Genomic DNA, 144,179 nt, shown 5'->3' with positions numbered 1-144,179 from the left:
TGGGATGAAACGTCATGACAGGAGGCGGGGCTACGCTAAGAATAGAGGATCGCGTCACCAGGACTACGGCCGGGGCAAGTCTAAACTTTTTTATAAATTTAAAAAAGTGCCTTTTTTTTTTTTTCTCATTTGTGATTTTTGCGACAGAACCGCAGCATTTCTGCAACAGAGGAGCAGCGATTCCACAGAATACATTGACATGCGACTTAAAAAGCCAAAAAGTCACACTGCAGGTCCATTATTTTTGCAGCGTGTGGATGAGATTTGTTCAAATCTCATCCACTCTGCTGCGACTGTAATACGCTGCGGATTTTACACAATAAAATGTGTTGCATAAAATCCGCAGTGTTCATGCCTAGTGTGTTCCTACCCTAAGGCCGGATTTACACAAGCGTGTGCTTTTTGCGCGCGCAAAAACGTGGCGTTTTGCGCTTGCAAAAGGTCCATAACAGCTCCGTGTGTCAGCAGCGTATGATGCGTGGCTGCGTGATTTTCGCGCAGCCGCCATCATTATGACACTCTGTTTGTATGTTTGTAGCACGTGGTGCTTTTCTGTTTTCATTCATAGTTTATACGGCTGCGGAAGCGCTGGGCGTGATTTTCACGCACCCATTGACTTCAAAGGGTGCGTGATGCGCGAACAATGCACAAATATCGGACATGTCGTGAGTTTTACGCAGCGGACTCGAGCTGCGTGAAAATCACTGACAGTCTGCACGGCACCATAGAGTAACATAGGTCCGTGCAAGGCGCGTGAAAATCACACACGTTTCACGGACGTATTACACGTTCGTCTGAATAAGCCCTAACAATAAGGCCCAGTTCAGAGTTTTTGGGCCTTGATATTGACTCGGACACTGCGTCAGAATCAGCACCAAAAAACTTCCAAAACCGCCTCCCATTGATTTAATCTGAAATCAATGGGAGCCAGTCGCGGAAAAAAGAAAAAGCAGCACGTCCTTTCTTGCCGCGGTTCTGCCTCTGACCTCCCATCGAAATCAATGGGAGGCAGAAAATGCATTTTTCGCTGCGTTTTCTGTCTGCTGTCCTCAATCGCCGCGGGCAAAAAACGCGGCAAGATAGTGTGGGCAGGTCAAAATCTGCCTCAAAATTCGGTGCGCGGTTCCAGGCGGTCGCCGGTGCGCATGCGCGGGAATTTGCGGGTGCGCGTGATCGGTCGCACGGGCGGCGGTGTTTGACGGCCCCCATGCTACCCAGGGCCGCCATCAGGGGGGTATTAGGGGTACTGATGTGAGAGGCCCGGCCAAACCTAATTGAAAGGGGGGCCCGCAGCTCATGACATTCTTTTGGTGAAAAAAACGGGCCCCATTGCAGGGGCCTGTTTTTTTTCTACCAAAGGCAAGTCGCGGCAGTTTGCCGGGCCCCCCTTTCAATTAGGTTTGGCCGGGCCTCTCACATCAGTACCCATAATATCCCCCCTGATGGCGGCCCTGGGTACCATGATATAGTACTGGACGGAGTACCGTTAACAGGCGGTGCCACGGTAGGGGGGCCCAGAAAATGTAGCTGTAGGGGGCCCTGAAATTCCTGATGGCGGCCCTGATTATCCACATGTAAGAGGACATAGTCCCTGCCTGCTGGACTGTTCTAATAACTTTACAAGTCACAATTTATTCCCATGGAGCAGATTCATGTGTAGGTGTAGAATTTTGCTGGGTGAAGAAATCATTATTATCATTAGAATTATTATAATTATTGTTATTATTATTATTATTATTATTATTAATAATATAATTTATTTAAGTGGTACTAAAACATTTACAATCAGAAGAAACTGCTTACATACACAAATATTACACACAACTATAAAACACATTATAGCTTATATGATGGCAGTGACACAATATGTGCTTATTTTGTACAGTCAGTCAGTCAGTAACGTGTGAGTAAGCGGCGTAGCTATAGGGGGTCGCAGCGGTCGCAGTTGCGACCGGGCCCCTAAGCCTGGGGGGCCCACGGGCCCCCGTTGCCATACAGCAGGCTTGTTAAATTAATTTTCTGTGCCGTGAAGCCGGCACTTCCTGGTTACGGTCACATGGTACACTTAGTGTACCATGTGACCATGTTGTCACGTGACACGTCTTCCAGTCAGTGCAGTGGAAGAGCCGGTGCGGAGGACTCCAGGTGAGCTGCAGAGTCTGTGTTGTGTTGTGTTGGCTTGTAATGTATTATGTTGTATTGTGCTGTTTGCGGTGGAGACTGGGGGCCCGTTAAATTACAGCGCCCCCTCCTCTCTCCACCGCAAACTGCAGAATACAACACAATACATTATACACTGTGGGTCGCGTCCCTCTTGGGGTTCGTGTGAAGACCTCCGGGGGGTCGCGAGTCACTCACCAAGATCCCGGTTCCATTCAATGCTGGAGCAAGGAGCTGACATCTCCTTGATCCAGCATTCACTGTGCCCTGAGCGGCTCGACGCAGGCTGGCGGGATGTAGCAACATCATCGTACCTGTCTGCGCCGAGTCACTCATAGCACACACCGGAGGAGGCGAAGTATCCTCCACCCGACGTGGGAACGGGGATGGGTAAGTAATTATGATATTTTTCTATTATACACATATGGGGGTATTATACTGTATGGGGGGGCGATATTGTGGGGGGGCATTATACTGCATAAGGGGCTGATATGGCATGGGGGCTGATAATATGGGGGGGATTTATACTGCATGGGGGCTGATATGGGGGAATTATACTGCATGGGGGGCTGATAGGGGGCATTATACTACATGTGGGCTGATATGGGGGAATTATACTGTATTGGGGGCTGATATGGGGGCATTATACTGTATGGGGAGCTCATTTGGGGGGCATTATACTGTATGGGAGCTGATATGGAGGGCACTATACTGTGGGGAGCTCATCAGGGGAGCATTATACTGTGTGGGGGCATTATACTATGGGGGCTGTTGGGCAAGGCATCTGGGCATAGGCGCGCGCGCAGGGGTCTGAAGATGGTGGTGTTGGGGAGGGGTAGGGGGGCCCAAGCTGAATTCTTGCACCCGGGCCCATGAGCCTTTAGCTACGCCCCTGAAGATACACATATATTTATAAAACTGAATGTGCCAGAAAAACATAGAAATAAGGCATGCAGAGGAGTACAAAGAATGGCAAAGTCACAGCACAGGGGATCGTAGTGTTGCAGATTAGGTGAACATGAAAAGCAGGTGCGTAACTAGGAAAGACTGGGCCCCAGAGCAAACTTTTGACTGGGTCCCCCCTACCCTCCCCTGGGTGCCACACACAACCCCACCTGTAAATTGTTCGATATAGCCCCCCGCCCCTGTAGATAGTGCCGCACAGCCCCCTTGTAGATAGTGCCATACAGCCCCCCTGTAGAATCTGCAATACAGCCCCCTGTAGATAGTGCCATAGAGCCCTCCTGTAGATTCTGCCATACAGGCCCCCCTGTAGATAGTGCCATACAGCCCCCTGTAGATACTGTCATACAGATCCCCTGTAGATAGTGCCATACAGACGCCATGTAGATAATGCCATACAGACCCCCTGTAGATTATGCCATACAGACCCCCTGTAGATTATGCCATACAGACCCCCTTGTAGACAGTGCTCTATAGCCCCCCTGTAGATAGTGCCATACAGCCCCCCACCTCCCTCTTATAGATAGTGTCATACAGCCCTTGTATACAGTGCCACCTACCTCACCCTTGTAAAATAAAATAAAAAACTGGTGCTCACCTAGGCCCCATTCCCGCGATGAACAGAGCTGCTGCACAATGCCGACGGGATCCTTGCGTAGGCCGGTGTGATCCAGTGACGGCGTGATAGCTCCCTGCTCTGCCATAGTGTTCAATAGTATCTGCGTCCTAGGGATGTGGCATCGCTAGCGTTGGTGCATAGGGGAACCCATGCTGCAGGCCCCGTAGCAGCCGCTATGGCTGCTACATCGGTAGTTACGACACTGATGAAAGCGTTCCTGAAGAGATGAGTTTTCAGGCTGTAGCATGGGAGAAGTCTTAAACATTGAAACGAATTATGGTAGTAAATAGATGAGAGAAGTGATATACAGTAGGAAGGTGTAGCATTTTAGAAAGATTTGTGGATGTAGAAGTAGTGGATTTGGAAATAGAGTTTTTAACATTTTTTTTCTACTATTATTATTACTATTATCATCATTATTTTTCAGAGGAAACAGAAATCCAGCGTACTGAAATCAAAGGGGTTGTATGAGACTCTAAAAAGAAAGTCTGCTTTCTTTTCCTAGAAACAGTGCCACTCCTGTACATAGGCTGTTTCTGGTATTGCAGGTTGACTTGAATGGGGCTGAGCTGCAATACCAAACATATCACATAAAGTGGCGCTGTTCCTGGGGAAAAAAAAAGAAACCTTTTTCTAATCTTATACAACCGTTTAAATATTGTTGATAAAGACCGATCTAGCTTCAGCATTCAGGATAGTTAATGGTACACCACTGATTAGAAAAATTGGGGCCTATATTAGTGCGTTGAGTATGATGTAGGAGTCAAGATAATATGATTGGCAAGCTGTTTAATGAAAGACAATTCTGAGGACAAGCATTGTACTTTTGACAGCTTTTTCATTAATAAAGTACATGTTCATTTTTGCACACCATTCCAAAATGTACATATAGTTATTTTGTTCATTAAAATTTAAATAAATTTGCAAATATTTTTCATTACTTACCTTGTACTGATACATCACAGCCTATATTATTATCCAGTGCTGCATTCACAGTTCTGCAGGCTTCAGAGCTGAGACCTCCCAGCATTTTGTAGTTTTGCTGCTGATTTGTTCTTGGTGATTTTTATTCATTCTTTACACGCGGCAATGTGCACTTATCTGATATAGGAAAAGCTAATTATTCGGCTGGGTTCCCACGTAGCACAAACGCTGCAGAATTTCCGCAATGGAATTCTGTGCGGAAATTCCGCATCATTTAGGGTTTATCCACACACAACGGAATTGTTTCATAAAATTTCTGCAGCAATTCCTTTGAAAGTCAAAGGATTTCCGCTGCGGCAAAAACGCACCATTTCCTGCGTTTTTTGCGGCAGAAAATGGTGCATAAATTGCTGCATTTTTCCCAATGTTAGGAGATGGAGACATCTCCACTAAAAAACGCAGCAATTCTGGACACATTCCGTAGTAGGAGTAGGAATTGACATGCTGCGGTCAAAAAAATACGCAGCGCAGGTCAATTTCGGCTCGGAAATTTAACGGAGCGTGTGGATGAGATTTGTTAAATCTCATCTACTATGCTGCTGCTATATTCTGCTGCATACAGCCGAAATTCCGGCCGGAAAAAAATGCATCAATTCCGCAGCGTGTGGACGAGCCTTTGCAGTAGCAGCAAAGTGAATGAGATTTAGAAAATCTCATGCCCAGGCTGCGGAAAAAAAGTTTTTTAATTCCGCAGCATGTTAATTTATGCTGCGTGTTCTGTGCGGGAATGCTACGTGTTTAGCCCATAGACTTCAATTGGGGGGGCAGAAATTCTGCAACAGATTTATGTTGTTGCGGTTTTTAAAGCGTTTACGCAGCAGAAACGAACCACTGGAAATCCGCAGGTGTACATATATTTTGCTATAACCAATGTTTAACACTAAATCCGCAGGTGAAACCGCTGCGGAAAAATCGCATACAAAATCTGCACCTATCCTGCTTTTATGCAGCATTTTCTGCAAGTACACCGCAACAGTAGCTACACCAGAAAACGCTGCGTATTTTATATTTTCCGCCGCGGTTTATCGATGGCGGAAATTCCGCAGCCTCCCACTGCATTAGGATAGGGCTACACTTACATTTTTTATCGCTCACTACAAAAAAAAATCGCTGGAATAAATGCAAATCGGAAGCAGAACGCCTCCAAACATCTGCCCATTGATTTCAATGGAAAAAATGGTGTTCTGTTACGACGGGCCATTTTTTTACGCGACTGTTTTGAAAAAGAAGTACAGGTCACTTCTTGGGACGTTTTTGGAGCCGTTTTTCATAGACTGTATTAAAAACAGATCCAAAAACGGCCATAAAAAATGCAGCGAAAAACGCAGCGAAAATCACGAGTTGCTTAAAATACATCTGAAAATCAGGAGCTGTTTTCCCTTAAAAACAGTTCCGTATTTTCAGAAGTTTTTAGTCTTAGGGTATGTTCACACGCAAACTCAAAAACGTCTGAAAATACGGAGCTGTTTTTAAGGGAAAACAGCACCTGATTTTCAGTCGTTTTTTAAGCTACTCGCGTTTTTCGCTGCGTTTTTTATGCCCGTTTTTGGAGCTGTTTTCAATAGAGTCTATGAAAAACAGCTCCAAAAACGTCCCAGGTGACCTGCACTCCTTTTTCGAGGGTGTTTTTTTACGCGGCCGTTTTGAAAATGGCCCGTCGGAACAGAACGCCATTTGTTCCATTGAAATCAATGAGCAGATGTTTGGAGGCGTTCTGCTTCCGGTTTTTCTGACGTTTTTCAGATGTTTATGGCCCGCAAAACGGCCAAAAATAAGCCGTGTGAACATACCCTCACTCTATAGAAAAAGTTCATAGGTCAAGTTTAGAATGATGCTTGTCAACTGTTGCCTATCACGATTTGGAATTCAGCAGTGAACTGAAAGGCCTCATGCACACGACTGTAGCCGTGTGCACGGCCGTGATTTTCGGGTCGGCCGGCTGCGGATTGTCAGCCGCAGGCCGCCCGCAAATCGCGGGACATGCACATGGCCGCCGCCATTGTTTTCAATGAGCCCGGGCCGTGCAAGGACCGCAAAAACTACGGTCGTGTGCATGGCCCCATAGAAAAGAATGGGGCCGCAATTCTCCCGTGGATTTTCGCGGGAATTTCGGCCGCAAAAACACGTTCGTGTGCATGGGGCCTAAGGCCTGATTCAGAGGAACGTGTCGGTTTTGCGTCTGCAAAAAATGGACCGTATTTCATGCTTTTCAGTTCTGTGTGGTATCAGTTCCTGTTTTTTTTTGGTTTTTTTCTCATCATTTCTTTAGCAACTGGTGCGTGAAAAACATGGACAGCGTGCGTGTCCGTGTGCTGTCCAGTTTTTTAATGGATAGCTCACGGCCGTATAATACGCTCGTCTGAATCAGGCCTAACGGTCAGTTCACACTGAGTATTTTGGCGCTGATTTTGACATGGAAATCAGCGCCAAAAAAAAGCTGAAATTTATTTAAATAGGAGACTGCAGCGTTTTTCTCCCGGGTGGCTTTTGGCTGCTCATGGGAAAAAAAAGTGCCATGTTCTTTCTTGCCGCGGTTTCTGCCACTGATCTCCCATTGAAATCAATGGGAGGCAGAAAAGACCTGCGGCACTCATTTCTGACCATTTTTTGCTGTCTATCTTGCCCGCGGTCCTTGCATTAGATTTAAGGACCACAGGCAAAAATACGCAAGCGCAGGCAGTTTAAAATCTGCCTTAAAATTCCTGAGGGAATTCTGAGGCAGAATTTTCTACCCGCAAAAAACTGTGTGAACAGGGCCTAAAGATGGCTATACACATAAGGCCGGATTCAGACGAGCGTGTTCGCTCCGTGATATATGAAACGTATGCTGGCAATATTTCCCGGACCGAACACACTGCAGGAAGCCAGGCTCTTATGGTCATAGTTATCTATAACGCTAGGAGTCCCCGCCTCGCTGCAGGAAAACTGTCCCGTACTGTAATAATGTTTTCAGTACAGGACAATTTTACGCAGGGAGGCAGGGACTCCTAGCGTCATAGATAACTATGACGTTAGGAGCCTGGCTCTCTGCAGTGTGTTCGGTCCAGGAAATACTGCCAGCATACGGTACGTATATCACAGACCGAACACGCTCATCTAAAACTGGACTAAGAAAATTTGGCAGAAATGGCTGTCCATCACCTGTAAAATTACCTCAAATGTCGTGAAGGCCGATGACAGACTTCTGTCTAAGTTGAAAAATTTAGGCTGTGGTTTGCCAAAACTACTTGTGTATTGTCAGATTGTGTGCAAACCTAATCGGCTAGTTTTGTCGATTCTGTAGCTGGTGAATCGTTCGCATTGTAGCCGATCAGTATTTTAGATGTATAGCCAGCTTTAGGCCGGACTCCCACGTAGCGTAAACACTGCGGAATTTCCGCAACGGTGTTCTGTGTGGAAATTCTGCAGCATTTACAGTAGCAGCAGTGGATGAGACACAACAGATCTGATGCTCACGTTGTGGAAAGAAAATGCAGCGTAAACGTTAATAAATTGACCTGCGGTGCGGAATTTAATTGCTGCGATTTTGTTGATTTTCTGTTGTGGGTTTACCCCCATTGAATTCAATGGGGATGCAAAACCCGCAACAGAAAGTCAAGTGTTTTGACTTTAGCGGCGGAATCTCAGCGATTACGCCGCAAAAATCGCAACTCCGGAAAACAAAATAAAATCATACTTACCCAGAACGCTCTCCTTCTTCCTGCAGTCCGGCCTCCTGGGATGACGTTTTATCCCATATGACTGCTGCAGCCTATCACAGGCTGCAGCATCACATGGAATGGAACGTAATCCAGGGAGGCCGGAGCGAACGTCAAATCAGGGAGGGGGTAAGTATGGCCGCTTTTTTACGCAGCGGAAATTTGGTCCGAAAAACCGCACCACAATGTGGTGCGATTTTTCAGTCGGATGGTGCTGCAGGTTCCAGGTCGGATACGCTGCATGATTTTTACACAGTGTATCCGACCTGTGGGAACCCGGCCTAAGGGTGTATTTAGATGAGTTGGTTTTTTTTTCACTTTTTTGCCACAATTGTAATAATACCAAACTTGCTCTAGTAAAATATAATTCTACCTGACCAATTGCCACTAAATTATCTATCTGTTTATCAATGAGTGTCCCTACGCATTTCTGCACCCAGTTTGTATGAACGGTGCATCCTCAGGGGTCACAGAAGATTAGATTGCATTGCATATATCCGGGCTGTACTGTTTATGTACTGTATATCCTAACCCGGTTTATATGTATCACAGTGTAAAGTTTTTTAGCCGGACAGCACTGAAAAGTGCTGTATCATGTGTCCTGGTGAGCGAACGACACTGATATCTGGCCGCTCGCGTGCCGGGAGAACGCTGAGTACAAAAAGGCTTTACCCTGCCCACTGGGCGGCATCCTCGGAGCTGCCAGCCAGTCACCGTGTGAGACGTTCTGCACGACGTCTGTGACTAGTGCCCCGCCCACCTGTCATAGAGCCGCCAATCAAGTAGTCGGACGTCTTATCGTCCCTAGTTATCGAGGGAGCATAGGCGGCCATTAACTCTTTATTGACGGTAAGAATATGAGTTGAACATTAATAATTTCACAGAGAGGTATAACTAAGAGAGAACAGGCGATCCATCCACCATCCCACTACGCTGATGTACTCTTAGTTACTGAACTAAAAATACCATAGTGATAATGCAAACCGCTTCTAGACCACTGCTAAAGGTATATGATGCAGATAAAATGTAAACATGAGTAGAGCGTTCAGTGGATCTATAAAGGTTGCCCTATATCGCAATTATGTAGCATGTCATTAAAGGGAACGTGAACGAAATATGCTCATTGAGGCCCAGTGGGTTAACGGTTTCCATCCTAAATATCCACTGTGCCTTTTTTTGCAGAATATGTTTGTTCCAGTTTCCACCCCTGCCTGATGGTTGTATAGATTCCATTCCCTGAAATCTAATGACTGTATGGTCCCCCTGATGGGATTCCCACACGTGACGGGATACAGGAGTATCTTTTTTCCTCAAGATATCACAAATGTGGTCCCTAATCCGTCTCCTGAATTCCCTTTTCGTTTTACCAATGTACTGGAGATTACAAATGCATGTAATGAGGTATACAACCCCCTTTTGTTTTGCAGTAGATGAAGGATCTATTTTCATAGAATTTCCCTGTGGACTTGCTCATAAATGTTTTGCTTGTATAGATAGAATCACAAGCTTTACATTTCCCACTAACAGATAATTTAGTGGCAATTGGTCAGGTAGAATTATATTTTACTAGAGCAGGTTTGGTACTATCAGATGGAAATAGAGCCTCAACCCTCTCTTTTTTTCCCTGTGCTCTAAATAATCTGAATCTTGTTTGTGCCTGATACTAGTTAGGGTATGTTCACACGGCAGCGTTCATTACGGCTGAAATCACGGAACTGTTTTCAGGAGAAAACAGCTCCTGAATTTAATGGACGTAATGGCATGTTGCCGGCGTTTTTCACAGCGTCCATTACGGACGTAATTGGAGCTGTTTTTCTATGGTGCCAATGGAAAACGGTTCCAATTACGTCCCAAGAAGTGACAGGCACTTCTTTGACGCGGGCGTCTTTTTTGACCGTCGGCACAGAACATCGTAAAGCCCATTCAAATGAATGGGCAGATGTTTGCCGGCGCATTGGAGCCGTATTTTCGTACGTAATTCGAGGTTAAAACGCCCGAATTACGTCTGTAAATAGGGTGTGTGAAGCCAGCCTTACGTTGGCATACTTGCCCATTTTTTAACTTTGTATAGAAATAAAAGTTAATTTTAAACGTTCTCTCAGGCAGTGATACTTATTAATAATTTGAACGAATACTTTATTTATCAAGAATAGTGTAATAAATTGTAATAAAAGCAGTAAAAAAAAAAAGTTTAACAACAATGATGCGGTTTTGCCTCAGTTATGAAATTGCAATGAAAACCACAAACAAAATTACTCATGTGAATACACCCTAAGGGTATGTTCACACGCAGTAGCAAAATACGTCTGAAATTACGGAGCTGTTTTTGCCTGAAACAGCTCCTGATTTTCAGATGTTTTTTAACGACTCGCGTTTTTCGCGGCGTATTTTACGGACGCTATTGGAGCTGTTTTTCAATGGAGTCAATGAAAAACGGCTCCAAAAACGTCCCAAGAAGTGTCCTGCACTTCTTTGACCCGGGTGTTTTTTTACGCGCCGTCTTTTGACAGCGACGCGTAAAATTACACCTCGTGGGAACAGAACATCGTAAAACCCATTGCAAGCAATGGGCAGATGTTTGCAGACGTAATGGAGCCGTTTTTTCAGGCGTAATTCGAGGCGCAAAACGCCCGAATTACATCTGAAAATAGGTTGTGTGAACATACCCTATGATCACTCAGTAAAGATTTGGTGCAATTGTTGTGTAATAAAAATAGGATTAGAAACATCCTAAGGCCAGGATCACACATGCAGTTTTTAGTCCACTTTTTGAGTCACTCTTGTGTTTGGCTAAAAAACACTGAGCCAAAAACTCCATCAAAACTATGTGTGTATGATCCTGGAATTAAGGCCTCATGCACGCGACCGTAGCCATGTGCACGGCCGTGATATTTGGCTCGGCCGGCTGCGGAGTGTCACCCGCGAGCCGCCAGCAAATCGCGGGCCGTGCACATGGCCACGTGCATTATTTTCTATAAGTCTGGGTCATGCACGGACCGTGGAAACCACGGTCGTGTGCATGGGCCTATTGAAATGAATGGGGCCGCAATTCTCCCGTGGATTTTCGGGGGAATTGTGGCCGCAAAGGCACGTTCGTGTGCATGGGGCCTTAGGCTGGAACCATAGGTGCAGTTTTTGTGGCGTTTGTTGAGCCAAATATAGGTGTGGATCAAAAAAGAACAAGTATAAAAAGGAAGGACTGATACTTCTCTCTTTTGTATCCACTCATATATGTGTCTCAAAATCTGCCACAAAAACCGCATGTGTGATTCCAGCCAAAAGGAGGAGAAATTAAAAAGGATGATATATAAACAAATTATTTTTCTTTTTGTAACAAATTTCAGTTTTCAGTTGAGGAAAAAAAGTAAAGCAATGGTTGTACAAAGCTACTGTGTAGATTATATCCGTATATAATATATCAAATTTAAAAAATAACCACACGCTTTAAAACATGTCTTTGTATACTGTACAACTACCATTATACATGCCAAGGAAAAAAATGCAGTTTAGCAACATACTGTAACAGTGATTACTCTGGTGTAAAATAGCAAAACTGAGATTTTCCGCAAATTTAAGTGATTTGCATTTGTAGTTTTCCATTACAGTTGTCTTGTCGCTAGCATTAGTTACCACTAGAGGGCAGAATTTTTACTGATTCTGCACATATAAAGTGTATAATTCCTTGATGCTGCTAAAAGGTTCCTTACATCATTTGATGTGTGCTGCTGTTAATAAGGCACAAGGTTAAATCTTTCACTTAGAATTTGTTTACATTTTAGGTTTCAACTTGGATTATATTCTCTAAAATTACTTTAATCTATGAGATTATTGGATAATTTATTACTAGCTTCTTCACAGAAAGCAGAAGTAGGTTAAAACATGCTCACAATGACATTGGTTGACAAGGTATGCTTCATGTAACTTCTCATTTTGCACATTTTTTTTAAAAAAATAGAAAAATTCTAAATATAAAGTTCAGGATTTCAGGATGGCTGAATGTATCGGTAATTAATGTCTCGTCTCTCACAGATTCTGGTGGACCTAGGCTCGAAGAATGGAAAAGGTTTATACAAAGCTCGTGTTCGAGTGTATATAGCTGGAAAGTCTTCATCTTTTATCAGTCTGGTAGGTCTGGACAACAGTTCGTTCTACCGTAGTATGCCAGGAATCATTGCACTTTCAATGGACCGACTAAAAATTTAAGACTGACAACATCATAAAATGACAGGGATGGAAGAGATCGCCATGATCAATACAGATGTGGACACCAAAAAAAACTTGTCTTGTTCATTCAAGGAACTTAAAGGGAAGACTCGAGTGTCCTGCCACAATCCAATGCAAATGTAATCAGCATAAGAGGCTACGAAATGCTTCAACAGCCCCACAAGACAACGGGGATCCTGACTATAGAGATTTGCACTTAAAAGAAATTGAGGTTTTCTTATTTAATTAACCAAACGTTATCAGGTTATTACAGCAATGACAACTATGGGTTAATCTGAACATTATAAAGACACCGAAAGGATCTATTGAGTTCATTGCTACATAATGAGAGAGAAGACTGTACACCAAATTTACATTGTATAATACTAGATATAAAATGCACTTGACTGACCAAAGTTTTTGTTATTTTTTTATAATTTTGTATTACCGCCGTTTGTGAAAGGTAAGCAGATAGTATGCTCCTCGGCTGCCAGTTATAGCACATTATTAACACAAGTTCTAAAAAGAAGGGGCTTTGTATACAAACCATAATAAAATAATGACACAGTCTTCTAGCTCTTGACACGCCATCGTGGCTACTTTTTTTTATTTAAAAGGTAAGACCACATATCAAACCGCAGTACAAAATGGGGAAGTACAAAACAATATTACATACAGCAAATAGTACAGCAGTACCGAGTGTACGAGGTCAATTTTAAACAAAAACATACAGATATATTACTTTACATATCAGTAAGTGTATAATCAAAAACAAAAACTAAACAAAACAGCCTTTTCTTATCAGAAGAAAATGTAAGAAAAAAATTAGGTGAGGACCAGTCAATAGCAGCAGTTAACGGAAAAACGGGGGAACCGCAGAGAGACGTCAGCCAATGCCAGACCCAAGCAATTTGAACAATGGCAATTTATGAGCTAGTATGAGGGTTGGCTATCCAAGAGCTCCACACTTTTAGAAATGTATCTAGGAACCCACGTGCTTTATAAGTAAGCTTAAATAGTGGAAAGGTAGAATTAACCAACACAATCCATGCTTACAATGTAGGAACCTTTGGATGTTTCCCATGCAGGAGTATCGTGTTTTTTTAGCATAGAGTGTCATGAGAGATCTAACAGCAAGAGTAGGTATAATCTCTTCGACCAATAATAAAAGGCAAGTTCTGGGATCAAGTATACGAGGAAGTCCTACTTTAAGCTCAAGAAATTTGAATACCTCAGCCCAGAAAGTATTAATAATCGGACATTCCCAGAACACGTGCAGGAAAGAGCCCTCAGCTCCGTGGCACTGTGGAGAGGCAGGAGTAAGTATACGTCCCATTCGAAATAATTTGGAAGGGGTGTAGTAAGTTTGATGGAAAAATTTCAATTGTATAAGTCGGTCACTTGTAGATATCAAGGGGCCTGTTAGAGCGGATAGCATTTCCTTATGATCGTCTGTAGATACAGAGGAAAGCGTCTGAGACCAACAATCTAAGGCTCTATCAAGTTTATTAGAAGATACAGGTAATAACTGCCCATAAAGTGTGGACAATGGTTTAGCCAACATCGCCTGCGTCACCCAATCCTCCATCAGGGATGTACATAGTCTGACATTATATCCTGCAAACTGCGACCACAGAGCATGTCTAAGCTGGAAATAGCGGAACCTGAGATGAGTTGGGATCTGGTGTTTGGACCAAAGTTGCGCAAAAATAGCTATTTTATCATCCTCTACTACAGCCTCTAAGGTTAATATACCCATAGTTGCCCACTCATTAGGGTTAGGAAGACTCCTCAACTGCAGCAGAAGCGGGTTATACCACTATGTGTCTAAGTATGTCTCCAGTTCAGATGGAGTATTTGAGACCTTAGAGGAGTATAAATCAGAGTAAAATTTAGGAAAGGTGTCATTAAGGTTCAGAGGTTCACTAACAGGCATCCCAGAACAGAATTTCCAAAATGGGGTTCGGGGTAGTGTCCTCTCTAGCCAAGTTAGCCAACAAAAGACCATTCTTATCGCTGTGTTCAAAAACCCTCTGCTAGGAGTACAACGTTATCTTTCTGGTGAGCTCCGTCAATAAAAGGGTATATTCACGTTGCTTTGCTGAAAAAGCAGTAAAGGCTGAGGAGTCCCTAGTCCTGAGATATTCCGCCACAACCAGCTCAGCCTCCAAGGCCATACGTTGCTTGGCCAGGCTCCTCCTATGTGAGGATATTGCCCATATAATCACCCCTCTGGTATATGCCTTAAAGGAGTCCCATACTAGATTGTTATCAGTTGAACCTGAATTAATATTCCAAAAATCTGTAATTTCTCTTTCCAAGGAGGTTACAACCTCAGCACAAGAGAGCCATAGGGGACTAAATGTACAGATCTTACGCCTTGCCATTTCAGGTAATCCCAAAGTGACCATGAGGGGAGAGTGGTCCAAAATTCTCAGAGGAATGTACTGTAATGTCCGTGGCTGCAGGCTGTCAGCTCCAATCCCCTCCTGACAGCGGCAGCCACGAGTCGGCAAGCGCTGGCCCCAGCTTCCTCCTCAGGAGATGCCAGCGCTCGCTTCCACTCACCTCAGCCGGATCCCGTAGGGTGCGCGCGCACGCTCATGCCCGCTCTTAAAGGGGCAGCGTGCCTACCGGACTTTTGATTAACTTTGACCTGTGAGTACCCTGGACTATAAGAGGGGTCCAGCCCCCTGCTTCTATGCCTGAGCGTTGTTGATGTTTCCTAGTTTGTCTATGTGATGGCCTCCTAGTGTGTTTCCTGTACCTGTACCTGCTCCAGTTCCTGTTCCTTGCATTCCATACCATCCTGGTCGAGCACTGTGCTGTGCCAAAGTCGTGTCGTGCTGTATTTCATGTCTGACATTCTTCACCTCGCCTGACGTCTACCTGCTACCTAGTCCTAGCTGAGCCTGCCCTGCTGCTGTCTGAGCTGCCACAGGTACCTATACGAACTATAGACATTCACCAGCGCCCTGTAGGCCAGGTGCCTTACCGCCAAGGCGGTACGGCCCAGTGGGTCCACAGACCCTTCGTTACATGTACTGTGCGTCTATCACAAACACCAGAAAAGCATCATTACCAAATACCAAATCCAATTCTGGAAAAGGGCTTATATGCGGGTGAGTGGCATGAATAAGCTATTGAATGAGGGTAGCGAGCCCACCTAATTCCTATAAATTATGTTTTGCAGCCCAGTTAGCGAAGGGGGTATCACAGCCCGGAACTCCCCCCAGTTTATCTAAGTTAGAGCACATCAAAAGATTGAAATCCCTGAGAAGCAGAAGGGGAGCAGGACCAAACATCGCTACCAGCAGCATTATGTCAGATGGATGTAGTTGGAGGGGGATTATAAACATTAAGTATAATGAAAGATGTAAAATGTATCTAACACGACAACACAATGAACCTCCCCCTAGGATCAGTTTTAACAGATGCAACATAACATTGCGATGATTTGTGGACTAGAAAAAAGACCCCACAGGCGTTTTTAGAATAAAAAGCATGTCTGACCCATGGTCGTGCAAGAGCTCGCAATTTGGGACCAAGTAAACGGGTCTCTTGCAAAAGTATAATCTGCGGGTTGTGTGTGGAGAGTGTCACGGACACAGGGTATGTGGACCCACTAGGCCGCTCCGCCGTAGCGGGGAGGCAGCTGACCAGGTCACAGTCTATGCGAAAGTCAATGGCAGACAGTAATGCTTGGGTACCTGAAATAGTCCGGACGGTGGCTGTGGCTACAGCACAGATGGAGGCTGGTGCGGTAGGTGGCGCCAGACGTGGCGGGCAGTATGCGATGAAGCAGATGACACTGGACGTTGCAGACGACACTGGACGTGGCAGGAGACACTGGACGTGGCAGGAGACACTGGACGTGGCAGAAGACACTGGATGTGGCAAACGACACTGGACGTGGCAGAAGACACTGGAAATGGCAGAAGACACTGGATGTGGCAGAAGATACGACTCCAACGCTGGTAGGCACAGGAACTGGAACAATATGGAATACAGGAACGGGTAACAGGACACGGGTAACAGCTGGAACGGGAAACACTAAGGGACCATTTGCGAGACAGACTGGGATAGACTAACAACGCTCAGGAAAGGATTAGAAGGCCTGGGGCCTTCTTATAGACCAGGAAATCGTGGCAGTTGATGATGATGACGACTTCCTATCTGCGCGCGCTGGCCCTTTAAGGCCGGGCGCGAGCGTGCACGCGCACCCTACGGGAAACAGCCAAACGGAGCGGAAGTGAGTGCTGGCGTCTCCTAGGAGGGAGACGGGGACCAGCGCTCACGGATCCATGGCTGCGGGCGTCGGGAGGTGAGTAAACCCGACGGCCCGCGGCCATGGACGCTACAGAGAGAAAATGAAAGGACCTTTAAAATGTGTCATTAAGTCCCCGTACATTCCAGGAGATAATTTTAAGATGGTTTAACGTCTCCATGAATGGAAGTTAGGTCAAAACAGACCCGGATAGTAACAATACACAGGGGTGGAACATAGAGGCCATGTCCCCTTTGGGAAATTCCGACTACAGCACTCCCAGAGATCAGTTCACCCGTCCACATGGTCAAAAAATTTACATACAAATAAAAAGACAGGTATGAAAGGCAGTAACAAAGAAACCCAACCCAAACCCACCCTACCCATTCCCCCGAACTTGAGACAGGTTTTCTACCCAAATGCAACATGTAGCAAAATACAGAAACAAAACTACAAGGTATGCTTAAATGGTTAGCAAAAGGGGGCAACCCCCTTCCCCAAGAATGCACTAAGGATACATAAATAAAGCCAATAGGCTCAATAGAGCTGCGACATGGAAGACAGGAGTATTACAGTAATTTATCCAAGTCCTGGTATATATCCCAACATCCATCACGACTGAAGACATCAGCGAGCAGAATCAAAATCTTCATAGAAGACCAAAGTTAGTTCCAGCAGCACGCAAAGTGCTTTGCAGCATATTTCTTTAGGCCAGGCCTTTAACCTTGCCCAATCCTTATCCATACACACACAGTTCAGCCCACACAGTATAATGCCCCCATAGTGCTTCCCCGCAGTATAATGCACGTATAGTGCCTCCCACACACAGTATAATGCCCCTAGTAGCCCAGCACATAGTATACTATTATAATGCCTCAATAGTGGCTTCACACAGTATACTGCCCCCCTATTGCCCCCTATACAGTATAATGCTACCATAGTGCCCCCACACAGAATAATGCCCCCATAGTGGTCCAGCACACAGTATGATGCCCCTGTAGTGGCCAGGTGTCACAGTGCGAGGTGTGAACCCACTGGGCTGTTCGATAGTTCAGCGAGAGTACCTGAGGCAATCGTAGGCAGTGGCGAGGCGGGCACGTCCAGGACCAGGCGGCGGGAAGTCGTCCGGTGAGGCGTAGCAGGTCAGTGTAGGCTGTAGCACAGCACGGCAATAGCACTAGGTAGCACGGAAACAGGATACGGGATACAGGAGCAAGGTACACTGGGAGGCTGGAAGACACTGGGAGACCATAAGCAAGACGAACAATGGAAAACTAACAACGCTCTGGCAAAGGGCAAGAGGGCAGAGCCCAGGGCATCCTAGGCCAGATTGCAGTTTTACTGCAAAAACGCGCGCATTGGCCCTTTAAGGCTGTGCGGGCACGCGCGCTCGCCGGAGACACTCGGAATCTGGAAGTGAGTACCGGCGCCTGACTGGGGGACGACGCTGCAGGGAGGTAAGCTGTCCATGGCCACGGCTGTCGAGGTTAACGACCGAACGACGGGCCGTGGCCATAGACGTTACACCAGGCACACATTATAATACCCCCATAGTGCCCCACACTGTATAATGTCCGAATAGTGACATCTCACAGTATCATGCCACAATAGTGGCCCCCACACAATATAATGCCCCCATAGTGGCCCAGCATACAGTATAATGCCCCCATAGTGCCCCCTCACAGTATATAGCTTTTATTGTGTCCCAGCACACATAATGTCCCCATAGTGGACCCCCCACAGTATAATGCCCCCATAGTGGCTGACACACAGTATAATGGCCCTATAGTTCCTCCCCAAAGTATAATGCCCTCATAAATGCATCCAACACAGTGTGATTCCCCTATAGCTTCCCCAACCCAGTATAATGCTCCACTGGGCTGCTCCTAAACAGTATAATGCCCCAATAGCTGGCCACCAGTATAATGCCTTCATAGCGCCTAATAAAAATAATTAAATAAATACTCACCTTGCCCCGTTCCCTTGACGAGTGGAGGAGATCACTTTGCAGGTCTCCTTCAGGCTGTGTTCTGCGTGGCTTTGCACAGGCATGTGTGATGACGTCACTGTGTTGCGCCTGTCTGCAACAAGCCACTCACGGCTGGCGTTACCTAGTAAATGGTGGAGAAGGGAGCTGACAGCTCACTGCTCCACCATTGGGTTCAACTCTTTGGATCCTGAATACTCAGATACAGTTGAAACCGCTGACAACACCACCCGAAGTCTGAGACTGTACCCCTGGTGTACCCCTGGCTCCGGGACGGTTGGAAGGTATGCATTCCTTTTTGGTGGTGCTTATGTTTTTGCATTTTATTTAAAATGTTCTGGAGGTTTTTATGATCTTATAAGTAAATATGTTATATCATAAAATGATGTTTGAGTATAATTTTTTGGGGATTTAATGCTAACAGGGGCAGAGCAGGAATGATCTGGGCCCACAAACTTCACCACCCAAGTAATGATGCACTTTTATTTATTTTCCTTTTCCTTTACTTCATTTGAAATGTTATTTATGTTAGTTTCTCATGATCAACTTAGATCAGATCATAATTAAGCTTAGATCATCATTCAGGAGATGGAGCTGTCAGAGAGCCCGTCTGTGGGATTATACAGTGAACGTCATTCTGCAGCCTGCTATGTATTGGAATACATGCAGGCTGCAGAACGAAAATGGTAAAGACTTTTTAATAAAAGCAAATCACAAAAATAATTTTCAGCCCAAAATACACGCAATAAAATAACCTGAAAAAAATATTTGTCCTAAAGATACCTTTAAGTTCCTAAGACATTTTTTTTTTGTAAAAAATTATTTATTTAGTCACTTGTGTGTATCCTATTTATGTATGGAGATGTTGATAAGGTACTGTTCTACCTATTTCTTTGTATCTATGTGTTTTCATGACGGCTCACCTGGGGTCTTTATTGGTGTTATTAACCATAATCATCCCAATGTGCAGCATAATTGTAGATGGTATGAGATAGAATTTAGAGAGAAAATTTCTAATAAGGAAACGGGGAAATGTAATTGACCATAAGTAAAGAGATGACGCAAATTGTTCCTTATAATGGCTATTTATCTGCCACATTAATGGTATAATCATGAATGCAAATGAGATAAGTTAACTATTTTGAATGGGCTCAACTAACCAAATCTGATTAATGCCTGAATGGTAAACTGAGGTGGTCAATAAACTATTGGTGTATGTATGTATATTGGGACACACCTCTTAATCATTGAATTCAGGTGTTTCATTCAGTCCCATTGCCACAGGTGTATAAAATGTAGCACCTAGCCATGCAGTCTGCCTTTACAAATATTGTGAAAGAATAGGTCGTTCTAAAGAGCTCACTGAATTTGAGCGTGTTCCTGTAATAGGAAGTAAGTTTGTGAAATTTCTTCCCTCCTAGATATTCCACAATCAACTGTGAGTGATATTATTGTAAAATCAAAGCATTTAGGAACAACAGCAACTCACTTGCAAAGTGGCAGACCATATAAAGTTACAGAGCGGGGTTGCTGAGTGCTGAGGCGCATAGTTCATAAGTCACCAACGCTCTGCTGACTCAATAACTGCAGAGTTCCAAACCTCCTCTGGTATTAACATCCACACAAAAACTGTGCCCTGGGAGTTTCATGAGATGGGTTTCCATGGCCAAGCAGCTGCATGTAAGCCTTACATCACCAAGTACAATGCAAGGCATCAGATGTAGTGACATGATGCACGCCACCACTGGACTCTGGAGCAGTGGAAATATGTTCTGTGGAGTGACTAATCGTTCTTCTCTATCTGACAGTATGATGGACGAGTCTGGGTTTGGGAAATGCCAGAAGAATGTTATCTGCCTGACTACATTGTGCCAACTGTTAAGTTTGGATAATGCTATGGTAGTATTTTTTAGGGGTTGGCCTAAGCTCCTTAGTTCCAGTGAAGGCAAATCTTACGAAAAGTCTGTAGGAATAAAGCTAGGCCCGAGAATACAGATCCCTGTCATTTCAAGATGGGATTCACCCATGCCAGGGCCTTGCCAGTGAGAAGGGAAATGATGAACGCTACCTTGGCCACATCAGATCGGAAGCGATGAGCTTGCAGCCTAAAATGAATGATATATTGGTTGAGGAAACCTCTACAGGCTCTTGGGTCACCGTCATAATGAGGCGGAAGAGGCGACGAATCTGTGGATCCGGAACAGACAGGACTAGTGACGGGCAGTGGGACGGCAGCAGCATCCGGAAGAGGAGCAGGAAGTTGATCCAGTCAGGCGATGATGCAGTTTACAGCCACGAGAAGTTGATCCTGGCGTGAATGAAGGTCACGCATATCTGTTTGAATAACCTGAACTGCGATCTTGGATCGGCCAGCGGGTTCCATGGCCTGAGCGTACTGTCACAATCTAGCGGTATGTGGACCCACTAGGCCGCTCCGCCGTAGCGGAGAGGCAGCTGGCCAAGTCACAGTCTATGCAAAAGTCTATACAAGTTCGTAGCACAAGGGTACCTAGATGTGGCAGGGTGCACCAGAAGGTATCTGGAGTGTCAGATGACACCAGACGTGGTGTATACCAGCAGGCGTGGCAGGTTGCGCCAGATGTGGCGGATGATACCAGGGATGACAGATGACACCAAACGTGGTGTATATCAGCAGGCATGGCAGGTTGCGCCAGACGTGGTGGATGATACCAGGAATGGTCTATAACTGCAAGCGGCACAACAGGACTCCAATACTAAACAGGCTCGGGAACAAAACAGCACGGGATACAGGATACAGGTAGCAGGGCACGGGAACACAGGTACCATTTGCAATACGAACACGGGAAAACTACAACAACGTTCAGGCAAGGAGTATAAGGGCAGGGCACTTATTATAGTCCAGGGTGGTCTGGGAAATATTAATTAATTACATATGCAGGCGCTGACCCTTTAAGGCCGGGAACCAGGACGCGTGTGCCCCCTCGCGGACATTGCAGGACAGAGCGGCTGGCCACAGGAAGGAGGTCTGCAAGCAAGGTGAGGCTGCGGTCCGTTACATTACAGCTATACAGTGCAGCCACTACCAACAGACACTGCAAAAATAATATACTGTACACTGACTAAGCTGCAGTGTCATACAACGCCTCAGTAAATACCACCATACAATGCTCAAATAATACCAACATATAGTCACCAAATAACAGCTTCATGTATCATTTAAGAACAGTGCTAAATAATTTATAATAGGATTTAAGGTGGTCACAAATGCCCCTTCAGCATTGTTGGGTAGCACACACTTAAGGCCGGCCATGTGCAGAAGTCTATATCTGTAATGACTTTGAGGATATGTTCACACGCACTAATTACGGACGTAATTCGGGCGTTTTTGCCCAGAATTACGTGCGAAAATAGCGCCTCAATAGCGTTGACAAACATCTGCCCATTGAAAGCAATGGGCAGACGTTTGTCTGTTCACACGAGGCGTTTATTTACGCGCCGCTGTCAAATGACGGCGCGTAAATAGAAGCCCGCGTCAAAGAAGTGACCTGTCACTTCTTTGGGCGTAATTGGAGCCGTTATTCATTGACTCCAATGAATAGCAGCACCAATTACGTCCGTAATGGATGCGGCGTTCAAGCGCCTGCACATGCCGTTACGGCTGAAATTACGGGGATGTTTTCAGGCGGAAACATCCCCGTAATTTCAGCCGTTACGGACGCTGTCGTGTGAACATACCCTGACAGCGCAATCCCCAAATCAAAATTATATTAAGCTGTTGTGGGAAAGGCTTAATCGTAAGGTACAAAAAAAGTACCCATCAAGCTTATCCAACTTGCGTGAGGTGCTTCAGAAACCATGGAGCGAAATTCCTTCAAATTGACTCAACAAATTGACAGCTAAAGTTCCTAAGGTCCACAGGGCTGGAATTGCTGCAAATGGAGGATTCTTTGATGAAAAAACAAAGTTTGAAGCACTAAATTGCCATTTTCAAGTAGAAATTATTCTTTTTAGCCTTGTTATTGTCTTGATTATATTTTCTATTAATTTTGATCAATAAAAGTAGTTTTCATAGAAATTGTAACATTTTCTGAGTGGGCGTAAGAGGGGGCGTAAGGGGGAGGTACTGTTATGACTGCTGTCGCGGACTGCTGCCGCTCACCTTCGGCGAACGGCCGCGACCGCAACTTCCTGGCTATCTGCCAGCGTCTTCCTCCCTGGAGATGCCAGCTGGCGTGGCCTCCCCATTGTGTACTGTGCGATAGGGTGCGCGCGCTCGCTCATCCCCAGCCTTAATGGGCCAGAGCGTGCACTCTCTAAAATGTTCCCTAACCTATCCCCAGAGCACCCTGGACTATAAAAAGGGCTCTGCCCTTCCCCACCTTGGCCGGGCGTTGTTGTAGTTTGCCCAAGTTTGAATTGCAAATGGTCCCTTTGTGTTATCCTGCGCCCAGTGTTCTCATGCCCTGCTACCTGTATCCTGTATCCCATGCTGTGTTTAGTTCTTGAGCCTGTCTAGTGTTGGAGTCGTGCTGTGCCGCCTGCTGTTATACACAACGTCTGGTGTCATCTGTCATCCCTGATATTCTCTGCCACATCTGGCGCAACCTGCCACGCCTGCTGGTATACATAACGTCTGGTTTCATCTGCCACTCCTGGTACCATTCACCACGAACTGGCGCAACCTGCCACATGTAGCCCCATCCGTGCCAGAGCCTCTGCCATTGTCTGGACTATATCAGGTACCGTTATGCTACGAACTTTTATATAGACTGTGCATAGACTGTGACTTGGCCAGCTTTCTCTCCTCTATGGCGGAGCGGCATGGTGGGTCCACATACCCCTAGATCGTGACAGTATTGTTTGGGTATTTTAAATTAAATGTCCTTATTATTAATCTGAATTAATGTTATGCCTTAAAATAGATGAATGAAAAATTAGCTTTGGTTCCATGATCTAGTCCTCGACTTTACAAATATAGACCAATGAGCTGGAATTGGTGCCAACTTCACTGAAAGTTTTCTGGTATTCTGTCCACAATATTGTCAATAGGCTTTATAAAGGCTATAACACTAGCTCTCAGAGCTCTGGTGAAGATTCCCCTCCTGTAAAGCAATATTACATTTATTTTATGTACAGTTTTTATATGCACCAAATATAAATCTGATGATCTGCAATATAAGCCAATCTATACCATCCAGTGACTGATCTGCCCTTGTATCCCGCAGGCCCTACTGGCACTTTGATTTTTTTATTTTTTTTTCAGTTTATTCCTGGTATGTTATTTATTTTCTAGTGTTTTGCACCTGTCTCTGTCTGTCTACATTGCTGGGTCACATTTCCTTTTCATAGTCCCTTCCTTACTCTGAGCCCGGATGTGGAGGAAGGGCAGCAAAAGGGAACAGAGAAACTGCCCAAGGAAAAAGCGGTGGGATTGTGAATTATGGCACGATTATTGGCTATTGTCACACTGAGTATAGCTCTTTACTGTCCAGGTAAGGACTTCATGTTCAATGTTACATCTTCATATCTTAGTTGGTGTTTTTATGATCTAAATGACTAAAAAATTCATTTCATGGTTCAGTATTTACACAAATGTCACATTTATATCTACTATTAAAAGACGTACTTTGCATGTTACAAGTAAAATCACCATTTTCGTTTTTGCATGTTTTTAATGTATTACTGGTAAAATATAGATTTACCATTAACATTTCTAGGTTTTTGTGTAGCTGAATCATTTCTTTTTTAGGGCCTCTTATGTGTGGGTCAAACATAATTACTTCTATAGAAATGCACTAATGCTGGGTGATCTGGAAATGCATGTGTTAAAAAATATACTCAAGTGAGTTCTACAGAAGAGCTATTGCTAGTCTCCTAGTGTAACCTTGTACAGTGAATAGCTATAAGTCATTCCAGTGGGTATCGCTCCTCTTCATCAGACCTTAGAGAAAACAGTAGGATAAACTTCTAACTAGGAGCTAGCAAGCTAAGTTTTTCTTCACCAGAGGTAAAGGTTCTGTTTCCATCCCCCGTCCAAGGCAAAGGGGCTTGTTGGCAACCCGATGGCACCCAGCACCCGGAACACATGCCCTGGTAGCCCCGTAGTTACGTCCCTGGACAGATTAGATAGATAGATAGATAGATAGATAGATAGATAGATAGATAGATAGATAGATAGATAGATAGATAGATAGATAGATAGATAGATATTGATTTTAATTAGTTTAATTCTGGTTCCTGCCATCCCCAAGAATATGTAGGCTTAGTCCCAGTTCTGTGTGTAAGTGCAGCGTAGGGACCAACCTCATAGAGGTCGCCTTGTCGTGGCGGGTGGGCTCACACACTTTGATCAAAATGTGCACTAAGAACCTCACTATTGTAAGTAGATAGCTTTGGGGGCCTTACTTTACAACTATGCAAATGGAATTAGGAAGTTTGCTATGTTGGATTGCAACATACAAATACAATACACAGTAATTCTGTGTCTACATCTGCTGGTCGAAGTCCTTCCAAGTTCGGTTCTGGCTATAACCCACATAAATAAAATATATCAAGTATGTGTGTGCACATGTGTGACAATAGGAACAAGGCATGTGCAAATGTGAATATGTACAGTATAACAATGCAAATTAATGGTATGTAGATGCTCACAAAATGAGCTGAAGCTGAAGCCACACACTCTTAAACACACTTTGAACATAAAGAAGCCATCCAGAGCAGGACGAACAGTAATATCTGTCTTTGGTCCATCCAGGTTCTAAATCAGAAAGTGAAGAAGAACATTTACTGAGATATCTGTTTCAGGACAAGGGCTACAGGAAGGATCTCCGGCCTGTGGAAAGTCCTGATGATACAGTTGATATCTATATTGCACTGACTCTCTCCAATCTTATCTCGCTTGTAAGTCTATATGTTGTGCGAGGGGAGCCACGACCATTTTTTCATTTATTCATTGATTTTAAAACAAACACTAAACCTCCACAATGAAGTCTCTTTGCAGTTGTGTATAGAAATGATAAAGGGGTATTTCAGTTTCAGCAAATAAATGATTCTTTGTATAATGAAACATTATACCATGTTTCCAATATATTTTCTCTTTCAATTCCATATGGTTTTCAAGATCTCGACACATGGAAAATAAACAATATACGCTCTTATTTAATGGCAGCAAGCAGAGATCTTGAAAATCCTATGAAAATGATACAGAAAGTATATTGAAAAATTGTTTATCTCATACAAATAAATAACATTAATTTCATGAAACTGGCAGGCCTAATGACTGATATGACTAGGCAGACCATGGTCACTTCCATTACGGAGGATTTATTTGTCACAGGTCCCTTTAGAACAGTTTCACCTACTAGATTTTTCCTCTACTTTGTATTCCACCTACCTATTAAAACTGCTGAAAAGCCTGTCCATATAAATAATGCAGTACATAAACCAGTAGCGGCAAACGTTAGAAAAACCCAATTAATAGCTGCCCAGTGCAGGGTACCTGATAAATAGTGGACAATCCCTTTAAATTATTTTAATTTCATATCCTTTTTACCAAAAAACTTTATATTCATTGCAGAAAGAAGCGGATGAAACACTTACTACAAATGTTTGGGTTGAGCAGGTAAGTCAGTTACTAAAGGGTGTATAGGGTGATGATATGATTGGTGAGAACGTTGTAATTCAACATTGACACCAGATATTTTGTAATATAAAAATATGAATACGAATAAGTTCATAGTATGTGCACTATACAGGGCTCTATACAGTCATATAGTCAAGGCCTCCCCTGGCTATTTCCACATATCCTATCCTCTACCCGGTAACCCATGTCTATTTGATGGGCAACTGAGGGAGAATGTTGAAGAGGGAGGATGAAGATAAAAGGTCATATTGATTTTGTAATCTTTCGGCTGCCGTGGGAGGAAAGGAATAGGAGAGAATTTGATATTCAAGAATCTTTTCAGACCCATATTATGATATTTTATGGGTACAACAGAAGGCTAATTGTTACATGCCAAATGAATAAACCCTGTGTTCGCATGTTACCTTTATTATCACTGTGTGAGTCCCATGCAGTGGCCAAGGGCAACCTACAGGTGAGTCTGTGCCTTTTTGTTAAAGAGGCTTTGTCACCACATTATAAGTGCCCTATATTATACATAATCTGATCGGCGCTGTAATGTAGATTACATCAGTGTTTTTTATTTAGAAAACTATCATTTTTTACGGCGTTATGACAAATACTAGCTTTATGCTAATGAGTTTCTCAATAGACAACTGGGTGTTTTTTACTATATGACCAAGTGGGCGTTGTACAGAGGAGTGTATGATGCTGACCAATCAGTGACCAATCAGCCTCATACACTTCTCTCCATTCATTTACACTGCAGATCGCGATATAGCTATATCGCTATCTGCAGTCACATAAACACACTATAACGTTACTCAAGTGTCCTGACAATGAATATACATTACCTCCAGCCAGGACGTGATGTGTATTCATTCTCCTGACCACTTCTGTAGCGTCTCTGTGAGTTACAGCATAGCAGGCGTAGTCTCGCGAGATTACGCTGTAAGCTGTCATTCACAGCGAGACCTCGCTGTGCTGTGCTGTAAATCACACAGACGCTACAGAAGTGGTCAGGAAAATGAATACACATCACGTCCTGGCTGGAGGTAATGTATATTCATTGTGATGACACATGAGTAGCGTTATAGTGTGTTTATTTGACTGCACATAGCGATATAGCTATATCGCTATCTGCAGTGTAAATGAATGGAGAGAAGTGTATCACGTTGATTAGTCACTGATTGGTCAGCGTCGTACACTCCTCTGTACAACGCCCATTTGGTTATATAGTAAAACACGCCCAGTTGTCCATTGAGAAACTCATTAGCATAAAGTTAATATAGGTCATAACTCCGTCAAAAATGATCGTTTTTCTAAATAAAAAAACACTGCTGTAATCTACATTACAGCGCCGATCACATCATGTACAATATAGGCCACTTATAATGTAGTGACAGAGCCTCTTTAACTTTTTAGCCTGGGGCCCTAACTGCAGCACCGCCCGTATTACCCTGATGGCAGCCCTGAGCATGTATACCAGTCAGCTGTCCCAATTTGTAGATGGATAAATGTAAAGTTTAAGTGGAAGAAATATGATATGGATGGAATTAAGGGGATATTTCCTTTACATTTTGTAGTCTAAAAATTTAGAAGAAACAATTCTTGGGGCCATCAGGATAATTTTAAGTAACAATATGAATCTGAGTAGTAATAAATAATCACTTATGTGGATATATATGTTCTTCTAGTGTGATCATTTGTCAATTCTTTTTACAGGGATGGTATGATACACGACTGTCATGGAATAAGACAGAGTTCTATGGCATTGATATACTCAGAGTTACTCCGGACATGGTGTGGCAACCCAAACTAATCCTAGAGAACAAGTGAGAACAAAACAATGATATTTTATTACCCTATGAATTTCCGGTTTGATTTCACCATGGCCAAGAAGGGGAAGTATGGAGCAGGCTAACGGGCTGAGTCCGCTCCATACTCAGCGGGTGTCTGCTGTATGTTACAGCCAGGGCCAGCCATAGGTTGGATGGAACCCTGCGTAGGACTCTCTATTGCAGCCCACCACAAACCAAAAATGATCCACATATATATAGACACGCACATACTGGAACGTAAATGCTGTACATACATAAATGCACATATTTAGACATACAGGCAAATATATACACACACACACACATACACACACACGAGGCACGTATACACACACACTTAATGGAAAATATACAAATACATAAAGGTAAATATATAGAAATACAGGAAAATATATACCCACACAGGCACATATATGCTCATTACAGATAATGTAGTAGATGGTACCTGCATTCCTATGTAAGGCTGGGTTCACACGACCACATTAACGTCCGTAATGGACGGACGTATTTCGGCCGGAAGTCCCGGACCGAACTCAGTGCAGGGAGCCGGGCTCCTAGCATCATAGTTATGTACGACGCTAGGAGTCCCTGCCTCGCTGCCGGACAACTGTCCCGTACTGTAATCATGTTTTCAGTACGGGACAGTAGTTCCACGGAGAGGCAGGGACTCCTAGCGTCGTACATAACTATGATGCTAGGAGCCCGGCTCCCTGCACTGAGTTCGGTCCGGGACTTCCGGCCGAAATACGTCCGTCCATTACGGACGTTAATGTGGTCGTGTGAACCCAGCCTAAAACCACAGATAACACACAGTGATAACAGTCGACGCCTCACTGCAACAGCCGGGATAAGAGATAACTCTGATCCTGGCTGTTTAACTACTTAGATGCTGTGGTCGATAGTGACAGCAGCATCTAAGCCGTTTGAAAGAGGAGGTGGCCCCCTCCAACAGGCCATTGCCACCCAGTGACACGATCGCGTACTGCCAATGGTTCTCATGGCAGCCTGGGAACCTACTGAAGACCCCCAGGTCTGCCTCATATTAAAAAGGACCTGTGTTATTCTGCTGCCATACCTGCATTGCTCCCTTTCACACTATTACAACGCCATTTATTTTGTGTTTGTAGCTGCCTCAGTTCCTCTGCAATAAGACTCCACTCTCCTGCATTCAGCTTGGTTATGTCAGGGGCGCGCATAAACCTAAGCCGCTCTGACACCCTGCAGGTGGAATATTTAAGGAAAACATGTAGTAATCGTGGTAAATTGGGGACAGCAAAATGACTTTTGCAAAATGGGCATGAAAAAAACTTGCACATTTTGAAGCCATTAATGATCCACTATTAGTTTTTTAAATGCTGATAAAAAAAATGTTTATTACATTTAAGAGTTTTAGGAAATTTCTTAACATTATTTAGCTTTGACTTTTCTTTATTTTTTATTTTACGTAAAAAAAATAAATCTAATATATAAAATTATACCACATATTACAAACATAACATAAGTATTTAAAGCAGTCTTTGCCCCGGTTTGCAAAGTACACCCTGTAAAAGGTAGGGCAGGTAATCCTGCTATTGGGTGCTTTACTGCTGAACTATCTTCTCCGTTCCGGGACTCTGATATGTGACTGTGACTGTCCGAATCATAAAGCATTGGCTGTGTGGAACAGAAATCGCTTTCTCTGTGCATTCCTATTAAACTCACATTGACCGCCTCATAGGAATTCATAGAGAGAGTGACTTCCGGACCTTTAAGCTGTTGGCAACTTACTCAGCCAACCAGAACCCTACTCTGTACTGATGAGGAGCAATAAGTCTGAAACAAAGCTGTCAACAGATGGGTGTCTCTGGTTTTGCTATTAACCTGAGTCCTGATTCAAGGCCCTTTAAAGGATCAGACATTGACTTACAAGGTAGTCAACTATAAGTGATACTAGAGAGACAGATTTCTTACTTCCAGAAGAGTGCTGTTTAGCGGTTTATAAGTCTCGTCACAATTTATTTGACGTTCATGACTTTTTAAAAAAAATTGGCAGTAAATTACTCATTATTAGATATCATTGTGTATAAATGTTTCCTTACTTTCAGCAATAATGGAAACTTTGAGGTGGCCTATTACAGCAATGTGCTTATATCAGAAGACGGATACATATACTGGCTGCCTCCTGCCATATTTCAAACTCCTTGCTCCATCAACGTCAACTACTTCCCATTTGACTGGCAGAACTGTTCTCTTAAATTTAGGTAACTATAGAACATAACTATTTGGTGGTGTTCTGAGATGGCTTACTTTGTATTATTTATGTTGGGAGCATCACCGAAATGACTTTCTTAAGCAACCTATACCAATGTACTGTACCACTGCTGTATAGACTGCTTGGACTTGCTATCCTCTCATGATTACACTATACTGCCCTTATACAATGGACTCTAACACATATTATTGTGTGTGTATATGGTTGCAGTTCCTTTACCTACAATGCTAAAGAGATCAACCTGCGTCTGAAAGAAGAAGTAGATGACGAAACTAAGAGAAGCTACCCAGTGGAATGGATTGTCATTGATCGAGAAGCTTTCACAGGTACTTTAGTCATCTAGTTCTTAAAGATATAGTATGAAGGCCTTACACAGAAAATAGTTGTCAGCTGATCTTTATTTTCCTCCATCGGTGGTCAGTGCCCTGATACAATGCCATATTCACTGTATCTTTTTGTTTAACATTATTTTACAGTTAAAGGGGTTTTTCAGTCATAGCAAATTACAGAAAATTGATTGGATATGTTGTCACTTGCTGTGCAGCAGATTCTTCTAAATTTTTCCTTCACAGCGCCACTGCCGTCACAGCGTTGTGGAAGTACTGCAACTTGGTCTGACTCACATGACCTGGACCTGGATAGGAGTGGCGCTGTGTAGAGAAGATGCTAAAGGGGCCTCAGCCCTTCATTTCATGATTAATGGAGTTCCCTACGTTCAATCCCCTATAAATAACAAGTGATAATGTATTCTAGACATATGCTGGCAGTTGCTATGACTGGAATTCTCCTTTCAGAATACGGAATATATAATGAGCTTTAAATAGTGAATGATAGTACAGCATAGTATTGTGTATTTTTTTTTATCACTTTTTATTACTTCTAAACATAAAGTTAAATATCACAGATTAATTATTATTATAATAGATTTTTACACACTGAAATATCAGGCCTCTCTTATAAGTTAGGCTTCGTTCACATCTGCATTGTACCTTCCATTCTAGCGGATCCGTCAGAGGACCACAAGAACGTAAGTAAATGTTTCAGTCAAAAAACCCATTGATTTCAATGGGTTTTGTTTTTGCATCAGCTGTGCTCTGTTAGGCCCCATGCACACGACCGTAGATTTCGTCCGTAATTACTGTCCGTAATTACTGACCCATTCATTTCCATGGCTGACTGACACCTTTCTATATTTGCAGGAAGGTGTCCGTGCTATAGAAAACTTTCATAAAAAATAGGATGTGTCCGCAGCCATCCGTGGCCGGCCGTGCTCGTAATCACGGACCGTGTTAACAGGAACTGTCGTGTGCATGGGGACTTAGGCTCCGTTCCGTCAGGTTTCCATTTTTTTTTTTTACTACAGCAATAGCGTAGTCTGCTGCGCTATTGTTTCCGTAAAAAAATGACGGAAACCTGACGGAAAGGACCTTTCCATTTTTCTTTTAACATTGAAGCCAATGGATGGCGGATACAAACTTATATGCCATCCGTTTGTATCAGTAAGGCTTCGTTCACTTCTGCGCTAGGGCTCCGTTCCGACGTTCCGTCAGAGAGTTCCATCGGAATGGAGCCCTGACAGACACAAACGGAAACCATAGGTTTCTGTTTCCATCACCATTGATTTCAATGGTGACGGATCCAGTGCCAATGGTTTCCATTTGTCTCCATTGTGCAAGGATTCCGTCGTTTTGATGGAATCAATAGCATAGTCGACTACGGTGTTGATTCTGTCAAAACGACGGAACCCTTCCACAATGGAGACAAATGGAAACCATTGGCACCGGATCCGTCACCATTGAAATCAATCGTGATGCAAAAGGAAACCTACGGTTTCCATTTGTGTCTGTTAGGGCTCCATTCCGATGAAGCCCTAGCGCAGGTGTGAACGAAGCCTTATGCATTACGTTTAATGGATCCAATGTTCACATCACCGTTCGCTTTCCATTCCGGGGTTCCGTCGGATGTTTCTGTCGGGTGAACCCCGCAACGGAAAGTGAAAGTGAAACCACAGCATCCGTTTCCGTCACCATTGATATCAATGGTGACGGAAACATTGCTAATGGTTTCTGTTCGTCACCATTCCGGAAGATTTTTGTTTTTCAGACAGAATCAATAGGGCAGTCGACTCCGCTATTGATTCCGTCGTTAAAACGGAAACCTGCCAGAATGGTGATGACCGGAAACCACTAGCGATGTTTCCGTCACCATGTGAACAGGTCGGTGATGTGAACAGGCCCTAAGGCCTCATGCACACGAACGTAAAAACGCCCGTAATTACGAGCCGTAATTACGGGCTCATAGACTTCTATAGGCCGCGGGTACCTTCCCGTTTGCTTACGGGAAGGTGTCCGTGCCGTTGAAAAATATAGACAATGTCCTATTTCAGGCTGTAATAACGGTACATAGAAGTCTATGGGGCTCCCGTAATTACGGGTGGCTACGTGTGTGCACCCGTAATTACGGGAGCGTTGCTAGGCGACGTCAGGGGATAGTCACTGTCCAGGGTGCTGAAAGAGTTAATTGATCGGCAGTAACTCTTTCAGCACCCGGGACAGTGACTACCGCTGGAGTTAATAGTATTAAAAGTTAACTTACCCAGAACTCTTCTTCTTCTTCTTCCTCCAGTCCAGCCTCCCGGGATGACATTTCATCCCATGTGACCGCTGCAGCCAATCACAGGCCAATCACAGGCTGCAGCGGTCACATGGACTGCCGTGTCATCCTCAAAAGAGGGACGCGTCACCAAGACAACGGCCAGGGTACGTATGAACTTTTTTTTACTTTCAAACGCTGCAGAAACTCTGCCTGGAAGGGGCTGCCAATTAGTGCAGAGAAAACGGGTCCGTAAATACGGGTGGAATACTGGTGACACCGGACCTGTATTTACGGGCACGGGTCCGTAAATACTGGTGGAATACGGATCGAATACATATGACAATGGACCTGTATTTACGCCAGTATCTACGGCAGGAAAAAAATAACAGCCTTAAAATGACAGCAAGAAAGATGCAAAGATAAAAACGGATCAGTTAAAAACGGAGTATATCTGATGACAAACTGACACAAACGGAAAGAAAAGAGTCCATATATATTTTACCTTTGGTTGGATTCAGTCTGGCATCAGTCAGTCAGTCTGTTTTTTGTTTTTTTTTCAAGGGATCCGCTAAAACGGATGCCACAATGCAGATGTGAACAAAGTCTTAAGTGTCTTAAAAATAAAGTAAATCATAATCTTATATCTAGTGCAGGGACTGATACTGTGATTCTTTTTGTTATGTTTTGCAGATAATGGAGAATGGCAGATTGTCCACATTCCAGCCAAAAAGAACATTGATAGGAGTGCTTCTCCAGACAGCACCAAGTACCAGGACATCACATTTTACCTCATTATTAAAAGGAAACCCCTATTCTACATTATAAATATCTTGACTCCTTGCGTACTGATTGCTTTGATGGCCAACCTTGTATTCTATCTGCCAGCTGACAGTAAGTGCCCTGTCAATTGTAGATATAGCAGTAAAACAGTTAGTGAGGTCACGTGAGGAAAGCAGTGACTGCGCTGGAAGTAATTTAAGGCAACCTTTGGCATGAGTGGATGGACTGGCACAATCACATCATGCTCTTAGGTATGTGCTAAAAACATTAGAGCAGTGGGTCTGTAACTTCATATTTCCGGCAGGTGGGGAGAAGATGACCCTGGCCATTTCTGTGCTGCTGGCTCAGGCTGTCTTCTTGCTTCTGATCTCACAGCGCCTCCCAGAGACCTCCTTGGCAATTCCTCTCATTAGCAAGTGAGTGACTATAAGTATCAGTATTGAGTTCTACACAGTAAATATTGCTCGTAAAACCAAACACCCAACAGTTTTTGTCTGTCTATTGTATCTAATGTATCATGTTGTAGCATTTACGCAACCTATATTTCGATATATATATATATATATATATATATATAAATATGTATATATATATACAGTGAAGGAAATAAATATTTGATCCCTTGCTGATTTTGTAAGTTTGCCCACTATCAAAGACATGAACAGTCTAGAATTTTTAGGCTAGGTTAGTTTTACCAGTGAGAGATAGATTATATAAAATAAAATTAAAAAAAATCATATTGTCAAAATTATATATATTTATTTGCATTGTGCACAGAGAAATAAGTATTTGATCCCTTTGGCAAACAAGACTTAATACTTGGTGGCAAAACCCTTGTTGGCAAGCACAGCAGTCAGACGTTTTTTGTAGTTGATGATGAGGTTTGCTCACATGTTAGATGGAATTTTGGCCCACTCCTCTTTGCAGATCATCTGTAAACCATTAAGATTTCAAGGCTGTCGCTTGGCAACTCGGATCTTCAGCTCCCTCCATAAGTTTTCGATGGGATTAAGGTCTGGAGACTGGCTAGGCCACTCCATGACCTTAATGTGCTTCTTTTTGAGCCACTCCTTTGTTGCCTTGGCTGTATGTTTTTGGTAATTGTCGTGCTGGAAGACCCAGCCACGAGCCATTTTTAATGTCCTGGTGGAGGGAAGGAGGTTGTCACTCAGGATTTGACGGTACATGGCTCCATCCATCTCCCATTGATGCGGTGAAGTAGTCCTGTGCCCTTAGCAGAGAAACACCCCCAAAACATAATGTTTCCACCTCCATGCTTGACAGTGGGGATGGTGTTCTTTGGGTCATAGGCAGCATTTCTCTTCCTCCAAATACGGCGAGTTGAGTTAATGCCAAAGAGCTCAATTTTAGTCTCATCTGACCACAGCACCTTCTCCCAATCACTCTCAGAATCATCCAGATGTTCATTTGCAAACTTCAGACGGGCCTGTACATGTGCCTTCTTGAGCAGGGGGACCTTGCGGGCACTGCAGGATTTTAATCCATTACCTCGTAATGTGTTACCAATGGTTTTCTTGGTGACTGTGGTCCCAGCTGCCTTGAGATCATTAACAAGTTCCCCCCGTGTAGTTTTCGGCTGAGCTCTCACCTTCCTCAGGATCAAGGATACCCCATGAGGTGAGATTTTGCATGGAGCCCCAGATCGATGTCGATTGGCAGTCATTTTGTATGTCTTCCATTTCCTTACTATTGCACCAACAGTTGTCTCCTTCTCACCCAGCGTCTTACTTATGGTTTTGTAGCCCATTCCAGCCTTGTGCAGGTCTATGATCTTGTCCCTGACATCCTTAGAAAGCTCTTTGGTCTTGCCCATGTTGTAGAGGTTAGAGTCAGACTGATTCATTGAGTCTGTGGACAGGAGTCTTTTATACAGGTGACCATGTAAGACAGCTGTCTTTAATGCAGGCACCAAGTTGATTTGGAGCGTGTAACTGGTCTGGAGGAGGCTGAACTCTTAATGGTTGGTAGGGGATCAAATACTTATTTCTCTGTGCACAATGCAAATAAATATATAGAATTTTGACTATGTGATTTTCTTTTTTTATATATATAATCTATCTCTCACTGGTAAAATTAACCTAGCCTAAAAACTTCTAGACTGTTCATGTCTTTGACAGTGGGCAAACTTACAAAATCAGCAAGGGATCAAATACTTATTTCCTTCACTGTATATATATGTATATATATATATATATATATATGGATACATACAATATAGATCAATAGTATCTCTAGGTCCTTCACTTCATACAGTTACATTGTAATTTGCATGCCATTTTTGCAGCATTCCACAATGTTTTAGTATATTATGTGTCTTATTTACACATGATTGTATTATTAAGAACTGGATATTTTGTGGAGTCAATAGAAGTTTGCTCCACCCAAGACCTATAATATTTTCTAAAGCCAACAACCACCAGGAGGAGGCACTTGTACTAGCAGAATGGCTATCCATGGAAAAAATAGGATTGGTGTACCTATCTAGGTCACACCATCGGTTGTTCATATCTATACAACTATGAAGTCTGCTGTCATTTCTATTAAACGCTTCCATTGCTTTTTATAGTTGGTGCTTGATATTGCCAGTATATATATTTATATCATTATATATGCACACAGAATAATTCATTATATATCTAATAATTTTATTGTTTAACCAAACCTATGAAGAACGGCAAAATCAAGCAGTATTGTATAGCTGATTTTTTTTCTGTCTATTCTTCAGGTACCTGATGTTCATTATGGTGCTGGTGACTATTGTGGTTGTGAGCTGTGTTGTTGTATTGAACATGCACTTCAGAACTCCCAGCACACATATCATGTCAGATCGCATGAAGGAGGTATGTTCAGAGAACCTGCACTGTGGTACCTCCAAGATAAACACATTCAAATGATAACAAGACATATAAAGGATTTTTAGCTTATTGTCTATTGTACATTGTTTGGGTGCACTCACTGGTCCAGGGATTTCGTCTCATTGCTAGACTGGAGTCTGGAAGGGATGTTTTCCCTGTAGGGCAGGGTTCAGCAAACTGTGGCACCGGTGCCACAGTCGGCACGAGGAGCATGGTTTGCTGGCACACTTCCCTCACCCAGAGTCCAACGCCGTTGTTTGCTTGGCAGTGCTGGACACAGGAAGAGAAAGCGGAGCTTCATTATGCGCTTGGTGGCGCTGATCAGCAGGAGAGAGAGCAGTGTTTCATTGTATTTGTCGATGCTGAACACTTGGCAAACAAACAATGTAGCACTGCTTTCTCTTCTGGTGTTCAGCATCACCAAGCGCTTAAAGAGGCTCTGTCACCAGATTTTGCAACCCCTATCTGCTATTGCAGCAGATAGGCGCTGCAATGTAGATTACAGTAACGTTTTTATTTTTAAAAAACGAGCATTTTTGGCCAAGTTATGACCATTTTTGTATTTATGCAAATGAGGCTTGCAAAAGTACAACTGGGCGTGTTGAAAAGTAAAAGTACAACTGGGCGTGTATTATGTGCGTACATCGGGGCGTGTTTACTACTTTTACTAGCTGGGCGTTCTGATGAGAAGTATCATCCACTTCTCTTCAGAACGCCAAGCTTCTGGCAGTGCAGATCTGTGACGTCACTTCCCCAGGTCCTGCATCGTGTCAGACGAGCGAGGACACATCGGCACCAGAGGCTACAGATGATTCTGCAGCAGCATCGGCGTTTGCAGGTAAATCGATGTAGCTACTTACCTGCAAACGCTGATGCTGCTGCAGAATCAACTGTAGCCTCTGGTGCCGATGTGGCCGACACGATGCAGGACCTGTGAGTGACGTCACAGATCTGCACTGCCAGAAGCTGGGCGTTCTGAAGAGAAGTGGATGATACTTCTCATCAGAACGCCCAGCTAGTAAAAGTATTAAAAACGCCCCGATGTACGCACATAATACACGCCCAGTTGTACTTTTACTTTTCAACATGCCCAGTTGTACTTTTGCAAGCCTCATTTGCATAAATACAAAAATGGCCATAACTTGGCCAAAAATGCTCGTTTTTTAAAAATAAAAACGTTACTGTAATCTACATTGCAGCGCCTATCTGCTGCAATAGCAGATAGGGGTTGCAAAATCTGGTGACAGAGCCTCTTTAAAGGGGTTTTCCATCTTCTGACAACTGATGACCTATCCACCGAATAGGTCATCAATACGTGATCTATGGGTGTCCGACACCCTAACCCCGCACAGATGAGCTGGTCCAGTGCCTCCGTGCACCAGACGTACATGCCGGAAGCAGTTAGCTCCGGCCACGGAATAGCGGCCGAGCAGCAGTATTGCAGCTCTGCTCCTATTCTTGTGAATAGGAGCAGTTCTGCAGCACAGCCGCTATGCTATGTATGGAGCCAACTGCTTCCGGGCTCCGTACATAGCATTATGTGCCACAACATCCGGTGCCCGCAGGCCACCGGTGTGGCTTATCGGTGCAGGGTCCAGGTGTCGGACCCGCACCGATGACATACTGATGGTCATCAGTTGTCAGAAGGTGGACAACCCCTTTAATGAAGCGCTGCTCTCTCCTGGTGATCAGCGCCGCAAGGACAGTAACCGCTCTGTAAAAGAAACAGCAAAATTTGGCAGTTTACTCTCCTATGTGCACCACTCCCTCCACACTGGTGTTCATTAGCCATGGTCTCTCCTATGTGCACCCCCCCAAGTTGGTGTTCAGTAGCTTCGGTCTCTCCTATGTGCACCCCCCAAGCTGGTGTACAGTAGTCGTACTCTCTCCGATTGTACAGCACACCCCAGCTGGTATTCAGTGGCCATGAACTCTCCTGTGTGCAGTTCCTCTGAGCTGGTGTTCAGTAGCCACAGTCTCTCCCAAGTGCACCCCTCAAATGTGGTGTTCAGTAGTCACTCTCTCCTGTGTGCAGCACCCCCAAGCTGGTGTTCAGTAGTCACAGTCTCTCCTATGTACACCCCCCAAATCTGATGTTCAGTAGCCACGGTCTTTCCTATGTATGACCACCCCCAAGTTGGTGTTAAGTAGCCTCGTATGCACCACAGATGGACCGTCTTTGCATAGAAAGTCAGGGACAAGGGTCACACTGAAATGTAAGTTTATATAACTGATTAATTGGTTTATGTCACATACGTGGTAACAGTTTGTCTTATATGACATTCACGTTTTCATAGCACACTGAGTACTTCATCGTTGATTTTTTTTTTATCGGCATATCATACACAAATGGTTGCCTACCCCTGCTCTAGTAGCTCTAGTAGCCTTTTAGGAGTTGTTTTGCTTTCATCTAGATCCAAATGGTAGAATAATAGGTTAAACTTTTCTTCAACATTACGAAGCCTCAAAATCACTCTCAATGTAAATAAGAAAGCAATGTTTAGCATGAGGGTACTTCAAATAAAAGTAAGGAAGAAGTTTATATCGAAGTAGATGTGGTCAGAAAACGTAAGAAAGTAGACATTGTTCATATTTGCTGGTTGATTCTATATTCCTAATTTATTAATAATGGCTTAAAGATAGATAACCTAAAGCTAGAGGTGCTAGGCTAAAGATGCGGCAAATTTCCTAATGACGCGCACATTGTTTGATAGATTTGGCCCATCTTGGCGCATGATAAACTCCTTTCCCTTCTTTACACCACCTATTGGGTGGTATACTTTAGACCAGTATTCCGCGCCATAAAACTGCCACACGACAGTGATAAATTTAGCACATTTCAGGACTTGACAAATCTACAACCATATTCTAAGTATGTCACCAAACGTGGCGAGCATATTCTTATTGGCACCAACATTTAATAAATGCAATGAATTTCAAAAGTGTCAAAAATTGGGTGCCTCACTGGCCAGAATCGAGGCACAGCTACATTGATACAACTGCTCGATTGTACTAAAACCCACTCGCTCTAAATACTCTTTTTATATTTATCAGGCAAATTATTTTGATTAATACTATACTCTGGGTTAGGCTATATATGATACAAATAAAAATACACTATTCTGATTTTCTTTTACTTTCTAGATCTTTCTGAACAAACTGCCCCGTTTATTGCATATGTCCCAACCAGCAGAACCTGATCCTGAGCCATGGAATGGGGTTCTTCAGAGGCGCTGTAGTTCAGTGGGGTATATTGCAAAAGCAGAGGAGTATTTCAGCGTGAAGTCTCGAAGTGAACTTATGTTTGAGAAGCAGTCAGAGCGGCATGGGCTGACCAGTCGAGCTACACCGGCCAGTAAGAGAGTGTTTATGACCAACAAATAAGAATCAACTGTTTGTCTGTCTTTTGTAATTGTTACAATGTGTTATGCCAAAATTGGGCTGGGTAAATAAATAATAAGAAGTGAATAATCTTTATTATTTTAATGGCCATATAAATTAGCAATACCAGAAAACAAAGTAAAAACTATTTTACTGAAAACATACACACTAACTAAGGGGGCATCCAGTTCATATTGGCTCCTTTGAAGCTAAAAAAAATAATAATCCAAAAACCAATATATACGCACACATACACACATACTGTATATACATACATACATACATACATACATACATATTTACATACATACATACAGTACATACATACAATACATACAAACTTACAGTAGATACATACATACATACAGTGCAACCTCTTTGAGATGACCACCCATCATTTCAGTAAAAGTCTTCTAGAAGGATGGTCTTTTCAAAGGAGACAGACAATATACATAGGATATAGGGGAATTAAAAATCTGGTCTAGATTATGGGTGGTCTTCTCAAATAAATCTTTTGGGGAGGTTAAAGGATTATTTTTCATTTTAGACATTTATGGCATATCCACAGAATATGCCATAAATGTCTGATAAATACCGGTCCTAGCGGCCGTTGGCTGCTGCTTCCGAGCGGGGTCTGTTGAGAGGTGGCGATGCATACACACGGCTCTCCCAATTCTATACTACTGGATTTACAGAAATAACCGAGCAGTGGCCAATTAATTTATTTGCTCTCCTCAACTACACAAGTTTTCTGCAAAATGACTCGAACTTAGCTGAGCATCTCTCTCCTAGATCACTAGGCCAAATATGTCATATCATGCTTACCCCCCTCAGGCACATGACACAAAGGATTCAACCCACCTGAGCATTAAAGGAGTTTTCCCATTAAGCACATTTATCACCTAACCCCCTATAAATATAGTAAATGGTGATGAAACAGACATTAGTTTATAATATTCTATTGGAAAGCATTGGTACTTTAGCCATAGGCCTTCTTCTATTTAAAGAAAAAAAGGCCTTTATATGTTTAGTGATATTTTGTTTCTTTTTGGTCATCATTTGTAGGGATGAATCCACTGAATGCAGAGAACTCACATGACCAACTATATGGAGAAATAAAGCCAGCCATTGATGGGGCTAACTTTATTGTCAAGTATATGCGAGAAAAGAATGATTACAATGAGGTATGTGCGGTATTTATTCAACATTCATCTCACATTCTAAAATTATTTTATGACTTTTAGAGTATTTTTTATTATTACTATCACTTTTTGATAATCTTCGTGGGACACTGGTAAATGGGGTGGCAGAGACTTACGCACATTGATTTGTGCCCTAAATAAATTCATAATATTGGTCTAAGTGATATCACATATGCAGCAAGACATATACTCCATGTGTGATATACTGTGGGTCTTATTTTTTAATTAGTAATTATATGTTATATGATTGGCGAGTAGACATCTTACCTGTTACTTCTCTGGCTTATTCTTACCTCTTTACTTGCAGGAGAAAGACAACTGGTATCGTGTTGCTAGGACAGTTGACCGATTGTGCCTCTTTATTGTAACGCCAGTTATGATCATCGGGACCCTTTGGATATTTCTGGGAGGAGCTTACAACCAACCTCCTCTATATCCATTTTCTGGTGACCCCTATGATTACAAGGAAGGACATAAAAGATTGATATAGAACTTGACATCAAAGTCCAGCGGAAGATATACATGTCCATATGTAGGATGAAATATAGTTTCAATTAATTATTACAAGCATAGATTTATCAATGTCTAAAATATGTTTATCTTTTATACACTTGCCAAAGTGTGCCATGTGTTTATGGGATTTTCTGTTGCACCTTTTAGTTATTTTATATAGGAACCATCCTTTATAATTGTTTATTTAGATCAAAGTCTACAAATGTGTGTAAAGCTTCCCTTTTTTAATCACAAAAAATTGCAAAAAGTATTTGCGGATCAAAGAAATTAAGGAAAGAAAGCAGTAAATAGTAAAATTCTTTCATCTCAACATTTAGGCTTTGATTTTTTTTGTCATTTCAATTCCAATAATAATGTCATGATACCAATAAAGGATAAAAGTAAACGGGAGATCATGTTGACCACAGTATGTCAGTTGGTAGGATTTTTCACATGTTCCTGAAACATATAGGGATTTTACAGAGAACACAGGGCTTAATTTCCTCATGATCTCTTCTATTTTTGGCTAATAGATAGAGCAGGGGGTGGGGCTTATACAATAGGGCAGGGCTTAATATTCTATGCCTTTTATTGCAGACAGAGCCATTATGGAAGGTTCCTTCTGCAGCCAGTGTCTTACATATGTTTGTGAGAAGGAGGAGAGGGAAATGGCTGATCTCGGGGGAAAATATATTGAAGAATTCTTCATGCATTTCAGTTTTGATTGCAATATGAAACAGAATAATATGAGTGGAGAGGAAGATATTAAGGAAATGAATTGCTGGGATTTTTATAACTATAACTCTAGTGTTCCTTTAACTATTCTAACACACTGAATGTGCAAACAGTACGTCATAAGACGATTATTGCAACCATAGCGCCACATTCAACTGCCCATAGATACCATCTACAAATAAATGACCAAAAAGGAAAAGAACAAAAAGAATCAAAAAGAACAATGGCAGAACAGAATAAGAGAAAGAAGAGAAAGGATCAAAGAAAAGCATGGACCGCTAGGCATACCCCTAGCCACACCACAGGCTTCAAATTCAAGATACCAAATCCATGGCGACCATACTTTCAAATCTTTCCAAACAATTCTCATTAGTTAGAATCTACGTCAGCTTCTTTTTAACTAGGGAGAAGTTCACCAGTTTTCTTCCTGGAGCAGACAGTTGAGATCCCAGCAGCTGAGAAAATATATGATGTCAGGTTGCTGTATGTTCAAAAATGAAGGCTGCGCTCCATTTCTTTTTCTTTTCTTTTTTTTTTTTTTAGGACTGACTTGATCCTTAATCTCTGCTTTACTATAACTTTATTGCATCTAATAGGTTAATTACTGAAGTAGGATTGCAAAAACTTTTGTGGTGGTCGATGGCCCCAATACAATCACGTCCCACTTCTTCCACAAAGTGCTCCGAGCTCTTTCTCAAGAGGGAATCATGTTCTATGATTTTCAATCCAAGGTGTCTCCAATATCTGATTCCCATCTGACCAAAAAAGGCAATTCAGACATCAGAGAGTAGATATAAGAAATAGCCCCTTGCTGCGGTACACTTTAAGCAGTAGGTCTAACAATTAGAACAAAGTTCAATGTCCCCATATGTTTGTTTCAGTGATAGAATAAAGTGCTTAAAGGGGTATTCCCACAATCTACAATTATTACCTATCCACAGGAAAGATGATAATTGTCTAAACGCTGGGGGCCCCACCGCTAGAACCCTACTAATAAAGAGAACGGGGTCCCTAACCCTCTGTTCCTCCCCACTGCTTGACCTCAGTCAGGAGGACCTTGAATGGAGTGCATGTGCCCGACACTCAATTCAAAGTTTATAGGAATAACGGAAACAGCTGAGTACAGTGATCAGCTGTTTCCATCAGTCCCACAGACATCAAATAGAGCGGCGGGCACATGCTCGGCCGCCATTCCATTCAAGCTCCTTGTCACTGCGGGGGGTACAGTGAGGAGGATCTGGGGGTTCAGAACCCCTGTTCTCGCGATTGATAAGGGTCCTGTGTGCTGATTGGCAATTCTGGGAATACCCCTTTATTTGAGCAAATGTATGTATTCTGATTGGGGAAGGTTATAGGTGGTAACAAAATTGTTTAAAGTCACACAGAAGTGTCATTTTATTTGCATGTATCAGCCCTAGCCAGTTGTCCTTCAGTCATTTACAACACAATGCCCCAGTATGCTGCAGAACATAAAAATACAGCTGCTGCAGATCCTCTTTATGAAAAGGATGATAGGTTTTCATATCACTCAATTACTGGTGTACAGGAAACCCACTTTTACTCTTCACAAATCGGTTCCACAGCAACTGAGGTATATTTTGTGAGCAATAATGTACTCCCTGCTGTAAATTATGCTTGTTTTTAATATATGTACAAATTAAAAGCAACGTTTTTGGGTAATTTTTAGTGGTTGGCTATGGTTTAGAGGTAATAGTGTTTTCCTATTACCCCATAGGATGGATGTAATAGACGTGGTATATTCCTGACAGGAAAAGCTTTCAAGATGATGATAGGGAGTGATCATTATCCTGTAGAATATATTACTGCCTCCGTGTGTGACTGTTACATCCCTTGATGGTTCTCTTTGAGAAATCACTTGTTACGCTTCGTTCACATCTGCGTCGGGACCCCGTTCATGGGTTCCGTCTGAGCTTTCCGTCAGGGGAACCCATGAACGGAATCCAAACTGAAATGAATGGAAACCATAGGTCTCCGTTTGCATCACCATTGATTTCAATGGTGACAGATCCGGTGCAAATGGTTTCCGTTTGTCCCCGTTGTGTAAGGGTCCCGTCGTTTTGACAGAAGGAATAGCGCAGTCGACTACGGTATTGATTCCGTCAAAACGATGGAACCCTTAAACAACGGGGACAAACGGAAACAAATCAATTGTGATGCAAACGGAAACCTATAGTTTACATTTGTTTCAGTTTGGATTCTGTTCATGGGTTCCCCTGATGGAAAGCTCCGACGGAACCCATGAACGAAGCCCTGACACAGATGTAAACAAAGCCTTATTCTAGTTGTTGGCGACAGCTGTACTTTTGCTGGCATTATTTTCTGGTCACTGGTGTAAACTATCCTAACCCACATCATATCAATGATTAAAAGGATAGTGTTTTTTGTTTTTTTTTTGCAGCTATATGTCAGTAAACTGGGAGGATGGGCAGCCTGAGAATTTAATTCCTGCTGCTGCAGGTTCAGTAAACACACTTTTTTCATGGAAGGTAGCATATCTGCTAATAAGAACATTAGGTAATAGCTGTAAGGGTATGTGCACACGTAGTGACCAAAAACGTCTGAAAATACAGAGCTGTTTTAAAGGGAAAACAGCCCCTGTTTTTCAGACGTTTTTTGAGCAACTCGCATTTTTCGCGGCGTTTTTCGCGCCGTTTTCGCTGCGTTTTTTACGTCCGTTTTTGGAGCTGTTTTCATTGGAGTCTATGAGAAAACAGCTCCAAAAACGTCCAAAGAAGTGTCCTGCACTTCTTTTTACGAGGCGTAATTTTACGCGTCGTAATTGCCGTACGACGCGTAAAATTACGCGTCGTGGGAACAATACAGCGTTATACCCATAGAAAGTAATGGGCAGATGTTTGACAACGTATTTGAGACGTATTTTCAGACGTAAAACGAGGCAAAAAACGCCTCGTATACGTCTGAAAATAGGTCGTGTGAACCCAGCCTTAGGGTATGTTCACACAGCCTATTTTCAGACTTTTTCGGGCCGTAAACGTCCTGAAAAACAGCTAAAACTACGAAGGCTGAATGCCTCCAAACATCTGCCCATTAATTTCAATGGGAAAAACGGTGTTCTGTTCCGACGGGGCTTTTTTTTAAGTGGCCGTTTGAAAAAACGACCCGTAAAAAACCGCCTCATAAAAAAAAGTGCATGTCACTTCCTGAGCTGTATTTGGAGACGTTTTTAATTGTGTCAATAGAAAAACTGCTCTAAAAACGGCCACAAAAAAACGCAGCAAAAAACGGCTGAAAATCAGAAGCTGTTTTCCTTTGAAAACTGCACCATATTTTACAGCTGTTTTTTGTTTTGCGTGTGAACATACCTTAAAAGAAAAAAAAATATTTTATAATACAACACAGATGACCAAAACTCTTAGGAACCTATGGGCAAGCACTGCTAGGGTATGTTCACACGCAGTGTTTCCAGGCGTATTTTGGGTCGTTTACGCCTCAAAAAACGACTGAATAAACGGAAGTTGAACGCCTACAAACTTCTGCCCATTGAAATCAATGGGAAAAACAGCTCTTAGTTCATACTGGGCATCTTTTTATGCCGCTGTTTTAAAATACGGAGCATAAAAGACACTCCGTAAAAAGAGGTAGCATGTCACTTCTTGAGGCATTTTTTGGAGCTAATTTTGCATTGAACACTATGAAAAACACCTCAAAGGAAGCCTCAAAAGAAGCTCCAAATTAAGGGTATGTGTAGCGTCCATGGCCGTGGGCCGTCGGGTTTACTCACCTCCCGACACCCGCAGCCAGTGTCTGTGTCTATAGAGGGCACTGTGGCATTATCTACAGAGGGCGCTGTGGCATTATCTACAGAGGGCGGTGTGGCACTATCTACAGAGGGCACTGTGGCACTATCTACAGAGGGCACTGTGGCACTATCTACAGAGGGCACTGTGGCACTATCTACAGAGGGCACTGTGGCACTATCTACAGAGGGCATTGTGGCACTATCTACAGAGGGCACTGTGGCATTATCTACAGAGGGCACTGTGGCATTATTATGTGGATGGCAGTGCTCTGCTGTGCCCTCATAGACATACAATGTATGTCTATGGGGGCACTACATTTCTATAGGGCAGCAATCTATAATATATTTCTATTAGGGCAGTACAGGGTTGCTAACGGATATATTTTCCAATTCCCAGAAAACCCCTTTAAAGTCATTAATGTCGTCCTCATCGAAAAATCGAAAGATTGCTGATGAAAAACGAATATTCCAGGAAAAGAAGGAGAACTTATATTTTGTCACGGAGGTCAAAGACAGAGCCCAGTGTCTGATTTGTTTCCAGTTTATCGTGGTGCTTAAAGAGGCTCTGTCACCAGATTTTGCAACCCCTATCTGCTATTGCAGCAGATGGGCGCTGCAATGTAGATTACAGTAACGTTTTTATTTTTAAAAAACAAGCATTTTTGGCCAAGTTATGACCATTTTTGTAGTTATGCAAATGAGGCTTGCAAAAGTCCAAGTGGGTGTGTTTAAAAGTAAAAGTCCAAGTGGGCGTGTATTATGTGCGTACATCGGGGCGTTTTTAATACTTTCACTAGCTGGGCGCTCTGAAGAGAAGTAACATCCTCTTCTCTTCAGAACGCCCAGCTTCTGACAGTGCAGATCTGTGACGTCACTCACAGGTCCTGCATCGTGACGGCCACATCGGCACCAGAGGCTACAGTTGATTCTGCAGCAGCATCAGCGTTTGCAGGTAAGTCGATCTTACCTGCAAACGCTGATGCTGCTGCAGAATCAACTGTAGCCTCTGGTGCCGATGTGGCCGTCACGATGCAGGACCTGTGAGTGACGTCACAGATCTGCACTGTCAGAAGCTGGGCGTTCTGAAAAGAAGAGGATGTTACTTCTCTTCAGAGCGCCCAGCTAGTGAAAGTATTAACAACGCCCCGATGTACGCACATAATACACGCCCACTTGGACTTTTACTTTTAAACACACCCACTTGGACTTTTGCAAGCCTCATTTGCATAAATACAAAAATGGTCATAACTTGGCCAAAAATGCTCGTTTTTTAAAAATGAAAACGTTACTGTAATCTACATTGCAGCGCCTATCTGCTGCAATAGCAGATAGGGGTTGCAAAATCTGGTGACAGAGCCTCTTTAAGTACTACAATGTGCGTCGACATTACATAATGCAGCATGGAGAACAGTATGATGCACTGTCTGGCAAACTACGCGATGGAAAGGTTCAGCAACTGAAAGCATCGCTTAAAAAACAGCGGACCTTTCTCTCGAGTATTAACAAGTCAAGCAAATCTTCAGTAAAAGCGAGTTTTGTCCTTAGTAACATGTTAGCAAAATCTTCACGACCTTTCACTGAAGGCCAGTTCATTAAAGCCTGTTTTATAAAGCCATGTGAAATTATTTGTCCGGACAAACAGAAACTGTTTGAAGGCATAAGCTTGTGGGCAAATACTGAAGCTCGTAGAATCACTGAATCTGCTGGTAACATTTATCAACAACTGAGTGCACGGTTTTGAAGCATTTTCCATAGCGCTTGACGAGAATACTGGTGTAACAGATATTGCATATTGTGCTGTGTTCATTCGTGGGGTTGATGGAAACCTAAATATAAGTGAGGAATTATTCGATTTATTACCTATGAAAGGCACAACGGCCGATCGTGATATTTTTCAAGAACTCGAAGGTTGTATTAACACAGCAGGACTGCCATGGCATAAACTCATGTCCGGGGCAACTGACGGTGCACCAGCAATGTGTTCTGAGCTTATTGAAAGCAAAACGAAGCCAGCTTCGTTTGTCGAGTCCTTTCAGTGCAATACGCTGCATTCCGAATCAGGAAGCGCTGTGTAGAAAAAGTCTAAATATGAAAGAAGTTGTGGACTTTGTTTTTTGCTTTAAGACTTTAAGATAGGAGAGAGAGCGCCTTTTGTGGCACTAAAAGATAACGTTTTCCAACTTTCTGACCAATCTTTTCTATCTGATTTAGCGTTTCTGACAGATGTCTCAGAACACCTCAACGCACTCAACTTGAAATTCCAGGGCCCAAAGTAGATGATTCCGATGATGTATGGCAGTGTCAAGACATTCAGATGTAAGCTGTCTTTGTGGGCCAAACAGCTGCAGTCCAGTAATTTGGGTCATTTCTCAGCTATGCAGTCGATACGAGTTGAACCACAACACTTCAGTTATTACTCAGATATCATTTCTCCTTTACTGCAAGAGTTCGATCAACGTTTTCATGAGCTCTGGGATCTTGAACCTGAATTTGCGGTCGTTTACGGTAGACGTTGGTTGTGTTTCAGAAGAGCTGCAGATAGAGATTGTGGACTTGCAGCTCGACACTGTTCTTAAACAGAAGTATATGGACATTGGTGTTCCAGATTTCTACAAGTTTGTCTCTCAAGAAACGTTTCCAAAACTTGTTAATGCCGCTGCCAGGATCATGACCATGTTCGGCAGTACGTACAGTGGCGGATTATCATATGGGCGATTCGGGCGGCCGCCCGGGGCCCGAGGCTCCCAGGGGGCCCATGGCAGCCCGAATCACACATCTTCTTGCTAACTAACGAAGATGAGGAGGGGAGGAGCAGGGAATTGGCCGGGAAAGGGGTAGGACACGCCTCCCTGACAAGTGCGGGCCGCCGCCATTGAGTAACAGAACAGCGACGGACGGCTGTTCTGTTACTCCGAATCTGCAAGACAAGAGCCGGGCGGTCGGTCACCGGCGCTGAGGTCAGTACAGCAGGCTTATCCTCCTGCCCAACTGGTTCCCGACCGCTGGCTGTATTTTTACGGCCAGCGGTCAGGGACGGGTCCTTAAAACCCGAGCCATAGACTTTCTACGGCTCGGGTTTTAACTTGCTGCCCGCGCGATCGGGCAGCTGAATGTCGGGTCTCCGGCTGTCAGTGACTGCCGGGGACCCTGAGGAGAAGACAGAAGCAGCTTTCGGTGCTTCTGTCTTCTCCGATGTCTTCTTACACAGCGTTCAATGAACGCTGTGTATAGGAATAGAAACAGCAGCAGCGGCGCTGTCTCTATTCCTCCCGGTGATCATGTGACTGGTCACATGATCGCCGGGTGCCGTTAGTGACAGACTGCTGCTGGGTCTAACTAGACCCAGCACAGCCCTATTAGTGACAATCGTCACTATGAGAGGGCTGATTTCCCCTGTAACTGGGGCTGCTGTGCAGCTCCAGTTACAGTGGAAAAGCATGGTGTAAAAGAAACAAAAAATATATATAAAGTTCCCCAAAGGTCTTTTTTGACCATTGGGGGACAGACCATAGTAATAAAAAAATAGGAAAGTAAAGTGCAAAAAAAAATGAAATAATAAATACACATAAAATACCCAACCCCCAATAAAAACCGTCGTCCCCCCCCCCCGCCAGTCATTGTTGTAACGCTAGCGCTGACCCACTTACCCTAATATAGACATATAATATATTAAAATTTACGGTAAACAATGACGATTACAAATAAAAGGTCTATTTTAGGGTAAAACTATGTTATTACCCAAAAAAATAGCTGAAACGTAAAAAAGCTTATTTTTTTACTATTATTTTCAAACTTTATGAATAAAAATTCTAAAATAGCAAAAAAGGTGTGTATAAAAACGATAAAAAAAAAGAAACCTGCATTGTCTACGGAAAAAACGTCGCAAAAATCACGTCGTTTTTATTTATTTTTTATAAAAATGTGTGTTTGGTGCAACTTTGTAATTACGTTTTATTAAAAAATATTTTCACTTTTTGAGATACAGCTGCTTTGTATCCTGTATCCGTCAGGTCAGCAGGACTGACGGGATCAGTGAAACGGGCCCTGCGCTAAATTATAATCTTAGATGTGATAGATTTGAGGTTGATCCTGCGTGTCACTGATCCTGTCAGTCCTGCTGACCTGAAGGATACAGGATACAAAGCAGCTGTATCTCAAAAAGTAAAAATATTTTTTAATAAAACGTAATTACAAAGTTGCACCAAACACAAATTTTTATAAAAAATAAATAAAAACGACGTGATTTTTGCGACGTTTTTTCCGTAGACAATGCAGGTTTCGTTTTTTATCGTTTTTATACACACCTTTTTTGCTATTTTACAATTTTTATTTATAAAGTTTGAAAATAATAGTAAACAAATAAGCTTTTTTAAGTTTCAGCTATTTTTTTTGGTAATAACATAGTTTTACCCTAAAATAGACCTTTTATTTGTAATCGTCATTGTTTACCGTAAATTGTAATATATTACATGTCTATATTAGGGTAATTGGGTAATATATATATATATATATATATATATATATATATATATAAAATTATGATATAAAGTTTTTAAATGTGTACATAACCTTGTGGCACTATATACAAGGGGGAGCGCTGTGTGCCACTATATACAAGGGGGAGCGCTGTGTGCCACTATATACAAGGGGGAGCGCTGTGTGCCACTATATACAAGGGGGAGCGCTGTGTGGCACTATATACAAGGGGGAGCGCTGTGTGCCACTATATACAAGGGGGAGCGCTGTGTGCCACTATATACAAGGGGGTGCGCTGTGTGCCACTATATACAAGGGGGAGCGCTGTGTGGCACTATATACAAGGGGAGCGCTGTGTGGCACTATATACAAGGGGGAGCGCTGTGTGGCACTATATACAAGGGGGGGCTGTGTAGTGCTATCCACAGTGGTATGTGTGTGGCGCTCTTTATAGGGGGGGCTTTTTGGTGCTATTTACAAGAGGGGGAGGGCTGTGTGGCGCTCTCTACAGGGGGCTGTATGGCACTATCTATATGGGGCTGTGTGTAACGCTCTCTACGGGGAGGATGTGTGATATATAGAGGGGGCTGTGTATGGCGATATCTATGGGGGTGTGTAATATCTACAGGGGCTGTGTGTGGCACTATGTACAGGGGGCTGTGTGTATGTGGTGTTTTACAGTGTGTGGTATTATTATATTCAGGCACGCAGTGTTTGGTGCTATTATATTTAGGGGCACAGTATGTGGCACCATGATAACTTTATTTTCGTTTATAGGTGTGGAAATGTTGGAAAAGTGAGGAGACGTCTGAGTGGCAAATTCTGCAGAAATGAGTCATGGCCGGGAGAAGTCGTCATGAGCTCTGGACAGGATGGAGAAGAAAAGAGGAAAAAAACTACTAGAATCTGAGACGTCGTCACCTGTGAGTCACTAGATTTATAGAGAATCTGTCACCTCTCCTGACATGTTTATTATAGGAAATCCTTGTATTTCACAAAAAGTCTTTCTGCAGTCCAGGACTGATAGACAATTCCCCTTGTCAGGAGGTTGTGTCCCTGCACAGTGTGATACTCTCAGTATGTAGGGACACAGCCCTGTGACAAGGGAAATCGTAACACTGTTAATGCTTGCCCAAAAAAGTAGTGTCAAAAATAGTTACGGCGCGGCAGGGCGGCGGTTTGGAAGGGGGGCCCAAGTTTGGGTAACAGCCCAGGGCCCATGGTCTACTTAATCCGCCACTGAGTACGTACGTATGTGAACAGTTCTTCTCTTCAATGAAGATTAACAAATCAGCGTTACGGTCAAGACTTACAGATGAACATCTTCGTGCAATATTGTGATTGGCTACCGTGCATGATATCAAGCCTAATATTGACATTCTTGTGTCTGCCAAATGCTGCCAACTGAGCTGCCAGACTGAAACTGGATTGTGTAAACTCACACATTTACGGTAAGTTTAAACCTAGCGGTATTATTACAGTAATTTAATATTGTTATAGTCGTTCAAATAACTAATTGATTAACAATCATTTTGCATTGTATCACATTTGAATGTGACCCGTCAACTTCACATTTTTTCTATGTGCGGCCCATTTACCCGGCAGAGTTTGAGACCCCGGCCCTAAAAGAAGCTTCATTTTCAGCTTCTAAAACGGCTGAAAATCAGAGGCTGTTTTCTCCAAATACAGCTCAGTATTTTACAGCCGTTTTTAGTTTAGCGTGTGAACATACCCCTATAGCTCAGATTATATATATGTGGGCAGCACGGTGGCTCAGTGGTTAGCACTATTGCCTTGCAGCGCTGGGGTACTGGGTCAACATCTGCATGGAGTTTGTATGTTCTCCCTGTGTTTGCGTGGGTTTCCTTTGGGTAATCCTGTTTCCTCCCACACACAAAAAACATACTAATAGGGAATTTAGATTGTGAGCCCCAATGGGGACAGTAAAAAAAGAGGACCTCTGTACAGTATTGCATAATATGTTGGCACTATATAAATAACTGAAATAAATAATAAATAAATATCAGTAAACTGGTGTACAAAAGCTTATCTAAACCCTTACAAGCCAAAGACCACCTTTAAAAAAATACACACACCCGCAATCTATCTCCTTACAACATTATTAAGTATGCAATTATTCCGTGGTAACTTTTGTGTTAATCGTTCCTAGCTCTAAATTTATAACTATTGGACCTGTTACACTGGAATCACACACGTAGTTTTTGATGCAATTTTGGACTCCGTTTTTTTATCCAAAAGAAGATGCATCACTCTTTTCTTTACACCTTTCCTTCCTTTTGGTCCACTTCTGGCTTTGACTAAAAAAACTGAGCCAAAAACTGCATCAAAAAGGGCACCAAAACTACGTGTGTGAGCCTGGCCTTATCGCCACCTAGTGTAAAGTACATGATATTGCTCGATGACATAGGCCTGCAATCTTTTGAGTTTGTTTGACATGAGTGAAATACCAACAAAGTTTTCTTCCCACCACGTAGACTGGGGGGGATTCCAGCTGATAACTGGAATCTCTGACCAAGTGTACAGGAAAGTCTAATTTCAGAAGGACTGAGTGACACACATTATTCTGTAGCCAACAGATGGCCTGTGAAGACAAACACTTCTAACATCAGCTGTCTACTGAGGCATAACATGTGCCAGCAACTTAACTCATTGTGTACCTAAGGCAGCAAGTTTCATGGCCTGTTCAAGCCGTGTATAGATTAAAATAAGGCAATTTTCATTTCTTTGTGTATGTTCTGCTATTCTGTTCATTTTGCGGATGATGAAAATCAGGGTATGTTCACACGACCTATTTACGGACGTAATTCGGGCGTTTTTGCCCCGAATTACGTCTGAAAATAGCGCCTCAATAGCGTTGACAAACATCTGCCCATTGAAAGCAATGGGCAGACGTTTGTCTGTTCACACGAGGCGTAATTTACGCGCCGCTGTCAAAAGACGGCGCGTAAATAGACGCCCGCGTCAAAGAAGTGAACTGTCACTTCTTTGGCCGTAATTGGAGCCGTTATTCATTGACTCCAATGAATAGCAGCGCCAATTACGTCCGTAATTGACGCGGCGTTCAAGCGCCTGCACATGCCGTTACGGCTGAAATTACCGTCATGTTTTCAGGCGGAAACATCCCCGTAATTTCAGCCATTACGGACGCCCTCATGTGAACATACCCTCAATGTCCAGACTGAATGCAGCCACACTGTGAGGTTTACCTGTCCGCGTGCTCCCACCAGCATTTTTATCCTTGTAGAGCAGTATACAGGCTGTAGAAAGTATATAGACCATACACAGCGGAGCCAAAGGTAAGACAAGCAATTCTGCCCCTTTGATGTAGAGATCGTGTGGGTCTCTGCTGCGGGACCACCACTGATCAAAACTTCTGACATGTCAGCAGATCTTCACAATGATAGGTAAACACTAGACTGGATTCACACTTGTATTTTTTTAGAGGAAATACTCGGCACTAGCTGTCAAAGTGGCCACTGATGATGAGAGAGAATGCTGGTAGGAAAACATTTAGGAACATTTAGTTCTCTTCAGGATCCTTTCAATGTTGGACGTTAAAGTGCAATTCCAGTCATCCAGACAAAGAACATTCTGAGTATGTGTCATGGGTCTACAATAAAATGGAACTGTATTATTCTTGCTTCTTGTACACGCAAGAGTCACTTCTTCTCAAGTCATAATAGCAAAAGAAAAATTCCAACTTTATCACCAGTTTTAATTTTTTCATTTTATTTTTATATTCCTTCCTTCTAAGAGCCGTAACTTTTTTATGTTTTTTGTTTATATAGACATATGACGGCTTGTTTTCTGTGGCATGAGTTGTATTTTTTAATGCCATTATACAATGTACTGCAAACTTTTGAAAAAATAATTGTCAGGTGGAATGTAAAAAAAACAGCAATTACGCCATTGTTTTTTGGGGTTTTGATTTTACGCCGTTCCCTGTGCAGTAAAAGCGACATGTTAACTTCATTCTGCGGGTCAGTACAATTACAGCGATACCAAAATAAAATCACTTTTTAAAATAATAAATAAATCAATAGTTTTGTGTCGCCAAATTCTGGGACCCATCGTTTTTATAACTTTTCCATCTAAGGAGCTGTGTGAGGGCTTGTTTTTTGCGGGACAAGTTTCAGTTTTCATTAATGCCATTTTGGCTTGCATATGACTTTGATCACTTTTTATTCAATTTTTTGTGGCATTGTTCTACCACTTGTGTTACTTATATTGCTTATATTATTTTACATAATAAATGGGAAAAGGTTTATTTTTACTTTTAAAGGCTATGTACACCTTTGAAATTTTCAAGTTTGTTTGGTGCAACTTCTAAATACTTTTTTAATAAAAATTATTTTAACTTTTTGAGATACAGCTGATTTGTATACAGAATACAGAGCAGCTGTATCTAGCGCTGAGACCTAAATCTATGAATGCAAAATTTTCTTTCGGCACCCCACCCCATCATAAAAAAAATGCCCCATAAAAAAGTATAATGCCCCCCTACAGTATAATACCCACTTTAGTGCTCCCCACACAGTATAATACCCCCTAAGTGCCACACACAGTATATTGCCCCCTATAGTGCCCCTACACAGTATAATGTCCCCTTAGTGGCTACCGCATAGTATAATACCCCCTTAGTGGCCCCCAACAGTATAACATCCCCCTCCCCTGTCCTGTGTGCCACACATAGTCCCCCCTTGTAGATAGTGCCCCCCTGTAGATTATTCTATACAGCCCCCCTGTAGATTCTGCCATACAGCCCCGGTGTAGATAGTGCCATATAGCCCTCCACCTCCCCTTGTAGATAGTGCCATACAGCCCCCAAACCTCCCCCTTGTAGACAGTGCCATACAGCCCCCCACCACTCCATTCTAGACAGTGCCCCCTTAACCATTGAAACAAAAACTTTATACTCACATATGCCCCGTTCCCGCGACGAACAGAGCCTCTTTACAATGCCGACGAGATCCTTGCGTAGGTCGGCGTGATCCAGTGACATCTCTGCAGGGATCCTGTCCCTGTGCTGATAGGCTGCAGGCCGAACGGCCTGTAGCCTAGTAAATGGCAGAGCAGGGAGATACCTCCCTGATCTGCCATAGTGTTCAATAGTATCTGCGTCCTGAGGATGGAGACACTATTGAATGTGGCGTCGATACCGCTGTACCAGCCGTAGCAGCAGCTAGCTGTGCCACTGGCCATGGGGGGTTCGTCCCGGTGGGCGGCACGGGCCCCCTCATGCCGCGGGCCCTGTAGCAGCTACTATGGCTGTATGGCAGTAGTTATTCTATGCCGAGAGCAGAGAAGGAGCGCGCAGCGGCAAGGCAGCTGCAGAGTTGCCGGGCCCGGGCTCTTCAGAAACACAAGCAGGGGAAGGGAGCCAGCGCAACACCCCCTCCCACTTGCTGGAGTGATGCGCGCTGTGTGATGGCACAGGTCGCACACCCCAAAAGCCGGCCCTGAGTAACAGCGGATCCTGCGGGATCCAACTGTTATCAATCATAGTTACAGTTGTATCTAATCTAGACAATCCTCTGTGGGCTAAATACATCAGCAGCCTGTCCTGATAGTTTGCTATAATGCATCAGTGTAGGTAAGAGATATCAGCCTGGAGTCCAGGCTAGTAAAAAGGAGTGGAAAAAAAGGACCAAAGGCGCTGCCAATAATGGCAAAAGCTAGGTGATTCGAAGCATTAAAAGTATTTATTGACAATGGACAGGCTACGCGTTTCAACGCTGGACCAGCGTCTTCATCAGGCCAGGCTAGACTGGATACAATTGTAACAAAATGTCAGCGATGTGAAGTATAAGCCTCTGAATTTAAAGTTTACTGTCAGAAAATAGATGTTGAAAATGAGGGAAACATTCTTTCCACCGTCCGGATATGGTGATAAGAATAAATCCCTGGATCAATGAGCCATCTCCAGTAATCTAGTACATATAACTTTTAATATTAATACTTTCAAGAAATGCATCCAGACCTATTTTACAGTCTTTCAGAGAATTAACCAGAACAACGTCCTGTAGCAAAGATGTACTTGATATGCCCGCATCATGGTTACAGGTCTAGGTATAAATATATATACAGTGCCCACCAAAAGTTCTGGAACTCCCTCATAACTTTTGAACGGCTTGAGGTAGAATGTTGACTATTGGTGGGATTTAATGGAGTCATAAAATCTACCAGTTAACACAAAAAAACAAAACACCCCAGCCAGAGGGGGGACTAACAGGGGGATATGGGAATATGGGAGTAGCGGTAGATGAATCATACAGCAGAGGTAGATTGAAGAAGTGTTTTTTGTTACTCTGGTTGCCCTCCTGTACCCGATCTTGTTCACTAGACTTGTGATTTCTATAGAGGCAACGCTATATTCTCATCATGAGCGGGAGATGCAGAACTTGTCATTATACAATAATTATGCTTAATTTTTATAACACTAGAAAAAATGTTTAAGTGTACCTCCAATTATATATAAAAACGATCGTAGTGAAGGATTTAGCAAAATAATAGTCTTCTATAAATGTTGTTATGCAGATTCTGATTGTAAATAACAGCAAGGCCGGGGCTGCTCATAACTCTGCAGTAAAAGTATTTTGCTCTGTTCCCTAGACTTCCATCTCCAGTACAGGAGCCACTGTAGAATGTAATGTGATCCTACAATGCTGGCTCCTATACTGCAGACGGAAGCCTAGGATACAGAGGTTATGAGCAGCCCAGAGCACAGCCCGCAGCCCGTCCATGATGCTATTTAGAATAAGTTTATGCTCAACAAGTTATAAAGAGAAATTATTTGTTTTCAAAATCCAAACTAGAAAAGTTTTTCTATGTATTTAAAGGTGCACTTTAAATCTAAACATATACTGACTTATACATTTACATTTTTATACATTACCGTATATGTGTTAAGTTGGTCACATACCGACTGATCCAGTTTCTTGACACCAAGGCCAAAAGACAGGATCATCTTTCATCTAAAATTGTTCAAGGACTGGCAGATGAAATATTACAAGAGTATTGTTGAGGTGTGGGAAGTAGTGCTGATAAAATCCCTGCTGTCAGTGACCATCAGACCATGTAAACAGAATGTAACACTACTGGGAGAGATCAAGTCAACTGTCATCAGAATCTAGTCTATTATATGCGTGCGTAATAACATATTATCCTGTTGTTCAGGTCTTGGGTCAAGGACTGGTCTGTGTATAGCCATTCTTAGTAACAATTCAAAACAGTATAGACATGTAAAGGGAAGCTCCACATTTGAAGACACTTTAAAGATTAGTGAATTACATAGCAGTTCCATAATATAATTTTAAAGGGGTTGTCCAGGTTTTATTTTTTTATTTTTTTATTTGTAGAATAGGAAATGATACAGTTTTCTTATAGACATTTATTAGAAATTTTGCTTACATACCTTTCTTATATAGTAGACCCCATATCTCTTCACAATAGAATACTATAACCCACAGCCTATGTGTAAAGGATTTGTCTGACACAGCTTCTGTGTCGACGCCCGTGGTTAATCAGTCTGCATCTGTTCCTAGGTCTGCTAGAGTGACTCGATCTGCTACCACTCAGGCTGGTAGGCTGAGGAGTGGGAGAGCCTATCACAGCCTGGCCAGACGGTTCTAGCTCCCGCCCTTGGGCCACTTATACCTTCATTTGCTGCTTGTCCTTTGCCTGTGATTCTCTTGTTTCCTGGCTCTGCTGTTCCTGCTGTTACCATTGACCTCTGCTTCATATTGACCCTGGCTTGACTGACTATTCTCCTGCTCTGCATTTGTTACCATGTACTCTCCTGGCTTGACTCGGCTCGTTCACTACTCTGTTGCTCACAGTGTTACCGTGGGCAACTGCCCCACTTCCCTTTTCTTTTGTGTACCCTAGTCTTGTTTGTCTGTCATGCACATATTGAGCGTAGGGACCGTCGCCCAGTTGTACGCCGTCGCCTAGGACGGGCTGTGCAAGTAGGCAGGGACTGAGTGGCGGGTTGATTAGGGCTCACCTGTCTTTCTCCCTATCCTGACATTACACTATGGTTACATTACACAGAACTAATCTAACTGAATATGACTAAACATGGCGTCAGTCATTTCACCCCCTCACACACACATCATGTGACCAGGCATTCAGTTAGCGACAGAGTTACATGGCAAACATCTGTTGGGGTCACATAGAGGACACATCCATGCATATAATTTTTTTTCCAGGGACTCTTTGGTGATGTAGATGTATTGATGGGTGTGTCTTCTGGGGTGTAGGTTTATCTGGTGCGTGTGGCTAATGGGGCGTGGGTTTCTTCCCAGAATTTCTGCATACAAGTAAACGAACAAATATTTCTGCACTAGTTTGGCTGAGAACTATTATGGTGGATAGTATCTCTCTGGTTAGGGCCTGTTCACATCAGCATTGGCTTTTCCATATGCGCTATTGATTCCGTCGGAAAAACGGAAACCTGCCGGAATGGTGACGAAATGAAGCCATTAGCAATGTTTCCGTCACCATTGATATCAATGGTGATTGAAACGGAAGCTGTGGTTTCAGTTTGATATTCTGTAGCGGGGTTCACCCGACGGAACCTCCGACGGAACCCCGGAACGGAAAACCAACGCTAATGTGAACGGGCACTTATCTGGTTGTATATAGGCAGGTGATGTCTCACTTTATCACTAGGGTCTGGGAAAACTATGCGACAACCTCTATGGGAGCTTAGTGGCGGCCATATTAGCTGTCACTCAGATTTACCAGAAATGGATATACTGTAACTGGGCAAAGACTGATAAGAACTTGAAAGAAGGAGACATCTCAAAGTCTTATAAGTGAAGGCATATCTTCTATAAATATAACCCGTCTTTACTTGCAACTCGGCTACTACAATTGCCCTATACTGTGGGCCGAAGATACGAGTTTGAGAAAATGCGGCCAAGGATAAAAAGAGTAATAAATAGAAAGAAATACAAATTACTAGTTATGACACATATGATAAGAACGACAGGTTCTATCTGTGAGAAGACACATAATTCACGGCATTTCTCACAATTACCACACACCAAGAAGAACACCGCTTGGAGGCGGTAAATAAGTCAATATCATTATATTTACTAGTTGGTATATCGCGGGGACTTCCTCACCTCCATATCATACGCTGCTGTCTCCTTTCAGGTGTCAAACTGTACACCGGGGAATGCAGCAGTCTATTTTACTCTGGTTCTGCTCCGCCCGCGAGTGGCCATTACGCCAAAAGACGCATCACTCTAGTCTGCACACCAGCTGTTCCTAAACCAGGGGCAAACACAGGATTGTACGAGGTACCAAACGCAGAGCAGGAGAGTAGTCAGAAAGCCGGGGTCATATGAAGCAGGGTCAAAAGCTAGGAGCTGCAGCAAGGCCAGGAAACCACACGAGAAGAATCACAAGCAAAGGAGGAACAGGAAAGGCAGGTATAAATAGACAGAGGGCGGAACTAACTCCGTCTGGCCAGGCTGCGATAGGCTCTCCCACACCTAAGCCTGCCATCCTGAGTGGTGGAAGATGGGGTCAGTCTCAGAGACATAGAACCAGGTGCAGACTGATTACCCATGGGCGTATACACAGAAGTGCCTGGCAGATCCTTTACACAAACGGTCAAAGTTGGAATTTGACATGCTGCAGTAGTTGTGAAACTTCTAGGGGTGCTGCCACAGGTCACCATACAGGGTGTGGAGATGCCCCTTCCTGGCCTTTGGGACACAATGGCATGAACCCAGTAGCGACTCCTCTTCCTCAACGGTTCTTCTTCCAGCCTAGCTTGCTGTTCGAATCACAGAGAGATGAAGCAGTCCCAAAGAGCATGATCCGCACGTGTGGAGGGCATCCTTGCAATGAAGCCGAGGAATCCAACAGAGCTCTCACAAAGCACAAATGGCAGAGAAAATGGTGCCAGAGCAATCATGTGACCTTTTTAAGGGGTTGGGACATGTTTGTGACATCATTTGCAGCCTCCTTCTTTTTTTTTTTTTTTTTGCTGATCCGTATATAAGGATGAACTACGGACTGTATTTGCGGACACCATTCCGTATATGCGGATGAGTTGCGGATAACTTTGAATGACTAGAGATTCGTATTTACGGATAGTAAAACTCTTTACAGTCGTGTGCATGAGGCCTAATAGCGTAAAAATAGTGCCACACTCCCACTTTCTAGGCCCCATGCACATGACCGTGTCTGTAATCACGGTCTGTGCATGGGGCATTTGATGCATGATGTATTTGCGGGCCGTGCTTCCATATAAAGTATGGGAGCACGGTCCGTAAAAAAAACAAAAAAATAGGACGTGTCCTATCTTTTGCCGAGCATTTCTATGGCACGGACACCTTCCCATAAATATACGGGAAGGAGTCCTGACCTGTCCACAGAGTTTAAGGCAGCACAGAGTATTTCAGGAGATGAGCGTGCAGATTCAGTGCTGCTGTGAACTCTGCTCTTACCATTACGTAGCTCTCAGTCTGTTACTTCTCCTCCACTCCTGTCCTCAATAACACCTTCACATGATTGGCAAGTCACCACGTAATGGTAAGAGCAGAGTTCACAGCAGCACAGAGTATTTCAGGAGATGAGCGTGCAGATCTTGTGCGGGGTGGTGACTTGCCAATCATGTGAAGGTGTTATTGAGGACAGGAGTGGAGGAGAGGTAACAGACTGAGCTACGTAATGGTAAGAGCAGAGTTCACAGCAGCACAGAGTATTTCAGGAGAGGAGCGTGCAGATTCAGTGCTGCTGTGAACTCTGCTCTTACCATTTCGTAGCTCTCAGTCTGTTACCTCTCCTCCACTCCTGTCCTCAATAACACCTTCACATGATTGGCAAGTCACCACGTAATGGTAAGAGCAGAGTTCACAGCAGCACAGAGTATTTCAGGAGATGAGCGTGCGGATCTTGTGCGGGGTGGTGACTTGCCAATCATGTGAAGGTGTTCTTGAGGACAGGAGTGGAGGAGAGGTAACAGACTGAGAGCTACGTAATGGTAAGAGCAGAGTTCACAGCAGCACAGAATATTTCAGGAGAGGAGCGTGCAGATTCTGTGCTGCTGTGAACTCTGCTCTTACCATTACGTAGCTCAGTCTGTTACCTCTCCTCCACTCCTGTCCTCAATAACACCTTCACATGATTGGCAAGTCACCACCCCGCACAAGATCCGCACGCTCATCTCCTGAAATACTCTGTGCTGCTGTGAACTCTGCTCTTACCATTACGTGGTGACTTGCCAATCATGTGAAGGTGTTATTGAGGACAGGAGTGGAGGAGACGTAACAGACTGAGAGCTACGTAATGGTAAGAGCAGAGTTCACAGCAGCACTGAATCTGCACGCTCATCTCCTGAAATACTCTGTGCTGCCTTAAACTCTGTGGACAGGTCAGGATCCTGTTTCTTTTAAATGCTGCACTGTAGCACAGCCTTATATAGTGGATCGAGCGGGTTCCCCAGCAGCATTTAAAAGAAACAGGATCCTGACCTGTCCACAGAGTTTAAGGCAGCACAGAGTATTTCAGGAGATAAGCACGGTCGGCCACGGGCAGCCGGTCGTTTTTCCGAGCCGTGCTCCCATTATAAAGTATAGGAGCACGGCCCGTAAAATAATAAAATAGAACATGTTCTATCTTTTTAACGGCACGGGCACCTTCCCGTGAGAAAATGGGAAGGTACCCGTGGCTAACAGAAGTCTATGGGCCCGCTATTTCGGGTCGTAATTACGACCCGTAATAACGGGTGTTTTTACGGTCGTGTGCATGAGGCCCCGTAATGACGGGTGGCTACATGTGTGCACCCATCATTACGGCAGCGTTGCTAGGCGACGTCAATAAATAGTCACTGTCCAGGGTGCTGAAAGAGTTAACTGATCGGCAGTAACTGTTTCAGCACCCTGGACAGTGAATTCCGATCAGAATATAGAGTAACCTGTCAAAAAAAAAAAGACGTTCATACTTACCAAGAACTTTCTGCTTCCTCCAGTCCGGTCTCCTGGACGTTGCCTTGGTGACGTGTCCCTCTCGACATCCGGCCCGACATTCCTGGGTGACGTTACAGCCCATGTGACCGCTGCAGCCAATCACAGGCTGCAGAGGCCTCTGCAGCCAATCACAGGCTACACAGGCCTCTGCAGCCAATCACAGGCTGCCGCGTCAGAAAAGAAGGTCGGACTGGAGGAAGAAGAGGGACTCGTCCGTCACGAAGACAACGACCGGGTACGTATGAAATGCTTTTTATTTTATTTTTAATCAGCAGCCTCTTTTCTTTATCAGTGATTAATAGAGACAAGTGGCTGCCGATTTGTATAATATTTTTGACCGGGTTCAGTCAAAACAGGTTCGGCCGAACCCGGTGAAGTTCTGATTCGCTGCGAACCGAACTTTTCCTGATGTTGGGACCGAAACCAGGTTCGGTTGTCCCGGTTCGCTCATCTCTACCCCTGTAGATAGTGCCACACTCCACCTTGTAGATAGTATCACACAGTCCTCTGTAGATAGGGCTACACAGTTCCCTGTAGCTTGTGCCACACACACCACCTGTAGATAATGCCACACACACCCTCTGTAGATAGTACCACACAGCCCGTTAATAGTTCCACACTCCCCTTTTTTTATAGTGCCGCACACTAGATAGTGGCACACACACCCATTGTAGATAGTGCCACATATCCAATCTGTAGATAGTGTGTAGATAGTGCTACACTTCCCCCTGTAGATAGTGCCACACCCCCTGTAGAGACATTTCTGCTCCTCAATAATCTATTATTCACCTGTTATGGACCTGGACAGTGTTACCTGAATGCCATGGGTCACATAATGCGGGTCACATGACTGCCGCCATCTTTAGTCTATTCAGTTATCCCATGGATGCATGTCTATGGACTAATATGTGGGCTGTACAATTTTGTTTCTTTAGACAGAGGTAACTGCACTGATATAAGAAAGGTATGTGAGCAGAATTTTCACAACATGTATATTAGAAATCTGTATGATTTCATATTCTATATAAAGAAAGAAAATGGTCCACCCCTTTAAATCACTTCCTTTACAAGCAGACAGTACCCAGTAATAACCTACAAGGCTATAGAAGATATTGCTGACATAGGTTATCGTGAGTTGCTGACAGTCTCTACAACAGTAGTATTCTGCTGTGAATTCAGTATACACAGGCTTCCTTGAAGGGGTTAAACACGCGAGCTTAAATAAAAACCACTTCGTATTGATGTCAATGGGAAGCTTAAAGTGAGCGTTTTTCGGTGCGTAAAACGTGGCAAAAACGCGTTGAATACACGCCGTGTGAACAAGGCCTAACATGGAGAGTTAAAGTCCGCTAGAGAGGGAGCTGCTGTTTGTTAGTGGCACATAGAGAGGGATCCTAATTAGCAAGGTAGCTGCTAAATGGGTCTTAATGTGGGGACAGTCTAATGTGAGCACAACTATGTCAAATAAGTCTGGGGCATTAGTTGCATCACTAAGGTCATATAGTCACTAACGCGGGGAACAGGTTGGTTTTGGTAGAGTGGTTAATAAGAAAGGGTGGGGGCAGGGGCATAGCATGGGCACAACTAGGAGGGTATGTAGGGGGGGGCACCAACGCTTTGGCTGGTATCTGCGCCTAGAGGGAGCCCCTGACATCCCTGCCATATATGGACAGGGATGTCAGGGGCTGCATGGCACTATCTACAAGGGGGAATGTGTGGCAGTATCTACAAAGTGGGCTGTGTGGCTGTATCTGCAATGCGGGCTGTGTGGCACAATCTACAGGGGGCTGTGTGGTACTATCTACAAGGGGGGCTGTGTGGCACTATCTACAAGGGGGGATGTGTGGCACTATCTGCAATGGGGATGTATGGCACAATCTACAGAGGGGCTGTGTGGCATTATCTACAATGGGGACCGTGTGACACTATCAGCAAAGTGGAGGTGTGTGGCACTACCTACAAGGGGACTGAGTGTACTATCTACAAGGGGGCTGTGTGGCTGTATCTAGAATGGGGTATGAGGCACTATCTACAGGGGGGCTGAGTGTACTATCTACAAGGGGGCTGTGTAGCTGTATCTAAAAGGGGGTATGTGGCACTATCTACAAGGGGGGCTGTGCGTCAGTATCTAGAAGGGGGTCTGTGTGGCCGAATCTACAAAAGATGGCCATGTGGCACCTTCTACAAGGGGGACTGTGTGGCACTATCTACGAGGGGGCTGTGTGGCACTATCTACGAGGGACTGTGTGGCACCATCCATCTACAGTGGGGCTATGTGGCTCTATCTACAGGGGGGCTATGGGGCTCTATCTACAGGGGGGGGTGTGGTACTATCTACACTCTACAAGGGGGGTTTGTGGCACTATCTACAGGGGGTGTGGCACTATCTACAGGGGAGGCTTTGTGGCACTATCTACAAGAGGAGGCTGTTCATTATGTCACCATATAGTCTCATTAGCATTAGTTATACAATCTGTTTTAGTCAGGCACAATAACCTCATTTATTTAAATTTCTTGTTATGTTAACTACCTTATATAACTATATTGCTTGTAAAATAAAAAGTTTTATGCTTACATAAAGGAAAATGTGAAAAAAAAATTATACCTCCTCGAGTAAGCAAACATGGCAGGGGGAAAGGAGATGTCGGGAAAAAGGTTTGGTGGGGGGCGCCAAACTGAGTCTTTGCCCCGGGTGCCGGAGAACCTAGCTACGCCTCTGGGTGGGGGAATATATCTAAAAATGTTGCTGCATCTAGTGCTGCCATGATTGAGGCTCCTGAATGGCCGCTAGCCTTTATTATGGCTCCTACCATGCAGTTAGCTAGCCACCTGTGCAATATACAATTATATTAGGTGATTGGTATTCTGTACTCATCGAAAATAATCTTTAAAATGGCATCACCTTAATATTGGGAATGTTTTTTCTTTGCATATTTACAGATTTTATTTACCTAATTATATATTTATTATTAAGACATACAAAATCATATAGTTTAGTGCAGTGCTTCTTAAATTATGAGCCATCAGTGTCCACCTTGACTCTCAGGGCTGTTAAGGCAGGCAGTGTGATCATGTCTTGGTGCTGAATGTGACTGTTTCTGCCTCTCTGCTCCCTTGCCCTCTGCAATCTCCCGCCGGTGCCAATCCCACATCTGACCTAGTCCTGACTCTGGTGACATTCCTAGAGTTTATAATCTGGTGTTTCTGTCATGATAGACAGACTCGGAATCACTATGACAGTGTTATACCTTTTAAATGTATGGCACGACAAAGGAGTAGTATCCAATCCAGATAGGAAGTAATCTGGTTTATTATTCAGAAACACTGGCACTAGGCTATTGCCGGCAAAAATATTACCAAGTAAATGCTGGTAGCTTATTGGCCTGGTGGCCTGGTGAGGTCCCTGCATCACTATGTTCTGATTGGTGAGAAAGATTAGTAAGTCTTGGTGGGTGTAAAAACCAAATGACTTGCATCATCTACCTTAACCCATTGGAGACGTAGCCAATTTTCGTTTTTTCATTAAAAAAATTTCCTCCCCACCTTTCAAAAGCCTTAACTTTTATTTATTTATTTTCTGTTGACATAGCCGTATGAGGGCTTGCTTTTTTTGCTGAATGATTTGTAGTTTTTAATGGCCTATAATGTACTGGAGAATGCAAAAAAAATTATTTGTGAGGTGGAATGAGAAAAAAACAGCGATTCCTCCATTGTTTTAAACCCTGCGTCTGGCTTAATTGGAGCACAAAGATGGCAGACCTGGGGGCCTTTATTAGGCTCCCATGCTGCCATGTCAATCATCAGCACCCTGCAATTGTGTTGTAGGGAGGGCGATGGGCTGTTGGAAGTCGTCGCCCCCCTCTTTCTAATAGCTTAGATGCCACGGTCAATAGTGGTTAAACATCTTAGATCAGAGTAATCTACGATCCCGGTCATTGGAATAAAGGGTCGGCTGTATGTGACAGCCAAAACCCATCTTAGAATGGTGTGGGCTCAGCCCATAAACCTGCTCCATACTCCCCCTTGGGTTGGCAAGTACAGTTACATCGCATATTGCCAAGAGGTTAACCATTGGAAACCACTAAGTGTGCCAGGTTCAATTATCTATAAATTATTCATATACATTTACATGTCAAAACGGTAAGCAGGATGATATTACTGATGTTAGTAAAGCTGGCTATACAGTAGAGATTCAAGGTGGCCAAAAAAGCAGATTAGGACCAATTTCTCCCAAATGTCAGTGCCTTTTTGTAACGCAACAAATTTTCACTGATGGCAGATATCTGTGGAAAGGTTAATCTGCCAGGTGTATATGACAAATACGCATGCCATGAATAGAAGCCCAGATTAGGTCAGACCAGGTCACAGATCAAGGCAGAGATCGATCAGAAATTTGCCATTTTAACTTATGGCATTGCTGTCCAGAACAACAAACTTCATAGACCATCCGTGATCGACAAGTTGATCAGATAACTTACATCTGAAATCTCTAGTGTATAGCCAGCTTAAATGGGTAGGACTGTGACTACCTTTCTTTTATTTAGTTGTGCATGGATCTCATGAACACCTGGTCAATAGTAAAACAGTTCACAACTCTGTAAAAAAAAAATTATATTCACTGCACGACCACTTTTTGTAATACAATGCAGCCCTCTGCTGTCAGCAAAACTCACCATCTGATCCTATGGGCATGGCCCCACGTGGCGGAATTCTTCCGCAACTGTCCGCATCAATGACGCACAGAATCTGCGTTGCAGATTCTGTGGTGGATCTGCCCAAAATTGGCATTAAATTGATGCGGACTAGCCGCTGCATATTGAGGTGAAGTATTTCCCTTCTCTCTATCAGTGCAGGATAGAGAGAAGGGACAGTACTTTCCCTAGTAAAAGTAAAAGAATTTCATACTTACCGGCCGTTGTCTTGGTGACGCGTCCCTCTTTCGGCATCCAGCCCGACCTCCCTGGATGACGCGGCAGTCCATGTGACCGCTGCAGCCTGTGATTGGCTGCAGCTGTCACTTAGACTGAAACGTCATCCTGGGAAACCGGACTGGAGGAGGAAGCAGGGAGTTCTCGGTAAGTATGAACTTCTATTTTTTTACAGGTTACTGTATATTGTGATCGGAAGGCACTGTCCAGGGTGCAGAAACAGTTACTGCCGATCGTTTAACTCTTTCAGCACCCTGGACAGTGACTATTTACTGACGTCGCCTAGAAACGCTCCCGTAATTACGGGTGCACACACAGTCACCCGTAATTATGGGTGCACACACATAGTCACCCGTAATTATGGGAGCCCCATTGACTTCCCCAGTTTGGCTGTAGACCTAGAAATACACATAGGTCCAGCCAGAATGAAGAAATGTCAAGTTAAAAAACCAATACGCTCCGCAGCACACATAACATCTACATTACATCTGCGGACTTCATTGCGGAACTTAGAATCTCCATTGAAGTCAATGGAGAAATTCCGCAATGAGTCCGCAAACAGTCCGCCACACCTCCGCAACAACCATTGTATGCTGCGGACACCAAATTCCGCACCGCAGCCTATGCTCCGCAGTCGAATTTCCCGCATCGTCTAAATGAACACTACTAAAAAGCAGTGGAAGGCAGTGGAGAAACGGCTTAGCTGCGGATTAACGCTGCGGAGTGTCCGCAGCGGAATTCCAGAGCAATTCCACTACGTGGGGCCTTGCCCTATCACCAATCTCAGCAATGAAGGACATTGTTATTTCCTTTTGTCCTCTTTGGTATCAACAGCTGACTATTCCTAGGACAGCTGGTGATAGTGTCCCAGAGGTCTGCTCAAACCCTAAAATAACCATTCCAGACATTGCAAAGAGCTTTAATCCACTCCATACAGAGGACATGAGATGAAAGCATGGACAGCGTGGTTGTAATACTCTCTCTGTGCTGCACAGGTAGGTCCCTCACCTGACCCTTCGCTACTCTTCTATATGTCTGTCTGTTCTTCATACATGCGGTACAGAATTTTAAGAGAATAGTTTGTGTTTGACTACAGTAACATACAGATAAAACGAATCATCACAATGAAGAAAGTATTTGCATGTAGAATTGTACTCTACAAGACTAATGCTTGGGAATTGCGGTCTTTGGGATGTGCTCAGCTGCTAATAAAAAAAAGGTCTGTACCTGTCTTATACAGCATAGGTGCAATCCTGCTGAGATTTGTGGCTTGTCATATGTTAGTTGCCCCTATTCTGCCCCTTAGCAACACATGGTTTGTAGTGTTAATGTAGAGTGACTAACAAGTGATGAGCGACTAACAATATCTTGTTTGGCATGCGACAAATTTCAGCGAGACTTTGAATTCAGCAGCGTAAAAATACACCCCGTGAGCAGCACAAAGTATTTCCCTTTGAATTCAATGGGAAGCTGTTTGTAGGAGTTTTGCTAGTGTTTTTCACTGCTTATTTCAAGGCGTTTATGCTCAGAAATACGCCTGAAAAAACTACGTATGAACCTAGCCTTATGGTGTCTCTTCAGAAAAGCCTGAGCGAGGCTGATGGGAGATGAAGGACCACCTCACTTGGAAAAGTTCCGCAGACCCTTGAGTGAAGGAATGGGTGAAGGTCCCAGTAGTCTGACCCACACCAATTATATATTTGTAGCATATCCGATTGATAAACCATTTATTTTAGTGGTATGAAAATGCTATTTACGGTAATCATTCATTTTACGTTCATGACTTATAAGGATTGAAAGACATATTATGAGTCCTATTTTATTGTTCCTGAGAAATTAAAGATAAAAAAATATTTAAACGAAAGATTCTGAACCATTTTTCAGACAATGGAATTAAATTGTTTCTACGTTTGTAATAAATACGGATCTTATAAATAAAAAGCCATAAACATGTAGTTTACTGTACGTGGTTTCTGAACGCTGATTTTAGAGATTGCAGCTCTGGGGGGTTAAACAAAGCTTTTATTTTGTTTATATGTATAGTTGCCTTTTGGGCTATGACACTAATATTAATCTCTACAAGTGGGCTGCTATGTGGGCGTGCATATATGGCAGCTGCCCAGCGGTGGACACAAGAGTTGAGTACATAATATGGTTACTCCTAGTGTTTTTAGACAGATTAATTCATAGGTTGTTTAGGTGGATAACACATTTATTCTTGAGGCTTGGAATAAAAAGTGCAATCAAATTATACTACAATACTTCCTAAGTGGGAGATTTCTGTAGACACGCAAATATACCATTTTCTTTCTGATTTTCATCCCAGTGATCTTGTGTAACAATAAGGAGGAAAGGCTTCTCAGCGATCTGATGACGAGTTACAACAAGGACTTGCGTCCAGCAGAGAAAGATGGAGACATTATCAGTGTCAGCCTAAAATTAACCCTTACAAACCTCATCTCCCTGGTAGGTTTTACCTATGTTACTGTGTTAAAATCTAAATATTGGCTAAATGCATTAATAGAACCAATAGACTTGTCATAGTGCACTTTCCATGCTGTAAAGAGACCATTAGCTGTAGACATTATGCGGGTGCATTTTTTTCTTGTCTACCACATATTATAAACATGTAAGAAGTAACTTTCTCAGCTCTCATGCACACGACCGTAATTCAAAATAAATACTGATTCATTCATTTTTATCGGCCATGGACACCTTCCCGTATATTTACTGGTGTGTGTTCAGGCCGTAGAAATTACCCACAAAAAACAGGACATGTCCTATTTTTTGCATTTACGGACCGTGCTCCCATACTTATTACTGTGAGCACGGTCCGCAAGTGTGGGTGACACTCCACGGCCCATCTGTGCAGTATTTACTGACAATAAATACTGCACGGTCGTGTGCATGAGGGCTCAGTGTTTGTAGTCAAGAACATGTTGAGAGTAAGTCTTGTGATCATTTCCCTTTTTAGGTAGTATTTGAAATGTAATAAAACATCATTGGAACATAACATGCCTATATAATCTTATAGACAATTAATTACAACAGAGTTAAAATCGAAGGCCAAAATAGTATTAGTGAATTGTATTGGGTATGTTCACCTAACACCAGTTCATATATAGATATAATAGACATTTAATAGCCTGTATTATAGTCCGGAGCTGTATTCACAAGCCTGCTTGTCTTCATTGGAAACTAACAAAAAGCACGTTGTCAGACACATTCCTAACAGCATAGCTGAACTGTTAGAATGCAGTGACATTGTTTCCCCAACAGGTTATTGTAAGCCTGGCGTAAAGGCAACACCTCTCAGATTTAAATTTAAAAACCAGATAAAGCTATGAGCATGCATTGAGCCAGCAAGGAATGCTGGGATGTTTCAGTTCTAAAATCTGCAGAACTGTGAATACAGCTATCCACTATAATACAGGCTGTAACTCAATACCAGTACAATATCATACATATATATATATATATATATATATATATATATATATATATATATATATATATATATATATATATAAATATAAGGCCCTGTACACATCTGCTTTCCAGGTAACCTTGTTCTGCTCCGTCATAGGAGCAAAACAACGAGAATACCGAAGCTCGTGATACGTTGCATGAGGAAACCAACAGCGCCAACACGGAACCAACTGACTTTAATGTTTGCATCATTTTCGGGATTGGTTTCCATCATTTTGCTGAGCCTCCGATACAGATGTGAACAGGACCTTAGCTGTAACATTGAGTCCAAAAGGTGCAAATACACTTTGAAGAAGTGATCAACAGGTCATGATGAGACATACCTCATCTATACTCATTTGATGCTAGGTGAAGTAAACATAAAACATCTTCTTCATATCATAACTATATACTTAATAATGCTTATACTACAACATAAACTATATAACGATAGGTTTGTAGGTTTTCTGCTTTGGTTTTTTGTAATTTTTTTGCCTCAATTCCTCTTGCAGAATGAACGAAAAGAGGCCTTGACCACCAATGTCTGGGTTGAAATGGTAAGTAATGTTCCAACCATTGTGACTAGAAGGGGTGGTCTGTAAACTTTGGATGTTTCCGATTAATCTATTCTGGATTAGCCATTGACTAGCTTGTTATCCACTTTCATGTACTGTTGTATATTTAATCCTCCACTTGGATTCTGATGATCTTCTCTTTTACTGTTCTTTCAGCAATGGATAGATTATCGTTTAAGCTGGAACCCTGCACAATATGGTGGCATTGAAATCACACGTATCCCCTCCACCATGGTGTGGCTTCCAGATGTTGGCCTAGAAAACAAGTTAGTAATATCCCAGAAAATTCAGAACAATTGTAAAGTGTGATGTGGATTACTCTCCTTGATGTTTTGAGGCGCCTGCTTCACTAGGTTGCTTCTTTATTATAGAACTTCATGGCCACAACCTCCAACACGCAAGGATTTCTGATTTCTCTGCTAATGTACATTTTATTCAGCCAGTTTTGGAATATATGGATGAAAATTAAGGAACCACTCAGCCACACAACAAACTCTATCATCGTCTTCATCCTAAATTAACATCTATAAATATAATACATTCATTTTTTTTAAGCTTACACTTGCACCTGAGCTACTCATACATACTTATATCTTAACTTGCTTCCTAATGAATAAGGAAAACATATGGAACCTTGCTCTAATGGTGACCCGGAGATGCATGCATAATAAAATCAGGAAAAATGAATAAATTAACTTAACTATAACATTTAAAGGCATTTATTTAGCTCAACATTGAACATGCTGAAGTCTTGAAATATACCTTTAGAGAAAACTAGAACCCCCGAATTGAGTATGGGGCTACATGGGCATGCTGTATGTATCCGTCCATACAGCAGCTTCTGTGCTCTCAGTTTTGGATCCAAGTATATTTCAGAATTAAAGCCCTTCACCTATAGAGTTAAGAAAGTACCATTTATTAATGGCAGGATCCCCTTTGAGGGTATACGCATGCTAACCTTTTCTGCTACTTCTTCTCCTGCACTGTCAACATTGGGGATTTTTTTTTATGATTGTCTGCGCCAATCTTCCATAAATAAAACTGGTTTTCATAAGTTTCTGATGTAGGCCTCATTCTTCCCTTACCCATTATTACCCTTACCATCTTCAAAACCAGTGCTCAGGTCTAGAGACACATTCAAATATGCGAGACAGAGTGCTCCTACAATACCATACATTAGTCCTACACTGCTCTGTACTCCACTAGTCACTTTGTAAATACTTTCCTTTACTTTTCACTTTTTATTATATGATATTTTATTGGGTGTTCAGAAAGAAAGGTAAATTTACAATTCTGCTGGATTCCTGTTTCCAGAGAGCAGTGCATTGTGGGCAGTTAATGTCTCAGTGAGTCTTGGACACATTATTCGATAAATATTATAGATTTGTATTAACACTGCACTAGATCTTTCTCTGACAATGTCTTAGCCCCTTATCTGCAGGAAGAAACACAAGTTGGCAGGTACATGGTAGAATGGGCTTTTGCGGGAGATAGGGCGGGAGGGGCTTTGTGAGAGGACATAAAATACAGAAGGAGACAGGGGTTCTGTTTGAGGGAGAGTGGACAGAAGCTTGTGAGGGAGGACAAGGACATGGAAGACAAAAGGTGAAGAGGGCTCTCTGTGGGGAAGAAGGGCATAAAAGGTGGAGGGATTACTGCATGGGACGGGGGGGATAAGGTAGCAGGAGCTCTTTAAGAGCAGGGGTGCAGAATGAGACAGGAGCTCTGTGATGGCAGTGGTGAAAAGCAGGTGGCAGGGGCACTCTGTGAGGCGGTCAGGGACATGCAAGACTAAGGGTATGTTCACACGCAGTAGCAAAATACTTCAGAAATTACGGTGCTGTTTTCAGGCGAAAACAGCTCATGAATTTCAGATATTTTTGCAAGTACTTGCATTTTTCGCTGCGTCTTTTACGGATGTTATTGGAGCTGTTTTTCAATGGAGTCAATGAAAAACAGCTCCAAAAACGTCCCAAGAAGTGACATGCGTCTTTTTACGCTCCGTCTTTTGACAGTGACGCGTAAAATTACTCCTCGTGGGAACGGAACATCGTAAAACCCATTGAAAGCAACGGGCAGATGTTTGTAATGGAGCCGTTTTTTCAGGCGTAATTTTAGTCGTAAATAGCCCGAATTACGCCTGAAAACAGTGTTTGTGAACATACCCTAAAGATGGCAGGTGCTCTGTTAGGGAGATACAGAAGGTGGTAAGGGTACCGTGGGGGGCATGTGACTGGGGGGGAAAGGTGGTAGAGGCACTGTGGGGGGGCATGGGCATTGATGACAAAAGGTAACAGGGACACTGTTGGGGAAGAAGGACAAAAGGTGGTAGGGTTACTGTGGATTGCAGGGGACAGGGGGAATGGTGACAGAATGTGGTGTTGGCTCTGTGGGAGGCAGGGGGACAGAAAGTAGCTGGGGACTGTTGGGTGAGCGAACACAAGGTGGCAGGGGCTCTTTGAGGGGCTGGGGGCACAGAAAGCGGCATTGGCTTTGTGGGGGTAGGAAAGAGGTACACAGAAGCTGGAAGGCATTCTGTGGGGAAAGGTTACAGGGGCTATGAGGAATGGCAGGAGGGACACAAAGTGACTGACATGAACAGTCTTTTTACTTGTCACTGCTGCATAGGCTGTCCTTATGGCTTGGCTGACAAAACTGGCTCCACTGGCACTGCTGCTGATGGCTGGTGATGACATTGGCAGGCACCAAATACTCCCGCTGCTGCGGCCCGCCACAGAGGGAGCTCCACCTACTTCTAGAGATTCAAACAAATGTCGCATAACTGTGAGGAGAGGAGGTAGGAGGAGCCAAAAGTAGATGAGGGCGGGCACTGGTTGTTTCTTGGGTTAAAAGAATGGGCCCATTATGTTAAGGGCCTGTTCTTTTGATCTAGATGTAGCTATATAGGTCTTATTGTTTCTGTTTTGCAGCGGCAGGCGGAAGGCAGTGGGCTCCTGCTTATTACATTTGCAGCTGGGCCCCATGCCAGGCCCCATATGGCAGTACCACTAGTACTGCCCCGATGGCGGCCCTGTCTGCAGGTATACATTAAATCTCTGACCAATCAATTGGTTCAACTGCAAACATGAAAATATATAAGAAAACAAATATAAAGTTTAGGTGATATTAAGAATTATTATTTCTTCTACATTTTCAGTGTGGATGGCACCTTTAACATTGCTCTGTATACCAACACCTTGGTTTCTTATGATGGTTCCATCTACTGGCTGCCTCCCGCCATCTATCAAAGCTATTGCCCTGTTGTTGCCACATATTTCCCTTTTGATTGGCAGAACTGCTCCATGGTGTTTCAGTAAGTATATTGATATCTATCTATGGTTTAAATGCCATATTTACTAAATTGTGAACTAGCTACACAGAACAAGGGGAAATGTAAAGTATATTCTAATTTCCATATGATACCTTAATTATGAGACCCAAAACATACAAATAAGCAAAAAGCCCCTATGTGCATTTCATAATACAGGGTGAATCATCATGGGGTTAATTTGTTTTAGAGGTAGATTTTTTTTTAAAATTGCTATATTTCATGATAAATTTAATAAAATATTAAAATACCTTAATGTATAGATGCATTAATTTGTAGGACCTAGGCGTGTCTTCTGAACTTATATGTAGTCTTGCAAAGCAGATTGCAGAGGTAAAAGGAAAAACATCTCAGACCATTGAATTTACTGTAGCACTTTGTTCCTTACATCTAGTTGTATTTTGTTGCTGACTGTAATACAAGCTAATAGAAATATATTATAGAACATTTTCAGAATGAGTCATGTGATCTTGGACATGAATATGGAGACAAATGTGACATCACTACTCTCCAAAGTATGTTATTTTATGCCATAATATCTTCCAATTGTTAAATAAGTCTCTTTACCTAGGTCCCAGACATACAGTTCGAATGAAATTGAATTGCTCCTGACTGATAATGATGGGGAAACAATAGAATGGATTGAAATAGATCCAGAAGCATTTACAGGTACAAAGCAATAAACACAACCAGTATCCATAACACTCAAGACGGTTTTCCTCTACCTCATGCTTCTAGTCTTGGTGTAATTGGATTGGTACTGATGATGTTGAGTGCTGCGTCACATATAAGGCCATAATCAGGACCTTGTATGAGCCACAGCACGCTGATGGAGCCTGAGGGGACCCGGAGGGGAGAAGAGGAGCGTTGAGGTGAGTATACTCCTTTTTTTATTTTAGGTTCAATAGAAAAGGGGGAATAAATGCAGCATAGCCGCAATCATTGCACCATAAATGTGGAATAGGGACGACGTAGTTGCTCCACAATTGTGGCACACCGTTGGCCAAAGATGCGACACATATTTTAAGAGGTATTCAGCAGTTTTCTGCCGTTCTTTAACATAAATTGTCCATCCACTGAGGCCCCGCCCCTTTTGGAAGACATGCCCCCTTTTTACAAAAGTAGTGAGGGTGGCATTAAAAGGCCAAAAATTGCAATGGTGCTTTTGCAACTTTTCTACGCCAGAAAACTGGCGTAAAAAGGTTAATAAATTCAGCCCAATGACCATTTGACTTATATTAATATTTTGTTATTTTTTACATTTTCTTGAAATTAATCTTTTTAGAAAATGGAGAATGGGCAATAAAACACATGCCAGCCAAGAAGATCATAGACCATCGGCTTACTCAAGATAACATCAATTACCAGGCGATTGTCTTCTACCTTGTCATTCAGAGGAAGCCTCTCTTCTACATCATCAACATCATTATCCCCTGTGTTCTCATTTCATTTGTTAGTGTCCTGGTTTATTTTCTCCCGGCCAAAGGTATCAGTCAGTATTAGTCTATTATCATGAGCAGTGTGACCATTTAATTTGTTTGGGTTGTTTTATTCACTTGTGCAGAATTTATATCACATGAATAGCAATACTCACCTAAATACTGAGTAAACTATTAATGTTCAATCTAAGTTTATTAAAGATTTCTTACAATTCCATAACAGAAAATACTAGCAGTAACGATACAAAGGTTAACATGGGAAAAAGAAGAACATACGGCAAATCAGTACACGCTGACAACATAAAATATAAAAATAAAGACCAAATAAAGTCAAAAGGTAACAGGAAAATGGATCCAGCGCTGATTGAAATAAAACGGAAACTATTTCCAAGTTTTACTAGTCTTCTATTTAAAAAGGTCCAAAGGTATGGAGTCCTAGTGTGCAGGAAGGAATATCGATCCAGTGGTAGGGCCTACGCGTTTCAGACGTGTCAAACGTCCTTAATCATGGCTGTTGATCAAGGGTAAAGCTTTTAATTATACAATGAGAGTCAGATTAAGGGAATTATAGAGAAAGAGAAATTAACTCTAATATCTACCACATTGTCATCGCCTTTTCTTTTCGTATAGCGGGAGGTCAGAAATGTACAGTGTCCATCAACATCCTGCTGGCTCAGACTGTATTTCTCTTCCTGATAGCTAAAAAAATTCCAGAAACGTCCACAGCCGTGCCACTGATAGTAAAGTGAGTGTAACCTTAAGCATGTTTTCTACAGTAGCTTTATTTAGTCGTAATAGTAGTTTAGTTGTATTGTCGCACTTTCTCATATTGATCGATCTCTTAACTTGACCGTTTTTATTGTTTATGTTATACCCAATTTCTATTCTACCCTCCAAAACAAATTTCCTCAGCAAAATGTTGAATGTGTCTATAATTAAATAACAGAAATTAACCCACCTTGAGACATTTATGGCATATTCTATGTCTGATAGGTAGGGTTCGCACCTCTCGGAACCCCACCTATTGGGAGAATAGGGGTAATAGGTGAATACTTAATGGATAGATGACTCACCTTATTGAACTATATGAAATTATGGAAACAGCAAAAAGCACTTTAATGGGGAGCGCTGCCCAAGCATAGCAACTTCTCCATTTGGTCTCCTGCTATGTGCAACCGCCACTCGCTTTCTCATCTTGTCGTACAGGGGTTTGGGGACTGACATTCTCCTGATAGGTAGGAGTTCCAGGGGTGATATGCCCACCTATTGAAAATTTATGGAATCAATATCTCAAGAAATATTATACCTTCAAGTGTGACACTACAGGACACAGAGGGGGGGAATTTATCAACTTTTCTACAATATTTTGAAAAAAGAACAACCCCATTATTTTTCTTTATCTTACTTTTGAACATTTATCTGTAATGAATATTTCTTAGTAACTGTAATTTTTCCCTTTTCTAGGTATTTAACATTTCTCATAGTGGTCACTATCACCATCGTAGTTAATGCTGTCGTTGTTTTAAACGTTTCTCTCCGCACGCCAAACACTCATAGCATGTCAAGCGGTGTAAGAGAGGTATGAGCACGTATTGGTTGTATTATCGTGTGCATGTTGTTCTGTGGGCTCTGGATATATATCTTCATTACAAGATAGAAAGATGACTAGAATAGAAGAAGCATTTAGAAGATGTAGTAGAGTATACGTCTCTGATAGACATTTGAGCAAGGTTTATGTATCCACTGATTCAAGGTTTATAACATTTCTTAAGTAAAACGGCAAATTATCCAAGATTATATTAGGTAACTGCATAAATAAAAACGACCTAATCATGTAATGGTATCATTGGAGTTGCTCCATTCTCAAGAGGCAGTATTCTGATATATGAAGTTTAAGAATAATACGGAATAATAGTTTTGTTAAAATTCAAGAAGAATATCACAGCTTTACAGGAGCTATTTGGTGTACAGTTGCTTTTTATTCACATCATTACATCCATAACAGGGTGCAATGTGTCGACAGACCAAACAACCGTTTTCCAGCCTTCTGTTATCTCTTCTTGAATTTGGACGTTGTGAGACTGGCATTCCTTCAGTTACTTGCACAGCAGAGTTGTACCTCAGTGCTGACTTAGGCTGGGTTCACACAACCTATTTTCAGACGTAATGGAGGCGTTTTACACCTCGAATTACGACTGGAAAAACGGCTCCAATACGTCGGCAAACATCTGCCCATTACTTTCAATGGGTTTGCCGATGTTCTGTGGCGGCGACCTGTCATTTTACGCGTCGCTGTCAAAAGACGACTCGTAAAAATACAGCCTCGTCAAAAAAAGTGCAGGACACTTCTTGGGACGTTTTTGGAGCCGTTTTCTCATAGACTCTATTGAAAAAACGCTTTTTTCTGCCGTTTTTGGAGCTGTTTTCAATAGAATCTATGAGAAAACGGCTCCAAAAACGTCCCAAGAAGTGTCCTGCACTTCTTTTGACGAGGCTGTAATTTTACGCGTCGTCTTTTGACAGCAGCGCGGAAAATGACAGGTCGTCGGCACAGTACATCGGGAAACCCATTGAAAGCAATGGGCAGATGTTTTCCGACGTATTGGAGCCGTCTTTTCAGGCGTAATTCGAGGCGTAAAACGCCTCCATTATGCCTGAAAATAGGTCGTGTGAACCCAGCCTTATTTTAGTAATAGTTTTGTTAGGCCCTATGCACACGACCGTAAAATCACCCGTAATTACGGATCGTAATTATGGACCGTAATTATGGACTCATTAGTTTCTATGGCCGACGGACACCTTCCCGTATACTTTACATAGCTTAAAAATAACTTTTTATAACTTTCCGAAAAAAATAAGCCATGTCCTATTTTTTTATTTTACGGACAGTGCTCCCATACTTTATAATGTCCGAGGCCGTCCGTGCACGTTATTATGGGTCGTAATTACGGGCACGGTCGTTTGCATGGTGCCTTAGGCATTCGTGGGTTAATTAGCATGGATACAGGGAATATTAGGACATGTTAATAACTTTTCTGTTCTGATTTAGTTTTTCTGCACGTTCTTTATTGTTAAAGCTGTAGTGGAGCTTACATAGAGAAGTATAAATGAACACTATAAATCTATTTTTTTTCGTCTATCTTAGGCCAGTTTATCATGAGCGTATTTGTAAAGTGCGTTATATGGATCCACAATACTGACATATAACGGATATTATTTCATCAGTATATCATCTGTATATTATCAGTATTATAATAGATTGGACTCATTCAGATGACTATAATGCGGGCATATTTTAGTGTCCGTATTATGACCATAAGTCCCGCCCTGACTGCGGGTCTAAAGACTGGAACTAACAGCATCATAGGTCTGCAATAAAGATGTATTATAGATCATGTTGTATCAGTATTGGATTAGTAATACAGATCCATAATACTGAATTACATAAGACAGCCCCTTTGAAAAATGGATGCAATATGGATGACATACTGATGCAATACAGATAACATACAGATCAAAAACAGATGCATCCGTATTTTAAACACTCTACGAAGGCCTCTTTCACATGGCAGTATTTTGGTAAGTATTTTGCATCAGTATTTTTGAGCCAAAAAGATTTGGACTTCTTTCGTGTTTGGATCTACTCCTGGTTTTGGCTTACAAATGCTGAAGCAAAATACTGACCAAACTACTGGCATGAGAAAGTGTCCTAATACTGATGAAAAATACACTCATGTGAAACAGGCCTAAAGGGTTTTTCCGGATTACTATTTTATATTTCCTTGGCTAAAAGTGGTCAAAGTCTATATTGTCCACTTGGTACCTCCCTCTATTAATCTTGATAATGGCTAATACATGCATAATGTCTTTGTTATAATTATTAGTTTAAAAAATATACTTTGCAGCTCTAGAATAGAAGAGCGTTTTCAATTGTGTCATATATAGACTATATTACTATATATCATCAACATTCTATAACAATTACTTTCTGTGTCCAGCTCTTCTTGAGAAAGCTGCCACGCATTCTTAAAATGCACATCCGCTTAAGTGACATATCCCCTGAACCTGCTCCACTCACACGTCGCAGCAGTTCACTTGGTCTAATAATAAAGGCTGATGAATACATGCTGAGGAAGCCAAGAAGTGAACTTATGTTTGAGAAACAGAAGCAGAGAGATGGACTCATGAAGATTGTGTTAGAAAAAATTGGTACGTTTCTTTCTTCAGCTACATATTATAATTATAAAATATAGAATTATATTGAATATACAGATTTTTTTTTCTTTTAATTTAAGGCAAAGGATTGGGAAATGGCACTGTACAAGATCTCATTCACAGTCTGAGTCAAGCTGCTCCAGAGATACGAGAATCAGTGGGAGCTTGTAACCACATCGCAAGGACCACCAGAGAAAAGAACGAGTTTAAAAGTGTAAGAAACATATATTATTGATATTTGGATCCTTTTTAAAGAATATTTTCATGCACTATTAAATAACAATGTCCTAGCAAAATATTAGGACTGGAAACACAAATGTTTACTGTAAGGGTCATCCAGTAATAGCCTGCAACAATGGAGTGATCCATGGAACATTCATTGTTCTGTGTGGTAGTTCTTTAAGTGTAACTGTCATTTCAATTTTTCCCCTATAAATCAGTAGTACAAGTAATATAACTTATTTGAGAAAAATTTATTTTTCTCCACTTGTCAGACACTTCACCTTCTCCCCCTACCTCCTGCACTAATCATTCTCTCTCAATTCACTGCTAAAATCTGCATTCAGTGAGACAGAGGTAAAGACAGCTCACTGAAGGATCAGGTTACAGCTGCACATATAAGTCTATGGAGTGGGGAGGGGAAGCAGGAGGAGGGAGCAGAGTGAAAGACAGATGCTGCCCATATAATTGTATGGTGAGGGGAGGAGGAGCAGGAGGAGGAAGCAGCAATAGAGAGAGACACAGTCAGACGCTGCTTCTAAAAAAAGTTTTCCTGGAATCCAGCTGTAATGACGGGGAAGGGAGATAGACAGGTGAGCCCTAATATACCCTCCACTCAGTCCCTGTCTACTTGCAACGGCCCATCCTAGGCGACGGCGTACAACTGGGCGACGGTCCCTACGCTCAATAAGTGCACGACAGACAAACAGACATGGGTACACAGAAGCTAAGGGAAATGGGGCAGTTGCCCACGGCAACACCGTGAGCAACAACAGAAGTGAAGGAGCCGAGTCAAACCAGGAGTGTACAAGGTACCAAACGCAGAGCAGGAGAGTAGTGAACGAACCAAGTCAAACCAGGAGTGTACGAGGTACCAAACGCAGAGCAGGAGAGTAGTCAGTAAGCCAGGGTCAATATGAAGCAGGGACAAATAGTTCAAGCAGCAGCAGCAGAGCCAGGAAACAGGAGAATCACAGGCAAAGGAGGAGAAGGAAGTGAAGGTATAAATAGACAGAGGGCGGGAGCTAGCACCATCTGGCCAGGCTGTGATAGGCTCTCCCACTCCTTAGCCTCCCAGCCTGATTGGCAGAAGAAGGGGTCACTCGATCAGACTTAGGAGCAAGTGCAGACTGACTAACCATGGGCGTCGACACAGAAGCTGTGTCTGGCAGATCCTTTACAGTACCCCCCCTTTTATGAGGGGCAACTGGACCCTTTCTAGGTGGACCTGGCTTATTGGGGAACCGAAGATGGAACCTCCTGAGCAATACTGCAGCGTGAACATCCTGGGCGGGTACCCAAGTCCTCTCCTCAGGCCCGTATCCTCTCCAATGGACCAGGTACTGGAGAGAGCCTTCGACCATCCTGCTGTCCACAATCTTGGCCACCTCGAATTCTACCCCTTCAGGGGTGAGAACAGGGACCGGAGGTTTCCTCGAGGGAGCCAAGGACGGGGAGCAGCGTTTCAGGAGGGAGGCATGAAACACGTTGTGTATTCGAAAAGACGGGGGTAACTCCAGTCGGAAGGAGACAGGGTCAAGGACTTCAATGACCTTGTACGGCCCTATATACCAGGGAGCAAACTTTTTAGACGGGACTTTAAGGCGCAAATTTTTTGAAGACAGCCACACCAGATCCCCGACCACAAACAAGGAGTTAGCAGAACTTCTTCTATCTGCCTGAGTCTTTTGTATGCTCTGGGACGCCTCTAGGTTCTTCTGAACCTGGGCCCAGACTGTGCACAGTTCCCGATGAACGACATCTACCTCAGGATTGTTGGAACCACCAGGTGAAACGGAGGAGAACCGTGGATTAAACCCAAAATTACAGAAAAAGGGGGAGACCGCTGACGAGTTACTGACCCGGTTATTAAGGGAAAATTTGGCGAGGGAAATGATTATACCTGGGGGCAAAACACAAGCAGGATCTTCCTCTGATGGAGGGCTGGCCATGAAGCTACGCGACAGTGCATCAGCCTTAATATTTTTAGACCCGGCCCTATAGGTGACCAAAAAGTTTAATCTAGTAAAAATAACGCCCATCGAGCTTGTCTCGGGTTTAGCCTCCGGGCAATTCTAGGAAAAACAGATTCTTGTGGTCGGTAAGGACCGTTACCTGGTGCCTAGCCCCCTCCAGGAAGTGGCGCCACTCTTCAAATGCCCATTTAATGGCTAAGAGTTTGCGGTTGCCAATATCATAGTTACTCTCAGTGGACGAGAACTTCCTGGAGAAGTAGGCACAGGGACGGAGATGGGTGAGGGACCTGGTACCCTGGGACAAGACAGCACCCACTCCCACCTCGGAGGCGTCAACCTCCACGATGAATGGCTCCATTTGGTTGGGCTGAATCAGCACTGGGGCTGAGATAAAGCACTTCTTAACCCCTTAGTGACCAGCCCATTTTAGGCCCTAATGACCAAGCTATTTTATTCGTTTTTCTATAGTCGCATTCAAAGAGCTATAACGTTTTTATTTTTTCGTCTACATAGCTGTATGAGGACTTGTTTTTTGCGGGATTAGTTGTGCTTTTTAATGGCACCATTTTTGGGTACATATAATTTTTATATTAACTTTTATTAACCTTTTTGGGGGGGATTATAAAAAAAAACTGAAATTCCGCCATTGTTCTATGCGTTTTTAAATTGACGCCGTTAACTATGCGACGTAAATAACATGTTACCTTTATTCTATGGGTCGGTACAATTACGGCGATACCACATATGTAGAGGTTTTTTTATGTTTTACGACTTTTGCACAATAAAAACACTTTTGAACTAAAATTATTTGCTTTTGCATCGTCGCTTTCCAAGAGCCGTAATTTTTTTATTTTTCCATTAATGTAGTGATTTTTTGGGCTTGTTTTCTGCGGGACAAGACGTAGTTTTGAATGGTACTGTTTTGGGGTGCATGGGACTTATTGATTCATTTTTATTATGACTTTTTTGGGGGGCAATGGAAAAAAATTGCAATTTCGCCACGTTTTTTTGCGTTTTTTTTTTTACGGTGTTCACTTTGCGGTTTAAATTACATATTAACTTTATTAATGGAGTCATTACGGTCGCGGCGATACCACACATGTGTACTTTTTTTTTTTTTTTACACTTTTACTAAATAAAACCACTTTTTATGGAAAAAAATGGTTTTATTTATTTTTTTACTGTACTTTTTATTAATAATCTTTATTTCACTTTGATGACTTATTTTATTAGTCCCACTAGGGGACTTTACTGTGCGATATTCCGATCGCTGCTATAATGCTCTGGTATACTTCGTATACCAGAGCATTATTGCCTGTCAGTGTAAATCTGACAGGCAATCTGTTAGGACGTGCCTCCGGCGCGTCCTAACAGGAATATGTCCAGGTCAGACCTGGGGGCTTTTATCAAGCCCCCGGCTGCCATGACACCCCATCGGAGACCCGCGATTGCATTCGCGGGCCGCCGATGGGTGACAGAGGGAGCGCACTCCCTCTGTAAACAAAGTTAAATGCCGCGGTCGCTATTGACGGCGGCATTTAACGGGTTAAACGGCCGCGATCGAAGTAAACTGCTGTCATCAGACAGCAGAGCCCCGGCTCCTGCCTGCACGGGAGACCCGTGCAGGACTTAGACTAGGCTGACGTGAAAAGGCGTCAGCCTAGCCTAAAGCCCATTAGTGACCGACGTAAAAAGGCGTATTAGTGGTCACTAAGGGGTTAAGGACCTCAAAAGCCTGGACCGCCTCTGGAGGCCAGTGGAGGAGATCAGCACCTTTGCGAGTAAGATCCATAAGAGGCTTAGCAATGACCGAGAAGTTAGCAATAAATCTCCTGTAATAATTAGCAAACCCCAGGAAGCACTGTAACGCCTTCAGGGAGGCAGGTTGGACCCATTCAGCCACAGCCTGAACCTTGGCAGGGTCCATGCGGAATTCATTGAGTGAGGATTTGACCCAAAAATGGTATCTCCTGCACCCCAAACACACATTTTTCGGTTTTAGCAAACAGTTTGTTTTCCCGAAGGGCCTGGAGCACCTTCCTGACATGCTCAATGTGGGAGGACCAGTCCTTGGAAAACACAAGTATGTCATCAAGGTACACTACAAGAAATACCCCCAGGTAGTCTCTTAAAATCTCATTGTAAAGGATCTGCCAGACACAGCTTCTGTGTCGACGCCCGTGGGTAATCAGTCTGCACCTGCTCCTATGTCTGTGAGACTGACTCCATCTTCCACCACTCAGGATGGCAGGCTTAGGAGTGGGAGAGCCTATCACAGCCTGGCTAGATGGAGCTAGCTCCCGCTCACTGTCTATTTATACCTGCCTTTCCTGTTCCTCCTTTGCCTGTGATTCTGCTCTGCTTGTTTCCTGGCTCTGCTGCTGCTGCTTGAACTACTATCCTCTGCTTGTTATTGACCTTGGCTTACTGACCACTCTCCTGCTCAGCATTTTGTACCTCGTGCACTCCTGGTTTGACTCAGCTCGTTCACTACTCTCGTTGCTCACGGTGTCTCCGTGGGCAGCTGCCCCGTTTCCCTAGCTTCTGTGTAGCCTTGTCTGTTTGTCTGTCGTGCACTTACTGAGCGTAGGGACCGTCACCCAGTTGTACCCGGTCGCCTAGGACGGGTCATTGCAAGTAGGCAGGGACTGAGTGGCGGGTAGATTAGGGCTCACCTGTCTGTCTCCCTACCCCGTCATTACACTCATTTATAAAATTCTGGAAGACCGCGGGAGCATTACACAACCCAAAGGGCATGACGAGGTATTTGAAATGACCTTCGGGCGTGTTAAACTCAGTCTTCCACTCATCCCCCTCTTTGATGCGGATAAGGTTATAAGCCCCCTGTAAATGAAACTTAGAGAACCATTGGGCCCCCTGAACCTGATTGAAGAGATCAGGAATCAAAGGAAGGGGATACTGGTTCCTTACAGTGACCTTATTCAAGTTTCGGTAGTCAATGCACGGCCTAAGACCACCATCCTTCTTCCCTACGAAGAAGAAGCCAGCACTTACAGGAGAAGTAGAGGGGCGAATGTAACCCTTGGCCAGGCATTCCTGGATATATTCTCTCATGGCCTCACGTTCGGGACAAGAGAGATTAAATATCCTACCCTTAGGGAGCTTAGCTCCTGGTACCAAATCGATTGCGCAATCGTATTCTCTATGAGGAGGTAACACTTCGGAGGCCTTTTTAGAAAAAACATCAGCGAAGTCCTGAATAAACTCAGGTAGAGTGTTCACCTCCTCAGGGAGAGAAATTAAATTAACAGAAAAACATGACGTCATGCATTCATTACCCCATTTGGTAAGATCCCCTGTATTCCAATTAAACGTGGGATTATGCATCTGCAACCAGGGAAGACCTAAAACCAAATTGGACGATAATCCCTGCATCACCAGTACAGAGCACTGCTCCAAATGCATGGAGCCAACAAGGAGTTCAAAAACAGGGGTATGCTGCGTAAAATAACCATTAGCAAGAGGAGTGGAGTCGATACCCACTACCGAGACAGGTTTAGGCAAGTCAATCAATGGCATAGCTAGAGACATAGCAAATTCCACAGACATAATATTAGCAGAAGACCCTGTATCCACGAAGGCACTGCCGGTAGCAGACCTACCACAAAAAGAGACCTGCAAGGGAAGCAAGATTTTATTAGTTTTCATATTTACGGGAAATACCTGTGCGCCCAAGTGACCTCCCCGATGATCACTTAGGCGCGGAAGTTTTCCGGCTGCTTATTCTTACGTTGTTCACTTGATGCTTGTCATCCCCACAGTAGAAGCAGAGACCATTTTTCCTGCGGAACTCTCTACGTTGTTGGGGAGACACGGAGGCCCCGAGTTGCATAAGTTCATCTGAGTTTTACGTGGAAGAACGAAGCAACGGAACCTCGAGAGCCATCATGGGGGGGTCAGAGGAGATTGCACCAAAACTGTCAAGTCGTCGTTCCCTGAGACGTCGGTCAAGACGTACCGCTTTAGCCATAACCTGATCTAGGGAGTCAGAAGAGGGATAGCTAACTAACAGGTCTTTCAGGGCGTTCAACAGACCCAATCTAAACTGGCACCTCAAGGCAGCGTCATTCCACCGAGAAGCTACACACCACTTCCTAAAATCAGAACAGTACTCCTCAACGGGTCTCTTACCCTGACGTAAGTTCACCAGCTGACTCTCGGCAAAGGCAGTCTTGTCAGTCTCGTCATATATGAGCCCGAGAGCAGAAAAAAAAGATCAACAGAGAAAAGTTCAGGGGTGTCAGGAGCCAAGGAGAAGGCCCATTCTTGGGGCCCGTCCTGGAGCCGGGACATAATTATACCCACTCGCTGGCTCTCAGAACCTGAGGAGTGAGGCTTTGAACGGAAATAGAGCCTACAACTCTCCCGAAAGGAGAAAAAGGTCTTCCGATCCCCTGAGAACCGGTCAGGCAACTTGAGGTGGGGTTCAAGAGGTGAGGTGGGGGGCACTACCAGGGTAGCATCATGCTGGTTGCCCCTCTGAGCCAGGGCTTGGACCTGTAGGGAGAGGCCCTGCATTTGCTGAGCCAGGGTCTCAAGGGGGTCCATAGTTGTGTCAGGGACCAGGGTAGAAAAGGTATATGGGCCTGTGATTATGTAATGACGGGGAAGGGAGACAGACAGGTGAGCCCTAATCTACCCGCCACTCAGTCCCTGCCTACTTGCAACGGCCCGTCCTAGGCGACGGCGTACAACTGGGCGACGGTCCCTACGCTCAATAAGTGCACGACAGACAAACAGACATGGGTACACAGAAGCTAAGGGAAATGGGGCAGTTGGGGCAACACCGTGAGCAACAAGAGAAGTGAACGAGCCGAGTCAAACCAGGAGTGTACGAGGTACCAGACGCAGAGCAGGAGAGTAGTGAACGAGCCGAGTCAAACCAGGAGTGTACGAGGTACCAAACGCAGAGCAGGAGAGTAGTCAGTAAGCCAGGGTCAATATGAAGCAGGCACAAATAGTTCAAGCAGCAGCACAGCCAGGAAACAGGAGAATCACAGGCAAAGGAGGAGCAGGAAGTGAAGGTATAAATAGACAGAGGGCGGGAGCTAGCTCCGTCTGGCCAGGCTGTGATAGGCTCTCCCACTCCTCAGCCTCCCAGCCTGATTGGCAGAAGGAGTGGTCACTCGATCAGACTTAGGAGCAGGTGCAGACTGACTAACCACGGGCGTCGACACAGAAGCTGTGTCTGGCAGATCCTTTACACCAGCACTGGAGTGAGACAGTAAAACCATTACTTGAAGCAGCGTGGAGGACATTACACAGCAGTAAGGAGAAGTGTAGCAGTGAATCAAGCACTTGGGTGGGATAAGACATTAGAACCAACAGCGTCTGTGCGTGTCTCCCTCCTCGATCTCCCTTCAGATGCTCCCTCCTCCTGCTGCTGCTCCTCCCCTCCACTCTCCATAAACTTCTACGGGCAGCTGTAACCTGATTTTTCAGTAAGCTGTCTTTACATCTGCCTCACGAAATACAGATTTTAGCAGTGACTTGAGATTGAATGATCAGTGCATGGGGGAGGGGAAAAAGAGTCTGATAAATGGATAAAGAGGCATTTTTCTCTTAAAAATATATATTCCAAAATTTATTTTTTAGCTTGTACTGTTGATGTATGGGAAAATGTTAAAACGGCGGTTACACTTTAAAGGGTCTGGGTACAGAATCATTGGATAGGTGGCTGCACAGTTGGTATGTGTGGCTCTCTCTATTGATTCCTATTGGAGTAACAGAAACAGTTGAGCAAGCGGGCTTGGTTGTTTCCGTAACTCCCATGTGAATCAATGGAGAGAGCTGCGCACATACACTGCCACCTCAAAATTGATCCTCCACCTAGATGCAGAGGCCTGCGGCTGCCTCGCAAGGCAGAACGGTAGTTGAATGACTTGCATCTATCAGAAATATGTCTTAGATGGGAATGGGAATGTCTTAGATGGGAATACCCTTTTAAAGGGTTGTCTCATCCAGCTTTTGGTTCCCACTGTACCCAGCCAGACAACCCCTTCAACAAACAGTATAATGGTACTGCATAGAAAATTATTTAGTAGAGAAAAAAGGCAAATGACCAGAATATGTCCCCCTATAATTCTTTGCTGTAGGGGCAAGTGAGCCAATACATGATAAATAGCTATCAATGAATGCAACAATAGTCCATCTTTGTTTTACAGTGCATGTATGTATGCAATGGTTATCAAAGAAGAGTTCCACCCAAGACATAAAATTGGCCATATATTAGTAAATCAGAAGTTAGTGCAGTAGCCAAATTTATAAAGATATTTACAAAGATATTTCCACTATTTTATTGTACAGACATTCTTGCACAGGTGACAACAGCAAAGGCAGACATAATGGTTGTCACTTTTCAATTGTCTTCTCAGAAACTGATGGTAAGGCCCCATACACATGGCCGTGCCCGTAATAACAGTCCTTGATTGTGGGCACGGCCGGCCGCAGACAGCCGCCCGCATTCTCGGCCCATGCTCCCATACAAAGTAAGGGAGCACGGGCCGTAAAACGCAAAAGATAGGACATGTCCTATCTTTTGCGGTACACTTCTATGGCCCGAACACCTTCCCATAAATAAACGGGACGGTGCTGTGGACAATAGAAGTGAATGGGTCCGTAATTGCGGTCCGCAATTACGGCCGATTTTAACGGTCGTGTGCATGGGGCCCAAAACTGTCAATTTGTTAATGATGGAACTGACAACATTACAGTCCTACCTTCACTGAGAAGCTGATTCAAAAGTGACAACCAATACAAACATATTTGAAATCTAGCATGACTTTTTAAGGTAAAACAATTTGATGATAGATAACCGATTGTGTTTAATGTTTCTAGGAGAACGAGGAGTGGATTTTGATTGGTCGGGTAATAGACAGAGTTTGTTTCTTGATCATGTTCTCGCTGTTCATTCTTGGGTCCATTGGAACCTTCATGGCTGGTCACTACAACCAAGCACCAGCACAGCCTTTTCCTGGAGATCCCAAACTCTATCTACCACAGTCTCAAGGTTCTACCTGAAAGGATTACTGCATCATTGAATAATCTCTGCTCATGAGCCTTGCTATGAGTCTTCCTCTTGTACTAGCAATTGTGTACTACTAGCTATAGACTGGAAACCATTGTGACCATGTGGTTAAGAGATGTCTTGGCTGCATGTACGGTATTGTGTATCACAGGCACTATACATCTGCTTGTACTTCTAAAGAGTGTAATAACTAAAGTCTAGAGTTTAAAAACTAAAGTTGAACTGGAAAGTCTGGACTTCATCATCTATGTACTTGGAGCATGTAGGTCTTCTGAGAGATGTTCATGTATGTTCTATAGGTTAGTGGTGAAATACTGGTTAGGAACGCATTGACACATTACTTTTGATCCTATGACACCTTTACGTTAAGTTTGTGACTCTAAGGCCCCATGCACACGAACGTGCTTTTGCGGCCGCATTCCCCCGAAAATCCACGGGAGAATTGCGGCCCCATTCATTTCTATGGGGCCATGCACACGACCGTAGTTTTTACGGTCCGTGCATGGCCCGGGAGCCCGCACCGCAGAAAGAATGGACATGTCTTATTACGGCCGTCTTCTGCGGTCCGGGCTCATTGAAAATAATGACCGCGGCCATGTGCATGACCTGCGATTTGCGGGCGGCTCGCGGCTGACAGTCCGCTGCCGGCCGACCCGAAAATCACGGCCGTGCACATGGCTACGTTCGTGTGCATGAGGCCTTAGGAGCTTGTTCTGCTGGATACAATGTAATGTGTTTTTATTCATTATGCCTTTTTATCACTCATTTCCACTTATATTAACTTAAAAAGCACATGGAAAAATATAAAATCTTTTCTATTGTCTGATTGAAATTAACATAATGGAGATATGTAGTCAGGCTCATTTATTTTGAGGAATAATATTTATAATATGATGATGACGATGATGATTATTATTATTACTGATGATGGTAATGGACTGATTTAATTTCATGCATCTTTCATAAGTGTCACTAATTTGTGAGTGTTATGTTTTTAAACTTAAAGAGAAATGTGTGTTTTTATTTTATTTTTTTGTTTTTTTACTTTTACATTTTTTTGCCTTAATACCACAAAACTGTTTATTTACACAGTAAGAAGTTCTTTATTAAGTGACAGGTTACAAGTACTCCATATATCTTCTCAGGACACATTCCCATGCCTATTATGGAGCTGGAGACTGGCACTGTTTCAGATAATTGCCCTTTTTTTTTTTTACAGTTTCTTTTACAGCTAACCATAGACACATGGTATTATTGGGGGATCTGCCTCCAGTCTAATAATTATTAGCTCCAGCAGACCCCATGAGGTGTCCACTGTTGGCAATATGCCATGTTTTGTTGTCCCTGAGGACCAGAGGTTTCCAGTTGCCACTCACCCCTTCTCACTCCATAGACATTAAATGCAAAATGTTAATAGGGGGGATTGGAGTGACAACTACAAACTGAATATGTGGGAACAGATTAAAGGGAACCTGTCATTAATTTTAACCCCCTAAAGTGGTCCAGCGCATCAAAAGAAGCTTGAAAATAGCCTGAACCATATGGAAATGAGGCCTCAAGTGTCCGCTGGGTGTATACTCAGCACTGTAGTACCGAGCGGTTTCAGCGCCAACCAAATCGATTTTTCCTTGATTGACTTTAAGGAAGCCTCCTGCGTCATCCACACTCTTCTCCAAATCTTGCGTCACACTGCAGTAAACCAATGCTTGGGAACTCACTGTTGGGGGCAGATGCTCTAATTCCCTTCAGCAAATGTGCCGGTCCCAATCTGCGTTTCCGTGGTAATCACGGTTCACAACGATTGCCCCGCTGAAGTCTCAGACACTGACTGCAGGTGGGGACTGGCAAATGTACAGAAGTCTATGCACGGAAAAAGAAGCCTCTGCCCACAACAGGGTGTACTCAATGCACATGTGCCGATTCACTGCAGTTTGGCGCAAGTGTGATATTTCCAGGATGTGTCATAAACGTCAATGAAGGAAAGATGGTGTGGGTTAGCGCTAAAACGACGGACACTTTCATCCTGAGTATACACCCCGCAGACACTTCAAGCCTCATTTGCATACAGAGACTTCTTTTTATAAGGTATGCTTCACTACCAGAGGCATAACTTGAAGCTCCTGGACCCCAAAGCAAAATCTATAACAGTGCCCCCATCCTACCACATACCATTTATAATATTGGTGTCTACTTATGCAGCTGAGGAGCTTTTGGGCCCCCTTAGGCTCCAGGGCCTGGGTGCGACTGCTTCCTCGGCACCCCCTATAGCTATGCCCCTTTGCACTATTGGGGACAAACAGACATAAATTTAGACAAGTCTTTACAAGATCTAGAGTGTGTGAGACCACTTTAGAGGAGTAAAAACTGATGATAGGTTCCTTTTAAGCCTTAGCAACATATAACATTGAATTGTAAAAGCTTTATTTACATTCTTTTTATTCTCCCAAATGTAGAATAGAGAGCGGTAATCATCCCTCTTAATGAATAATAGTATATACTATCGCTTATTTATGGAAAGTTGTGTGCAGAGGGCATCACAAAGTTGCCAATAGTAACCAGATTCCGACTTTCCTTTGTCTAGTGTATGTTAGAAAATGAAAGCTGTGAGCTGATTGGTGTTAAGGCTAACCCCCACATCCATATTTTTGCATTAGTTTATACTAATGTACCCCGTTATTTTCACTTGAGCTGCTATTTTTATGTTATGAACTCACATACATGAACTAAAAATGTATACATGTGATAAACGAGCAGGAAACTCATATCTTTTTTCTGTTGTGTCGTAAAGCCCTACGACTATGTATCGTATTGAACTACCCATTTATGAGCAATATAGGCTAAGGTAGACTGTAATCTTATTTACCTGTATCAGATATGTCTTACATAATTTGAAAAACTGGTTGCGTATTGTTAAGATAAAAACAGATAAGAACTAAAAATGGTTCTATTAAAAGCTTTATGTTGTGGGGTTTCTGTAATGTACTTTTTATGCCTTGCTCTGCTGCCTTTCAGAGGTCTCAGAATCTAACCCTTCAACATTTTAAAAATGTATGAATCTTGAGTGTCTAAGCGTTATTTACACATTATAGAATCTCTTATCTGTAACATTGTACATCTTAGGCTTCGTTCACATCTGCGCTAGGGCTCCGTTCCGACTGAGCTTTCCATCGGAATGGAGCCATCACAGACACAAACGGAAACCATAGTTTTCCGTTTCCATCACCATTGATTTCAATTTCTGTTTGTCTCCGTTGTGCAAGGGTTCCCTCGTTTTGACGGAATCAATACCGTAGTCGACTATGCTATTGATTCCGCTGAAACAACAGAACCCTTGCACAAAGGAGACAAACGAAAACCATTGGCACTGGATCCGTCACCATTGAAATCAATGGTGATGGAAACGGAAACCTATGGTTTCCGTTTGTGTCTGTGAGGGCTCCATTCCGACGGAAAGCTCCGCCGGAACGGAGCCCTAGCGCAGATGTGAACGAAGCCTTATATAAATATGTGGACAGGTGACCCATACCTATATCGGTCTACTATCTGGAATCAAGGAGAATTATCATTGGTGCTGCTTGAGGGCATGCTGTACCCTGGGTACATTTAACCGCCTACAAAAAATTTTTTTTTATTGAGTCCAGTTTCAATGAAGTAATCAAACAATACAGAAAAGGATTGTTCCATATTGTGCTCCTCAGGAAGTGGCTGAAAAACTGGACAATGAATAAACATCAATCTAATTGACCAGGAGAGGAAACAGAAAAACTCATGTGCAGCTGCAGTAGGAAGGAGTAGGGAGGATGTGCTGCTGCAGTAAATGGGAGTGGGGAGGATGCGCTGCTACAGTAAGTGGGACTGGGGTGGATGTGCTGCTGCAGTAGATGGGAGTGAGGAGGATGTGCTGCTGCAGTAGGTGGGAGTGGGGAGGATGTGCTGCTACAGTAGGTGGGAGTGGGGAGGATGTGCTGTTGCAGTAGGTGGGAGTGGGGAGGATGTACTCCTGCAGTAGGTGGGAGTGGGGAGCATGTGCTGCTGCAGAAGATGCGAGTTGGGAGGATGTGCTGATGCAGTAAGTTGGACTGGGGTGGATGTGCTGCTGCAGTAGATGGGAGTGAGGAGGATGTGCTGCTGCAGTAGGTGGGAGTGGGGAGGATGTGCTGCTGCAGTAGGTGGGTGTAAGGAGGATGTGCTGCTGCAGTAGGTGGGAGTGGGGAAGATGTGCTGCTGCAGTAAGTGGGAGTGGGGAGAATGTGCTGCTGCAGTAGGTGGGAGTGGGGAGGATGTGCTGCTACAGTAAGTGGGAGTGGGGAGAATATGCTGCTGCAGTAGGTGGGAGTGGGGAGGATGTGCTGCTGCATTAAGTGGGAGCGGGGAGGATGTGCTGCTGCAGTAGGTGGGAGTGGGCAGGATGTGCTGCTACAGTAAGTGGGAGTGGGGAGGATGTGCTGCTGCAGTATGTGGAAGTGGGGAAGATGTGCTGCTGCAGTAAGTGGGAGGGGGGAGGATGTGCTGCTGCAGTAGGTGGGAGTGGGGGGAATATGCTACTGCAGTAGGTGGGAGTAGGGAGGATGTGCTACTGCAGTAGGTGGGAGTGAGGAAGATGTGCTGCTGCAGTAAGAGGGAGTGGGGAGGATGTACTGCTGCAGTAGGTGGGAGTGGGGAGGATGGGCTGCTACAGTAAGTGGGACTGGGGTGGATGTGCTGCTGCAGTAGATGGGAGTGAGGAGGATGTGCTGCTGCAGTAGGTGGGAGTGGGGAGGATGTGCTGCTACAGTAGGTGGGAGTGGGGAGGATGTGCTGCTGCAGTAGGTGGGAGTGGGGAGGATGTACTCCTGCAGTAGGTGGGAGTGGGGAGCATGTGCTGCTGCAGAAGATGCGAGTTGGGAGGATGTGCTGCTGCAGTAAGTTGGACTGGGGTGGATGTGCTGCTGCAGTAGATGGGAGTGAGGAGGATGTGCTGCTGCAGTAGGTGGGAGTGGGGAGGATGTGCTGCTGCAGTAGGTGGGTGTAAGGAGGATGTGCTGCTGCAGTAGGTGGGAGTGGGGAAGATGTGCTGCTGCAGTAAGTGGGAGTGGGGAGAATGTGCTGCTGCAGTAGGTGGGAGTGGGGAGGATGTGCTGCTACAGTAAGTGGGAGTGGGGAGAATATGCTGCTGCAGTAGGTGGGAGTGGGGAGGATGTGCTGCTGCATTAAGTGGGAGCGGGGAGGATGTGCTGCTGCAGTAGGTGGGAGTGGGCAGGATGTGCTGCTACAGTAAGTGGGAGTGGGGAGAATGTGCTGCTGCAGTATGTGGAAGTGGGGAAGATGTGCTGCTGCAGTAAGTGGGAGGGGGGAGGATGTGCTGCTGCAGTAGGTGGGAGTGGGGGGAATATGCTACTGCAGTAGGTGGGAGTAGGGAGGATGTGCTGATGCAGTAGGTGGGAGTGAGGAAGATGTGCTGCTGCAGTAAGAGGGAGTGGGGAGGATGTACTGCTGCAGTAGGTGGGAGTGGGGAGGATGGGCTGCTACAGTAAGTGGGAGTGGGGAGGATGTGCTGCTGCAGTAGGTGGGAGTGGCGAGGATGTGCTGCTGCAGTAGGTGGGAATGAAGAGGATTTACTGGTGCAGGACTTTGGAGTGGGGAGGATGTGCTGCTGCAGTAAGTTGGAATGGAGAGGAGGATGTGCTGCTGCAGTAAGTTGGGGTAGGAAGGATGTATTGCTGCAGTAGATGTGAGCTCAAAGGGGCCAACATCACTAACTTGATGATGTCATTGGGGGCATGTGTTAGTGAGTTTCCTTTAGGGCACCAGTGCATGTGATGACATAGGGGTGGTGATGTCACAGAGGTGGAGACATCTAAATGGGCAGCATCAGTTATATTGCCTGAATTATTCTGTTTAAGACCTTAGCATGTGTGGTAATGTAACACGTGATGAAATCACATGTGGGGGGCATGGGAGGATGACATCACAAGAAGTGCAGATCCTATAAATTAACTGCTAGGGCCCAGAGGTGTGGTGCATCCCTTTCAAGGCCCCATAGCAGGTGATGACACCACAGGCAAGAAGTCAGAGACCAAAGAATTGGTGAAGTCACCACTGATGAGTTCATAGAGGGGTTGTCAGGGAGAGGCTGGCTAGTGGGTTTTCTTTAGTGCACCAGTGCATGTGGTTATGTCAGAAGGGTGTTGGTTTCACAAGGGTGGTGATGCAATAATGGCCACTGTCAGTGACATTGCCTGACAGGTCTTCTTTAAGGCCTCAGAATGAGTGCCAATGTCACAGGTGTGGGCCTAGTGGGCAGTGATATCGCACAGACTGCCAGCCTTACTTATTAACCGACAGGTGCCGCAGCTGTCAGAGAGCTGCTTAGGCTGTACCTGGAAGCAGGGTGACCCATGCTGAAGGTATGGTGCGCCCTGTTTAATGCTCCATAGTGGGTAAAAATGTCATATAAGAGAATTCACAAGGCCCGATGTTACTGCATTGGAGAGGTACCACTGGTGATGTCATAAGGGGGCTTATGTGGCATATAGGCTGATATTTCTCCTGTATAGCACCAGTGCATGTGGTGACATCACAGGGGTGATGATGTCATAGTGGGCAGTTAATGACATTGCCTGATGTGTCCTCTTTAAGCTCCCAGAATTCATGTAGACAGCACTGGTGATGATGTCATAGTTGGTGTTGTGTTGGAAAGTAACATTACATAGGATGACTTCCTTATAAATTATGTATCGGGACCCCCAGACACTGCGGCTGCACCCATGCAAGAGTTACATAGTTACATAGTTACATAGTTACATAGTTAGTACGGCTGAAAAAAGACACATGTCCATCAAGTCCAACCAAGGGAAGGGAAAAGGGAAGGAAAAATTTCTACACATAGGAGCTAATATTTTTTTGTTCTAGGAAATTATCTAACCCTTTTTTAAAGCCATCTACTGTCCCTGCTGTGACCAGCTCCTGCGGTAGGCTATTCCATAAATTCACCGTTCTTACTGTAAAGAAGCCTTGTCGCCTCTGCAGCTTGAACCTTTTTTTCTCCAGACGGAGGGAGTGCCCCCTTGTTTTTTGAGGGGGTTTTACAAGGAACAGGATATCACCATATTTTTTGTATGTGCCATTAATATATTAAAGCTTCACAGGAGGTGTAACACAGGGGCTGACATTAGTGTCTAGGTAACGTCACCACAGATGACCTAATCGAGGAGAGGGTTGCAAGAGACATGAGCTGTTGGTTCTCATGCATGGAACTAGTGTACGTGATGATGTCACAGGGTGATGGCATCAAAATGGGCAATATCAATGACATAGCTTGATATGTCTCCTCTAAAGCCCAGAAATGGTTGGTGACATCACAGTACTGTCCCTATAGATAAGATGCTGGGACCCACAGTCTTGGTGGCCGTACCTAGGTATAAGAGTTGCCCATACAGGAGGTGTACTACTTGTCCTTTGAGGTTCTTTTGAGAGTGATGACACTGTGGGTGCTGAAAGGGCTGACATCCCTACCTAGGTGGCGTCACCGCTGATTATGTCATTGGGTGTTTTAAGGGCCATGGGCTAGTAGATCCCCTGTATTGTACCAGTGTATGTAATGACATCACCGGGGTGATAGTGTCATAAAAGGCAATGTCAGTGACTCTGTCTGACAAGTCCCCTTAAAGGCCCAAGAAGAGGTGAAGATGTCACAGGCATGGTGCAGCACTTGCAGCTTCCACACAACCACGACGGCTGCACTGATAGAAGAGATGGGTGAAGATGCCATGTTGACATCACTGCCTTGGTGACTTCAGTGCTGCTTACACCATTCGGTGGGGTGGTTATGGACAATCTTATATTTACACTGTATGGATATTGTATGGTGCTATGAAATATATATAAACCAGGGGTTTTCTAAGTGAGACTAATCAATTTAGAAGAGTTTAAAAAATTTGATGCGGCTTGTTGAGCCCTACATTGGAAACCTATATCCATACATAAATTCTTTGGGGGCCCCAAAAGATTTGCTCTGTATCATGGACACCCTTAATTTGGTCCTGTCTGGCATTACTGAAGAAATTGCCAATGCAAGCTTCAGCAAGCAGAAATGTAATTCTCCAATCCTATTGTGAAAGACACTGGTCCTTGAACAAACATGTGGGCCATGTGGATGTGTCATGCTGTCAAATGGTAAAGAGAACCTTTTTGGTATCTGATCCAAAGTAAACATGGCAATGAATTCCCTTTCTCTTGTCTGTCTGTGGAGTTTGGAGTAGACGTCAGCCAACAACTGCCTCATTTCCCAGAACAGCTCCCCCAATGTACTCAATAAGAGCATTGTGATCCATCCCACAGAAGAGGCTCTACTCTAACAAGCTGACTGATGTAATGTAGTTAATCAGACTATAATAGACCCCTCCGATCCAGATACTGGTCCTAGATTAGAGATTCTTTATATTTATTATACAAACTTAACTGTATTTCACTGATATGGCTGAGACGTGTTAGAACGACCCTACATCATTTGCTTAAACAGATAAATGCATAGGGAATCCAGACATTTTTTATTTTGTATGTAAAACCTATAAGGGAAGGTCAAAACTCCTTTACTCCTGTACTAGCAGAAGATGTCTGCTAGTGTGATAAGAAGCTATGAAAATGTGAATTAAGAATATGTGCAGTTCCTGACCTGAGAAACTGATTGACAGTTGTCCTGAGTAAAGAATGTCCACTGTCTATTTTCTTGCTCATAATCCCAGCAAGAATTTAGTTGACTTTCATTCTCTTTTCATGGTAACCCATCTCCTTGGATGACAGGCCGGATAGTCTCCTGCAGAGAATTAAACATCCGGTTCGTTGAGGTGGCAACACCAATAGGCAAAGGGGATTGAGATGAATAAAGGAGATAACTCCTCTTAAAATCTCAGAAGGATTGATGCTAACTTGGAGTAGCAGGAAATATAACAGTAGCTTATTACTAACTGCTACCTTACGTAGACAAAGTTTTGACATGTCGATTGTACGTTCTCAGCCCTCACCTTTTGGATATCTCAAGAGAGAGAAACACATTGAGCATCATACGAAGGTCCCTAAAGAGAAGAAGATGTGCAGATGTATGTTACACAGTCAACCTTCTAATCAAAAAGATAACTATAGACATTCATGCAGAACAAAAGAAAACAGTTTAGAATATGGAACAAAAGAAACGGAAAAGTGTTGTGATCCAAAGAGTGTAAGATCTTCAAGGAAAGGAATCGCTCCCATTAACTCTGTGTCTGCTTCATCTTCTCAAGGCAGACCCACAGACAAGGAATTGAGGGTTCAAAGAACTCTTACAGTAGTCGAAGAATTAGAAGAACCAGTTTCTTCAGAGCTACAGATCTTAGAAACTGCTCAGCAGTTCTGTATAACATCCAAAGTCAAACCACAAGGTAAGGTGTTTTCCAGAATGCTTGTTATTTCACGTCTTTCCCTCACATACTACTATAAGCATGAGCCAAGCAACGGTTTATAGAGTAAGCATGCTGATGGTTATTTTTAGTGCAAGTTATATACTAAAATTGTATGTCTGTTTGAATTATTTTGGATTAGAGCTGTCACCTCTGAGCAATATTTGACCTAGTTTACACAACGGAAAATTCATGCTGATTCCAACGCGATTTCCACTTCAGAAGTAGCATGAATTTCACTTGTAAAAAGTCTCCTATTGCTATCAGTGCCAAACTGCCCCATTGGTTAGACTCTGTGGAATTTTCAGCAGGTGAATAAGTAAACCGCCTTGCCGAAACATTTCACTTCATGATGCAGCAAATTCCTCCTCATAAACAACATCAGGTAGCCACGAAGGGAATATCCCCAGTTAATGAATCTTGGCCAAATATACTTCAGATTTTTCCTCATGAAAAATCCGTCATGTGACATAGCCTTAGGTTAGGAAATTTGGAGTTTGTAAAATTTAATATCACTCAATTTATACTAAATACATGTTTATAAATAAAATGTAACACTAATTAAAAAGAAGAGTATAGTTTCAATCCTTAGCCTTAAAAGGCATATCCATAGGATATCTAATACATATCTGTTAGGTAATGCTCCCACCACTTGGACCCCCATCTATCGAGATAACAGGCATACCAGACTAAAAGGTATACCAATTGTTCTAATATAGTGTTTGGTGGGTATACATTTGGAACTCATGACTACTGCATGAATATTAATTTTGGTATCAAGTAAAAAAAACATACTCATCCTACCCGTGTCTATTGGTAAGAACACAACATATTTTGTGATATGTAAAACTGTTTTGGTGGCTGTTATACTGTATATCACAAGTACTACTAAATAGTATACTAAGTATATAGTTTAAAGGTCACATAAAGTAAAGGATTCTTTCTAAATACTACATCACAGATCCACTACTTATTATATTGATATTTTGCCCCCAACGTAGGGTATCAGAAGTACTTCTCTTTGCCTCTCCATAATGCTGGCTCTGAGTATAGGTAAGTCTAATTAAAGGGAAACCCTGATAATTATATAAGCCAAAATGATGACATCCTTGTTGAATAATAATAGAAAGTGGGCTTAAAAACCGCACATTGAAGATTTATAAACTCTTTAATTTTGATGTTAGTTAGGCTGCATTGCACATGACGTCCATTTGGCTTTTCCTAAACCTTTCCCATCCTAGCCACAGCTTAGTTTTATTTGATGCCTGTGTGTTACTCGCCTCTCCCTACTCTAGCGTTGGGACCCCGCTGGAGGGTGTAGAACTCGTCCCTTTAGCCATCGGATATCTCTGGTAGCCAAACAACCAGCCTTACCACTCCCAGCTGCAATGATTTCCTTTGGTCTGCAGCTGTGACTCTCTGCCTCCAACTGTGCCCTATTGCCATGGAGACTGACATATGTGGATGACATCAGGCCTGGTGACCTATTTAAAAAGGTATCAAGCTGACAGCCCTTGCCATTGAATTAAGGTACATTGCTAACTCCTGATTCCTGATCTTGATCTGGAATCTTGGTTTGTTTCTGGATTCCGTTCTCATCTTGCTCCCTTGTATTGTCGTGTTTTTGGTTGTTCTATTCCTGGTTTCGGCCTCTTGTCCATCCTCTAACCTCGTCCTCTGGCCTATCACATCCTGAACGTTCTCATGATGACGACAATTGGTCCTGGCCTTAACTACGCTTCAGCTACTCTCTCAGCGCCCTTGCCGCCAATCGGTGACCACTCTGGTACTGCGACCTGGGAATCCGACCCCAAATTAGCCAGCGCCATATTGATTGTGACTCTAAGGGTCCACTTGCCTCGTCAGAAACGTAAGAGAATACACTGGCCAAAAAAGCTGCTATGCCTTGTCCCTTGCTAGTGGACATCTACAAACTTGATGACCAGGTGTCCCAGCAAGGTTCCTGTCAGCGAGATATTATCCAAATACTTCAGGGAATTTCTACCCTCCTGGAAGCTCTACAACCAAGAGCCTCTTCCATGTCTGCAGCCTTTATGGTCCAGCATGTTGCTGTTCTGTCTGACTACACCACCAGTGCCATGCACCTCAGTGCATCAACCTGTCTACCATAAATTTTGAACTTTGTCCATAGCAGTTATACTTGGATAGAGTTAAAGTGACATAAGGGATTTCCTTGCTTGTGGGAGAGAATTTGGCTTGGGCATTTTGTTTGTCGAAACGCAATAATGTGATTCTGTCATCTTTGTCCACATTCTTAGTCACCTTTTGGAGAGTCTTGTAGAGCTTTGGCTCTGCCTTAAACAAGGTGTCTCTACAGTTGGTTAATATGCCATCAACTTTCGCACTCTGGCGTCGGAACTCCCCTGGAACAACAAAGCCCTGATTGCGGCCTTCTATGAGGAATTTTCGAACCATATAAAAGATAAACTGGCAGGTCGTGAACTTTCTCCTGAACTGGACGATTTGGCTTCACTAGCTACCAGAGTGGAAATTTGTTTACAGGAGACATCGCAGGAGAAACAATGTGGCCATTGCTTTCCACATCTGGCTCCAAATTTCTACAATCCTTCAGCCACAGTTCCAAAGAACCCATGCAGTTGGATCGTACTGCATTGTCATTTAAAGAAAGAACCTATCGGTTAACCCAAGGTCTACTGTGGACAGAAGGGTCATCTTTGTGTGAAATGTGCGGTACATCCTCCAAAGTCGAAATTCTCCTAGGCCTATATGGGCGTGGGGATGTCTACTTGGGGGGCGTCTTGCCCTCAAAATTGTCTCTAGAGACCTGTCAGCTTCAAGTCATGTCATTTTCTCCGATGTCTGGAATTCCACCCCAGACTGTTTGAAACCTCTTCTGCCTGGCCATGAACTTTCAAGATGCCGCGTGTACCTGTTATCACTGCCTGAGACTCAAGCCAGGTCTGCATGTAGATAACAGAATTTTAAAACGGTTTTATCTGGAAATCCCCTTCTCCTGTGGTGGCTGGGTTCATTTTTTGGGTAAAAAGAAGGATGGCTCTCTGGGGCCATATATTGACTATCTTGGAGAGAATAAGATCACAGTGAAAAACAGGTACCCACTTCCATTGATTTCTGAATTGTTTGGTCGTATCAAGGAAGAGGAAGTCGAGTGGAAAACTGCCATCAACACAACAAGATGGTCACTATTAATATTTAGTGATGCCATCCAGCCTCTGCAATGTCCCGGCAGTGTTTCAACAGTTTGCCAACAAACTATTTCAGATACTCTGTATCAGTATGAGTTAGTCTACCTTGACAGTATTCTCATCTATTCAAAGGATCTTAAGACCCACTGATTACATGTTTGTTCAGTTTTTCACCGACTTCATCAAAATTCACTTTATACTAAACTGGGGAATTGTGTCGAGAGACAGGAGCTTCCATTCCTTGACTACATCATCTCCGCAGGTTTTTTTTTAATAGACCTAGAGAAGGTGTCTGCGATTCCACTTTTGCCTCAAGGCTCTCCATAGATTCCTTTACTTAGTCAATTACTCCCGACAATTTATGCAAAACCCGAATCTGGCCAACTACTGCAGTTCAAGCCTTTGACAATCTTAAGTTCTGCTTCTCTTCTGCTCTGGTTCTCCACCATCCGGATCCTGACTGGCCGTTTCCTTTTTAGAAGTTGGTGCCAGCTCTATACGTTTGGGAGTAATTCTGTTATAGCAGTCGGAGAAAAATATGTACACTCCATGTAGTCTCTAATCCAAGAAGTTCTCTCCTGCTGAGAATTATGTTTCTGAAAGTGAAGCTTGCATGGAGGAATGACGACAGCTCTTGGAAGGTGCCATATTTCCTGTCACCAGCTTCACTGACCACAATAACCTGGAATTTCTTCAGTCTTGCGGCAGGTTTAATCCTCGTTGGGCACTTTTGCTCTCACTAATCGATTTTTTCCTTACATATCGGCTGGCTGAGAAAAATCGCAGAGGGATTGTCCTCTCCAGATCCCTTGATTCTTCTGATTTACTCCTTGAAGACCTGGCACACATCATTAACCCAAATTGCATCCTTGTCATGACTAAAGTGTCTCTTGAAAATTCACCAAGAGGACGGTCCTTGGTATCTCCTGCACTACTTACAAAGTGTTCACTTCTGAAAGGTCATCCAGGAATTAAACATACCTGTAAATTTCTCTCTTGCCTCTATTGGTGGCAAGGGTGGAGACAAGAACTCAAAGTTTGTTTCTTCCTGTACCATTTGTGCTCAGTTTAAGCCTTCCAGGCAGGCAAAGTCGGGCATTCATCAGCAATTGTCTCCTCCTACCAAACCTAGGACACAGATCTCAATGGATTTCATCACTGGTTTGCTACCAGCTCAAGGGTTTACAATCACAGGGACATATACACGTTGGCTATACACGTTGTGCCTCATGACGTACACACTATCCCTCCATGTTTCACTCACTTGCACCCCATTATCCATTTATTTCTATTGAGGCACTTCATTTATTACTGCCCCCTATATTTCACTTATAGTATTACACTTGCACACACACTATTCATTTATTATTTCTTACTACACATCCCATGCACCACACACCACTCCCCTCAAGACTAGTGGGAGTGGCTATTATTATTTAAAGCACCTGCTCGCCCTTTCATCAGCATTTCTGGCCTGGCTGTGTCCATTTGCAAGTATGGCCTTTGTCGGTGTTTTTGTATATGTCCCTGTGTTTTTATCGGTTCTGTTTGTGCATCAGGAACGTTCTGTTCCAGTTTAGGAGTTAGGGACTCGCAAGTCTGGGGATCCTTGTCGTGGATTGCGAGCTTGCGTCCTTTTGGCCAAAATGATTACCAATACCCCAGGTATTTTTCATTATTATGTATATTCGCTTCTCTTGGACACAGCCGGGTCTTTGATGCTGGGAGAGCATGGTGTGTTGTTGTTTGGCATAGCAAGCAGGGTAGCCCGCTCTATGAATTATCAAGGCGTCACAAATAGGCTTCTACCTGGCTATACACGTTGTGCCTCATGACGTACACACTATCCCTCCATGTTTCACTCACTTGCACCCCATTATCCATTTATTTCTATTGAGGCACTTCATTTATTACTGCCCCCTATATTTCACTTATAGTATTACACTTGCACACACACTATTCATTTATTATTTCTTACTACACATCCCATGCACCACACACCACTCCCCTCAAGACTAGTGGGAGTGGCTATTATTATTTAAAGCACCTGCTCGCCCTTTCATCAGCATTTCTGGCCTGGCTGTGTCCATTTGCAAGTATGGCCTTTGTCGGTGTTTTTGTATATGTCCCTGTGTTTTTATCGGTTCTGTTTGTGCATCAGGAACGTTCTGTTCCAGTTTAGGAGTTAGGGACTCGCAAGTCTGGGGATCCTTGTCGTGGATTGCGAGCTTGCGTCCTTTTGGCCAAAATGATTACCAATACCCCAGGTATTTTTCATTATTATGTATATTCGCTTCTCTTGGACACAGCCGGGTCTTTGATGCTGGGAGAGCATGGTGTGTTGTTGTTTGGCATAGCAAGCAGGGTAGCCCGCTCTATGAATTATCAAGGCGTCACAAATAGGCTTCTACCTGGCTATACACGTTGTGCCTCATGACGTACACACTATCCCTCCATGTTTCACTCACTTGCACCCCATTATCCATTTATTTCTATTGAGGCACTTCATTTATTACTGCCCCCTATATTTCACTTATAGTATTACACTTGCACACACACTATTCATTTATTATTTCTTACTACACATCCCATGCACCACACACCACTCCCCTCAAGACTAGTGGGAGTGGCTATTATTATTTAAAGCACCTGCTCGCCCTTTCATCAGCATTTCTGGCCTGGCTGTGTCCATTTGCAAGTATGGCCTTTGTCGGTGTTTTTGTATATGTCCCTGTGTTTTTATCGGTTCTGTTTGTGCATCAGGAACGTTCTGTTCCAGTTTAGGAGTTAGGGACTCGCAAGTCTGGGGATCCTTGTCGTGGATTGCGAGCTTGCGTCCTTTTGGCCAAAATGATTACCAATACCCCAGGTATTTTTCATTATTATGTATATTCGCTTCTCTTGGACACAGCCGGGTCTTTGATGCTGGGAGAGCATGGTGTGTTGTTGTTTGGCATAGCAAGCAGGGTAGCCCGCTCTATGAATTATCAAGGCGTCACAAATAGGCTTCTACCTGGCTATACACGTTGTGCCTCATGACGTACACACTATCCCTCCATGTTTCACTCACTTGCACCCCATTATCCATTTATTTCTATTGAGGCACTTCATTTATTACTGCCCCCTATATTTCACTTATAGTATTACACTTGCACACACACTATTCATTTATTATTTCTTACTACACATCCCATGCACCACACACCACTCCCCTCAAGACTAGTGGGAGTGGCTATTATTATTTAAAGCACCTGCTCGCCCTTTCATCAGCATTTCTGGCCTGGCTGTGTCCATTTGCAAGTATGGCCTTTGTCGGTGTTTTTGTATATGTCCCTGTGTTTTTATCGGTTCTGTTTGTGCATCAGGAACGTTCTGTTCCAGTTTAGGAGTTAGGGACTCGCAAGTCTGGGGATCCTTGTCGTGGATTGCGAGCTTGCGTCCTTTTGGCCAAAATGATTACCAATACCCCAGGTATTTTTCATTATTATGTATATTCGCTTCTCTTGGACACAGCCGGGTCTTTGATGCTGGGAGAGCATGGTGTGTTGTTGTTTGGCATAGCAAGCAGGGTAGCCCGCTCTATGAATTATCAAGGCGTCACAAATAGGCTTCTACCTGGCTATACACGTTGTGCCTCATGACGTACACACTATCCCTCCATGTTTCACTCACTTGCACCCCATTATCCATTTATTTCTATTGAGGCACTTCATTTATTACTGCCCCCTATATTTCACTTATAGTATTACACTTGCACACACACTATTCATTTATTATTTCTTACTACACATCCCATGCACCACACACCACTCCCCTCAAGACTAGTGGGAGTGGCTATTATTATTTAAAGCACCTGCTCGCCCTTTCATCAGCATTTCTGGCCTGGCTGTGTCCATTTGCAAGTATGGCCTTTGTCGGTGTTTTTGTATATGTCCCTGTGTTTTTATCGGTTCTGTTTGTGCATCAGGAACGTTCTGTTCCAGTTTAGGAGTTAGGGACTCGCAAGTCTGGGGATCCTTGTCGTGGATTGCGAGCTTGCGTCCTTTTGGCCAAAATGATTACCAATACCCCAGGTATTTTTCATTATTATGTATATTCGCTTCTCTTGGACACAGCCGGGTCTTTGATGCTGGGAGAGCATGGTGTGTTGTTGTTTGGCATAGCAAGCAGGGTAGCCCGCTCTATGAATTATCAAGGCGTCACAAATAGGCTTCTACCTGGCTATACACGTTGTGCCTCATGACGTACACACTATCCCTCCATGTTTCACTCACTTGCACCCCATTATCCATTTATTTCTATTGAGGCACTTCATTTATTACTGCCCCCTATATTTCACTTATAGTATTACACTTGCACACACACTATTCATTTATTATTTCTTACTACACATCCCATGCACCACACACCACTCCCCTCAAGACTAGTGGGAGTGGCTATTATTATTTAAAGCACCTGCTCGCCCTTTCATCAGCATTTCTGGCCTGGCTGTGTCCATTTGCAAGTATGGCCTTTGTCGGTGTTTTTTTGTATATGTCCCTGTGTTTTTATCGGTTCTGTTTGTGCATCAGGAACGTTCTGTTCCAGTTTAGGAGTTAGGGACTCGCAAGTCTGGGGATCCTTGTCGTGGATTGCGAGCTTGCGTCCTTTTGGCCAAAATGATTACCAATACCCCAGGTATTTTTCATTATTATGTATATTCGCTTCTCTTGGACACAGCCGGGTCTTTGATGCTGGGAGAGCATGGTGTGTTGTTGTTTGGCATAGCAAGCAGGGTAGCCCGCTCTATGAATTATCAAGGCGTCACAAATAGGCTTCTACCTGGCTATACACGTTGTGCCTCATGACGTACACACTATCCCTCCATGTTTCACTCACTTGCACCCCATTATCCATTTATTTCTATTGAGGCACTTCATTTATTACTGCCCCCTATATTTCACTTATAGTATTACACTTGCACACACACTATTCATTTATTATTTCTTACTACACATCCCATGCACCACACACCACTCCCCTCAAGACTAGTGGGAGTGGCTATTATTATTTAAAGCACCTGCTCGCCCTTTCATCAGCATTTCTGGCCTGGCTGTGTCCATTTGCAAGTATGGCCTTTGTCGGTGTTTTTGTATATGTCCCTGTGTTTTTATCGGTTCTGTTTGTGCATCAGGAACGTTCTGTTCCAGTTTAGGAGTTAGGGACTCGCAAGTCTGGGGATCCTTGTCGTGGATTGCGAGCTTGCGTCCTTTTGGCCAAAATGATTACCAATACCCCAGGTATTTTTCATTATTATGTATATTCGCTTCTCTTGGACACAGCCGGGTCTTTGATGCTGGGAGAGCATGGTGTGTTGTTGTTTGGCATAGCAAGCAGGGTAGCCCGCTCTATGAATTATCAAGGCGTCACAAATAGGCTTCTACCTGGCTATACACGTTGTGCCTCATGACGTACACACTATCCCTCCATGTTTCACTCACTTGCACCCCATTATCCATTTATTTCTATTGAGGCACTTCATTTATTACTGCCCCCTATATTTCACTTATAGTATTACACTTGCACACACACTATTCATTTATTATTTCTTACTACACATCCCATGCACCACACACCACTCCCCTCAAGACTAGTGGGAGTGGCTATTATTATTTAAAGCACCTGCTCGCCCTTTCATCAGCATTTCTGGCCTGGCTGTGTCCATTTGCAAGTATGGCCTTTGTCGGTGTTTTTGTATATGTCCCTGTGTTTTTATCGGTTCTGTTTGTGCATCAGGAACGTTCTGTTCCAGTTTAGGAGTTAGGGACTCGCAAGTCTGGGGATCCTTGTCGTGGATTGCGAGCTTGCGTCCTTTTGGCCAAAATGATTACCAATACCCCAGGTATTTTTCATTATTATGTATATTCGCTTCTCTTGGACACAGCCGGGTCTTTGATGCTGGGAGAGCATGGTGTGTTGTTGTTTGGCATAGCAAGCAGGGTAGCCCGCTCTATGAATTATCAAGGCGTCACAAATAGGCTTCTACCTGGCTATACACGTTGTGCCTCATGACGTACACACTATCCCTCCATGTTTCACTCACTTGCACCCCATTATCCATTTATTTCTATTGAGGCACTTCATTTATTACTGCCCCCTATATTTCACTTATAGTATTACACTTGCACACACACTATTCATTTATTATTTCTTACTACACATCCCATGCACCACACACCACTCCCCTCAAGACTAGTGGGAGTGGCTATTATTATTTAAAGCACCTGCTCGCCCTTTCATCAGCATTTCTGGCCTGGCTGTGTCCATTTGCAAGTATGGCCTTTGTCGGTGTTTTTGTATATGTCCCTGTGTTTTTATCGGTTCTGTTTGTGCATCAGGAACGTTCTGTTCCAGTTTAGGAGTTAGGGACTCGCAAGTCTGGGGATCCTTGTCGTGGATTGCGAGCTTGCGTCCTTTTGGCCAAAATGATTACCAATACCCCAGGTATTTTTCATTATTATGTATATTCGCTTCTCTTGGACACAGCCGGGTCTTTGATGCTGGGAGAGCATGGTGTGTTGTTGTTTGGCATAGCAAGCAGGGTAGCCCGCTCTATGAATTATCAAGGCGTCACAAATAGGCTTCTACCTGGCTATACACGTTGTGCCTCATGACGTACACACTATCCCTCCATGTTTCACTCACTTGCACCCCATTATCCATTTATTTCTATTGAGGCACTTCATTTATTACTGCCCCCTATATTTCACTTATAGTATTACACTTGCACACACACTATTCATTTATTATTTCTTACTACACATCCCATGCACCACACACTACTCCCCTCAAGACTAGTGGGAGTGGCTATTATTATTTAAAGCACCTGCTCGCCCTTTCATCAGCATTTCTGGCCTGGCTGTGTCCATTTGCAAGTATGGCCTTTGTCGGTGTTTTTGTATATGTCCCTGTGTTTTTATCGGTTCTGTTTGTGCATCAGGAACGTTCTGTTCCAGTTTAGGAGTTAGGGACTCGCAAGTCTGGGGATCCTTGTCGTGGATTGCGAGCTTGCGTCCTTTTGGCCAAAATGATTACCAATACCCCAGGTATTTTTCATTATTATGTATATTCGCTTCTCTTGGACACAGCCGGGTCTTTGATGCTGGGAGAGCATGGTGTGTTGTTGTTTGGCATAGCAAGCAGGGTAGCCCGCTCTATGAATTATCAAGGCGTCACAAATAGGCTTCTACCTGGCTATACACGTTGTGCCTCATGACGTACACACTATCCCTCCATGTTTCACTCACTTGCACCCCATTATCCATTTATTTCTATTGAGGCACTTCATTTATTACTGCCCCCTATATTTCACTTATAGTATTACACTTGCACACATACTATTCATTTATTATTTCTTACTACACATCCCATGCACCACACACTACTCCCCTCAAGACTAGTGGGAGTGGCTATTATTATTTAAAGCACCTGCTCGCCCTTTCATCAGCATTTCTGGCCTGGCTGTGTCCATTTGCAAGTATGGCCTTTGTCGGTGTTTTTGTATATGTCCCTGTGTTTTTATCGGTTCTGTTTGTGCATCAGGAACGTTCTGTTCCAGTTTAGGAGTTAGGGACTCGCAAGTCTGGGGATCCTTGTCGTGGATTGCGAGCTTGCGTCCTTTTGGCCAAAATGATTACCAATACCCCAGGTATTTTTCATTATTATGTATATTCGCTTCTCTTGGACACAGCCGGGTCTTTGATGCTGGGAGAGCATGGTGTGTTGTTGTTTGGCATAGCAAGCAGGGTAGCCCGCTCTATGAATTATCAAGGCGTCACAAATAGGCTTCTACCTGGCTATACACGTTGTGCCTCATGACGTACACACTATCCCTCCATGTTTCACTCACTTGCACCCCATTATCCATTTATTTCTATTGAGGCACTTCATTTATTACTGCCCCCTATATTTCACTTATAGTATTACACTTGCACACACACTATTCATTTATTATTTCTTACTACACATCCCATGCACCACACACCACTCCCCTCAAGACTAGTGGGAGTGGCTATTATTATTTAAAGCACCTGCTCGCCCTTTCATCAGCATTTCTGGCCTGGCTGTGTCCATTTGCAAGTATGGCCTTTGTCGGTGTTTTTTTTTCAAGGGTTTACAATCATCTGGGTGGTAGTGGGTAGAGTCTCCAAAATAACTGACTTGTGGCAAAGTTATGTTTTTTCCAAGTCACATTCTCTCTGATCATGGTGTGCAGTTAGTGTTGGAGAGCATTGTGTAAGGCCTTGAAGTTTTCCTTGGATTTCTCTTTTAGTTATTATCCTCAGAATAACAGGAGCCGATCAACCAGGTCCTGGAAAAATTTCTCTGTAGTAATGCCAATACCCATCAAGATAACTGGTCGGCGCTGTTACCATGCGCACAACTTGCTTATAACATGTGTCCGGCAAATCTCCCTTTGAAACCGTCTACAGTTGAGGTTTAATGATTCTACTTCCCCTCACAGTACAACCTCAGGTAACTGCAGTCATGGATGTAACAGAGGGCAATAGGAGCCTGCAATAGGAGCCTGCACCTTACAGAGGCAAAAGCAAAAAGATCTGCAGATAAAAATCAACACCTGGCTCCCTATATAGAATATCAGAATGAATGTGTCATCTTATAAACCCGCTCCACCCTTCATCAGACAATTTCGGGTACTCAGTTCAATTAAGTAACCTATCATCTAGAATTACCTCATTCTCTACAGATTCCCAACAGTTTCACCAGTTCTCGTCTCCAACCTATGATCATCAATAGGTTTTCTACAAAAATTAAGACCTCGTGCTTGCCTCCACCCTCAAATCCTCTGCTGGCTTTGAAGAAAAATGTATTCTGGACTGTTAGGCCCTGTTCACACTGAGTTTTTTTACAAGTTTATTTGACGCGGAAACCGCGCCAAAAAACTCCTCAAAAACCGGCCGAAAATGCCTCCCATTGATTTCAATGGGAGTTGGACGAGTTTTTTTTACCGCGAGTAAAAAAAACGCGTCGCGGTAAAAAGAAGCGTCATGACCCATCTTGAGGCGGGTTTCCGCCTCCAAAACCCCATTTCAATCAGTCAGAAAGAGGGAAAAAAAACCTCGACGAGTGTTTTGATGAGTTTTTGTCAAACCACTGTGCAAAAACGTACTGGAGCAGTTTTTGCAGGAGGAATTTTCCTCCTGCCAAAAACTCAGTGTGAACACAGCCTTAGAGAGTTCATGGAAAACCTGATTATTAAATCTACTCAAAGGGATACATTCCTGAAGAGAGGACTTGTATTCCAGAAGATGCTGTTCATGCTCTGCAACTTATTGAAGAATGTCACTCAAAATAACCCCAGAATTTCTCAGTGCCCATTGTGAAAAGTGCCCTAAGAAGCTAGGTATGTTACTCATCTTTTCCCGTTCCAGCAGCGGCTCCCAGCTGACGGCCATGGTGCTTCTCACTGCAGTGGCTGGCTGCCCCAGGTAGCCAAGCAATCAGTCTCATTGCTCCAGCAATGTTCTTAAGGGTGGATTCACACGAACGTGTATTGCGTCCGTGCGGGCCGCGTGGTTTTCACGCGCCACGCACGACCAATACAAGTCTATGGGGCAGTACAGACAGTCCGTGCTTTTTGCGCAGTGTTTGTCCGCTGCGCAAAAAGCGCGACATGGTCAATATCTCCGCGTATTTCGTATTTCGCGCATCACGCACCCATTGAAGTCAATGGGTGCGTGAAAACCACGCAGGTCGCACGGAAGCACTTCCGTGCGAACTGCCTGTTTCGCGCACCAGCTGTCAAAAGGATGAATGTAAACAGAAAAGCACCACGTGCTTTTCTGTTTACAAACATCCAAATGGCGTGTCATAATGATGGCGGCTGCGCGAAAATCACGCAGCCGCGCATCATATGATGCTGCCTCATGGAGCAGGCAAGTGGCTTTTGCGCAGGCAAAACACAGCGTGTTTTGCGTGCGCAAAAACGCCACGCACGTCCGAATCAGCCCTTAGTCTGTGGCCATGGCTCTCTGCATCCAGCCACCAACCGTGTCGCCATACAGACCTTATTTCTGAATGTTGACTACTGACCTTGATCTTAGAGCAAAGAAGGGGGGCTGGGTTCTTAGACTCCGCAGCTCAGATATGCCAGTGCCAAACTGATTGCGGCTCTAAGGGCCCACTTCCCTGGTAAAAAATAGTAGCACATTGGGGGTACATTTATTAATGTCAATTTTCCGGTCAGTGACGCGCCAGATTTTGGTGCATTTTAAATTCACTGCATTTATTAAATGTTTGTGACAAAACAAACACTGCTATGCGAAATGCGCGCATATGTAGAATATGGCCGTAGATTTATCATTGGCGTGGGGAAAGTTTTGTGATCCAAAATACTGCTCTAAAGTATATTACCTAATAGGTAGGTGGTGTAAAGTAGAGCAACGAGTCTAACATCCGCCAAATTTATCAAACAGGACACGTTATTGAAAATATTGGCTTATCTTCAGCCTTGCACCTCAAGCTTTAGCCTATCTTTCTGAAAGCCATTATTAATAAATCTGCCCCTATGTGTGTTATGGGAAAGAACAGAAAAGGGTGCAGTTTGACAAGAATGTGAAAATATGTGTTATGGTCATGGAGCCACTAGCTGCTACAATGCAGAAACCATACTGTTATACAGTAAATACATAGCACATTTGTCATATTTGACCAGTGTTATCCTTTAGCCCCAGAAAAAAATCTTAATGACAGATGATAGGGTGCAGTAATCAAGGGTCGTGAACTACACCAGAACTGATATAAGTATTTAGTATGTAGTGGTTTAGCCATGTTCATCCCTGGTTATGCTGAGATTCATAGCTATTTGTTAAGGTTTTGGTGAAAGTTTCAGCTTTATGGTCATGTATCGCGTTTCAACCTCAATGACTAAATACCTGTGAAATGTACTGAGCTGGTTCATGTCATATATTTTATCATTTTTGGCTGATCATATTCACAGTTCCCGGCACCTGTCTTATGGTAACGTTGAAGCTCAGATTTCAAACCACTTAAAGGCGTCTTTATTAACCCCTTCAGGACAAAGCTATTTTTTTAGTTTTCAGTTTCATTTTTCACTCCCCGCTTTCCAAGAGCCATAACTTTTTTATTTTTCCATCAATATGGTGGTGTGGGGGCTTATTTTTTGCGGGATGAGTTGTAGTTTCTTTTGGTACCATTTATAGTTCCATGTAATGTACTGGAAAATTGAAAAATAATTATTTGCGGGCTGAAGTTGGAAAAAGCTGCGATTCCTTAATTTATTTTTTTTGGGTTTCGTTTTTACGGCTTTCACCCTGCAGGAAAAACAACAACTTATCTTTATTCTGTGGCTCATACGATTAAAGTGATACCAAAATGATACAGTTTTTTTTATATTTTACTACTTTTATTGATAATAAACTTAACAGAGTCAGAGTGAAGGCAGACCTGGGGGCCTTCATTGGGCCCCTGGGCTGCTATAACAACCGTCCCCCCCATCTCACTGCGGGGGGGGGGGGTGATGAGCTGTTGGAGGGGCCACCCGCCCTCTTTTCAACACTTCAGATGCTGCGGTTGCAATTGATCACAGCATTTGAGGGGTTAAACAGCCAGGAACAGCGCGATCGCTGCTCCCGGCTGTTACCCAGAACGCTCTCCTTCTTCCTGCAGTCCGGCCTCCTGGAATGACGTTTCACAGGCTGCAGCGTTACATGGCCTACAACATCATTGTAAGAGGCCGGACTACGCGCAGAGAAGTGGGAGGGGGTAAGAATTGACGGTTTATTTTAGTTTTTTCAAGCGCTACTTTTTGCAGCGGAAATTCTGTTAGAACAACCACACCACAACGTGGTGTGCTTTTTCGGACTGAATGTACTGTGGGTTCCAGGTCGGATACACTGCACAGTTTTTACGCAACGTATCCGACCCCTCGAAACCCAGCCTAAAAGCGAGAATGAATAGTTCTATAAGCATAATATCAGAGTTGACTTTGCTCAGAGACAACACAGTCCGCAGATCTCATCTTAGGCCTCATGCACACGAACGTGCTTTTGCGGCCGCAATCCCCCCGAAAATCCAAGGGAGAATTGCGGCCCCATTCATTTCTATGGGCCCATGCACACGACCGTGGTTTCCACGGTCCGTGCATGGCCCTGGACCGCAGAAAGAACGAACATGTCTTATTACGGCCGTGTTCTGCTCATAGAAAATTATGGACGTGGCTATGTGCATGGCCCGCGACTTGCGGGCGGCTCTCGGGTGACACTCCGCGGCCGGCCAACACGAAAATCACGGTCGTGTGCATGAGGCCTTAATTAACGTCTCTAAGATGAAGTGGACCTGTGTGCATTACTGCTGTGCCACAACCTAATTTGCAGCAGCTACAGGTTGCCATTCTGTCTGCGTGGTACATGCCACAATATATTTGGGCCATTCTCTATGAGGGTGTAATCACAAAATTGTGGCAAATCGTGTTAAAAACGCATGCATTTTTTTTCAGTGTGGCTTTCGGCCATGCAGCAAAAAACGCGGCAAAATTGCACTGTGTGAATACACCCAGATACTGGTCTCCCACTAGGTTGTCAGGGACATGCTAGAAGTTCTAGTATTAAAACAGGTGGAGTGCCACAGGTTGAAAACCACTGATCAAGGGGTGTGAGTTCACCTAAAAACAGGTTGGGGCCAATAGCTATAAAATATAAAAATAAACCACTTGGTAATATACCACAAATTCCCATTTTGCCTCATCAGTCCTGTTTCAGTCCTGTTTCAGTCATGGGTCCCAAGTTTTTTAAACCCCTTTGCGCTAAAGGACGTTCTATTACATCGTAATTGTGGTCACCTGATATCATTAGGACGTAATAGTACGAATCCTGGTGTTTTTTTGAGGCCCTGAAGCTCTGATCCAGGCTGTTTAAGAACTTTTAGGGTATGTGCACACACACTAATTAATTGACGGACGTATTTCGACCGCAAGTACCGGACCGAACACAGTGCAGGGAGCCGGGCTCCTAGCATCATACTTATGTACGATGCTAGGAGTCCCTGCCTCGCGTTTTTTTAACAACTCGCGTTTTTCGCATTGTTTTTTACAGCCGTTTTTGGAGCTGTTTCTCAATGGAGTCAATGAAAAACGCCTCCAAAAAGTCCCAAGAAGTGTCCTGCACTTTTTTTGACGAGCCGTTATTTTACGCACCGTATTTTGACAGCGACGCGTAAAATAAAGGCTCGTGGGAACAGAACATCATAATTCCCATTGAAAGCAATGGGCAGATGTTTGTAGGCATATTAAGGGCGTTTTTTGAGGCGTAATTCGATGCGTAAAACGCCTGAATTACGTCTGAAACCACTGCGTGTGAACATACCCTAATAGTGTAACGCTGACAGGCAGTAATGCTTTGCAATATTTTATGTAGGGTGACACATAAAACTATACATATTGCCGCAAACCAGGAGAATAAAATTAGCTTATTATTTATGTGATGGTAAACAGCATAAAAAAACAATGGCAGTATTGCTGTTATTTTTTTCATTCCCGACCATAAAAATAAATAAATGTTGTCAATAAATTATATGTACTATGAAATGCTGCTAATAAAAACTTCAACTCATCCTGCAAAAAACAAGCCATCATACAGCTACATCCAGAGGCGTAGCTAGGTTCTCCAGCACCCGGGGCAAAGATTCAGTTTGGCACCCCCCCCCCCCCAACCTCTTTCCCGACATCTCCTTCCCCCTCGCCGTGTTTGTTTTCTCTACCAATCGACGTGTCATTTCTTTTTATGTAACGCGAGCATAAAATTATTTGTACATTTCACAAGCAATATGGTTCTATACACAACACCAGAACCAAGCTCAATACGTATATACAGCAGCAGCACAAATACAGCTCAATTTAGTGCAACCCCTGCCGTATAGGTGTGTACGGCGTAAAACTACAGCTCCCAGCATAGCCCGAACAATGGTAAGGATATGCTGGGAGATGCCGTTTCACAAAAATAAATCCTATCATAATCACACCACCCATCATCTCGCTGCAGATCATACAGTGACTACAGTGCTGATTAGAGGCAGAATAAACATTTACATTAGGTGACTCACCGGTGACGTCTCAGATTCTAGTTCTTTTTCTCCATCCGGTCCAGACCTCTATGATGACTTCTCCCGGTCACAGCCCATTTCTGCAGTTTGCCGCTCAGATGTCTTCAGCTTCTCACTTTACCAACATTTCTACACCTATAAATAAAGATAAAGTTATCATTATACCACACACTACGCCCCTAAATATAATAGCACCATACACTGCACCTCTAATTATAATAGCACCATACACCGTGTCCCCCACACACACACTGTGCCCCCTATAGATAGTGCCTGCCATAGAGCCCCCTGTAGATAGTGCCTGCCATAGAGCCCCTGTAGATAGTGCCCCCATATAGCCCACCCCTGTATATAGTGTCCCACAAATAACTCCCCCTATAGTGCTCTACAGATAGCCCACCCCTGTATATAGCCCCCTGTAGATATAGCCCACACCTGTATATAGAGTTCTACAGATAGCCCAACCATGTATGTAGCCCCCCTGTAGATATAGCCCACCCCTGTATATAGTGCTCCACATATAGTCCACCCCTGTATATAGTGTTTCACAGATAGCCCACCCCTGTATATAGCCCCCCCCCTTGTACATATAGTCCACCCCTGTATATAGTGCTCCACTAGATAGTCCACCCCTGTATATAGTGCTCCACAGATAGCCCACCCCTGTATATACTATATACAAGGGTGGGCTATCTGTGGAGCACTATATACAGGGGTGGACTATATGTACAAGGGGGCTATATACAGGGGTGGGCTTTCTGTGGAGCACTATAGGGGGGAGCTATTTGTGGGATACTATATACAGGGGTGGGCTATATCTACAGGGGGACTATATACAGGGGTGGGCTATATCTACAGGGGGACTATATCTACAGGGGGACTATATACAGGGGTGGGCTATCTACAGGGGGACCATATCTACAGTGGGACCATATCTACAGGGGGACCATATCTACAGGGGGACTATATCTACAGGGCTGGGCTATATCTACAGGGCTGGGCTATATCTACAGGGCTAGGCTATATCTACAGGGCTGGGCTATATCTACAGGGCTGGGCTATATCTACAGGGCTGGGCTATACACAGGGGGGCTATATATACAGGGGTGGGCTATACAGAGGGGGCTATATCTACAGAGGGGGGCTATACACAGGGGGCTATATCTACAGGGGTGGGCTATATACAGGGGTGGGCTATAAACAGGGGGCTATATCTACAGGGCTGGGCTATATACAGGGCGACTATATCTACAGGGGGGGCTATATACTGGGGTGGGCTATCTATGGAGCACCATATACAGGGGTGGGCTATATCTATAGGAGGCTATATACTATATAGCCCACCCCTGTATATGGTGCTCTATAGACAGCCCACTCCAGTATATAGCCCCCCTGTAGATATAGTCCCCCTGTATATAGCCCAGCCCTGTAGATATAGTCCCCCTGTAGATATAGTCCCCCTGTATATAGCCCAGCAGATATAGTCCCCCTGTATATAGCCCAGCCCTGTAGATATAGTCCCCCTGTATATAGCCCAGCCCTGTAGATATAGTCCCCCTGTATATAGCCCAGCAGATATAGTCCCCCTGTATATAGCCCAGCCCTGTAGATATAGTCCCCCTGTAGATAGACACCCCCCGTAGATAAAGTCCCCCGTGTAGACAAAGTCCCCCGTGTAGACAAAGTCCCCCCCCCCCCCCGCAGATACAGCCACATGTCTATTGCAATTTAAAAAAAATAATAAAAATTCAAACTCACCTTATTCCCGCTCCCACGCCGTCCGGCAGCCATGGAGACCTGCTCTCTTCTGCGCAGGTCTCCAGGGGGTTGAACGCAGCGTCTATGAAAGGCGCTGATTGGCTGGGCTATATACAGGGGAACGTGCCCGGTCATTCATTGCTTCTAATTGTACCGGTGTCCTTGCGACACAGGTACAATTATAGTGCAGGAGGAGGGGCACATGCGCCCGGGGCACGTGCCCTGCTTGCCCCCCCCCCCCTAGCTACGCCCCTGGCTACATCGATGGTAAAATAGAAAAGTTATGTCTCTTAAAATGCAGCGATGGAATAATGAAATAAAATGCTCGGTCCTGAAAGTCCAGTACAGGGAAATTCTGAAAATGTAGAAGTCAGAGCAACATGAAAAAAACAAAAATAAAAACCTAACCCCAAAAACTATTGTATCTAAGAATGGGCTTAAAACCAAACGTTTACTTTATTTAGCACAAACCTACATGCAGGGGTGTAGCTGAGTGGAGGACTGGCGGGACACTTGGGGGAAGGGGGGGATACTTTGCCTTCGGGTAGTAAATTAATTATTTTTGATTATGGAAAAAATTGTAATGTATTATTATTATTATTATTATTATTATTACTTCGCTATATCATTGCTTTTCTTTTATTAAACAATGTTCGTTTTCGTTACTATAGTGGAACATAAAATTATACATATCCATAAAGATTAAGGCCTCATGCACACGACCGTAGCCATGTGCAAGGCCGTGATTTCCGGATCGGCCGGCCACGGAGTGACAGCCGCGAGCCGCCCGCATATCGCGTGCCGTGCACATGGCCTCGGCCATTATTTTCAATGACCCCGGAAACACGGCTGTTATAAGGCTTGCCCGTTCTTTCTGCGGTCCGGGCTCTGGGGCCATGCACGGACCGTGAAAACCACGTGTGCATGGCCCCATAGATATGAATGGGGCCGCAATTCTCCCATGGATTTTTGGGGGAATTGCGGCCGCAAAAGCACGTTCTTGTGCATGGGGCCTAAGGAGAAATTCTTATCATTTTAAAAATATATATGTATTCTCCAGCATCATAAGTGGAGAATATGGTATGTCATTTTTAAAAGTCAGTTGTGAATTTATTAGCAGAAGGGTTTATTTTGGGCATTTCTCATGGAGTTTATACAATGTGTTCATAGTGCTGAATGATGACAAATAAGGAAATGCTGTAATCTAGTAATGTGGAAATGGTAATGCGGCGCCACCTACTGACCATTAAAAGTAATTGTGCAATGGAGTTTCTTAAAGCCTGTTTCTAAAATCCTTGAAATAAAAGGCTTCGTATTGCTCCCAGACTCCCAATAATGTAGAAAACACTTAATAACACATTCTCATTTTATTCTAATTTGATTTCTTTATATCATTCTCACAGAGTCTCTCACACATACAGTGCCCACCAAAAGTTACGGAACACCCTCATAACTTTTGAACGGCTCGAGGTAGAGGGTTGAAATTTGGTGGGATTTAATGGGGTCATAAAATCTACCAGTTAACGGTGGGGTGGGTGGGGGTAGCAAAATCTTAAATGGCACGGGGGATCGAGTGGGGGCTCATTTGAAAGCTCTTTTCAATACAAAAACGATGCTGCAAATGATTTTGAGATAGGATATTTTCTCGCTGAGATATTTAACGTTAAAATTATCATCTTCATTATCGGCTACCGGTGTTAGCATTACCCAGAAATGTACCGCGCGGAGGTCGCACGGTCGGATTTACATCTCATCGGGGTGCTAGATTAATATGAGTCCCCTTGCCTCTCACTTTTGTGTGTGTGTATGCAGGGCCGCCACCAGGAATTTCAGGGCCCCATACAGCTAAATTTTCTGGGCCCCCCTTTTACTTCTCGCGGGAAAAAGACGCCGACGCCTCCCATTGAAATCAATGGGAGGCATTTTCGGGCCGTTTTTGACGAGTTTTGCAACGCGGTTTCCGCGGCAAAAAACTCGTCAAAATACTCCATGTCAACATAGCCTTACACGTATAAATTCCCTGCGAGTGGTGCAGCACCCCAGCCTACTGTATAATGACATTCTGCAGCTTTCTGTCTTCCTGCTTCAGTTCCTCATGATTTTCAAGATCTCTGCCTGCTGTCTGTGAATGAGAACATTAAAACCAGTCCTGGCTTATTACTTTCACAGCTGATGGTCTTGTTGCAATGTATCAGTGTAGATAAGAGCCATCTGCCTGGAGTCCATTACAGGAGAGGGGTTTGTGCTGTTGCTGCGTTTAGTTCACAGATGATTGACTGATACATTGTAACAAACTTTCTTATATACAACTTTAACGCCATACTGCCCCCCTTGTAGAGAACGCCATACTGCCCCCCTTGTAGAGAACGCTATACAGCCCCCTCTGTAGATAACGCCATACAGACCCCCTGTAGATAACGCCATACAGCCCCCCCTGTAGATAACGCCATATAGCCCCCCCCTGTAGATAACGCCATATAGCCCCCCCCCCTTTGTAGATCACGCCATACAGCCCCCTCTGTAGATAACGCCATACAGCCCCCCCTGTAGATATCTACAAAGGGGGCTGTATGGCGTTATCTACAGGGGGTCTGTATGGCGTTCTCTACAGTGGGGGCGGTATGGCGTTCTCTACAGTGGGGGCTGTATGGCGTTATCTACAGATGGGGCTGTATGGCGCTAATGCCATACAGCCCCCCTGTAGGTAACGCTCTACAGCCCCCCCTGTAGGTAACGCTATACAGACCCCCCTGTAGGTAACGCTATACAGCCCCCTTTGTAGATAGCGCTATACAGCCCCCCTGTAGGTAACGCTATACAGCCCCCCCTGTAGGTAACGCTATACAGCCCCCCCTGTAGGTAACGCTATACAGCCCCCCTGTAGAGAACGCCATACAGCCCCCCTGTAGAGAACTCCATACAGCCCCCTCTGTAGAGAACTCCATACAGCCCCCTCTGTAGAGAACGCCATACAGACCTCCTGTAGGTAACGCCATACAGCCACCCCTGTAGGTAACGCTATACAGCCCCCTCTGTAGGTAACGCTATGCAGCCCCCCTGTAGGTAACACCATGCAGCCCCAACCCCCCCAAAAAAATCTGACCTACAGTGTGTCCTACAAAAGACATGTATCCCCTATCCACATAGGGGATACATGTGTGATCGCTGGCATTGATAGGGACAACGGGGGACTGAAGGTCCCCCGAAGTTCTCCATGACTAACCTCTGACTTCCGGCGTCTGCACAGCTCAATAAAAATGAAAGGAGCGTTGGTCACGCATGCGCAGAAGCGCGACCGGCGCTCCATTCATTTCTACGGAGCTGCCGACACAGACCCCGGAAGTCCGAGGTTTGTGATGGAGAACTTCAGGGGACTTTCAGTCCCCCGTTCTCCCTATCAATGCCAGCGATCACACATGTATCCCCTATCCTGTGGATACCTCCCTGCTCTGCCGTAGTGTTCAGTGGCGTCACGCTGTAGCAGCCATAGCGGTGGTAGTTACGCCACTGGCCGGGCCCCTTACAGAAGTACCCCTAATACCCCCCTGATGGCGGGTGTGTGTGTGTGTGTGTGTGTACACAGCCCGAGATAAGGACCCCGGGGGTTCGTCATTCCTCCGGTATTTAACGACTGCGGTGTGTGTGTGTGTGTGTGTGTGTGTGTGTGTGTGTGTGTGTGTGTGTGTGTGCGAGCGTGTTGTCTGGCCAACCAAAGTTTAGTACAAACATAACAATTACTCTCAAATGTTCGAACTGATGTCCTTCAACAGCTTGACAGTGTCCTAAGCGAACGTAAACCATGTCGATAACGTTATTTGAACTCGAAATGTTCACTATTCTTTCCCGCAGCTCGTCTAAGTTTGCGATCCTAGTCTCATAGACTTTACTTTTTAAATACCCCCAGTAAAAAAAAGTCTAATGGGGTCAGATCTGGTGATCTCGGTGGCCATTCTATCGGGCCTCTTCTACCAATCCATTGATCAGGAAAATTATCGTTCAGAAGATTTCGAGCTCGCAGAGAAAAATGAGCCGTAGCTCCATCCTGCTGATACCAAACATTGCGGAAAGCTTCTACAGCAATATTTTGAATAGCCGGTATCCCTTGGTTTCTTAGCAAATTGCAGTCATTTTCTGCATTTATGTTTCCTTCAATGAAAAACGGTCCTTCAATATGATTGAGCAATATTCCGGCCCAAACGTTAACCTTCTGAGGATACTGGGTATGACTGTCTCTCATCCAATGTGGATTTTCGTCTGCCCATTACCTCATGTTCTGTTGATTTATAGAACCGTTTAGTTCCAACGTAGCTTCATCCGAAAAACAGGTCCAGTTGAAAATCTGATGATTATAATCAAATCGTGTCATCATTGTATCGCAAAATTCCACCCTTCTGTCATAATCATCTTCGGATAACTCCTGAACTAGACGTATTTTATAAGGATGATAATGATGCCTCTTCAAAATTCGACGGACTGATGTGGCGCTGATGTCATTTTGTTGTGCTCCACTCGAGAGAGATGTCTGAGGATTATCATGTACATTGAGCAGAACATCTAAAGCTTTTTCATCATTACTAGCATGTTTGGGTCTTCCGGATCTTAGTGCATCTTTAATTGAACCGGTTATTTCGAAACGATGAACAGTTCTTTTAACAGTTGACAATGAAATTGGATCACGGATAGTATAAGTGGCATTGAATAAAGCTGCTACTTCTCGATAGGATCTTATTTTTTTTTCGCCATACCCTGTCATCATCAATAAAGTGATCCTTTCCGTTTCGGTCAAATGCATTTTGTGATACGACAATAGAAATGTACAAAAATTAAAATTACTCTGCGAATTAGCGCTCTCTGAAATTCACAAGCGACTACCGAAATGTGTACACATGAAATCATGTTACAATCGTAGACAAGGTCCATTTTGTATTGCCGAGGGTAATTGTAATAATACGTAATTTAAAGTCACCTTGATGTGACATTCCCAAGCTCACACACACACACACACACACACACACACACACACACGCGCCCACACACATTTAGGTTTTTACCCGCGCGATACATTTTGGGTAATGCTAACACCGGCGGTTGTAGCCGATAATGAAGATGATAACTTTAAAGAAAAGTATATCAGCGAAAAAAATCCTATCTCAAAATCGATTGCGGCATTGTTTTCGTATTGAACATAGCTTTCAAATGAGCCCCCGTGCCATTTATGATTTTGCGGCCCCCGCCCACCCCACTGCCCCCGAGGGGGCGGGGTGTTTTTTTGGGGCGTTAACTGGTAGATTTTCGCTGGTGCTTCGTCGGGTGCTGACCTGACGAAGCACCAGCGAAACGCGCGTCGGGTCAAGCAGAGGTCCACCGCCCTGGTCCGGATCTCCTATTCATCTTTTACAATGTAGGTGTAGGTATATTGCTCAGTGTGCTATATGTACTTAGGACTGCATTCTAGATTTTCTACTATTTACACTATGTATACGTGTCCATCTGTGCAAATGTATTATGCCTAGCACTTGCTTAAACAGTTTATACTTATGCACTTTAGCTGTATATAGGAGTTGACTGACCATATTTTACTCTTTGGGGGTCGCTCTGCTTTTTTGTCCGGATTTCATTCCTGTTCGAGGGTTTATGGTATTTTAATATATTTAATTGTTTATATGTTGTCTTTGTGTCTAAATTAACTTTAATAAAGACTGTTTGTATTTTTCCAATTATCTGGTCGTGACTTGTTTCTTCTTCTGGGCTTGTTATCTAGTCACTAGGACCACTAGTATATATTGGGGAATTGTTCGGTTTGTCAGGCTGTAACAAGCTTCACATTGTTTTCTGCTCCTATAAGAGAGACCAGATTGTCTATGACAGGACAATATAAAACGCCGCCTGCTTGGATGATGGTGTAGGATACCAGCATGGATGCCCAGAACTCAAGACCCACTACTAGTCTTTTGTAGTTGCCAGAGGTTCGGACAGCACTAGGTGGTGGTGGGTGCACGAGTAGGGACCCAATCCGACAATATTAGCAAAAGAAGTACTCGGCACACCAAATTGGAGTCAAATGCTTAAATCTGTTTTTATTTTTGCCAATGTACGTGTGCGACATTTCGGTCAAGTAATGACTTTCATCAAACACTTTCTGCAAGTAGTGGCTCTGTATTGGGATATTGAAGTATAGGTATAGCGGCTGGCCGCATGTAGAACGCTGGGCGCTATACCTATATGCCGATATCCCAATACAGAGCCACTACTTGCAGTAAGTGCAGTAAGTGCTTGATGAAGGTCATTATTTGACCGAAACGTCGCACATGCACATTGGCAAAAATAAAAACAGATTTAAGTATTTCACTCCAGTCTGGTGTGCCGAGTACTTCTTTTGCTACTGGTCTGTTGTAGTTTGCTAGCACAGCAGAACTGTACAATAGACATAATGTCCCATAGAATCCCCATTTGTGCAGGAATTGTCACATTAGTTACTACCTTTGGTAAATCTATACTAATATGTTATCAAATGTTATAAATTCCCTAATATACATTTAGCAGACGGCGCTGCTAGGAATTGAGTTTTAAAATAGAGCTTGGTGAATCATTTATGTACTACAGAGAACCCCTAGGCAGATATGAAATTAGTCCAAACTAAAGTTAGACAAACCCACCGTTATCGGGAGAATAAGCTGACACTCTAATGTGTATGGGGTCTCCTGACTGTCCCCTAACGGCAGTTCCTTTATTCTTACGGTAGAAGCAAATAAACATGCTTATGGTGGTGTTTGTGAAGTAGCTGTCAGCCGAACAATAAGTATAGCCAGCTTTTAGCTATTTTTCATGGTTTAAACTTTAATGGAACATTTAAGATAAAAAAATTAGCAAAAAATAAACTCCCTTCATCCCCCTCCTCTAATTTGATTTAATTTGTCTCAAATTACAATTTAAACTAAGAATTATATAAATAAATCCTCCCTTGTGTGTCAGATCAGCCTTGTCCTACTCCTCACTGTATTCTGTCTGGCTGTAAGACAACTGGCTGGAGCAGGAGCCTCCCCTCTGATCAGTCTGCAGTAGGATACAAAGATAGTTAAGCCCGCCCCTTGGCTAAAACCCACCCCCTGGCCATTCCCTAGCAGGAAAATAACCGTGTTCTCTGCAGGATTTATACAAGACTGTTTGTTTTTGGAACATGTAGAAAATCCTGCAGACTGACAAACTGAGCAAGTTTATCTCCTATTTACTTATATCATTCACTTCTATGTTTAGTGTTCATTTAAAAATGTACCTCTAATTTCATGAATCTCTGTAGAAGTCTCCAGTATGGAGGAATGTAAGAAGTTTTGTAATGTACTATAAGTGTTAATAGTTGGTTTTTTTTTGTGTTTATTTAGCTGAAAAAAATTGTGTAAGGCCTTATTCACACGACTGTGCTTTTGTGTTTGCAATTTACCCTAATTTTTGCGTATATATTGGCCCCATGCACATGACTATGGTTTACACAGATCCATGTGGGGGCTGCAAATCCGAGCCGCAAAAACTCAGAACAAGTAATTTTACGGTCTGGATTTGCAGATTCACCAATAATGGTGAATTGTTGTGGATCCATGAGTACTGATCACACACGGATGCACAACAAAGGTTTTTTGCAGTCTGATGGGTCACAACACACCAGCGGAACGCAAAACCAATGCGGTCATGTGTATGAGGCCTAAGATTATAACTGTGTCTAGTAAAAAAAAAAAATTTTGGGTGCATCTTATCATTATTTGTGTCTTATAGCATAATAGGGTGTCTCTTAAAGCTAGAATACTTGCTAGCTTTACATTCGGTGCTCAGTTTCTTTAGTACAGAGTACGGATTAATACATACTAAAGAAAAGCCCTATTGTCCTTTGAGAAACATTACAAAATGCTTACATTCCACCATATTAATAATTTCTGTAGGGATCCATAAAGCAGGAGGTACACTTTAAGGTTTTAATGGGGCCCCATAGTAAATACTAAAAAGGGTGCTTTTGCTGGTCATGCCCCACACCTCACAATCCCTGGAAAGGGTGGCCTGATCTGACTGCCTCACCCCTCCCATTGTAGGAGAAAAGACAGCATTGCCCTCTGGCCATTTTACCCTTACTATCTTGCTAATGTTGCTGTGATTTTAGAGATGGTGAGCCTTTTCCAGGTTCAAATAGTCCATAGTACAATGTAATAGGGCTAGTCAGAGATGAGGCCCCTTTTTCATAGGATCCATAGCAGCTGCATGGGATGCCTCTATAGTATGTACGTCCTTACTTATGAATATACCAAACGAGAGCTTGAAAAACAATAAGTGAGCCCCCTTATTTCTGCTTCCATAGGCAACTGTCTATGTGGCCTTTCTACAAATTGGCAAACCCCATTAAGATTATGGTGAAAATCCTGCTGCTATAACTGCAACTAACCGAAAGCAACACTTTTACAATAACGCAATAAAAAGTGAGACTGTTCTGCATAATGATATGTGCACAAATAGATAATTATGTGTCCCCTAAAACTAGCACAAACCTAAATTATACACAACGCTGATGATAATGAGTGCATATTGTAATTCACATTGGGTGCTCAATGTTTGTTCTGAATATTCATACAGCGGATGACTTAATGCATTCTACATTCATTACACAAAAGCACAATTTCATATACATAATGATTACAATTTATTTTGTTATATGGATTTTATTACTGGAATGGATGTAATCATTGCCTTCTGTTTCAGGATTGAGCTGCCAGTCAAAGAGATTATACATTATTTCCAGTCGCAGAGCCAAGCAATTACTTGTGGCTATCGAAGGTAACCATGTTATTATAAAAACACAACAAATATATCTGTGGGTGGACTTCAAATCTGTATTTTTCTGGTGCCAAGATTATGTTTAGAGTTGGCGTTGTTCTAAACATTGTGCATAAATACAACCTGAAATAGTCATTGATCCTGCCCATACAAGTAGCATAATAAGAGATGTAATCTTTACCTGATGTATAAACATGGTAAACTATATGGCCATGAGTATAACACTATTTTATAACATATAGCACAAAAGTAATCTGTGCAATCATGTGACAACTAATCAAATAAACCCTTATAGTCGAACGATTTTGCAGGTAAACAAGCGTTTTAGCCGCAACCCCAAACGGCCATTAACCAGCAATTTGAAACCGCACCGAACTGCATGGCCTCAACGCTGCTTTGTGGGGCCTTACCCTAATAAAAACAAGGTAATTAATGATAGCAGAGTGGACAACAGAAGAAAAAAATAAAAAAAACAAAGTGGCATGCTCAGAATTGCCACTATGCTGAATTATTGTAATGTCCAGACCACTTGTCACGTTGGGTACGTGGACCCACTGGGCCGTACCACCTCGACGGTATGACAGCTGGCCAACAGGATGCAGGTCACAGTCTATAGTTCATATAGTGTAACTGTGGCAGCTTGGATAGTAGCAAGACAGGCTCGGCTGGGACTAGGCAGCAGGCAGACGTTAGGCGTGGTGTAGCAGGACAGGCGTGGTATACAGCACAGCACAACTACAGCTCAGCACGGCACTTGACCAGGTTAGCACGAGATAAAGGATACAGGTACAGGAACGGGGAACTGGAAAACACTAGGAAAACATTTACAAACTTTGGGTACGACAACAACGCTCAGGCAAGGGAGGATGGGGCTGAGCCCTTTTTATAATCCAGGGTACTCATGGGCTGATTTTAACATTAACTTCAGGTGTGCGCATTGGCCCTTTAAGAGCAGGAACGAGTGCGCGCACGCACTCTTCGGGACCCGGCCGAGGTAAGCGGAAGTGAGCACTGGTGTCTCTCGAGGAGGAGACTGGGGCCAGAGCTCGCAGACCCATGGCTGCGGCCGTCAGGAGGTGAGTGAGCCTGACGGCCCGCGGCCATGGACATGACAGTATCCCCCCTCTTACAATCCCTCCTCTTGGGACCAGAGCGAGAGAGAAACTTCTTCAGAAGGGTAGGAGCATTGAGGTTCTCCTCTGGCTCCCAGGACCTCTCTGCAGGACCAAATCCCCTCCAATCCACCAAATAAAAAGTTTTTCCTCTTACTTTCTTGGTGTCCAAGATCTCCTTAACCTTGAAGGTGTCTGAAGGTCCGATGGAGGCAATTGCAAGGCTAGGAGTTTTGGTATAGCGGTTCAGAACTACCGGCTTCAGGAGTGAGACATGGAAGCAGTTGGGGATCTTGAGGGCAGGAGGCAAACGAAACTTGTAGGCGACAGGGTTGATCTGCTGTACGATCTCGTAGGGTCCGAGGACCTGGGAGCAAATTTGCATGATAGCACCCTCAGTCTTATATTCCTGGAGAACAGCCAGGCCTTCGTGCCAGGGAGAAATTGAGGAGGAGGTTCTCTTCTCCTTGTGTCAGCCTTCCGTTTCATGCGGTAGACTGCCAGTAGGATGGAGGATCGAGTCTGTTGCCAGATCTGCAGGAAGTCTCTAAAAGTTGAATCAGCTGCTGGTTCCTCGGACATAACGGACACCGGGAGAGAAATTCTTGGCTGTTGGCCGTAGACAATGCAGAACGGTGTGGTTTTTGTGGACTCGCTAGTGTGATTGTTATATGAGAACTCAGCCCACGGAAGAAGCTGCACCCAGTCATCATGCTGCTTGCAGATGAAGTGGCATAGGTAGTTCTCCAAGATCTGATTGATACTCTCGACTTGACCATTGGACGGAGGATGGTAGGCAGAGGAAAAGTCCAATCTCATGTTGAGGAGTCTACAGAGGGCTCTCCAGAACCTAGAGGTGAACTGGACCCCCCGATCAGACACAATATACCGTGGCAAGCCGTGCAGGCGGAAGATATGTTGGATGAAAAAGTTTGCCAGTTGGGGAGCAGAAGGAAGGCCGGTCACTGGAACGAAGTGGGCCAATCGATCCACCACCTCCCAGATAGTACTGCCTCCTGCAGAGAGAGGCATATCAGTAATAAAGTCTATAGCTATATGCTGCCAGGGAGCCTCGGGCAGCAGCAGCGGCTGGAGCAGACCAGTAGGTCTGGAGTGAGTAAGCTTGTTAGCTGCACACACTGAGCAGGAAGAAACAAAGTCCATGATGTCTTTGGGTAGCGTGGGCCACTAGAAATAACGGGCAATCAAGTCTCGGGTCTTACTGGTACCCACCTGACCTGCCATTCTAGAGCAGTCTCCCCAGTGGAAGATTCTCCCTCTGTCAGCCGGGCACACAAAGGTCCTCCCTAGAGGGATTTCCCAAACTTGCTAGGGGTTGACAGAGACAATGCAAGACAGATCAATAATATTCTGTGGAATCTCCATGGTGTCCTCTGTCTCGAATGACCTGGACAAGGCATCGGCCCTCACATTCTTGTCGGCCGGGCGATAATGGAGCTCAAACTGGAACCTGGTAAAGAACAGCGACCACCTGGCCTCACGAGGGTTTAGCCGTTGGGCCGTCTGTAGATAAGTGAGATTCTTGTGGTCCGTAAAAATCAGGATTGGATGAGCTGCACCCTCTAGTAGATATCTCCACTCCTCCAGGGCCAATTTGATGGCCAGCAACTCCCGATCCCCAATCGAGTAGTTGCGTTCTGCAGAAGAGTAGAGCTTAGAGAAATATCCACATACCATTGACTTGCCCTTGGAACCTCTCTGGAACAGGAGTGCACTGGCACCAACAGAGGAGGCGTCCACCTCCAACGAGAACTGTCGAGAGATATCTGGATGATGGAGGATAGAGGCTGACGTGAAGGCATTCTTCAGGGTATTGAATGCGGACTCTGCCTCAGGAGTCCACACCTTGGCGTTCATTCCCTTCTTGGTGAGGTTAGAGATAGGAGATGTCAGTGAGGAGAAGTTTGGAATGAACAGTCGGTAAAAACTGGCGAATCCCAGAAAGCGCTGTATGGCCCTCAAGCCTTGAGGGCGTGGCCATTCCAGGATGGACTTTACCTTTTCAGGATTCATTTTGAGACCTCGATTTGAGACGATGTAGCCCAGGAAGGGTAGAGCATCTTTCTCAAACACACACTTCTCCAACTTGGTGTACAGACGATTCTCCCTTAACCACAGCAAAACTTGACGGACATGTCTCTGATGAGTCATAGGATCTGGAGAAAAAAATCGGGATGACCTCAAGATAGACCACAACACAAACATGGAGGAGGTCACGGAAGATGTCATTAACAAACTCCTGGAAGACCGCGGGAGCATTACACAGGCCGAAGGGCATTACTAAATATTCATAGTGTCCATCACGGGTGTTAAATGCAATCTTCCATTCGTCACCCTGGCGAATCCGGATTAGGTTGTAAGCCCCATGCAGGTCTAGTTTGGAAAAAATTTTGGCACCATGTATACGATCAAACAGTTCTGAGATCAATGGCAACGGATACTTATTTTTCACCGTGATCAGGTGGAGACCCCGGAAGTCGATACAAGGACGCAGAGAACCATCCTTTTTTTTGACGAAGAAAAACCCGGCTCCTGCCGGGGAGGAAGACTTCCGTATGAAGCCCCTCTCCAAGTTCTCTTTAACATAGGCGGACATGGACAGAGTCTCTGGCAAGCAGAGTGTAAAGGATCTGCCAGACACAGCTTCTGTGTCGACGCCCGTGGTTAATCAGTCTGCACCTGCTCCTAAGTCTGATAGAGTGACTCGATCTGCTACCACTCAGGCTGGGAGGCTGAGGAGTGGGAGAGCCTATCACAGCCTGGCCAGACGGAGCTAGCTCCCGCCCTCTGTCTATTTATACCTTCATTTCCTGCTCCTCCTTTGCCTGTGATTCTGCCTGTTTCCTTGCTCTGCTGCTGCTTGTACTATTGTCCTCTGCTTCATATTGACCCTGGCTTTACTGACTACTCTCCTGCTCTGCGTTTGGTACCTCGTACACTCCTGGTTTGACTCGGCTCGTTCACTACTCTTGTTGCTCATGGTGTTGCCGTGTGCAACTGCCCCATTTCCCTTAGCTTCTGTGTACCCTTGTCTGTTTGTCTGTCGTGCACATATTGAGCGTAGGGACCGTCGCCCAGTTGTACGCCGTCACCTAGGACGGGCCGTGCAAGTAGGCAGGGACTGAGTGGCGGGTAGATTAGGGCTCACCTGTCTGTCTCTCTACCCCGTCATTACACAGAGAGGATATACCCTACCACGGCGAAGGGACGCACCAGAAATCTGCTCGATAGGACAGTCATATGCCCGTGTGGGGGCAGCGTCTCCGCCTCCCTCTTGCTGAAGACGTCTGAAAATGCAGCATAATGACCAGGCAATCCTGCGAATGACCGAGGCAGAGGAGGCTGAGCCGAACAAATCTGTACGAGGCAACGGATGTGACACTCGGGGCCCCACTGGAGAACCTCTCCAGAGTTCCAGTCCAGAACTGGGGAATGTAGTCGCAGCCAAGGCAGGCCTAGCAGCATGGGGTTAACGCTTTGGACAAGACAAAGAACGAGAGAAGCTCGGAGTGGAGAGCTCCTACTTGGAGCCTCAGCGGCTTGGTCACAGCTATAACTGGGTCTGGCAGAGGTAGTCCATTTACCGATGCAACCATCAATGGCCTCTTCAGAGGGGTGGTGGGTAATTGGAGAAGATCCACCAGGTCTCTATGAATTAAATTAGCAGCGGATCCAGAGTCCAGATACGCAGGGACCCGATGCGTTTTCTCGCCGGACACTATGGTCATGGTATGGACAATTTAGACGAAAGTCCTTCTTTACCCAAGGTTGTCTCTCCTACCAACCCTAGGCTTTGGGACTTTTGGGGACACAGGCGCACAAGATGGCCTCCGAGGCCGCAATATTGACAGAGTCCCGAAGTGCGTCTTCATTGTCTCTCCTGGGTAGATAGCTTAAACTGGTCGATCCTCACAGACTCCTTAGGAGGGTGAACATCTGAGGACAGCAGGGGTTGCTGCAAGGTAGGGACTGGACTAGGAAGACCTCCCTTCCGACGAGCTTCTTGGAGCCATTGTCGGATCCTTATACCAATCCGGGCGGCCAGAAGGATGAGGTCTTCCAGTGAAGACTGTAGATCTCCAGCGGCAAGCTCGTCCTTAATCTTAGGAGACAGTCCCTTCTAGAATGTAGTCACCAGGGCCTCATTGTTCCACAACAATTTTCCCACCAGGGTGCGGAAGTGGATGGCGTAATCGCCCACGGAGGTGTTTCCTTGGCATAGGTTCAGCAAGGAGGCCGCTGCAGACGAGACTCGTCCAGGCTCCTCAAACACTGTGCAAAATGTCCGGAGGAACTCCTGGAAGTCACGGGTCTCTGGTCCTTGTCTCTCCCAGATATGATCCGCCCATGCAAGGGCCTTGCCAGTGAGGAGAGAGATGATGAAAGTGACGGATATTGCTCTGGACAACAGGTCCCCGCGTCTCCATCATAGCGGTCAGGAAGTGGCAAAGAAAATCGGGGATCAACACTGCCAGGAGGTGTAGTCTGAGGATCAATACTGCCAGGAGGTGTAGTAGGAGGAACGGCAGCTTGCGCCTCCTCCCGATGTGCGAGAATGTTCAAGGCTTGGAGGAGTTGGTCCTATCAAGACCGGAGGTCCAGCATATCCGTCCACATCTCCTGTGAGGTCATCTTGGTCTTGGATCGACCAGCAGCGTACATGGCTTGAGAGTACTGTCACGTTGGGTACGTGGACCCACTGGGCCATACTGCCTTGACGGTATGGCAGCTGGCCAACAGGACGTAAGTCACAGTCTATAGCTCGTATAGTGTACCTGTGGCAGCTCGGACAGTAGCAAGACAGACACGGCGGGGACTATGCAGCAGGCAGACATCAGGTGTGGTGTAGCAGGACAGGTGTGGTATACAGCACAGCACGGCACTTGACCAGGTTAGCACGGGATACAGGTACAGGAACGGGGAACACTGGGAACTGGAAAACACTAGGAGACCATTTGCTTAGACAAACTTTGGGTACGACAACAACACTCAGGCATGGGAGGAAGGGGCTGAGCCCTTCCTATTGTCCGGGGTACTCATGGGCTGATTTTGACATTAACTTCAGCCTACGAGACCTGGCCGAGGTAAGTGGAAGTGACCCATGGCTGCGGCCGTCAGGAGGTGAGTGAGCCTGACGGCCCGCGGCCATGGACATGACACCACTGCTTGATATAAAGTAAAACTGTAAGGCAGCATAAATTAATAAAGATCTTAAAATGGAGAGGCCATAGATCACTGTGAAGTCAATAAAATTTAATATAAAATGTAACTTGCAAATATAATCAAATTTAATAGTACTGTCCACTATTGTCATACAGTACAATTTAATCCTTGCAGGTCCACACAGCTGTAAGGGTATGTTCATACGCAGTGTTTTCAGGCGTATTTTGGGGCGTAAACGCCTCGAAATACGCCTTGGAAATGCTAGTGAAACGCAGATTAAACAGCTTCCCATTGTAATCAATGGGAAAACCGGCATTTTGTTCAGACGGGGCGTTTTTTTACGCTGCTGTTTTAAAAAAACGACACGTAAAAAGAAGGAGTATGTCAATTCTTGAGCCGTTTTGGAGTTGTTTTGACGGACTCAAAACCGTAGTCGACTACGCTATTGATTCCGTCAAAACAATGGAACCCTTGCACAACGGATACAAACAGAAACCATGGGAACCGGATCCGTCACCATTGAAATCAAACCTGTGGTTTCCGTTTATGTCTGTCAGGGCTCCGTTCCGACAGAAAGCTCAGACGGAATGTCGCCCTAGCGCAGATGTGAACTAAGCCTAAGCTGTTGAGTTGGTCTTCCACAGTGTGTTCTGAAACTCTAAAATCACCTGGGGTACCGTGTGTCACTGGTTAAATAGCGGGACGGGGTTGGGTGGGATGCTGCTAACATAAGCTCAGGCTACTTATGTAGCCACGTGTGAGTTGTGATGTGAAAAAATTTGCACCCAAAATGTGTCCTGCTTTAGCCCCACCTCCAAATAATGTGTCCCATTATATGTACATATAGCATACCACCTAATGATAGACAGACAGATATATAGATATATATTTAGAATTTCCAGAATGTCAGGTGAAAATGTGACTATTTGATTGAAAGTTACAAATAGATATGAGATAGATATGATATAAATAGATGGATAAACTATAGATACAAATGTTTAAGTTCTGGATTGTCAAGTGATAATGTGACTATTTGGTTGAGTTACAAAACAATATGTGATAGATGAAAAATAGATATTTCTCATTTCTGCAACGTCAGGTGATAATATGACTATATGCTTAAAAGTTTGTTGGTTGCGGTGCCAGATTAAAGAAACTGTACTTCATTTGTTTATTGTAGATTCTAGTTGCTTGTGCTACCAGCTGTGTGGCCCCGCTCGCTCCTGCTGCCTTCGTCTTTGTGACCAGAGCAGAGAGGAAGTACTGAGATTCTGTAGACCCTACCGAGTGGATGTATGCTGCTTGTTCTGCTGCCTCATGGTCATCAAAGTATTCTCCTCATGTAATACTCTTCTAGGCTTTGTCCAGCAGAGGTCAGTCTTTAGTATTAATGAGTCCCCAAAAACAAGACAGAACGGCAGAAAATAGTTACAGTACACTGACGTGTTTATTACCAGGTTTACACTATATGTTGGCCACAGTGAGGCTATCTTCACACTTGCTTTATGGCTTCCGTTTATAATTGAAGCCACAACACTCTGCCAGATCCATTGTTTGACAAATACCAACTGCCCCCAACAAACCCCTTTGACTCACATCTTCATCCACATAATAAAACAGGGAGCATGGAAGAACCACGTCAATGGCCAATCTAAGCCGAATGTGCCTGCTCTCGTCAGAGCGCAGAAATTACTCAGCTTAAAGAGGCTCTGTCACCACATTATAAGTGCCCTATCTCCTACATAATGTGATTGGCGCTGTAATGTAGATAACAACAGTGTTTTTTATTTAGAAAAACGATTTATTTCTATTTTAGATTTATGCTAATGACTTTCTTAATGCCCAACTGGGCGTTTTTTAGCTTTTGACCAAGTGGGCGTTGTGAAGAGAAGTGTATGACGCTGACCAATCAGCTATTGGCTATTCTACCCGTCAAAGCGACGAACACCATAGCAGATGCCGTTATAAGTCAGTATGGTCGGTAATAAAGAGAAGCCATAATGCAGATAAGAACAGAGACGCTCTGTTTACACTATAATTTGAGATCAGTGATCACTTTAATGAGCATTTCTCTACACAAGTCTCGTTTTTTTTCCTTTAATAATTTAAGCCTTTGCAATGAAACATATCAAAGATAGTATTGAATTTTCCAAATATACCTGGTTTAGATGGAGCCTGTTAAGCCCAAGTCTTTCAGTGCATGATTCAGAGGGAAAGAGAACAATGGACATCCAAGGCCCCTGGAGTGCTGCACGCTGTCACTCTGACCAGGAATTCCAGGTAACACTGACTCCGTATTCGGGGGAATTTTATGTATATAATCTCCTGTAGAATAAGGTTATTTTCACACCATGTTTAGCCTGCTGCACTTTCCTATGCAGTTGGCCACTGCAAACTAGTACGTGAGTGCCTATGGAGGATACCTGCTACTGTATTTGATAGCAATTCACTTTAGGATAGAATCATGCCATAGACTTTGGATGTAAAAAACGTCAAGAGAAAAGACCCAAACCTCAATTCACTGATCCAAAATTAAAACAAATTACATCATCCATATGGTGTCACTTGTTTTTATCGGTCATCCAGGTGTCAGCCTTTTTTAAGCATATTATATGGTACACAGTGGTATGTGTCAGATCTCTCCGGCATACACGGTGAACATATCCATTTATCTAATATTACATTTCATGATACTTCTTAGGTCGGATTCACACGAGCGTTGCGCATCTCGGACGTGAAAAACTGCGGTTTTTCACGTCCGAGGTGCATCTGGCTCTGCACTGCGGGACGCAATGTCTCACATCCTCCATAGATTAGAGTCTATGGAGGGATGCGTGAAAAAATAGGACATGTTCTATTTTCTCACGGACCCTTCACACGGTCCGCTGAAACAACGGCCGTGTGAACGGCCACATTGAATTACAAAGGTCCGTGAGACGGCTGTTGTTTCAACGGCCGTCACACGGACGTTTAACACGCTCGTGTAAATAAGGCCTTAGTGGGACATCTGGTAATGGGCAAATCACTGTACAGTATGCCTAAAATGCCAAAATTGCCAGGATTAGCCGACTATTATCTAATGTGTATGGTCAGCTGTACATATGATAGAATGCATTGGAAAACCGATCATTCGGGAATCATCTGTGTTGTGTGCTTTAGGCCACATGCACATGGCTATAAACAACTGAGCTTACAGGGAGAAGTCACATGGCACCCATAGACGATGGGGCCATACTGTACCTGTGGGCCATATGGAGGCTTTGTCAGATTCATACAAAATCCAACATAAAGAAAACTGTGGCATGTTCTATCGCGTGCCATACTACAATTATATTCTTGCTTAGAACCATTCCAGGGGAAAGAACCAGTGTAATACAATACTGCATGTGGATACTATATGGCAGGACATAGTACCTAGCCATAGCTGTAAAGGCTCCGTGCAGATAGGTCTGCCATGTGCATGACAGCTCACCCCCGTAGTCATGCCTGTGCCATCTGTCACTGCTTTAACTAGTACCTTAGCGGAAGACTGATATAATGGTAACAAAACACAAATACAAGGGGTGCCCAATGTTCCATTCTGAACGCAGGTAACATCAGTGGAAGGTCAGAAGATTGCTATCATATGGAAGAGGTGGCCGGGATTTAATGAAGATTATAACATGGATCACGACTTCTTTGGCCTTGACAGTAAGTAAAATGACGGACCTGATATGTCGAACAATGCTTCAATGCTTATTGTTCAGTTTGGAGTCTATAATGAACTGATTTGTAAAATTATGTAGCAAAGTCAAATGTTATTGTCTAATATAATCATATTATCGGTGTTTGCAATTCTTGACTCTTTTCAAGATGTTTGCTTTCTGACAGAGAATGGGAACATTCATGGTTTACACACACAGGCTGAAAATCCATCCTGATCATGTCCAACTCAGAGACCTCTCTTGTAACGAGCCCTGCACCTGTGTTAGAAGGACATGGTCAAGATGGGTTTTCATCCTTTAGGCTTCATGCACACGACCGTGCCGTAATTACGACCCTTAATTACGGCCACGGCTGGCCGCGGACAGCCGGGCTCCCATTAGAAATTATAGGAGCACAGTCCGTAAAATAAAATAGGACATTTCCTATTTTTTTCGGCAGGTTTCTACGGCACGGACACTCTCCCGTAGACATACGTAGAATTGAATGGGCCCGTAATTAGGGGCGATTTTACGGTCGTGTGCATGGGGTCTTCGATGTAAACAATGATTATTTCCATTCAGTAACAAGGAGCAGTGATCTAAAAAAAAAAAAAAAAAAAAGATAGAAAACGTAGCTGAAAGTAGTATGAGGAAGTTGCATAAATTTTCATTCTACAATAATAAGCTTCATTTACATAAAAATCGAAAAGTCTTATAATAATAATAAATATTTTATTTTCTACTCCAAAAATAAGGTGTATAAACTTGTTACATTTTCTACTTATCAGTTTTGGCTTCGATTAGTCCAACAGAAAAGGCTCTTCTTTTGTCAGCAACATTTCTGTTGGTAAGAAACATTTGTTGTTGAAAAACACTTTAGCTGATTTTTATCTAAGTTTTGCTGAACTAACGCAAATTTTCCTTTTGTTTAATTTCAGAACTTCATGTTTTTTGAGATGAGTTGAAAAGGATGCAGAAGAATAGAAAAGAAGTTTCAACCAGCAGATAATGCACAAAACTATAATAAACCTTGAAAGGGGTTGTCCAGTCCTAAGAAATTGATGGTCTATACTCAGGCATTTCTCAATATAAGGGTCCCCGTCGTTCCAGCGCTCCTTTGTATTGACATAGCTGCAGCGATGATGTGCTTGTATACCAGGGGTGGGGAACCTTTTTTCTGCCAAGAGCCATTTGGATATTTACACCGCATTCCAAATTATTATTCAAATGTTATTTTTCGCTGATTTTATTAAATAGTCGTTGCAAATGACAGTCAGTATAATCTTCAAAAATAGAAAAGAGATTTACTGAAAGTTTCGCTCACCTCATAACCACCAGGCTATGGCTGCGTTTCCAATGCGTTTTTCATTGCGCTTGACTGATGCAAATTGATGTATAGTTGATCTGAATGCTGCAGGTGCTTGTAGATGCTCCTAAACTTATCCTGTGTCGACCACAGGTGATCAAAGCAATAATGGTGTGTAGTAAAGGCGGATCCAGCACTCAAAATTAAAAGTTCCAAGTTTTATTCAGGTCATGTTAAAACGGGACCACGCTTACGCGTTTCAGACCGCTAGGGTCCTTAATCATAGCTATGATTAAGTATAATCTTCAAGCCATCAACCGTTGGAGTATAATGCGAATTTTATTGAACAAATCTCCTAATGATAACAGATTTTTTTTTTAGAAGTAAAAAACTAAAAATGCACTGTTTCAAATTATTATGAACAACAGAGATCAAAACATTTTAAAGGTTGTAAAGAGAACTAAAATGTTAATTTGTTGAATTTGCAGCATCAGGAGGTCATATTTACAGAAATCAAAAGCTCTTTCAATCAAAAAAAAACTTAGCAGGCCAAGTTACATGTTAACATAGGACCCCTTCTTTGATATCACCTTCACAATTCTTGCATCCATTGAATTTGTGAGTATTTGGACAGTTTCTGCTTGAATATCTTTGCAGGATGTCAGAATAGCCTCCCAGAGCTTCTGTTTTGATGTGAACTGCCTCCCACCCTTATAGATATTGTGCTTGAGGATGCTCCAAAGGTTCTCAATAGGGTTGAGGTCAGGGGAACATGGGGGCCACACCATGAGTTTTCTCCTTTTATGCCCGTAGCAGCCAATGACACAGAGGTATTCTTTGAAGCATGAGATGATGCATTGTCAAGCATGAAGATAATTTTGCTATTGAAGGCACGGTTCTTCTTTTTGTACCACGGAAAGTGGTCAGTCATAAACTCTACGTACTTTGCAGAGGTCATTTTCACAACGTCAGGGACCCTAAAGGGGCCTACCAGCTCTCTCCCCATGATTCCAGCCCAAAACATGACTCCGCCACCTCTTTGCTGACGTCGCAGCCTTGTTGGGACATGGTGGCCATTCACCAACCATCCATCTGGACCATCCAGGGTTGCACGGCACTCATCAGTAAATAACACGGTTTGAAAATTAGTCTTCATGTATTTCTGAGCCCACTGCAACCGTTGCTGCTTGTGAGCATTGTTTAGGGGTGGCCGAATAATAGCTTTATGCACACTTGCAAGCCTCTGGAGGATCCTACACCTTGAGGTTCGCGGGACTCCAGAGGCTTCAAATACCTGTTTGCTGCTTTGCAATGGCATTTTAGCAGCTGTTCTCCTAATCCTATTAATTTGTCTGGCAGAAACCTTCCTCATTATGCCTTTATCTGAACGAACCTGTCTGTGCTCTGAATCAGCCACAAATCTTTTCACAGTACGATGATCACGCTTAAGTTTTCTTGAAATATCCAATGTTTTCATACCTTGTCCAAGGTATTGCACTATTTCACGCTTTTCGGCATCAGAGAGATCCTTTTTCTTTCCCATATTGCTTGAAACCTGTGGCCTGCTTAATAATGTGGAACGTCCTTCTTAAGTAGTTTTCCTTTGATTGGGCACACCTGGCAAACTAATTATCACAGGTGTCTGAGATTGATTGCAATGATGTCCAAAGAGCCCTAAGACACAATACCATCCATGAGTTTAATTGAAAATAGCAATTAGACCTACCGGTAATTGTATTTCCAGGAATCCATCATGACAGCACTACAGGAGGTTGCCCTCTTGACCTCTGTAGGGACAGGAAGACAGAGAGGTTAAAAGGCCCCTCCCACCACCCACTTGCCAGTGTTTTTCAATTACTACACCAGGATGGATGCAACCCTATTTTATTTCTAGGGATAATAACTGACATGTTAAATGCACAAATCAGAATTCAATAAGGGAGGGAATATAATGGTGCTGTCATGATGGATTCCTGGAAATACAATTACCGGTAGGTCTAATTGCTATTTTCCAGTACATCCCTCATGACAGCACTACAGGAGCAATACCAGATTATAATGCTCAGGGCGGGACTATGGATTGGAGGACTTTCCGTCCAAAACTTAAATCCGTATCGGACAGCACATCGAGTCTATAATGTTTGTAAAACGTATGATGGCTTGACCAAGTGGCAGCTTTGCAGATTTGGTCAATAGAGGCTTCTCTTCTTTCTGCCCAGGATGCCGAGACTGCCCTTGTTGAATGGGCTCTGATGCCTTGTGGGGCACATAGTCCTTGGGACTTGTAGGCTTCTTGTATGGTGGTTTTTACCCATCTCGCTAGAGAGCCTTTTGAGGCTTTCTTTCCTCTATTCTTTCCCCCGAATAGGACAAATAGATTTTTATCTCGTCTCCAGGAGGAGGTTCTATCCAGATACTGAAGAATTGTTCGCCTGACATCCAGGCAATGGAATTTTTCTTCTTGTTGGTCTTTTGGATCTGGATAAAAGGAAGGTAGAATTATTTCTTGTTCTCTATGGAAAGCGGTAGATACCTTTGGAATAAATGAGGGATCCAGCTTTAGGATGATCTTATCCTCTTGTACTTTTAGGTACGGTTCTATGATTGACAGAGATTGGATTTCTCCAATCCTTCTTGCTGAAGTAATAGCGACTAAGAATGCAGCTTTTAGAGTTAAAAAATGCATACTAATTTTGTCGAGCGGCTCAAAGGGGGGCTCACAAAGAGTCGTTAGCACCACATTCAAATCCCAGGTAGGAACTGATTTCTTTAGGGAAGGTTTCAGTTTAGAGACCGCTTGGGTGAATCTTCTGATCCACCGATGTTCAGCCAGAGGAGTGTTAAAAAAATTACCTAAGGCTGAAATCTGTACCTTTAAGGTACTAGGGCTAAGTCCTTTTTTGAATCCCGATTGTAAAAAATCTAGGATTTTTGCAATGTTGGGAGAAAAGGGATCTGGTCCTGGGATTCCATGCCAGGAACAGAATTTCTTCCAAATCTTTTGATAGATTTTTGAGGTAACTTCTTTATGACTTGATAAGATAGTTGAAATTACCTCGTCTGACAGACCGTGGTTCCTCAAGATCTGCCTTTCAGGATCCAGGCTGACAATTTCAGAGTCTCTATTCCCTGGAAGAATAAGGGACCCTGGGAGAGAAGATTCTCCTTGACTGGGAGCATGATAGGATCTTCCAACGCTAGGTATTGTACGATTGGAAACCAACTTCTTTTCGGCCAATAGGGAAGAATAATGATGAGCTTTGTCAAATCTTCCTGGATTTTTCTTAATACCATTGGTATTAGAGGAAACGGAGGAAAGGCATAGGCCAGATCCATGTCCCAGTGTTGGGACAATGCATCTACTCCCAATGGGTTGTCTCTGAGATTTAGGGAGAAGAATGTCTCTACTTGAGTGTTTTTCCTCGTGGCAAACAGGTCTATTTGTGGATAACCCCAATTTCGGGTTAGGCAACGAAAGACTTCCTTGTTTAGGGACCATTCTCCTGGGTCTACTTTTTCCCGACTCAGGAAATCTGCTGATAGGTTCTCTGAGCCTTTTAGGTGGACTGCCGTGACTGATAGGACGTTTTCTTCTGCCCAACTGAAAATTTGTGCAGAGAGGCCCTGAAGAAGAGTGTGTCTTGTTCCCCCTTGATGGCGAAGAAAGGACACTGCTGTCGTGTTGTCCGATAAAATTCTTATATGCTTCCCTTTTATGGTGGGTGAAGCTCTTATAAGTGTCTCCCATACAGCTCTTAGTTCTTTGAAGTTTGAAGACATCATCTTCATTTGACCAGTCCATGTGCCCTGAAAGTGTTGGTCTTGGATTACTGACCCCCAGCCGTGTTTGCTGGCATCTGTGGTAATCACTACATAAGGAGAAGTTCTCCAGGGGACTCCCTTGTCTATGTTGTTTGTGCAGAGCCACCACAGGAGAGATGATTTCACAGTCTCGGAAATTTGCATTTTTAAATTCAGGGAGTTTTGTTTTCGATCCCACCGGGACAAGATCAGATTCTGTAAGGGTCTGGAGTGAAATTGGCTCCATGGAATAGATTGGATGCAAGATGTCATCATTCCCAACATCCGCATACATTCCTTTATGGAACAGGCGTCTTTCCCCCAAAATTTTCTTACTTCTGCCAGTAGGAGTATTTGTTTCTCTCTTGGGAGGAAGGAATGTTGAAGGGAGGAGTCTAGCAGTACTCCTAAGAAGACCTTCTGTTTCTGGGGAGGAAGACTCGACTTCTGAAAGTTGATTATCCATCCCAATTTTTGTAGTAGGGAAAGAACCTGTGACTGATGACTGACTAAGATAGCAGGAGTATCTGCTGTCAACAAGAAGTCGTCTAGATATGGGATAATTACTATACCTTGACTTCTTATGAATGCCATGATCTCTGCCATAATTTTTGTAAAAATTCTGGGGGCGGAGGAAAGGCCGAAGGGGAGGCAGACAAACTGGAAGTGGAGAATGGAAGGACCGTCCTGAATTGCGAATCTGAGGAATCTCTGGTACGCGGGGTGGATAGGAACGTGATAATACGCATCCTTTAAATCGATCGTACACATTGATGCCTCTTCCCTTATTAGAGGAATAGTCGATCTGATAGACTCCATCTTGAATTTCCGATAATTCACCCATTTGTTTAGGAACTTCAGGTTGATTATTGTCCTGTAGGAACCATCTGGTTTTTTGACCAAGAAGATTTTCGAATAGTGGCCCTTGCATATCTCGTTGTGGGGAACTGGGGAAATGGCTCTCAATCTGAGTAATTTCTGGACGTCCTGGATAAGTACCTGATGAAGATCTTTTGCTTGGTACTGGGTTATTAGGAATTTCTCTGGAGGAATGGAGGAAAATTCTATTTTGTATCCTTCTTCTATTATCTTTAGAACCCAGGGGTTCTGGGTTATTCTCGACCATTCGGGATAAAATTGTAGGAGTCTTCCCCCCACACTCTTGGCGTCATTGCTTTGAGGGCTGGAATGAATTATTTGGGTTAAGGAGATATCCTCGACCCCTTTTCCCTTTGGGGTAACTCCAGCGACCTGACTTCCCTTTCCCGCTGTAGTTCTGTGAAGTAGGATCCCTCTGTTGGCGAAATCTTCCAAATTGAGGGGGTTTTTTTGGTTTCTCTTCAGGAAACCCCTTTTTTCTATCTGTTGCACTCTCCAGTATGTTATCAAGGAGAGGACCGAACATCAGAGACCCTGTAAATGGGATAGAACACAACTTGTTTTTGGACTTAGTATCTCCTGACCACATTTTGAGCCATAATGCTCTTCTAGCAGCATTTGAGAGAGCCCCATTCCTGGCAGCAAATCTAATAGATTCTGCTGAAGCGTCTACCAAGAATCCGGTTGCCATTTTTAGTAACGGTAGAGATTCTAGTAGCTCTTGTCGTGATGTCTTCATCATCAGATGGGTCTCTTGCTGGTTTAGCCATATGAACATTGCTCTTGCTACGGATGTGGCCGCGATATTAGTTGAGATCAAGGCAG

General features: G+C 43.7%; 4 protein-coding genes across 5 annotated transcripts in view; all 4 read left to right on the top strand.

Moving 5' to 3' along the window:
- Positions 1 to 13,025, top strand: part of PRSS56 (serine protease 56) — a 51,442-nt gene extending 38,417 nt beyond the window's left edge. For both annotated transcript variants that reach the window (XM_075864109.1, XM_075864108.1), the window contains exon 17: positions 12,454 to 13,025. In XM_075864109.1, coding sequence (XP_075720224.1) covers positions 12,454 to 12,627 — 174 coding nt within the window. In that variant the 3' untranslated portion in view covers positions 12,628 to 13,025. The remainder of the gene's footprint in view (positions 1 to 12,453) is intronic.
- An 11,247-nt stretch (positions 13,026 to 24,272) lies between these two features.
- On the top strand, positions 24,273 to 42,198 carry CHRND (cholinergic receptor nicotinic delta subunit). The gene is made up of 12 exons (XM_075864107.1): positions 24,273 to 24,355; positions 25,618 to 25,763; positions 26,440 to 26,484; positions 28,210 to 28,319; positions 30,410 to 30,565; positions 30,787 to 30,902; positions 33,862 to 34,062; positions 34,256 to 34,367; positions 36,698 to 36,812; positions 39,972 to 40,182; positions 41,274 to 41,392; positions 41,718 to 42,198. Exons 1-12 carry the CDS (start codon positions 24,304 to 24,306, stop codon positions 41,898 to 41,900), a joined length of 1,566 nt encoding a protein of 521 aa, XP_075720222.1. The 5' UTR covers positions 24,273 to 24,303; the 3' UTR covers positions 41,901 to 42,198.
- A 26,587-nt stretch (positions 42,199 to 68,785) lies between these two features.
- CHRNG (cholinergic receptor nicotinic gamma subunit) lies at positions 68,786 to 90,091 on the top strand. The gene is made up of 12 exons (XM_075864105.1): positions 68,786 to 68,825; positions 70,157 to 70,296; positions 71,811 to 71,855; positions 72,030 to 72,139; positions 75,031 to 75,186; positions 75,773 to 75,870; positions 76,487 to 76,687; positions 77,271 to 77,385; positions 78,105 to 78,219; positions 80,639 to 80,849; positions 80,936 to 81,069; positions 89,909 to 90,091. Exons 1-12 carry the CDS (start codon positions 68,786 to 68,788, stop codon positions 90,089 to 90,091), a joined length of 1,548 nt encoding a protein of 515 aa, XP_075720220.1.
- An 8,981-nt stretch (positions 90,092 to 99,072) lies between these two features.
- On the top strand, positions 99,073 to 138,701 carry LOC142760927 (phospholipid scramblase family member 5-like). The gene is made up of 7 exons (XM_075864104.1): positions 99,073 to 99,493; positions 127,315 to 127,389; positions 134,866 to 135,058; positions 135,854 to 135,965; positions 137,276 to 137,375; positions 138,157 to 138,215; positions 138,307 to 138,701. Exons 1-7 carry the CDS (start codon positions 99,073 to 99,075, stop codon positions 138,331 to 138,333), a joined length of 987 nt encoding a protein of 328 aa, XP_075720219.1. The 3' UTR covers positions 138,334 to 138,701.
- The last annotated feature ends 5,478 nt before the right edge of the window (positions 138,702 to 144,179 follow it).

This window comes from Rhinoderma darwinii, chromosome 4 (assembly GCF_050947455.1).
Source record: "Rhinoderma darwinii isolate aRhiDar2 chromosome 4, aRhiDar2.hap1, whole genome shotgun sequence".
NCBI classification, from domain to species: Eukaryota; Metazoa; Chordata; class Amphibia; order Anura; family Rhinodermatidae; genus Rhinoderma; species Rhinoderma darwinii.
The sequence above is the reverse complement of the archived record's forward strand: the minus strand, read 5'-3'. Positions and strand labels throughout refer to the sequence as shown.

Excerpts from the sequence above, each read along its gene's own strand:
- CHRND (XM_075864107.1), top strand. The coding sequence starts at position 24,304 with ATGGCACGATTATTGGCTATTGTCACACTGAGTATAGCTCTTTACTGT. Across the intron at positions 36,813-39,971 it reads TGTCAGATCGCATGAAGGAG|ATCTTTCTGAACAAACTGCC; the intron begins GTATGTTCAGAG and ends TTTACTTTCTAG. Across the intron at positions 41,393-41,717 it reads AAAAGAATGATTACAATGAG|GAGAAAGACAACTGGTATCG; the intron begins GTATGTGCGGTA and ends CTTTACTTGCAG.
- CHRNG (XM_075864105.1), top strand. The coding sequence starts at position 68,786 with ATGGACAGCGTGGTTGTAATACTCTCTCTGTGCTGCACAG. Across the intron at positions 68,826-70,156 it reads ACTCTCTCTGTGCTGCACAG|TGATCTTGTGTAACAATAAG; the intron begins GTAGGTCCCTCA and ends TTTTCATCCCAG. Across the intron at positions 76,688-77,270 it reads TTATTTTCTCCCGGCCAAAG|CGGGAGGTCAGAAATGTACA; the intron begins GTATCAGTCAGT and ends CTTTTCGTATAG.
- LOC142760927 (XM_075864104.1), top strand. The coding sequence starts at position 99,073 with ATGTCGATTGTACGTTCTCAGCCCTCACCTTTTGGATATCTCAAGAGA. Across the intron at positions 127,390-134,865 it reads ATTACTTGTGGCTATCGAAG|ATTCTAGTTGCTTGTGCTAC; the intron begins GTAACCATGTTA and ends TGTTTATTGTAG. Across the intron at positions 135,059-135,853 it reads CTAGGCTTTGTCCAGCAGAG|ATGGAGCCTGTTAAGCCCAA; the intron begins GTCAGTCTTTAG and ends TACCTGGTTTAG.